Raw genomic sequence first — 112,950 nt, forward strand, 5'->3', positions numbered from 1 at the left:
TTAATTAGAACAATAATTACTGCACAGATGATCGATGTCACACTTTACTGTGCTGTAAATATGAAGCTGCAGGCAGCAGACAGCTGGGCTAGCTTAGCATAAAGACTGAAAGCAGGGAAACTAGCAGCAGAAGATCAGCAAGTCAGCAAACACAGATTAAACAAGGTTAGATATAAGAGATTAGACAGGACAACTTACATGTCACTGATTATATTTACTTATGTGGAGAGAAAATACCAAGTAGAGGAAAAGCAGGAAGAGGAGGAGAAGAAGAAAAAGATGTCAGATAAATGTTGTACCAAGAGGCTGAAACTATGGGACGTCCTGCAGGTGTTCTCATATGTTTTATCAACAACTTGGTTCATTGTAATATTAAATAATTCATTGTTGCTAGTAAGACAACTGTATGTTATTCTCAGGCGTCAACGTTATTTTTATTTTTTCATTTAACCTTTATTTAACCAGAAAGTCCCTTGAGATTGAAATCTCTTTTCTGAGGGACACCTGACCAAGACAGCACAGTTACATGGCATGTTAACATGGCTTTAAATTCATTTAATGGGACTTGATCATTTAGATTAGCTTTTCCCCCCCAGCTCAGTAAAAACCCTTAGAACCTGGTGAGAGAGCAACCTGGTGGAGCGGAGATGAAAACTGCTGGAACTCTTAAACAACATTAAACTGCTGATATGTTATTAAAGTCGTACTTTCAAGGTGTTCGTTGTTGTCAGTGGTTTAAACAGAAGACTGAACAGACAAGAACAGCTGGAGTCAACAAAGCAAGCACCAACTCAAGCAGACCAAACCAAATTATCAACAATAAATTGAATACTGGAAACAAAAAAACAACCAAAATACAAAGTAAATTACAATGTTATTTGACCCTAAAAAGAAAATTCACACTGGCAAATTACCTGAGTGCAATAAAATGTCCTAAACTAAGAAAACTGTTGCCAACATACAGACTGAGTGAACACAGCCTGGCCATAGAAAAGGGTCACCACAGACAGAGCTGGCTACCGCAAGAGGACAGACTCTGCTCCCAGTGTGACAGAGGACAGGTAGGTCATGCACCAAATATTAAACATCAACACAAAAACACTTTGCAAACATTTCCCAAATATACACCAAATTTGAATTTCTATCAGACACACAGAAACTCCCCTATTTCCTATTTGTGGGAGGACAACCAGTGGACACTCAGACTGATAAATAATTGTACTGATTTTCAAATTATTATTATTTTGATTGTTTGATATTTTAGTAATTGTTTTGTTTTTAAATTTCACATTTGATACTGTTTTTTTTTGTTGTTGTTGTTTTTCTTTTAAATTAATAATAATAAAAAAAGTTGTCTATTAATACACACACACTTACCGTTTTATTTATTTACTTTTACTTTGAATATTTATTTTTACGGAATACTTATATTTTATATTTTTATTATTATTATTATTTTTATTAACACACAAACACAATTTTTACTGTTTTATTTACTTATTTAATGAAATGTATGCAATTAATTGTTCTTATGTAATTTATATGTAGCTTTGGCAATATTGTTGATATACATTCATGCCAATAAAGCTGATTTGAATTGAACTGAGTCAAACCAAACCTAAAAAAACAGATTGATGTTTTGATGAACAAAATAGATTTAACTGTTTAATGAAAACACTCACCAACAACGAGCTGAATGTTGAATATCTGTCTTGGCTGAAGACGTGGAAAATCACAGGTGTAGTTTCCACTGTCGGTCACCTTCGTATTTCTGATGATGATGGAGGCGTTGCCGTACTTCAGCTCATCTTGAAAATGTGAGACGCGACCTTTGAACTGCTGATCTTGACCTGGACGGCCGTTATTAGAATGAATTCCTGCATCATAAAAGAAAATCTCCTTCGGACCATCTTTCTTCCAGTCAAAGAGCTTTGACTCAGCGTTCTCCTTGTTGCTGAGTGAACAGGGTAAAATGGCGTCACTCCCTTCTTCCACAACCACTCTGACAACACCCGACCCTGAAAGAAGAAGTTTATTTTAGTTATTTAGTCAAATAATTTATCATCATTTAGAGGTGAAAAACAAAACTGAAAATTATTATATAATTTTGTCTCTACTGCTCCGTATGCTGCCTGTCATTTACATCAGGTCATAGATTTCCATCCACATCACACCTTCTTTAATGTTCTCCCTGACCAGAAACCTTAGGTACAAAAGTTTGTGATAGTAAATCCAAATTCACTATGATTACAGTGATGACTTTTCAGGTGAAGCCCAAGACATCTGAGTTTGCTGGGCGTTAGACGTGTGTTTAGATATTTTCCAAGATCATATAAAGAAAAAAAAAACTTTCATTGAAGAAGAGAGATATTTTCAGATTAGTTTGGAGTCACTTCTGACCTGCGGTGACCTTCACATTGTCCAAAGTTGTATTCCAAGTGTATATTCACAATGTTGGGTCACTATTTCTTCAAACAGCAAGCAGCTCACATAGCTGAGCTTTTTAGATAACCCAGCCAATGTGTCTGCAACTATGTTAAATTATTTAAATTTGAAGCTGTGATCACATGATTTCACTGCAGTTAGTACAAAATCATTAAATCAGTGGATTTTTAGCTGGATAATAGATGATTGTGGCCTCTACAGGGCTCCTGGCTACAGTTCTGTTGTAAACTGTTAAACACTAATTACGTAAAAAAATAAATAAATGTACAGTTGTCATATTGGTCAACGAAATAATCATCTCCAGTTTAAAGACATAACTCTGCATTCTGGTAACATTTTTGCACCAATTAATGGTGGATATTCCTTTATTTCTATAAAGGGAAACAACATTTAAGACAGGTTAGGATTCAAAATATAAAAAATATAATATAATCAGTAGCTTGTTTGTTAGCTTAAGTAATTATTTTTGGACAATGCACAGTTGTTTCTTCTACATTTACATCGCATTGCATGTTTTCTTATTGTGCAAACATTCCTTGGTGCAAGCTATAAGATCATTTTAGCAAATGCTTTCAAGAAGGGAGGGGGACAAAATCATCAACTTCAAAAGGTTGTGGGGACATGTCAGCAGCGTACCTAATGTAAATGTCAGCCGCGTGTGTCCTTATTTATAAAACGTCTCTGGCTAGAAGCATGCAAGCATATGAGAAAGTTAGCTAGCCCTGCAAATGCATATGGTCCAGAAAAGAAAATGGTAAACTCAACGTTCAGCACACATCTACCAACGACAACCGACTTAAGCAGGAGGTTCATCTGCCGTAACAACAGCTGTTTAAATATTGAGTCTGACTTACATCATGTAACTGTCTCAAGGACGTGTTTAATTGAGACGTTTATTTTATATATAGGCTGTATTTTTTTATGTGTAAGTTCATGAATATTTGAGTTCATACAGCCATTTAAAAATAGGAAAAACATGTGAAGTAAGATGTTAAAAGGGGGTAACATTCACTAAAAAGTGTCTTATAACGTGTAATTTTAATAATATCAACGCTTTTATGTTTCAGTGAACAACAGAGTAATGGGTAATGGTTCACACGGCCAGAGTTAAGATAAGGGCATTATGGGTAAGAGACAATGTGGATGCAGAGCAGAGCATGCAGAGGAACAACATAAAGCCCCAAAATAACCGTATTCTGCTCATGGTAACGATTCACCCGGCCCAAACAACCGGACCAGCTTGGACTTAATTCTGCTCCTAAAGATCCAGACTGGACAAAATGGGACTCATCTGGACCAGACAACAGAAATCTGAGACTTGTGCCCACATCGTTACAGAGACCTGCCCCATCAACATCAAGCACTAAGCAGGTGGTCCGTGTTCTGAGCTGCCAGCGCGAGACTCTGGCAAGATGTTTTTAGGTTTCAAGATCTTTTTTTATTTATTTAATTAATTAATACATTTTCTTGTCTATTAATACACACATGTTTACTGTTTTATTTGCTTTATTTAATTTAATATGCTATTTAAGTTTTCTAACACACTTACTGTTTTATTTATTTATTTTTCTTTTTAATTATACGTAATTTTTATATTTTCATTATTTATTTTTTTATTAACACACAAACACAACTTTTACTGTTTTATTTACTTATTTAATGAAATGTATGAAATTAATTGTTCTTATGTAATTTATTTTAGCTTTGGCAATATTGTTGTTATACATTCATGCCAATAAAGCTGATTTGAATTTGATGAGAGGAAATGAACTTGATGGTGCTTGCTGCACAAACGCAGTCAAGATGGACTTTCCCAAATCTCAGACTGTTTATTGTGAAGACCAAACTTTCATATTATCACCTGGTTGCTGCCGATTACAAATCCAAAAAATGCACTGTGGAATGTTTGGAGGTGTATTCGTGTATATAAATAACTTGTATATCGTTTTATTTTACATGTTACCATATTTTAATGTAGGCCTACATTTAATTATTGTTGTTCAACTACAAATTTTGTTTCGTTATGCAGACTTGTGCGGTAAAATGACTAATTAACAACCTTCTACCTGACTTTTTAAATAGGCCTATTACCACTTCTTTGAACACAGTACAGTTATTTAAGCTATTGGTTAACCAGTCCTTTAAATAAACCACAAAAATTTTCCTTGGTCCAAACAGTTCAAAATAGTTTCACACCTGTAATTTGTTGCATTTCAGTTCTGGTTTCGGTTCATGTTCACACTGCAGTTTAACAAACAAACCAAGAGAAGTAAGCATGGCGTAATACAGTCTCACAGGTAACTTGTTGATTGGACAGCTTTGGCGATTGTCATCCTGCATCATCAGGACTCACGTTAAACACTTTAATGCTTCTGATCTGTATTGCAAGAGCTCATAGAAAAAAACTTCTAAGCATGATTACTAATTTTAGACCGCAGATCGACCACACAGTCTAATATGAATATTAACATAAATAAAAGGACATATAGGCCTACAGTAATAATTCGGGGCTTATTAGCCTACTGTGGGATCCCTGTCACAAGTGTTTTATAGACTTAATGAACTGACAGTGTGCTGTCCTCCAAGTGGAAAGACTAAGTTTCTTCCTGCTTTTATCGTGTATCTTGTTGTCTGTTTTATGTGTTTTATTGTCTTTGAGTTTGTTGAAACAGAAAGACAAACCGAAACTAGACACAGAAACTAACTAGATCTAACAACTGAGACAGAAAACTATAACACAGAACCAGAACTACACACATCAAGACATCAACTAGGACATAACCGGGATAAGCAGGGACGGTGAAGACTGAACAAGACAAAACAAATAAACTCATCACAAGAATAAACAAGGCAGAACAGTAGAAACACACATGGAACAAAAAGACACTAAACAAAAGACCCATGCAATGTGACGGTCACGTTATTTCCCAGACAGGGAAGAGGGAAGACTGACTCATGCCTCATGACCTGCAGGAGAAACATAACTGAAAGCAACACAGAATGCCTGAGAGCTGCTCTACTTTATATTACATTATAGCTGTAGATTTTAATTTGTCATTTGCCAACTGAATTTTGTGTTTCCCATTACATAAATAAAAATATTTCCACCATAGATTGGTGCAGAACATCAACACACAGAATGAAACAACATGTGAAATGTAACTCCTTTAACTGTGCAGCAGTAATGAAACCAAATATAAAAAGGTTCTTGATGGCCCTTTAACAACAGCCCATACGACAGCGCCCAAATGATAAACATCAACTGAATCAGGGGGACTCTTCATGTTTAATAATTATAAGATCATACAGTGTTCATGATTTTTATCTAGAGATTGTCTGGTCCTTGTTGTCGTCCAACCTTGAGTGTTCTGCTGCGCCTTGTTCCCTGTGTTCTGAGTTCCTGGTTTGGATTATTCGCCTTTTTTTGGATTTCAGCCTTGTCTGGACTTTACCTGCGTCTGCGAGTCAGCCTGAGTGTTTCTGTTGGAGAGTAAATGTTTTGTTGAACTGCATCCTCTGCCTGGGTCTGGGTCTGGGTCCTCACCTAAGTCTGCACTCAGCGTACCCCATGACAGGTTGTGCATTAAATGTATCTGAGTGAGTTAATGAGAACCAGTTTTGGACAGGTAAGATGTAGACTGGTAATGTACATAAATATACAGAATCAGAATCACATTGCTCACGATGTGCTTACTCATACGATAATACTATACAGACTACTATACTGCTACAGAATAGAAAACACAAATATACACACTATAAACAAAACAGAACAATATAGACAGATTGACAAACCGGAACCGAACCAGAACTGAAATGCAACAAATTACAGGTGTGAAACTATTTTGAACTTGTTGTGATGACTTAACAGTTTATATGCAGGGATGTTAACAAGTAAACTTAATGTTAGTAATTATATAATATCTTCTGACTGTCAATGTGGATGAATGTGACAGAAGCGTTGTTTTCTAGCTAACGTTAAAGGTAGTGGAGATTTCTTACCATTTGGAAGTCCAAGTGTTATTCCAGACAAAGTCAGCAGATAGAAACAGAAGGAGAGAAGCTCCTGAACTGTCGACATGTTGGAGAAGGACCTTAAATCTACTGGACTAGTTAACGGTGCTGATAACCTCAGTTACTGTTAGCTGAGATCATTTAAGTTAAATATCCCGAATACACTGACAGTTGACAGTTAAATGTATTTAATACTAATGACTATAACTTTGGCGCACAACCTCTTTTTTGTAAAAAACGGAAGTGAGTCCTTGACTCTTTTTCACCAGTCAGGGATCTCAGTCACAATGCTGACGCTGGACTTTGTTTGTTCCCAATTGCAGTTGTTCTTCTCTCAACTGCGACACCCTACAAACTGCAGCAACATGTCCTTATTCCTGACAGGAGAAACTTATTAGGGCAGCTCTCTTATACAGCCTCTGTGACACACATAATAAATACATACCCTTTCCTCCTCAAAGGTCCAACACACCATATTACTTTCCTCCTTCTCCCCTTTTTGGAATCTTGTCATTCTTCTTGTCTCACACACATGTACATCTCAAAATGAGCACTTCTCACCAGGGCTGTTTCAAGGAAAAAAAAACAACCAAACTAAAAAACAACATTACCTCATATTTAAGCTTTTGCTCACTGAATTCTATTTATCATTCGTCTTCCTGAATTTTATTGGCGGTTGGCAAACAACCAGCTGATGCATTACTGTAACCAACTGGGATGGAGTGTGGATCAGACTGACTAGAACCAAAAACAAACAAACAAATAAAATCATGACCTCTCATTCATACTGATTACTCTGAGATTCTGAAAAAACATTAGACAGAACTCATCTCTTGTGTTCTCCTTTTATGCGGCCTGTATAGCGGTGGTATCAGTACAAATCAAGAGGAAACAAGAAACGCTCTGTAACATGCAGTCTCCTGTTAGCAAATAAACACACATAACCCCGTAGCAGTGAAAGACACGTGTCTCCTTTATAGCCTGACTTGCTAAAGTGTATTTACAAGGTTTATATTTGAACGACACGGCTGCATGTTTACATCTTAAGACTAGCATTCACTGTATAACTGCATATTGTTATGTTGTATTATCTACAAAACGAAATAAATTCCTAATAACGACCAGCAAAAAGATCCTTTCCTCCTCTCAGTGAGCGCAGACTCAAGAGAACTTTTACTCTTTTACAGTGACAGCTACAGGTATTAACACTTCAGTTTGAATACACAAACGTACAAAACATGTTATGAACTTAATAAAAATCCTTTCCTTCAACATTTATCAGGATTTGGTGAAGTTTGAACAAAAACATCAATGTAATCACTTTTGTAGCCTCCTTTGCAGCCTTATCTTCCATTTGATTTCCTCTGATGCTGACATGTGCTGGTATCCTTAATGATGTCTGTGAGACGCATCGTTTGAACTTTGCACATTGTTTGTTGTACTTCTGTCAAACCGTCTGGCCACTGCTCTGTAAACTGGCTTGTGATGAATCTGAGTCCGAACAAATGATCGCCCCAGTGGCCTAATTTCCTCTATCTACCTCACTGCTAACGAAACTGCAAACATTTCTCCTGTGCACACTGATACTTCATCACTAATCTGGAACAATAAAAGCTGCTCTTTTTTTTTTTGCTTTTTGTGTCACTGTCCACCTCCTCTTCTTTTCCCATCAAAGTGTGTTGTGTTGGCTGATCTTCACTACGGCCTGTAAATAATTCAGTGATTATTCTTCTCATGTCATTTCTCCTGTTTCCACCAGGAGGTGCTGCTGTGGACCCATTTTAAATATTCCTCAACATGATCTCAAAGGCTGATATTAAATGTTGTCTAACTTTTAGAGGGACGTACAGATCCATACACCACACAACTGTAATCTAATACTGTCTAATTAATCACAGTATTTGCATTCAGAGCTGTTCTGTCTGCCCCCCCCATTCGTTTCCAACTACACACCTCAAAACATTTAGCACTTTCCTACCTTTGTCTAGTACTTTATGAATATGTACAGTCCATGCAGTTCCCTCATCAAACCATAAAAAAAGTTTCACTCTTTCCAGTTCTTGATTATATAATTTTAGTGTTGTTACTATATTGATCATAATTTCAAATAATAGTATACTATAAAGTTTACCACTAGTATAATATTAATTCTAATTGCATCACTTTAATTTTTGTAGGTTGTTTTCATTAATTCAATTCTAGTGCAAGAAAAATGATATTCATTGGTCTTTAATTTGTTAATGCTAAGTACTAACTTGTTAATAATCAGAACCATTTATGCATTACGAGTTCAACATTTGGCAAATCTGCTGTATCATGTCAAACCCATTCAGGCTGAAGTAAATGAAGCAATAACTGTAAAAATACTGTGTTAAAGTGTAAAGGTCCTGCAACCTATATAGTAGAAAAATATTATCAGCAGAATTTATTAAAAATAATGCAGACAAAACGCTCTTACAGGTATTATTGGATTATTTGTGCTGACACATTAAAGCGGTATTTAAAATGTTGTAGCTGATTTTATTACCTGTTAGATGCTTTGATGTACTTTATAACAATGCCTTTTATTTTATATGCTCACTAGTTCAGTATACTCCAGCTGACAGATTAAATATAGTTCTGATGCCATGACCACTGAGAATTCTCTGTTCTGATTGGCTGGAAGGAGATAAACTCAGTGTGTATTTGTAAAAAGTTTTTGTAGATTAGATAAAGCATATTTTTAAGTTGCCATATATAAGAGGGATAATACCCTGTACGTTGAAACCTTCCATGACTGTAACAGGTGACGTGAGGGAACTTTTTAAAATGCATGAACACAAAGTCAGAATAAGGGTGTTTGTCCTGTTCTTCCCATTCTGCAGACTGAGCCTGAATGCAGCATAACCCCTTAATATGGAAGAAAATTAAAGAAAGGATTTCAATACATATAACACTAAAATAAATGTATTTAGTTCCACCACTGCTCTGGTTTTCCCCTTAAATATTTTATAGTTTTTATTTCATTTAAATAAATGTGTGTTTTTTGAGAAATGTTGGATAATTTGACCTCTTTCTGCCTCAAATTATTTGTGTATCGGTTTGTTTCTTTCTTCCTGTCCCATTAATCATCTTAAGATCCCTCATTTATTTCGGTGACCCTCTGAAGGGGCTGACCCCCAGGTTGGGAACCACTGGCCTTAAAAAACTTTATATTAAAACCTTGAGCAGCTGTTGCAGATGTTTCTAACGCTGATAAATCAGTAACTAATAAAATCACACAGGAGACTTTTTACTGCAGAAAGACTCATACTTTATAGTAGTATAGTATTTTGTTGATAGTACTTCTTCCACCTGTGACCACAGGGTTCAACGGTTGTCCAAATCATTCCTCCTGAATAACTGCATATCTTCCTGCTGTCTGAACATATTAACACAATGAGAGCAGAAAGTGATCATCACCCACAGTCAGGACAAAAACCTGTCTGGGCTTATTCAGGACCCCCGACACAGACTGAATACTCTGTGTGAAACTCAGGTCAGAAAATTGGTTTTTAGCAGTTTTAATTTCAGGACAAATTTTGAGATTTATTTATAAACTTTAACTTGAAGATCAATGAGGGAGAGTCTGTGAAGAAATGTCCAGCAGCAAATAAACTTTGTCTAAAAGTGTCCGAGAGCTTAAAGCTTCAGATTGAACTGAAAAAGTTGTTCACCTGGAATTTTGGAAATCCCTGATGTGACTGTTCTTAACTCTATAACTCAAAGTATAAACATGAAATGAGTTTGAAATACTTGTTTTTATAGATTGACTGCATTTTATTAGAAACAGATTTTTAAAGAGCTTACATTCATTTTGTCTTCAAAGACTTTGAGAATCCAAAAACAGGTGTTGGGTCAGTCAATTATTTCCCTCAAAATAAAAATAGGGGTTAATGATTGTAAAGCCTTTTTGTAGACATGAAAATATATTTGTAAAAAACACATAATGCTGTACATAATATCCAGAGAGAAATACTGAACTCTTCCTGACTCTGCTTCAGCTCTTAATAAATGATGATACATACGGTTTGTTCTCAGCATAAATACTAACTGGCAGCTCCTTCTTGACACCGTGATAAATATAAAGTGATGAATAAAATAACAAAACAAAAGTAACATTACATTTATCTTTACATACATATTAAGTACACAGAAAATATTTAAACAATCAAACAATTAAACATTCACAGCAGTTCAGTCCTGACCCTGTCTAGCTGCCTAAAGTCTTTTTCACACCTGGGACGAAACAAAAGGCACAATTTGGTTCATTTTTACTCGACATCAAGTCCGACATGAATATTCTCGTTCTCTTCGTTCCACCAAAAGATTAAACTAACATGAATTTGTCGTTGTGATGAATGACAGTGGATGAAATGGTGTAGTGGAGGAATAATTAAAAAGTTGTTGTGGTTTGTGTTAAAATAAGTCTTTACTATAATAAAGGCTCAGGTGCATCATTCAAAAAGGTTGTACTTCGTCTCTTGGCTTGTCTTTTTAAATTCCTATGTTTGGCCACTTTCAGTCGCCATTACTGCAATTCTGTAAATCTGATCATTATAATAAAGTAACCAGGTGTGTGACGAGATTAAAACGTGACGAGAAATCTCGTCAGGTAAAAATTTGTATCACGAGACTCACGCAATTGACATTTTTCACATGTATCAAGTCACACATGAATTGGAAAACTATGATGCTTTTAAACTTTTTTTATATTTCCCTGTTGCTTTTATGTTTTATGTAAAGCACTTTGAATTACCTTGTTGTTGAAATGTGCTATATAAATAAACTTGCCTTGCCTTTCTGCTTAAACTTTTCATGTAATTCAGCATTAAAGATAAAATTAAAATAGTGTTAAAATCTCATCTCGAGAACCCAATCTCGAATCTCGTCACACCCCTACAAGTAGGCCTAACCATAATAAAGCATACTATAAAGTATATAGATTTATAATATTAATCTTTCACATTGTAATCTTATTTTAAAAGTCCAGTTCTGACCCGCCCATTGCCGACCACTGCTGTAAACCCCTGGGCGCCAGTGCTGGACGGGAAAATTATTGCGTCGGTGCTTCGTGGCTCTCTGCATCAGGTGTAGGACAGGGACCCTAAATGTGTTTATCACATGTCTGGTGTTTATAGAGCTATGAGACATCATGAAGTTCATGTGTCAGAAGCAGGATAAATAGGTAAGCGTGAGGGTTTGAGCGACTTTGAGATGAGCAAACTGTGATGACTAGAAGACTGGGTCATAGCATCTCCAAAAGGATCTGCAGTGGTCAGTACTGATCAGAGGTTCATCGAACAGCTGATAAAATGAGTTGATGCCTCATTTTACAAGCTGCAAACTTGGCACTACATGGTCAAGGTACAAGTTAGATTATTATATATATATATATATATATATATATATATATATATACACACATACACACATACATATAGGCTACATTACAGGTCCCTTTTTAAAGCTCTGTTTTGTTGAGATATGTGTGTAACTTCTTCTATTTCATTTAGGTGCCATCATGTCTTTAACACAGTCCAGTGGATAATTCAGTTTTCACTCAACAGTGTGAGAGAGGCAAGAGGGAACCTCTAAAACAAGTCTGACTGCAGAGAAGTCAAAATAAAAATGACCCGACTTCTCACTTGATTTATCACCTGAGTAAACACTTTCCTGATTAGTGTAAATTTGGTCCCTTCTGTTTAAAAAACCCCAAATGATTACGGCCAATATGCCACATTCAAGTCTTCAAAAAGGCAAGTCCACAAACCAGCAGGTGAAGTCATGGTGTCCACTTTGTTATACAGTCTATGGAGAGAGGAGAAAATACAAATGAGATATGATTATAAAACAAGTAAAAAAAACAATCAAAGCAACAAACAGGGTTCAGAAATGTTTGGAGATCTAAACAATAAAAACAAAATCAGAAAAACTGATAAGATAAAATTAATCCAAACTCCCTGTGATAAAAACAACCTTTGTGAAACTCGTTACATCTTCACTGATCTGTCAGAGTGAGGTTGACCTGTCAGTCACTAAGGAGGCTGCAGGAGAATGTGAGTGATTCTAACCAACAACTGACCATTACATTTTTATAAATTGGTCCAGTGTAGAGTGAGAGCTCTGCAGTCGGCAGCAGCGAAACCAACGTAACGCTTGTGGGCAACTGTGCAAAGAACATTAACTAGAGAGTTTCTGACAACATTATGGAAAGGATCCCTACAGAGATATACTTTTTAAAGTACTTTTTGTTCAGCCAGAATCACTATATCGTTCTGCTCCAAGTCTCCAGACTCCACTGACAAATACAGTAATATCACAGAAGTTACCCTTAAAGGGGGCTACAGTGTGTGGACTCCTCGTGACGCCCTGTGAGGTTATATGTGGGTGCGGCCAATCTCTCTCTGTCTTGCGGGTGAAGAGCCGAGACTGACTGCAGTAACTCTGGGCACCGGGGCCCATTGCCCTGTACAGTACTTCTAACTTCCTGTTCTCATTCTTAGAAAGCTTCTGCTGGGTTGAGGGGACAGACCTCCCTGCTGACTGATGCTGACTGATTCTTCCACCTTTGGTTTGGTTTTTGGATATGTTTGCTTTAGTGGTATTACCTTGTTTCGTTCCAACACCCTTACACACACTTAGCCATCATCCTGTGCGGACACTACTGAAACCACTTACATTCATACCCCATACTTTTAATAATGCATGATACAGAATTTTAATTTGAATCGGAATCAGTAGTTCATCACAAGTAGTTTGTGCAGCAGTTATGACTTGAGGTAGGTGGATTTGTATACAGTATCTACAATTGACAGTATTTACAGCACTGAAATAGAGAATGATGAATAAATAATAAGTGGTAACCAGTAAACAGGTGGCTGATTAGAGACAGAGTTACTGGGTTATTGCACAAGAATTGTTCTTGACACTGTGAGTCAGAAATCAGCTGTTCATCATGGATCTGCAGTGATGTTTCCTGCCTGTTTCCTGAATGGAGGGCAGGTTGGCACCGATGATCTTTTCTGCAGTCCTGACTGTCCGTTGTAGTCTGCTCCTGTCCTTTTTGGTGGCAGATCCAAACCAGACAGTGATGGAGGTGCAGAGGACAGACTGGATGATGGCTGTGTAGAACTGGATCAGCAGCTCCTCAGGCAGGTTGAGCTTCCTGAGCTGGCGCAGGAAGTACGTCCTCTGCTGGGCCTTCTTGGGCTCCCACTTCAGGTCCTGGGTTATAGTGGATCTCAGAAACCTGAAGGATTCCACAGCAGACACAGGGCTGTTGAGTATGGTGATGGGGGGCAGAGTGGGGGGGGCTCCTCCTGAAGTCCACGGTCATCTCCACAGTTTTGAGCGTGTTAAGCTCCAGGTTGTTCTGACCGCACCAGAGAGCCAGCTGATCAACCTCCCGTCTGTAGGCCGACTCATCACCGTCCCAGATGAGACCGATGACCATTGTGTCGTCAGCAAACTTCAGGAGTTTGACAGATGGGTCTCCTGAGGTGCAGTCGTTGGTGTAGAGGGAGAAGAGCAGTGGGGAGAGCACACACCCCTGGGGGGCGCCAGTGCTAATAGTCCGGGTGCTGGATGTGATGTTTCCCAGCCAGGAAGTCTGTGATCCGCTGGCACAGTGAGCTGGGTGAGTTTGGTGCTGAGGATGTCCGTGATGATGGTGTTGAACGCCGAGCTGAAGTCCACGAACAGGATCCTTCCATGTGTCCCCGGAGAGTCGAGGTGTTGCAGGATGTGATGCAGTCCCAAGTTGACAGCATCATCCACAGACCTGTCAGCCATGTAGGTAAACTGCAGGGGGTCCAGCAGGGGGCCTGTAATGTCCTTCAGGTGGGCCAACACCAGTCTTTCAAAGGACTTCATGGATGATGAAGATGGTTTTGGAGTGGGGGAGAGGTGTGACTGTGGGATTTTCAAACCTACAGTAAAATCCCTTCAGCTCATCAGCCAGTTGTTGAGTACCAGCAGTGTTGGGGGAAGTCTCCTGTAGTTGGTCCGCAGGCCTTTCCACACCGACGCAGGGTCGCTGGCTGTGAAGCTTTTTTCCAAGCTTTTCAGCGTAGCATCTCTTTGCTGTCTTGACTCCTTAGTCAGAGTGTTCCTGGCCTGGTTGTACAGGACTCTGTCTCCACTTCTGAAGGCGTTGGTTGTTGTATGTGCGGAACGTTTTACTCTGCACACGTGTCCTCACAAAAACTGATGTAAGATGTCACAGTGTCGGTTAGTTCGTCCAGGTCGGTGGCTGCAGCCTCAAAAACACTCCGGTCAGTGCAGTCAAAGCAGGCCTGTAACTCCAGCTTTGACTCGTTGGTCTATCTTTTCACCCTCTTTACAACAGGTTTAGCAGATTTCAGATTGAACCCTGAAGCTTTCACTCAAAGAACAGAAACTCTGCCTCTTCACCATCTACCCGCACGTTGAATGAACAATTGGCTTTAAATACAGCTAACTTTGCCTTCACTTCAGAAAGATAGAAGTATTATGTTTACCATAAAAGTCGTCAAAATTCTACTCAAGTGAAGGTATAAAAGTATTCCATTAAGTATCAAAATTCACAGAATACTATAACCAACGGTTTCTCCATCGTTCAGTTTTATGAGAATACCGCCCTCCAAGATTCAAACCTGTCAAAGCCAGAGTGGCCTGTCAGAGCAGCCATGTGTTTCACTACCTGAGTGAACCAGTGTGTTTGCTTCACACGTCATTTTGACGTCACTAGTGACGTAACAATACTGAAAACAGACGTGCACTCTTTAAAACAGATATACATCACATTACATTGTGCAAGGACAGAAAATTACTATGAAATTAAACAGAAACATGATTCAGGGTTATTTTGTTTCCAGGTAAAAAGTCACAGCATTAAACATATAATTTGTACTAGAGCCTGACCGATAAATCGATAAAGGCTCATATCAGATAAATCTGAATCAGTGTTTATTATCTTATCTATTATCTGCAGCTCCCCTGTTGTTAACACCTTCTTGAGCCACAAATCCACCAGAAAACACTGCAATCAGCTGACAAGATCAGCTGGACTTTTTTTCAAAATACTTTCTGAATTCTTTTTAACTGCATTATGTCACATTATCTTGATGTGGTCTCATAACTACACACGACAAATGTCAGGGAAAATCTTTGTTTATGTTGAGTGTTTCTGAGAAGGTAAATAAAGAATATCGGCCGATATATCAAATCCGTAAATATCAAAATCAGTTTGGTCTTAAACCCCCATGTTGGTCAGGCTCTAATTTGGACAGTATTACCTTGAACCAAGACGGGATGTTTTGCACGTGATCTTGAAGGTATTGTGTTTATAGTAGCCGATAATAGTGGGACAACATCAACCCATATTACCTCATTAATGTCATATTACCAAATTTGTATCACAATATTGCAGTGATAAAACCATTCTGACCATCAAATATGTTTTCCCATTATTCCCCTTTGTTTTTGACTCTTAGTACCCTGTACACAAAATTCAGTCTAAAATTACCCAGATGTCTCCTTGCACATTTGTGAAATCAAACCATCCATTTAAAGGACAGTTATGTATTTATAACTTGTTATATTTATTTTTAACAATCAGAATGAGAACCAGAGGCCTCACAAATAAATAAAGGCTCAGTGGATTTTCTTTTTCATAAATGTAAATACGAACTTAACGGGCGCCTCAGTAGCTCACCTGGTGGAGCGCTAAGGTTGGATTACACAGGTCCACATGCTCTGCTCAGTGTCATCATGTCTCTCTCCCAGGTTTCCTCTCTCTCTTCAGTTGCTCCTGTCAAATAAAGGCAAAACGTCCAACATAATATATCTGAGAAAACAATAACCTTGTGACGAGAGACGGTCTCTGTTAAGTATCTGTTACGTTGATGTCTGCACATGATGAATATGTTGATACATTTATATAAACTCACCTTTATTACAGCGTACTGTGATGCGCTTTGTAGCTACAAGTGAAGCTTGAACTGCAGCAAGAATTACAGCTCCTAAAACGATTCCACCAAACCATCCTGTGACGTCCCCTCTGCTGCACGTGTCCTCAAACAGTTTCTCTGAAACACACAACAAAACCTAGAGTCACACTCAGAATGTAAACTGTATATCATGTACAGCACACTGGTTATTACCTACACAGAACTACTACTGAGGCGACCATGCTGCTAAAGTCTATGAACATTAAAATAACACCATGTAAACATCTAAAACTATTTTCAGAAAAGATCACTGGGATGAATTTCACCTGGTAAAGTGATTAGGTTTGATCTTGGCTGATGTCGTCCTGCTCGAATACACAGTGGAATCTTTTCTTTTTACTATTTTTGGGACATTTTATAAACAAAAAATTCTAATTATAAAAAAACAACAAGAGATTAATCAAAAATAAAAATAATTATTAGTTGCAACCCTACACAATATCATGATATATATTTTATATTTGATTTTAACATTAATCAAGCTAAAATCACAGAAAATGTATCTTGTAATTACAACAAAAGCATCTTTCAGTGTAACTGCAGGGAGTGAGATTACAGACTAAGCAGCTGGCTGATTTCTGTGTTGTGATCTGTAGCGTGCTGCCGTTACTGCAGTGCTAGAGTCTGACTGAACACAGTTTCACCAACAGTTTAAAAGGCTGATGTGCCGTTTACATCGTGACCCACAGAGTCCGACCTTAAAGACACATCAGGAGAAACTAGTGGAGAGTCTTGATTTTAATGTTCTGATCTCTACATCTGCAATGTCTGTGCTACAATTTAGTCACCTTAGAGCTGGGTGATATTCAAGATGTTTGACAGAACAACATCACTTTAATACATACAGTCCTTTATCATAATGAACCAAGCCAACAGAACATCTTCAGATGCTTCATCAGCTTCTAGTGATCCAACAGTGTTGCGCCACAGATTTCTCCTCATCTGTCATGTCAGATAGATGGCTGTAGATCTAATAGATATCAACAAATATTTATTATTCTTTATTTATTTATCTTTCTTTCTGCAATCGATACTAATTATAAACCAATCAGCCATAACATTATTACCACCTGCTGGTCATTATGTAGGTCTCCCTTTAGCCGCCAAAACAGCCCTGACCAGTCGAGGCCTGGGCTCCTCTCTGTGTTCTGACACATTTCTATCAGGACCAGCACCCACTTTTTCAGCAGCTTCTTTTTCCTGCTTCTAACATAAACTATGAGGACACAATGTTCACGTGCTGCTTAATATGTCCCACCCACTGACAGGAGCCATTTATAAATCTGTTACTGGGTTTGTGAGTGAAGTTTACTAAATTCTTGTGTTCCTGTGTTTGATCAGACTGATCTCAGAGTTTCTTTCTGTTATTTCCCTGCAGACCCTCTCATTCTTCCTCTCATCTCTGTAGATTCATGAAGTCTCAGAGTCTCAGTATAAGAGTGAAGCTTTCACTCAGTTTGACACTTTTTACACTTCTGCAGACGTCTTCATCACAACCTGCTTTGAGTTCAGTCTGAAGACACTTAAACATGTTTGAAAACTAATAACACAACTACGGAAATACCACTAGGAAGAATCTCACCGCCGATATAGAGGTAGGTCTCAGTATGAATCTGATGTTTGATCTCCTCCTGTGTGGCTACACAGCGATAGTTGTCGGTCTTCATCACAGTAGTTTGGAGGATGATGTAGAAGCTGCCTCCTCTTTCTGAGACCTGTGGCTCCTCAGCAGGAAGTTTGTTTCCAGCACTGTCCTGCCACTCTACTGTAGGTTTTGGAGAAGCACCTCGAACTTCACACTGCAGCAGGGCCACGTCCTGCGTTTGATTAAGTATCTTGACATACGGCTCTGGAGATGCTCCTGTGAACACAGTAAACAGACACATCAGCTATAAAAGGACAATAACAGGATTATAAATGTAACACTGTGATGTTTCTTGTTCGTCTCTTCTCTGCTTGTAAATGAGGATTAAAGTGTGTTTAACAGAAAAACACAGAGGAACAGAAAAGCACAGTATCAGCCTCAGTTGCTCCTCCCAGCATTGTTAGATAGGACATGATATTTCAAACATTTCTAACTTCTACCAAAAGTCTGGAAACTATTTACAGCTGCAAACACTGTTTCTGACTCAATCATGACAGAAGCTCAGATACAGTGAAGACGTTTGGACAAACTCAATTTTTACATTTGTTGAGCTGAAAAAATTATCTTGAAATGACGTCGCATGAAATCTGTTGTCTGATCGACACTGTTACACTAAAGTAAAATAAACATGTGTTATAAAATATGAAACAGGGTCTTTAAAAGCATGTGCACCCCTAACTGTGTGAGTAGCCACTTTATTAGGTCCACCTGTACAGTCTGATGCAATCCAACACAACTGTTCTGCCATTAAGTTTTCTTTAATGATGATTAGTCATTGTGTTGTTTTGGACTGCATTATATTCAGAGGTGTTTCTATTATTCTGACCACTCATGTTTGTCAAAAAAAGAAATAAAAGAAACACCTTTTAGTATAATTTATTGTAATACAACACCACCTTTAACTAAATAAAGACACATATCTCAAAGTCAACAAAAACTGAACATAAACTTGGAGGAAAAGGTGGAATTTATAGCAGCGTTGCAACAGATTGTTCAGGTGAAAATGTTGCTTTAAATTCAAATATAAAATACAGGGTTTCAAAAGTGTGTTTTAGTGGTGAGTCTTTATTTTGACGTCACTGATCTCTACATCTGCAATGTCTGTGCTACAACTTAGTGACCTTAGAGCTGGGTGATATTCAAGATGTTTGACAGAACAACATCACTTTAATACAAACAGTGTCTTTTTAACATAATGAACCAAGACAACAAAACATCTTCAGATGTTACATCAGCTTCAACTGATCAGTCAAACAGTGCTGCTGCTGGCTACAGGTAGTTTCACTGCAGGTGCCTCTAAGAACACAGCACGGGTCTAAGTGTACGTTTAACAGGAAATAAACTTGGAGCCATTTTAATGTTTCTGTTTGAATCAGTGAAATAGTCTGTAGAAGCTGAGCTGCTGGACTAAAGAACCACATCAAGTAGATCAGAGTGAACTTTGTGTGTCTGTGTCTTAAAAATGTAGAGATCAGTAACATCAAAACCAGAATATTTAAACCATGTATTTTGTCAGATACATGGCTGTAGATCTAATATTTAATATATATCTCATAATGAGATGTATTGATATTTAGTGTCAAGAGGAGTTCGACTTCTGCATAGGACATGCTGTCCATCTCTAGTGATGATTTATAAATGGTGTTTTCAGTGACGATTAGTCAACATGAAGGTATAAAAGGTTTCAATGATCCTGAAGCCCAGAGAGTTGTAGCACACATTACAGATGTAGAGATCAGTGACATCACTCACCAATTATATCTGCTGATCGGTCTCTTAAAGTTAGGTCTGAAACACAAATTAGAACATTAATTCAGGTAAAGTGACAATGAGTGACATTGAACAAGGAATGTAATAGAGACTAGTAATTGAGTCCTTTGTCAACATCTAAAATGGAGAGGGGGAAACATGAGCAGAGGCCAAGTATTTAATGAGAGAGCTGCATGGTTATGAAAGTTTTTATTGGAATTTATTTGTAACTCACACAAGACAATGCACAAATGTGTACTATGATCCTGTCACGATCGTGGTGTGGAGGCAGGTTGGAGAACCCAAACGCAGGACACAGAGCGGAGCAGGTATGGTATAACGAAGGGATTTAATAAACAAACAAAAGCGAGCACACTTACAGGTGAGTGGCTGAATAACAGAAATCCAAAAATCCAAAATCCAAAAGTACAGGGAGAGGAGACGAGACGAGACAAGCAAGGCTGGTTACAGGCAGAGAGTACACACACGACAGACTGGGGGGTAACATGAACAATGACCGGACAAGGACAAGACAGAAACACCAGGTATATATACACAGGGACTAACGAGCAGGGCGGGAGCAACACAGGTGACAGACATGAGACTAACGAGGCAGAGAGAGAGCAGAGGAAAACAGAGACTAGACATGACAAGCAGATTATATAACAGATACTGGACACTAGACAGGACAGAACCCAAAACTCAACATACCAAGGCAGATACCAAACTCAAAAGTAAACACAAAGGATGGCCAACCGGCAGAGCGTGACAGTACCCCCCCACCGACGAGCGTCTCCAGACGGTCAACAAAACAGCCCAAAAACAAGGCACAAGCCGGCCCAGGGTGGGCGGAGGGAGGACAGGAGGAGGGCAAGTCGAGCCAGGGTGGGCGGAGGGAGGACAGGAGGAGGGCAAGTCGAGCCAGGGTGGGCGGAGGGAGGACAGGAGGAGGGCCAGACCAGGAACTCTCAGGAGGGTGGCCAGAGGGCAAGGCAAGGGGGCGACAGAGTTCGGGAGGTCGCACAAGCAGGCCAAGGGGACAAAACAGTCCGGGGGAACCACCCAACAGGCAGATCATGCCCAGGAAACAGGGCAGGTAAGGCACTTGGCCTAACATGCAGGGCAGGGCAGAGGGGCAGAACAGTTCAGGAGCCGTCCCGGAGGGCGACCCAGGAGGCCGTGCAGACCAAAGGGATCACGGAGTTCAGGAGGTCGTCCCGGGGGATGACCCGACAGGCCGAGCAAATCAGGGGGAACACACAGTTCAGGAGGCAGACCCGGAGGTCGACCGAGTAGACCAGGAGAGTAAAACAGTTCAGGTGGGCGTCCCGTGGGACGACCCATGAGGCCGGGCAGAACAGGGGGGCCACAGAGTTCGGGAGGCCGCGCCGGAGGTCGACTCAACAGGCCGGGCAGAACAGGGGGGCCACAGAGTTCGGGAGGTTGGCAGGACGGCCAACAGTGAGGCAGCAAACCCACTGGGGGCCGAGCAGGAGGCCGACGGCAAGACCTCTTCGGAGGTCGGCACCCAAAGCTTGGGTGCTCTGGAGGCACAGCTGGGCTGAGGACCACCGGCGAGACAGCTGGGCTGAGGACCATGGACCGGACACGAGGAGCTGGAGTCGGTCTGACCACCGACTGGACAGCTGGGCAGGGGACCATGGACAGGACACGAGGAGCTGGAGTCGGCCTGACCACCGACTGGGCACTAGGAACAGGAGTCGGCTGGGCCACCGGCGAAGCAGGTGCCGGTCGGACCACCGACGGAGCACGAGGACGAGGAACAGGCTGGGCCACCAACAGAGCTGGTGTTGGTCGGACCACCGACGGAAGAACAGGAGTCGGCTGGGCCACCGGCGAAGCAGGTGCCGGTCGGACCACCGACGAGGGAACAGGAGTCGATCGGGCCACCAACGGAGCTGGTGCCGGTCGGTCCACCGACGGGGCACGGGGAGCGGGAACCGGTCTGGCCACCGACGGAGACCTTGGAACTCGTGTCAGTCGGACCTTCGATGAGGGACCAGTAACAGGTGTCGGTAAGACCACCGAGTGAGACCTGGGAGCAGGAGTAGGCCAGAGATCAGGCAGGCGGCTAGCAGCGCTAGCAGGCCGGGGATCAGGCAGGTCTGATGTGGAGCTAGCAGCGCTAGCGGGCCGGGAATCAGGCAGGCGGCTAGCCGTTCTAGCAAGCCAGGGGACAGGTTTGTTGCCGACGGGTCGCTGATGGTGACCTCGTCGCCTCCGATGACCACCATGGGAACCCGAAAAGATGGCTAGGCGACTCCCTTCAAAGGACGACTCCGGGGAAAGCCTAGCCTCCAGGCTATCAGGCCATAGCGTAGCTGCCGTGCTGCCTCTGACTCCCTGGCCTTCATGGTCAGGTAGGCCAGGAGAGTCATAGTCCCTGAGTCCTTGGTAGGTAGGGCAGGCAGGCGGACGGACAGGCTAGGCGGAGGACTAGCGGCGCTAGCCAAGCAGGATACAGGCAGGACAGGCGGAGGGCTAGCGGCGCCAGCCGAACAGATAACAGGCAGGACAGGCGGAGGGCTAGCGGCGCCAGCCGAACAGATAACAGGCAGGACAGGCGGAGGGCTAGCGGCGCCAGCAGAACAGATAACAGGCAGGACAGGCGGAGGGCTAGCGGCGCCAGCAGAACAGATAACAGGTAACAGGCAGGACAGGCAGAGGGCTAGCAGGCCGGGGAGATGACGGCCGGAGGCTAGCGGTCCGGGTGTTAGCCATTTCCAGGCTAACAGACTGAGGAACTGATGAGGACTTGGCTGGGGGATTGGCTGAGGTGTGGAGGAAGTCACAAACCCACCCAGGGAGAGAGTCTGCTGCTCCTGGCTGAGCAGCCAGGCTCTTCCAGGCAAGGGACACGATAGCTGCCTTATGGCTAACATGACTAGCCCCATACCACATATTCCTCAGCGTCAGAAGCTCCCTCAGCACGTCAGTCTGTTCCTCAGTTAGAGTGTCTGCTGGGCTCTTAATTGGTCCGGTCATTCTGTCACGATCGTGGTGTGGAGGCAGGTTGGAGAACCCAAACGCAGGACACAGAGCGGAGCAGGTATGGTATAACGAAGGGATTTAATAAACAAACAAAAGCGAGCACACTTACAGGTGAGTGGCTGAATAACAGAAATCCAAAAATCCAAAATCCAAAAGTACAGGGAGAGGAGACGAGACGAGACAAGCAAGGCTGGTTACAGGCAGAGAGTACACACACGACAGACTGGGGGGTAACATGAACAATGACCGGACAAGGACAAGACAGAAACACCAGGTATATATACACAGGGACTAACGAGCAGGGCGGGAGCAACACAGGTGACAGACATGAGACTAACGAGGCAGAGAGAGAGCAGAGGAAAACAGAGAGACTAGACATGACAAGCAGACTATATAACAGATACTGGACACTAGACAGGACAGAACCCAAAACTCAACATACCAAGGCAGATACCAAACTCAAAAGTAAACACAAAGGATGGCCAACCGGCAGAGCGTGACAGATCCGCAAATATGCATTTTTACACTTTGTGTAAAATCATATCCACAATCAAAAATACAGTGTGTATAAAGTAAACACATATTTTAACTTCACATATAGTGATATTTAGGCATTTGTGGATCCATTTGTACACATTTGTGGATTGCTTCCTGTCAATTTGTGAGTCACGATAGATTTGTGACTTCCCTTTTACGCATTTGTCCAATGTGTGCCGCTGAGATCTGTAAAAATGTATCTGCAACTATGAGAGCAGTTTGTGTGACATTCCCTCATCATTAGTTGACACGATTAACACCAACAATAATGTTCCTCATCTGTAGGAGACCTTCCTATTTCTGCATAAATTGGTCATAAATGTGATCCGATCTTCATCTAAGTCAAAACAATAGACAAACACAGTCTGCTTAAACTAATAACACACAAACACTTTTTATTAAACACACGGTGTAAACATTCACAGTGCAGGGTGGAAAAAGTATGTGAACCCCTAGACTAATTACTTTTCCAAAACTGGAGTCAGCCAACCCTCATTTATAAAATAGTGCATAGAATCCAGATTCAGATCTATAAAACCGTCACATGGATTAGCCTCATATCCAGCCCTCTACACGCCCACATTCAGCCATAAATGGTCAATGCAAAGCACCTCATCAATATTACTGCATATGAATGCGCCTGCTTACTGTAGATCACAGCAACAACAACCGAGAAGGTGCTAGTGAGCACATACTGTTTCACAAACTAAAGAAAATGCAGCAAATTCCAAGACCCAAATGGAGCTTTAGGCAGAAAGGTAAACATTATATATTGTTGATGATATCAAACACACACCCATAGGGGTCATTTACACTGATGCTGGGGGACATGTCCCCTCCACATTTTGAAATGGCTGATTTTTCCCCGTCACTTTTTGAAAGCATTTGTTAAAAATGTTCTGAAAAATTGTTTGCACCAAGAAATGTTAACTAACAAATGAAAACACTTTGACAAAGGTTTATTTGCACAATAAGAAAACATGCAATGCAATTTAAATATAGTTTCCCTTCATATAAAAAATTGGGAGCAGAAAATGTCTCCAGAAAGCAGGACATTACGAGTTTAATGCTCAAAATCATGTAGTGGAGGAGCCTCAGACCCCCGCTCATATATTTCAACTTCAAACATTTCTTCAAAATAGTGCTACAAATCTTCTCATCTTGTTCTCGTGCATCGTCACGTCTTGTGACCCAAATGTATCATCCCGCTCCTAATCTGAGCCCTTAAGTCCCCACCGCTTTTCAACACAAAGTAATGATGGATAGTGTTGTGTGGCCCGTCCATAAAACAGACGTCTCTCTTTGCTGTGAGCTCCTGGTTTCTGCTTGGATGGTCTGATGCTGCATTCCAGGCAACTCAGAACTGGGAAATTTCCCAGTCCCGACCGGTCTCGAACGCACCATGAGTCCTCCTGTTCAGTATAACCCAGTTCTGTGTAAACTTCACTCTCCTCCACATTTGTTTATTCTCAATGCAAATTTCTTCCCTGCAACACGGGCAAGTGTGGAAGAACGAACCGTGGTGAAGTTAGTTTCAAGCTGCATAATACTTTTACGTTGGATGTTCGGTAGACATCAAATATCCTACTTCACCACCGTCCCCTTGCAGAAATATTGCAGTAAAGTGTGGAATTTGCGACACAACAAACTAAACGATAGAGCATAATTGTAAACTATAGATGTTTTTTAAACATCAAATGATCTATATCGTTATATTGCGCAGCCCTATTATAGCCTACGCTACTTGTATTTGTGGCGTAGTTCTTTCGGGTTGGTCTGTCTAATACTGGACCCAGATCAGCACACAGACCCAAGAGCACGGCTCTATGGAATGTAAATCGATGTATTAGCATCATTATGGGCTAGGAAATATTTGTGGTCCCTGAAAACTCTTTAATCAGTCCATATGTGTTGTCCTCTGCAGCAGGGGCGTTTCTAGGATCTTGAAACATACGGGGCTTAGCCCAATCCATAAAACTTCATATCTTCACATAATAATTGACACAATTGAACAACACTATTAACTGTCTCATTCTGATGTAGCTAAATTGTAATGTCATGTGTCTAATTATAATAATATAAAAAACCAAACTGCGACAGAATGAACAGGGGTGTTTGGGGGTACTCCCCCCGAACATTGTGGGTGTTAAACACTTAATTTCCTGCATTCTGGTGTTTTTCTGTACCAGTTTCTGCCTTTTCTGCATTAATTTATTCTGGAAATTATTTATGTAAAAGGGACACATAATATTCAGGTGTTGCTGAATTGTGGTGAATATTTAAGAACATTTTGATATTTTATGACCTTGTCACTGATTATTTATTTCCATCTGCAGAGCCAGCGCAGCCACCGACAAATATGATATCTACAGGAGCACCACCCATCACTCTTCGCTGTATAGCAGTGAAATGGCTGAGGGTTGTTATGTTTTAGCAGAAAGTCTCTGACATTGACCACCACACCACCAGTAAAGCACAGCAGTCCACTCCATGTTAATGAACAATAACACGATGCAGGTCAACCATGATTAAAACCAAAGGCACGAAAGAAATGAGTTTAAAAGCAAAATGATAAATTAACTAATCAAATACGATGCAAACTGAACAGACACCACGGCACTGATGTCAGTCGCTGCATGCCCAAACCCAACGTGATGTGGAGACACAGATGATCTTGCAATCAGGCAACAGGACAACTTACATGTTACTGGTTGTAGCTGGTTACAACAACAACTGGTGTGAAAGAAAAAGGCATTGTAGGCTACATGACAGAGTAAAATCTAAGTACTAGCTCATCATTGCACTGGTATGGATGGATCCAGCTCTTTTAAGATGAAGCAGACATCCTCTTTTCTTACTTGTTGGCAATATTCTCGACATTTAGTCAAATATCAAGGAGGGTAATTTATTTAGCATTAGCCTATACAACACAAAACTGTTGTATAGGCTAACAACGGAATGAAAGTTTGTAGTTCTTTCATGCTACACACACAGAACTTAACAGATGTGTTAGAATATGGTGACATTTAAAACATCTCTCTCTCTCTCGGGACTCATTGCAGTTACTATCACTGTGTTCTAAAGACTTATTGTTTTCATGTAATTATCATTGTATTACCTATATAAAATATAAAATCTTGATAATGCACACTTAGATGATTTTCATATTTTTACAAAAGGTATTTGCTATTATTTCATTTTTCATGCAAACAAAATGGCAAATCGGGCTAAAAATTGTGTAGTGTGAACTAGGCTTAAGTCACATGGCTTTGGTGTGAGAGTGCAGGCTTTGATTACCACTGTGACACTGAAAAAGACACTTACACCATCGTTGCTCCAGAGGTGTGCGACCTCTGACATTTATAACGATTATAAGTCGCTTTGCATAAAAGCCTCAGCTAAATGAATAAATCTAATTTATTATAAATTGCAAACTTCTTTCTACGGAGTAGAAATGAATCAAAAACTGTGCAGCTGTATTAATGAATACACAGCAGGTGTTCATATATTTTATCAACATCTTAGTTAAGTTCAGATTTTGAAGATTTGCATTGTAAAATTTTTATTGTTAAAATAGTTATTGCCAGTTTAACTACTGTACTACTGTATGTGATTCTCACATATTAAATTGCTGATATGTAATTAAAGTTGTTCCTCGTTGTCAGTGGTTTAAACAGAAGACTGAACAGACGAGGAAGAACAGCTGGAGTCAAAGAGATCTTGATGAACAATATTTATTGATTAACTGTTAAATGAAAACACTCACCAACAACAAGCTGAATGTGGAATGTTTGCTGAAGACGTGGAAAATCACAGGTGTAGTCTCCACTGTCGGTCACCTTCGTATTTCTGATGATGATGGAGGCGTTTCCGTACTTCAGCTCATCTTGAAAATGTGAGACGCGACCTTTGAACTGCTGATCTTGACCTGGACGGCCGTTGTTGTAATGAAGGCCTCCATCATAAAAGAAAATCTCCTTCCGACCATCTTTCTTCCAGTCAAAGAGTTTCTCCTCAGCGTTCTCCTTGTTGCTGAGGGAACAGGGTAAAATGGCGTCACTCCCTTCTTTCACAACCACTCTGACGTCACCCGACCCTGAAAGAAGAAGATTATTTTAGTCATTCTGTTCAAATAGAGATCAATCAGGTTCAGACAGAACATCAGATAACACATTTACATGTCACCTCAATGACTCTGAAACACCAGTTTATAAACACGTTAGTTAGTCGGCACATTATTTATGGAGATTTTTCATGTTGGCGTCATTTAAGAATATTTAAGCTGACATGAGAAACCTGATGAGTCACATGATACAGACAATAAACTCTACAGTTTGTAAGTAGACATGTAGGCAGGTAATGCACATGGTGGTTTAACAGCTTGTAAGCAGGCAGTAATATATATTACCATATTTATTAGAAAACTATTTACAGAACAGCCTCACAATCGAGCTTCAAAGCTAATTTTTGCTCACAACAGCAAGATAAGTTTTTTAACAAAAGTTCCTGTATTTATTGTTTATTAAAAAACGGATATTGACACAATTTTTACAAGGTAAAAGGCACATTAGTTGCTCCAGATACTCGTTTCAGCAGAGTACTCTCTAGTTTTCCAGAGGCAGGACATGAGGCAGAAAATACTGTACGGTTAACAATTAGGCATCTTTAAGATTTTGATGTGAAATAACAGGAAGGGCCCCTCAGCTCTGCTCAAGTCTGCACCTCAGTTTTTAGATGTTTTTATCCCAAAACATTCAGCTTCTTTACTTCTTTGACACAATGAGGCAGCGACTCACAGCGCGAGGTGTCTTGTTTACTATCACTCGATAGATAACATATAACTATTTATTGGGAATTAACTTTCTTACCGTTTGCATGTCCGAGAATTATTCCACACAGATCCAGCAGGAAGAAACAGAAGGAAAGTGGGATCATGATGACATCTGCACAGTTAACTAACAGGCCTCCTCAGATACAGTCAGCTGAGATATTTGAAGTTAAATGAATAAACTGTCAGTAACAAGGCGATATGATTTAAGGCTTCAGTATTTCACAATAATAACTATAACAGTAACTTTGGAGCACAAACTCTTCAAACAGTCTAGACCAAAACACAAGTTCCATGGAGTTCTGCGCATGCGTGGTACACTTTCCCCCTTTAAAGACTGCGGTAACTTCAGCTGCCGAAAACGAAACGAAACCTGGTCTGTCCTCTGTGGGGGCAGCCGTGTGATTTCTGTTGCGCCTACAGCAGTGTTATTACGGTAAGGACCGGCCGTGAGGGAGCCGAAGGTCCTGAAAGATACATACACGGTTTCTTATACTTAATGATTTACATACCACGGTAGTATAATAATAATAATAATAATACAAAACAAACAGTTTCTTTGTTATTTTGTGAACATTTATATGAACTTTGACCTTTCCTCAGTACATTAGTTCAGGTTGTCATGACCTCTACTTCCTAATGAGTTCTTCCATCACTGGCACACATTTCACATTTCACTGAACCAACCTGGAGAAAATCCCTCCTCAGTGAAAATTAAACAGCCTTAAACATTTGACTGAACTTTGACTAAAACAATTCCCCTTTCAGGTGACATCCCCGTTGTGATTTCCTCTGCTTCCTAGTGTCATCTACTATCACTGGCACAAATATCATAATGTCTGAATGTAGCCTACCAACTTGGAGAAATCCAGAAACTTCCCTAAAAATCCCTCCAACAGCGAAAAGGAATTGTTTTGGTCAAAAGTCAAGCTCGGTCAAAAATTGTGTCTTTAATTTTCGCTGATGGAGGATTTTTAGTATGTGATTTTAACAAGTTGGTAGTAAAACGATATATTTTTTCCGATTTTTATAAATACTACTAATAATAATATTTATAATAAATAAAATTTCTTCCCTGCTGAGTCAACACATATGTAGACTGAAGTAAAGGCAGCTTTTCACCTCAATGAGAAATGAATTCATTTTAATTCAGTCATAAACACTTGTCTCCTGTGTTTCAGCAGGTTTTCTGCTCATGTTCAAAACTTTCTGCACAATCTCTCCCACATATCTCTGACATTTGCAGAATAATATTTTGAGACCAAAGCCTTAATATGAGAATAAAATCTGATGAGAATGAAGTCACAATATTTTAACAAAATGTTCCTGCCTCTGCTGTGCATTACCCTGCGTTACTGCTCTGCTGATATTGTGTTCTATCTGCAGACACAAAGCCGTCTGGGACTGTAGTGGATGAGGCGAAAACTGAAAACACTTGTGATCAGACAGAAATCTAACCACAGATTCACACACATGTTCACTTCAGCCCCTCTGATAAAGTTCAGCTCACAGCCGCTTCAGAGGGAATGAAGCATCCTGGAGCAGAGAGACAGTCAAACAGAGCAAAGTGTCTCTGAGCGAGGGGGACAGAGACAGCAGAGAGAGAGACAGGTGTCAGGTGTGTCTTGATGTTCTCTCACTACTTTTGGCGGACTGGTAACCGTTTGTGTACCTATAATAAACTGACTAGAAACTGACTGGAAACATTTAGTTACATTCGGGGCTACAGTCAAAACCTCCGGGAAAATGACTTATTGTTTTGTAAGTATTTATTTTCATACAATCTTTAAGAACATCACAAAAAAATCGGTACATGTATCTTTCAGGACCTTCGGCTCGCTCACAGCCCGTCCTTACCATAATAACACTGCTGTGGGCGCAAGAAAAATCAGACGGCGAATTGCTTGACCTGGCATCTGAGCCTCATTTTAGTGACGTCAGTAAAATATGGCGTGTTGCACAGATGCAGCATCACCAGCTACCAGCACCAATTCATACAGGTTACAACGACAGTTTCATCATCAGTCACTTTTGGAATGACATGTGCAGATACATAATGGGCATTATCTATCTATCCATATGTGTGTATACTTACATTTTTTTTTGGGGGGGGGGGTTGCTAAATTTATGATGAAATGCACATGAAACAAACCCAGTTTTCATACGAGACCCATAAAGTTTTTTCCAGATTGGATAAACTTAACCTGAAGAAAAGTCTTGAGGCTGATTGAAAAATGTGTAACACAGCTCTATTATTGTTTTGTGTAAACTGCTTCTGTATTGAACATAGAAGAATTATCTCAATCTGTATAAACATGAAATGACTTGTTGTTACTGATTTACCGTATTTTATATTCAAATGAATTGATTTTAAAAGACGTTAAAATAAAACAAGGTGTTGAATCAGTCTGATAACCACTTTCTATACTTTACTTTAAAATAAAAACCTCATTAGGAATGTTTGTATGACATTAATGCTTTTATTCAACAGCTGAAGGTAGATGGCAGGAAATGAAGATAAACAGATTTGGAGCAGCGTGCAGTCGCTACTTCACCTGGTGAGTAACAAGTAACAAAATATAAAAGACAACTCTGCAACACAAACTGACTGACTGGGAGAACTTTCACCAACACACTGTAGTGAAACTATTGTTCCAATAAGAGCACTTTTATATGATCTTTAAAATCAGCTTTGAAAATGTTTCCTGAGAAAAGAACATTCAACATGTTGGTTTGACCTGATGAAGACGTAAAAATGTAATAAAAAATGATAACTTTAGCTTTTTCACAAGAAAAACAGGGGTAAATGATTAAAATGCATTATTACAGAACATAAACATAAAACACATCATTCTTTACGTAATGGATACAGAGCGGTAATGTAGTTGTAGCTGAACCAGAGTCTGTGAGACAAGACAAGCCTGTATTATATGTATTGTGTTGTATTATAGTGTATATTACACTCTATAATACAGACTCGTCTTTAGTGTAGTGTTTCAGAAACAGCATTTATAATAATAAAGCAGTCAACATTGCAACAAAGTGAACAAAACATTACATTTATCATTACATACCTTTTAAATTAAAAAAAAAGATAGACATTATAAGTGCAGTATATATGTTTAGTGTATTTAATAGGCTTATAGTGAGTAAAGGCTTTTTCACACAGGGAACAAAAAAAAAACTAAAACTACTTTTACATAAAGTCAGAGACAAATATTCTCGATCTGTGTTCATTCCACAATAAAATAAAGCTTAGCCTCGATTCATTCGTTGTCATGAATGACAGCGAATGAAGTGGTGCAGTAGTGTGTAAAAAACAGTTTTAATTACATTACATGCATTTTAGTTGAAACAAACCCGCTCTCACCTCAACTCACTCTGGAGACAGGCTCGTTATTCTAAGTGTTCAATCCTGTGCAGAAAAACAATCCCATGTCCTCTGGGTGGAGACAATGTTAGTGTAACAAGTGTAAATGCTGAGCTTTAGTTCTTAATCAATCATCATCTAGTGTTTATCATATGTGATACATGGTATTTAATACAATATTTATAATACCGCCTGGGCCTGACGGCTTCGCACTCGCAAACTACTGGACCAATTTCAAAAACATTACTCAGACACAAAAACATTAGATTCAGAAGACTGATTGATTTTACAGAAGCTACATGTGCGGATCCGTTTTCATATTTTCACTTCTGTCTTCTGTCGGTACAGCTTCTGCCTTAAATGTTTTACATTGACCACAAGAACCTGCAGAAAAGAAAGTATATATTACATAAATTCAGCTTTTTTTATAATGTACAGAAATGATTGGTGGCCTACACATACAGATTTGATTTTAGCGTTACCCTGAGGTCCACCTCCAAAACAAACTGTGAAATCACATTTAACAATATGTGATCATTTCAGCTTCCACCACTACAGAAACCCACTGTGCTGCCAAATGAAGCTCTCTGCTCACACAAGTCTTTGTTAAAAGGAAAGTTTAAGAGCGTCGTCAAAAGTAAGAGAGGACCGGGGAGAGCGGGGGAGTGACACGGCGCTGGCCGGCGGAGAGCTGCTAAAGTACGGGGAAGTCTCGGAGAAAGAGCCGGGAGCAGCGCTGCAGGTTTTGGACAAATAAACACCCGTAGTCGGTCGGATTCTGCTCTGACCACTACGTCGTTTACTCGCAGGAGGAGCTCAGAGTTAACTGCTTTTTATTAAATTAGCTTTTTACTTTTTGGGATTACAACGTTGATCTATCTTCACTGGAGCTTCTCAGCAGCTTCTGTGCACATCCGGTTCCAGTGTTGTTTTTAGCGTCATTAGCTCTGTCGGACTACAACTTCATATTTATATTAAAAAAAACGGACAAAACTGGACATTACTTGGAGAAAAGACAGCGAGGATGTTGAACTACCTTCAGAAAATATGTTTGTAACTTTATTCCAGCTATCGTTGTCACTGTGAACAAGTTAGCATAGCGTAGCCCTGATCGACCCAAACTCCATTCAGAAAACAAACATTTTAGAAGTTGTTGTCCTGCTGTCTTGCTGACAGACGTGACAAAGCATGAATTCATATGTTTAACAAATCTGCATCATGCTGTAGTTATTTCAGCATCAGTTTGACGCGTTTATTGCAATTAAATCACAGCAAAATGTTTACTTTGGGTTCATTTAGTGGTAGTAATTTACGGGTTGTGTTTATTCGCGTTGTGTGCGAACACTTGACAATTGTCCAGCAATAAATCCCGCACGAGGAGATTGTTGCAAGGATTAAATTTGCGTTGTATGTGAACACAGCATAATGGGGGAACACATTTAAAGGTTCAGTGTGTAAGTCTTAGTGGCATCTAGTGGTGAGGGTTGCGAATTGCAACCAGCTCCTCACGGTGCATTCAAGTGCTCCTAGGATTGTCCCATTTCCCGAGTTGTGAAGTCGTTCTTCCGACTTCAATGTGTTCATGTGCTCTTAAATCAGAATGTGGAATCAACATGGACGCTACTACAAAGATGTGTTGCATTAACATTATCAGAGCATATAAACAACAAGACATCTAGTTCACTCTACATGGACAGAAAACTAACCGTTATAACCAGGGTTGGGAGGGTTACTTTAAAAATGAAGTCCGGTACAGCAACAAATTACTTGAAGTGAACACGGTATGAACAGGACCGAACACAGTCTCAGAGACCAACAGGGAATCCAGTACTGAGATGATTTACACAGAGCTTCTGTGATAGCTTTACTTTTTGCTAAACCGCTAACTTTTGCCTATCTGCCTGAATCTGTGGCTGGTTAGCTCGGTCGGTTAGCCGTGATGTTAGGGGTTCTATTAGATTAACGTTACTGAGCCCCGGGTGCTGAGAGCCAAACCCGGCAAGAAAACCACCACGGTTCTGTATTCCCAGTGGTCAAACTGGCTGTCGGCCTCGGAGGCCGTGCTCGGTCCTGGTCCAGCTGCCGTGTTAACTCACAGGGAGCTGGAACCAGTCCGCACAGAGTCTGCATGATGGGGTGGGGGCGTAAACACACATTCGGAGCTACTGGCGACTGTAAATGCAAATCCATGTCCATGCATTTCTTACTAGTCCATGCATGTGTTCCTTCTAGGCTGGATTACTGCAGCTCTTTATTATCAGGCTGAAAAAGTCCGTTAAGACTCTTCAGCTGATCCAGAATGCTGCAGCACGTGTTCTGACAGGAACCAGGAAAAGAGATCATATTTCTCCTGTTTTAGCTTCTCTGCATTGGCTTCCAGTAAAATCCAGAATAGAATTTAAAATCATTCTTCTTACCTACAAAGCTCTTAATGGTCAAGCACCATCTTATCTTAAAGAGCTCATAGTACCTTACTACCCCACCAGAGCACTGCGCTCCCAGAATGCAGGGTTACTTGTGGTTCCTAGAGTCTCCAAAAGTAGACGAGGAGCCAGAGCGTTCAGCTATCAAGCTCCTCTCCTGTGGAACCAGGTTCCAGTTTGGGTTCAGGAGGCAGACACCATCTCCACATTTAAGAGTAGGCTTAAGACTTTCCTCTTTGATAAAGCTTATAGTTAGGGCTGGCTCAGGTGAGTCCTGAACCATCCCTTAGTTATGCTGCTATAGGCCTAGACTGCCGGGGGATTTCCCATGATGCACTGAGCTCCTCTCTCCTCTACTTTCTCTCCCTCTGTATGCAACCTTATCCCATTATTGCATGTTACTAACACAACTTCTCCCCTTTCTGGTAGTCTTGTGCTTTCTCGTCTCTCTCCTCTCTCCTCCTATCACTTCCTGCAGGTTTTCTGGCTCTGGAGCTGTGGAGTCTGGATCTGTGGTTGCGGGTCACCTGCTGCCCCTGTGTTCCTGCTCGACACCCTCTGGTGCAACGACTATTGTTACTAGTCCCATTGTTATTATTGTTATCATAATCATTAACATTACAACATTTTCAAGTGTATTCAGTCATTTTAAGAATCAGGACATAACAGCACAGTTTGTTTTTACAAATCCACTTCAGGAGATAATCAGATCATTTAAATGGTGGTCAGTATCAGCAGACAGGCAGAATATTCAGGACTTTTACTTTCAAATGTTTCCAGAGACAAAATGGAAAAACAAGAAGTGAACGATGTTCAAAGATCTGATTAAAGAAACGTGAAGAAATAATTGGACATTTTTAAAATCAAAATGTCAAACCATCCATTTAATGGACAGTTAATATTTACAGCTTGTTATATTTATTTTAAACAATCAGAACGAGAACAAAAGGCCTCATGAATAAATAAAAGCTGGATGGAATTTGGTTTTTATAAATGTAAATAACGGCCGCTCACCTGCTGGTACAGACCCTGTTCTCTATGTCATAATCTCTTCCTCCCCTTTTTCATGTCTCTCTTTAGCTGCTCCTGTCCAATAAAGGCAAAAAGATCAGTTTAATAAAAAAACAAACTTCTGCACATGATGGATGTTGATACATTATATAAACTCACCTTTATTACGGCGTACTGTGATGAACTTTGTAGCTACAAGTGAAGCTAGAACTGCAGCAAGAATTAAAGCTCCCAAAATGATTCCACCAAAAAAACATCCTATGACGTCCCCTCTGCTGAACAGTTTCTCTGAAACACACAACAAAACCTAGAGTCACACTCAGAATGTAAACTGTATCTCATGTACAGCACACTGGTTATTACCTACACAGAACTACTACTGAGGCGACCATGCTCCTAAAGTATAAAACTATTTGCAGATAAAACCACCAATAGGATGAGCTCACTCAGCACTGGTTATATGGCTGATGTGCTCCTGCTCGACACAGTGGAAGAGTTTTTAACCATTACATTACTAATTTTTTAAAATTATTTTAAAAAAAGAATAGAGAGTAATAAAAAAATGAAAATATATATTTTTTTAATTGTCAAAGTCAATTTTTAAATTTAGCTTTCATCAACAAAGTCACTGATTTCATATAACTACAGAAAAGTATCTTCTTATAATTATATATCAGTGTAACTGATCCTCAGGATCAGGCTGCAGCAGCCATTTTTAAATCAGTTACTGGGTTTGTGAGTGTAGTTTACTAAATTCTTGTGTTCCTGTGTTTGATCAGACTGATCTCAGAGTTTCTTTCTGTTATTTCCCTGCAGACCCTCTCATTCTTCCTCTCATCTCTGTAGATTCATGAAGTCTCAGAGTCTCAGTATAAGAGTGAAGCTTTCACTCAGTTTGAAACTTTTTACACTTCTGCAGACGTCTTCATCACAACCTGCTTTGAGTTCAGTCTGAAGACACTTAAACATGTTTGACATGTTTAACACAACTACTGAAATTACTCAAATACAAAAACACCACCAGAAAGAATCTCACCGCCGATATAGAGGTAGGTCTCAGTATGAATCTGATGGCTGATCTCCTCCTGTGTGGCTACACAGCGATAGCGGTCGGTCTTCATCACAGTAGTGTTGACAGTGATGTAGAAGCTGCCTCCTCTTTCTGAGACCTGTGGCTCCTCAGCAGGAAGTTTGTTTCCAGCACTGTCCTGCCACTCTACTCTAGGTTTAGGAAAAGCACCAAGAACTTCACACTGCACCAGGGCCCAGTCCTTCGTTTCATCAAGTATTGTAACATACGGCTTTGAAGATGCTCCTGTGAACACAGTAAACAGACACATCAGCTATAAAAGGACAATAACAGGATTATAAATGTAACACTGTGATGTTTCTGTGTGGTGATGGTGCAATGGATAAGACCTCTGATAGCAATTGTAAGTCGCTTTGGATAAAAGCGTCAGCTAAATGAATAAATGTAAATGTTGCTTGTTCGTCTCTTCTCTGCTTGTAAATGAGGATTAAAGTGTGTTTAACAGAAAAACACAGTATCAGCCTCAGTTGCTCTTCCCAGCATTGTTAGATAGGACATGATATTTCAAACATTTCTAACTTCTACCAAAAGTCCGGAAACTATTTACAGCTGCAAACACTGTTTCTGACTCATTAGAAACACCTCTCAGTAAAACGTGGTCCAGAATAACCTTTATGGAAGCACCTATAACTATGAGCTTAGTGATAAACATGTAATTGAATGTTTCAGAGAAATTCAAAAAAACCTGAACATTACAAACTTGGTAAAAGTAGAATTTATAAACAGAGCTGTTGTAATGAATTGCAACAGACTGTACAGGTATTAATTCAGCTTTTTATCAAATACAAATATAAAACACAGGGTCTCAAAGGTAGGTTCACTCCAAAGTGTGAAGAGTTTTGTGTCACTGAATACATATAACCACAGAAAAAAGAAAAGCATATTTCAGTTATCAATGTAACTGTGGGGAGTGAGATTACAGATTAAGCTGCTGTCTGATTTCTGTGATTTGTCACATGTTGACACTTTATAATGTTTCTGATTGAAACATTGAAATACAGTAGTCTAGTCTCACAGGACCTTTTTTATGTCCCCAATTTGTGCCTCCTTGATCTTCGAGCCTGTAACCTGGAAATCTATCATAACTAGGTAGGTATCAGCAGAAACATTGTTCTTTTAGCAGGGAGCCGCAGAAACAGTCTGTGTTCAGTAGCAAGTGTCCCAGTTAGAGTGAGGTGAAGTGGTCGAGCAAGAGGTGTAGCAACAAGCGGACGCATTCAAACTGTTGTTGTGTTCGCCTCAGTATCGGGTTTTTAGTGGGGCTGGGCTCTTCCTGAAGTCCACAACCATCTCCACAGTCTTCAGAGCGTTGAGCTCCAGACTGGTCTGGCTGCACCAGGTCACCAGATGGTCAATCTCCCACCTGTAGTCGGACTCATCCCCCATAGAGATGAGCCCAATGAGGGTGGTGTCATCCACAAACTTCAGCAGACTGGTGACTGAGCAGAGGGGAAAGAACGCAGCCTTGAGGGGAACCGGTGCTGATGGTCCTGGAATCAGAGACATGTTTACCCAGCTTCACGTGCTGCTTCCTGTCCGTCAGGAAGTCAGTGATCCACCTGCAGGTGGAGTCAGGCACATTCAGCTGAGAGAGCTTGTCCTGCAGCAGGGCCGGGATGATGGTGTTGAAAGCAGAGCTGAAATCCACAAACAGGATCCTGGTGTAGGTTCCTGGGGGGTCCAGGTGCTAGAGGATTTAGTGAAGGGCCATGTGTACTGCATCATCTACAGACCTGTTGGTTCTGTAGGCGAACTGCAGGGGGTCCAGGAGAGGGTCAGTGATGGATTTTAGATGGGACAACACAAGGCGTTCAAAGGACTTCATAACCACAGAGGTCAGGGCGACGGGTCTGTAGCCTATTAGTCCTGTGGTCCTTGGTTTCTTGGGGACAGGGATGATAGTGGAGGCTTTGAAACAGGCTGGCACATGGCATTTCTCCAGCAAGGTTGTTAAAAATGCTGATTGGCGCAGTGCTTCAGGGTGGATGTGGAGACAGAGTCCGGCCAAGCTGCTTTGCGCAGTTTCTGCTACTAATTTTCAAGTAACACCGAATCAGGAGGTGCATAGCGAGTGTTTGAATGTCCGAGGGTCCGAGCAGCAGAAAGTGACGGCGAACGCGAGCAGAGGAAAATATTCTGGCTGTAAATGTACTATGTCGGTTACGGTGTGTTAGCTTCTCAAGACCCCCCCCCCCTTCCCCCACAGAGGCATAGTCATTTTTTTGAGAACTGGTGTAGTAGGCTCTCTGTGTACAGCTGTTTAGCATCTCGCATTACCTTGCTAAACCTGTACTTTGACTCTTTTAACTTGGCTCCTAAATGCCGCATCCTTTTCCAACCTCAGCTGTCTGAGTCTGGCTGTGAACCAGGGTTTGTCATTGTTATAAGTCACCCTGGTCCGTGTTGGTATACAGCTGTCCTCACAGAAGCTGATGTAGGACGTCGCAGCCTCTGTATACTCATGCAGATTGTTGGTAGCAGTCCTGAAAACATCCCAGTCAGTGCAGTCCAATCACGCCTGGAGGTTCTCTACAGCTTCACTGGTCCATTTCTTTGATGTCCTCACCACAGGCTTGCAGAGTTTTAGTTTCTGTCTGTATGCAGGAATTAGGTGGACCATCAGGTGGCGTGGTCAGAGCGTCCCAGTCGGAGGGTCACGCACATGCCCGCCGCCGAAGTTAAATTGTCTTGAACTTTTTGTTTGCAACGCACAGCACAAATTTCCAGAATCTATTACTGTTTACTAAATAGTTATCAGGACATTAACAAGAGGAAATCTGCATGGCAGAGCATCCCCGCAAAACTAAATGAAGGCCTAAACTTAAGTTAAATAAGCTGCAGCTGCATAGTGCACAGAAGCGCAGGGGCCAAGTGACTACTTCCTGACCAATCTTGAGCTCTATCAGAGCGTCTGAATTATTTTAGAAGCGAAAAGTTTAATTCTGTTTCCTCTGTCTTTTCTGTCAAGTTTATTACTTTAGTTTTGTCCCACAATATTTGCTGTGACTTTACGGCACGGATGGAAACATTCAAATGACTGACAGCAGCCTCTCTCATTAAAGTAGATCGTTAAAGAAAACACTCATACATCACTACAACACAATTAAGAAATCATCTGAAAAGCTCCAGGGACCGGTGGAGGCGAGGTAAAATGTCCGTGCAAGCGCAATCTGATAAAATAATTGGTTTGATGGGTGGGGGTACAGTACATGTGTTGCAACAAAGCATTCAATATCCCAATGTTGTGTAACCAGGTTGAAATAATATATTCATATTTTATTTTTTTTTTAAACCTTACCAAATCCTGATCACAGTGGAGGTCTGCAGGCAGACCCTGTTGTTTTTTCTGGGTTAAATAAATAAAAATAAAATAAATCATCACTCACCTGTGATTTCTCCTGATCGATCTCTAAGGGTGAGGTCTGAAAGACAAATTAGAACATTAATTCATGCAAGGTGGACGGGTGGGGTTATTAACTTGTCATGTGTTTTTAGCCTAGTAGTGGAGTCATTGGTTAACATCTAAAATGGAGTCGGGGAAACATGAGCAGAGGCTGATTCACACAGCAAAGGCCACGTATTTAACCAGTCCCTCAAGGATTTTGCAATGTCGCAATCACAACTATTAAAAGTAAAGTGTGTAAGATTTAGTGGCATCTAGCGGTGAGGTTGCGAATTGCAACCATCTATCCAGTCTACCACTGCCCCCTACCCTTTCACAGAGCGTAGGACAGCTACGGTGGCTGACACAGCACAAAAGGTGCTCTTCTGAGACAGCAGAGTGGCCAGTCAAGAAATGAGGTTTCTTTAGGTATATTTACTAAGAAATTATATTTACTTAATTATTCGGTAAAACCATGTGTTATTGCGACTTGGCCATTGACAGACAACATGGAAAATGTAAGACAAGAGTGTGAAACACTGTCACTGTTTGTAAACCACACATTAGATAAAAGTTTATACAAACATTGACAAGAGAAACACATTAATTCTCTCTGATTATGACCCTCGCCAAAACTGCCCGTCAACAATAATATCTGGCTCGCTGCCAGATTATGGTGCTTTGGTATCGGCAAAAAATATAAATAAATAAATACTTTGATGGTGGTGCTGAAATAGATCTCAGTCATGACAGCAACAGTTACTCACATAATCACTTCCTCTTTAGTGGTTTTGCCTACAAAATAAAAGCGCAAGAAAGTTTTTTCCAGCAATGCTTTATTTCGAGTTGAATTGAGAGCTTTTACTTTGAAAAATTCTGAACGACATTAAAAGAGTCACACTCTGAAGGAGCCGTCAGAAAACGTGATTCCCCTAAATGTCCTCTGCCTGGAGATACTAGGGAAAATGAAAAGGTGTCCGTAAGTTGATGGATGAGGATGAAACACCGAAACAAAAACAGTGCAGCACATGCTTTGATCTGAGAAACATTCGCTGCAAAACTGTCCTTTCTAGGTGAGAGTTCTGCACTTTACCAACTGAGCTAACCGAACAACATGTTGATGCAAGTTATTTTCTACCTTATATTCTGTAGCGCTGTTTGTCCGTTTTCAGCTACTGTAGAAACATGACGATGCAACGTGACGACGCCCATGGAAGCGGGTGCCTGCGGTTATGTAGATATAAATGTCTCATTCTAAGGTCATAAAAACATAATGGTTTATTATGTAAGGTCCTTATTCACCACTAAAAACATAGTTATGGATCTTATATTTAATTTCTGTCAATAAATCCTCAGAAATATTACCCACTGAACCTTTAATGTTTGCATTAATCTGTACAGGTGTGCCTAATAAACTGGCCACTGACCAACCGATGTACAGTATGTGTATAGTTTAGAAAACATAGTTATGGATATTACATTGAAACTCTTAACACAAATTCAACAAATCCCTGTGAATTCAGCGCGACTTGCAATTTTAACCAATCACCGCAACTTTTCCGCAAATTTGACATACATTTGCCGATTCCTGCAAAACATTGTCATACGTCACCTTGTTTACAAGATGCAGCAGACGGATATTTAGCAAAGCGAGGGTAAACCGTTTTCCAAACCTTCAGTGACCCAGATTAGTCGGAAGATTTGGTGCTTCAATAGGCGGAGCCTGATTCGACTGTCAATCTGACGGTCTGCACCAGGGGGTGCTCAACGTCTGATTTCACATAGAAATACAAGGTTTCTCCCAATAAGTTATTATACAGCGTATTACAATATACATTTCAACATATAATGCTGTAAATAAACATGTGAAAAGAAAGAAGCGTTTAATAAATGTTTTTAAAGTGCCTGAAAAATCCAAAATTGTAACCCTAACCACTAAGGTAGGGTGGTCGGTGCGCATGTGTAGGCGTAGCATGTATGTATGTGTAGTGGCCGAAGAGGAACGCTTGCTTAAGGGACGGAGCCCCAACTTCGGTGTTGTGCCAAGTTGTCCGCACCTCGCGAACGCCAGCCTCAGTTTCCTGTTCTCAGCTGACAGGAGCGGCACCCGGTGTGGTCTTCTGCTGCTGTAGCCCATCTGCTTCAGGGTTCGACGTGTTGTGTGTTCAGAGATGATATTCTGCACACCTTGGTTGTAACGAGCGGTTATTTGAGTTACTGTTGCCTTTCTGTCATCTCGAACCAGTCTGCCCATTCTCCTCTGACATCAACAAGGCATTTTCGTCCGCACAACTGGATGTTTTCTCTTTTTCGGACCGTTCTCTGTAAACACTAGAGATGGTTGAGCGTAAAAACCCCAGTAGATCAGCAGTTTCTGAAATACTCAGATCAGCCCGTCTGGCACCAACAATCATGCCACAATCGACTTAAATCCCCTTTCTTCCCCATTCTGACGCTCGGTTTGAACTGCAGTAAGTTGTCTTGACCACGTCTACAAGCCTAAATGCATTCAGTTGGTGCCATATGATTGGCTGATTAACTATTTGTATTAACAAGCAATTGGACAGGTGTACCTAATAAAGTGGCTGCTGAGTGCAGATTAACTGTTTAACACTCACCGACAAGAAGCTGAATGTTGAATATCTGTCTTGGCTGGAGACGTGGAAAATCACAGCTGTAGTTTCCACTGTCGGTCAACTTCGTTTTACTGATGATGATGGAGGCGTTGCCGTACTTCAGATCATCTTGAAAATGTGAGACGCGACCTTTGAACTGCTGATCTTGACCTGGACGGCCGTTATTAGAATGAAGGCCTGCATCATAAAAGAAAACCTCCTTCTGATCATCTTTCTTCCAGTCAAAGAGCTTTGACTCAGCGTTCTCCTTGGTGCTGAGGGAACAGGGTAAAATGGCGTCACTCCCTTCTTTCACAACCACTCTGACGACACCCAACCCTGAAAGAAGAAGATTATTTTAGTCATTCTGTTCAAACAGAGATCAATCAGGTTCAGACAGAACATCAGATAACACATTTACATGTCACCTCGCTGGCCAATCCTGCTGCAAAACAATGAAAAAGAGAAAAGTCACTCAGTGCGAGGTCTAGGTGCTGACCACTGAAGTGGAAGAGAGAAAAAATATTTTATTTGATGGTTTGAACTCTTGGATCAACAACAAACGCAAAACGAGTGGTTCCATAGCAGAAAAAAAGTTAGAAAGCACATATTGTTTGATGCAGCTTGTTCACAAACAAAAGAAAATTCATAGAGTTTATTAGAATTACATTATTCTAAACAAAGGCTTTAGGTAGAATGTTTTGATGACGATAATTCCATCAGTTAGCCGTGTTAAAGTCTGAAAAGGAATCAGTAAAAATACATTTTTGTCTAATCAAGCTGAGCCTGCAGCCACCTGCCACTATCCTGGCTTTATGCTGGCAGATAAACAACTGCTCCACCATGAGGGTCCATGGCATACACTCCAGCCCTCTCCTCTGCACTCTGAGGGGGCTGAGGAGAGGGCTATATTTAGCGGACATTCATTTGACATTTGACTTGGCACAGCTTGAGCACAAATAACACTGCTGATAAATTATAATATCCAAATACACCATACAGCTGTCTCTTAAGCAGCTCCGGAGCACTTGATTAATTAGCCTCTGGAATGGAGCTGGGGCCCCCTTCAAGCCAAAAGACAAACACCGTGAGGGCTCGACTTTCAGGGTCCATCTCCACCTGCCAATAACTACATTTGAGATCTAAGGTGGTGAACACCGCTGAACCCACCAGATATTCTAGTATCTCAGAAATGGTTGGTAGAGATAGGCATCTCCCTCATTATGTTGGTTAACACAACGCAATTCGACACAAAACCGGGGTACCTTCTTGGGTACCAGCTCCACAGGGGATTCCCATTGTGAACTGGAAGGCACAATCCGAAGAAGGTTAAAGTCAACTGGACTTGGTTGAAGATACTAAGATATCTTCAGAAGATCGGTCGCTCCGTCTTGGCCTCGGGTAGTCCTAACGACCATAACGACTGTCGTTACATCAGCCAGGAACACTAACGAACCAGCGGTATCGACGATCCTGGCAAATGACCCCACTGAGGTTAAATAGCTTAGTTTCCCTGCCTGTCAGAACTGAAGAAGTCCCTTGGATGAGAGACGAAACATCTTCTAGTATCTTCAACCAAGTCCAGTTGACCTTGACTTCAACCTTCTTTGGATAACTATGACCTGGATGACTGAGAATCTTCACAGACATGGAAGGCACAATGATACCCTGCTGGAGCATATCTTGTTTTCTTCTTTACAATCTTCCGTTTCTGCAGGGGCAATCGATAGGGGCGCTGTGAAACCACGACATCACAAAATCAATTTTTATGATTTGCTCTGGCAGGGTGTCATTCCCGACTACTTTCAAAAGGGCGGCTTACACCCTTGCTCAAAAAAGCCATCACTCGACCCAACTCAAGTTGAGAACCATCGGCCAGTTTCTCTTCTACCATTTTTATCCAAATCTATCGAACGGGCAGTCTTCAAAGAGGTCTCAGAATTCCTCTCACGGAACGACCTCCTAGATCCATATCAGTCTGGTTTTAAGAGTGCCCACTCTACTGAAACGGCTCTTCTGTCTGTAACAGAAGCCCTAAGGTCAGCTAAAGCTGCAGCCCAATCCTCGGTTCTTATCCTGCTTGACCTATCAGCTGCCTTTGACACAGTCAACCACAGGATCCTGCTATCTGCTCTCTCAGCAATGGGCATCTCGAGTAAAGCACTCCTGTGGTTCGAATCCTACCTCTCAGGGCAATATTTTGTGGCAAGGACAATTATCCTCCTCCCACTGCCTCTCCACAGGGGTGCCCCAAGGCTCAGTGCTAGGGCCCCTTCTCTTCTCAATTTACACCACCTCACTGGGGCCGATCATTCGATCACACAGCTTCTCTTACCACTGCTACGCAGACGATACGCAACTCTACCTATCCTTCCCGCCAGACGATCCCACCGTCTCAGCACGGATCACAGATTGTCTCTCAGACATATCCTGCATGGATGAAGGCTTACCGCCTTCAACTAAACCTCTCTAAGACTGACCTCTTGGTCCCATTTTGAGCTAAAGTTAGAAAAGAGATAGAAAGTCACTCAGCTGAATTTCCCTCCCCTGGTGTGATGTCACCTGGTCACCTAATGAGAGTAATGTCATTAAAAAGAAATTTTCTTAAAAAGGAAAGTTAATGCAGCTCAACAGAGAGGACAGTGGTTGCTGAGGACAAAGAACTGCATTACTTTGATGAACTTTTGGGTCCTGGCGTGAGCTCCTGCTGGGCGTTTTGTTTCTCCCTCCTTGATTGTGCAAAAAGCTGAACTTATTAAGCACAACTATCCCCAAGGGACTGAGTATTTTTGTTATTTCTGATGGTTTTATTGACTGGTTGAGTTATTTGTTGAAACCACGCCCTGTTTTTGTTGAATATTTTCTTGATTTACTTAAAAACTGATTTCTGAGTGTGAGAGTTTCTTCAGTTTCATTGAAACGTGTCATATTTACTTTTGAGGGTATACTGTCATATTACATGTATCCTTTGTGGGTGGGAATCTGTGACACAACGACACGTCAGGTTACCCTGGCTGGCGCCCAATAGGCTACAAATATTTAAAAGTTGCTGCACATATATTAAAAAAAACGCCACAATGTGCTGGTGTGTGCGCGATTGGTCCACATCCATCAACCTTTCATTTCCAGAATGCTATTTCAGAGGTTCACTTTGAAAAGTTCTGGAGAGATTTGTTTGCAGAGACTGTAAAGTTACCAAGTGCAACATTCAGTAATACTCACAATACTGCACATAATACACATGTACACATATTACACAGGAGCATGAATTTGAAAATAATAGTGATTATTAATGAAATAGATAGTGATGAGCCTGGGGAAGATGGAGAGATTAAAATAAATCTATAGGTTGATGGATGTGGATCAATCGCTGGGAGGCACAAACTCCAGCACACAACAACAGACTCATAATTACTTTGTTGAAGAGGATTTAAAAAACAATCCTATGCAAGGATCAAACACACAACAATTAGATTGCGTTAACCAGTGACCCGGACAACCGTTCCGCAAATTATTAAAAAGAAAAAAGTAAGAAAGTGAAGGAGCTTCTTTATCAGGGTAATTGTTTTGTTATCTCGAGATAACAAGAAACCAACACGCTGTCACGATTAAAGGGAGTAAATAAATAAAGGGCTTCGGTATAAAACATAACAACAGATTTGTTTTATTTATTTCAGTTTAAATTAGAGTCCCAGAGGACTCCTAATGGTCATAAGACGCGTTCAACTCTGTAGGTGGTTCCGCAGAATAAACTATGAAGATGTGAAACTGATATAAAAAGTCACCAGTGTAACATGGAGATCGGTGTTGAGTTGTTAAGAAACATCGACACAGTTCCGGCTCAAATGTATCGGACGTTTCATTGTTTCTAAAGGCCTCGGTTTTTACCCGTCGCTAGTTTTCTTACCGTGTGATTGTCCGAGTGTTTTTATTATTCCACATAAATCCAGCAGCAGGACCCAGAAACACAGAGCTGCCAGCCTGAGGCTAATAAACATGATTATACAGGAGGATCTGACGGTTCCGACGTTAGCTGAGAGGTTTAATGAATAAACACGTAATAATAAACACGTAAACAAGGTAATCTGCTTTAAGACGACAATATTTAACTCTACAAACTAACACGTTATTCTACAAAACGATCAGCACTTGGCTACAAAACCCTTTCAGAACTATTCCAGTGGAGTTCCGCGTTGTTCTGCGCATGCGTACGGGATAACGCCTTTGCTGCACGGTGAGTTCCGTGTGAGGACAGAATACAGAAACTACAGCAACATTTCTATATCTCCATACACAGGTTAACATCGTTATATTGTGTTTAATAAAAAAAAATGCAACTGTTTTTATTGGATCTTATTTATCTCATAGGAAAATCTTCAGCCAAAACAAAAGTAGCCTAAATAAAACGACGGAATAGAAGATGACACAACTAGATACACAGGGACATCATGTGAGAGGCAACAAATATATATGTACATCTTTACACATTTTAACTGTTTTAATTGCTTCAGACCAGATAATGCTTCAATATAATATTTTAAATGTTGTATTTGTGGTTTCTTTTTAGACCATTTGCATTTGTGAATGTAAAATAAGTTTTATAATAAAATAATATAATACTTAGCCTACAGTGCCAGAAGGACTCCTCTGTGTTCACTAGTGCTCTTCTAACTGACTCCTGTTAATCCTGGAAATTCGATGATTCATGCCTCAAACCTGCTTAGCAGTTGTTCCTGTCTGGTCATATAGCAGCTGCATGTAGAGGAAGATGCAGGAAATGTGGAGGTGAGCATGAGATGTTTGATTGTAAGGAGAAAGTGTGGTTCTTGTGGTGGGGGGAACGTTGCTTGAAGTTTTGAGGTTGAGAAATATAAACAGGGTGTGACGGTCTTGGGTTTTATTGTGGTGTTTTTCTGTTATTTAGTTAAATGTCCTGTCTGTTTTATCCATTGCCTCTGTGTTCTTGTTTAGGTCTTGATAGTTGATCTTTGTTTCCTTGTTCTCTGCTGTATTTAGTTTCATTTATGCTGGTGTCTTGTCTGTAGCTTTACTTCCTGTTTTAGTTTGTAGTTTAGTCTGCTCCTAGTGTGTTGTCATGTTTTACTTCCTGTGCTTGTCTGATTGTTTTAGTGGGTTCACTTGTGTCTAATTAGTTTCTCCCTCACCTGTGTATTGAAGCGGTCGTCTTTCTTTCACTCCTTGCCAGTTCATTTTTTTCAATTCTCCAGTGTTTTGTTCTGTGTGTATCGTGTCTCACTATGTTTTTGTGAATTACTTTGGATTTACTTTCAGTTGGTTTATTACCGGATGTGTTTCAGACTGCTTATACCTGTAAGTTTCACCGTGTGCTGCAACAAACCTCGCTTATTCACCAGTACCTGCTCTGTGTCTGGGTCCAAACCTCTGTTCCAAGCGGTGGCTGACGTTGAAACAGGGTATGAAAGTGCAGAAGTATAGATAAATAAAGGGATGTGTTATGCTGAGGCAATCTAAAAGGTTGGTGAATGTGGTGAGGTAAATAAAATAAGGAGGAGAGAAGGGGAAGGCTGCCCTGTAGTAGCCTGTGTAACAGGAGATTCAGTGGTGGAGAGTAAGTTGAACTTCCTGGTTTGTGACATGAAGCAGTCCAAAAATAATTCAGATGTAGTAAGAAGTGTGGTAAAAGCTGCTGAGGGAGCTCAATCTGCCCTCCAGACGACGACAATGATAGTTAGATTCTTCATGTGTTTATCCTCCAGGGGAATGTCAGGTGCTTGATGGCAAATTTGTGGATGCTTTTAAAAAAAAGAGTGAGTTTGTGTACAAGATACATATTTAAAACCAACTTATATTGGGATATGTTTGTTTATGGAAGGAGTATTTAGAGTGCATTATTTGAAGTAATGTTATGAGATGTGTAAAAATATATTTGGTTCATTTTGAAACAAGTTAGACTGTGGCGGGCCGCCGTGGGAAACACTAGTTAAACCTTTTTATGGTCAGAATGTGACAAACACTTGATGCCAGACAGTGGATCACTTCACAAATCTGAGAGAGAACATTAAAAATAATGATAAAATATTAGTAAATCTTTGAAAATTCAGCTCCTTCTCCATCTGCAAAACTTCACCAGATCTAACTTAAAATAGGGGAATGATCACTTCTCATGGTGTAACGATCCATCCATTCCCCACATCTAGTTCATTCATAGTTAAATCTGTGACAATTTCCCACTTCCAGTCTGTAATCTTGGTCTCACATCATTCAACATCACATGTGAGTATCTATCCAGGAAATTCTCCATATTTCACCCTTTTTGCTGCCGTACAGAGAAAATGTGCATTAAAATCTCACCCCTGGAGACCTCACTTGGCTCATTACTGCATCTAACTTCTTCATTTCCAACTGAAGGCAACGGTTGTAAAAATAATTGAAAACCTTCCTGTTGAACTCCATTCATCTATCTCCACACTCAAGATGTGATTCTACATTTTCTCTCCTGTACTGGATACCACTGCACACCCGCCACCAGAAACATTTAAAACCTTCCTGATACAAACATACTCCGATGTAACAAAACTCATAGTTGGTTTTAGGATAAAAAACATTAATAATCTATCGTCGTCGTCCATTCGATCCCCATTATTTCCCCTTCTGTCTCTTGAGAACACATAGCTGTGGAGGGCAGATGGAGCTCTCTCAGCAGCTTCATGTCACACAGCACTTCAACAATGAAAGCCACTTAATCTTTTGTTACACAGGCCACCAGAGGGCAGCCTTCCCCCGCTCTCCTCTTTATTTTATCTATCTCACATTTTGCAACCTTTAGGATCGCTGCAGCATAAGACATCACTTTATTTATCCCCCTATACTGCTGCACCCTCACACCCTGTTTATATTGCTCAACCTCAAAACTTCCAGCAACGTGCCCCCCACCACAAGATCCACACTTTCTCCTTACAATCAAACATCTCATGCTCACCTCCACATTTCCTGCATCTTCTAATTCCTGCAGCTGCTAAATGACCAGACTACTTTCCCTCCGTCCTCATCCTGCATCGTAGGAGCAATAACTTAAAACAGTGATGGCAGGTGGAATCATTAACTCCACTACACTTACCATTTTTAACCAGTTGAACCAGTCTCAAGTTATCGGTCTGTAAAGTACGGGAGTTCTTCGGTCATAAAATTACTGATCAATATTTATTGTATTTATCAATATTATAATATAGTGTTTTGAGAAAAACTCCCAGTAAAAATCAACATGTAAACAGTAAATATGGTCAAACATGGACACCTGGGTATAATTTTATAAAATGTGTAATAAATGTTGTATTTTAGTTTCTTTTCATCAAATGTATAGTTAGTTTTAGACAATGTGTATTAGAAGATATTCAGTTGCATTATTAATCTGCTGGATGAAGGTTTTGATGGTGATATTGCCTTTGAAATATACTTTTCTACTCGGCGAGGATGAAAATGAATCTCATATTTTCCTTTATTGACTTTCCATTCCCCTGCAGATTTGAGCGGTGCACCCAAAACTTATTAACAGTCTGCATGTGCTGTCTCTGTGGGAAGTTTCCTTTACATCAGCTGTGTTTTATGTTTTTGTTATTTTAACTTCAGCTTCTAGTTTGTTTGTTGTTTGAGAAAATGCGGTTTGTTGATTTTGTGTCTCTTTTTAAATTGTGTTTTTCTTGAATTTGTTGAAAACATGTTGTATCTTAGTTTTCAGTTTAAGTGCAGTGTGTTTCTACTGGAGCTTTCTTGGAGTTGTAAGACCGGCTGTGATGGAGAACTGACCTTCATCCTGTGTTACCAGATAAACAGCGAGTTGAAGCCGAGGACCAAACAGACTCTCAGGTCACGATGAAGACCTCGGTGTCCTGATGCTTCCTCAGATGGTTTGGACTTCGGTCACTCGACCTCTTTACGTCCACTGAAGAGAATCCTCAAGTGTTCTCTGATGTTAAACTCAAATCTCTGTGTTGATGTTCTTTGGTTTGGTCAGTCCAAAGAGGAGCTTCGAGCTGTGAGATCTGCAGAGGAAGAACCACAAACTCTCTACTGCTTATATATTTTCTCTTCCTGTAACGTCCACGTGACAACGAGCACACAGTCTTGGTTGAACGACGGTTAAAGCCGATTTATCCCTTCTTAACCATTTCACTTCCTCTTTTTGTCTCTTTACATGATTTATTGCTCTGACGCAGCTAAACGCTGTCACTCCGCTCATTTCACAATACTTTCAACATGCTTCCCTTTTTACTCTCGTCCTCCGTACTTTTAACTAATATAACACTGCTGTCTGATTTATTACACATAAGAACAATTAATGACTGATTAAGGAGTCAGTGACTATCAGCCAGAGTTCAGATCTGAGCAGCAGCTGATCGAAGCAAACAAACCAACATTTACTCAGAACCTCTGACAGGCTGCAGACTCAGTGTGATGTAAAGTTTAACCAAAGGAGTTTTTCCAGCTGACTGGAGGACACAGAGACCGAGTAGTATTCAGTATTTCAGTAGGAAGAAAGCAACGTTCAGGAAACATCAGTATAATAGAAATAATCCTGTACTGTGATCCCCAACAACCCGGGCTGAGATACACTGCTCTGAAGGGGTTTAATCTGACATGGAAAGGTTTGGAAATCCTGGTTTTCTTTATTAAGACTTTGCAGATATTTAACACAGAAACCAGGTCTGATGGCATCATGGAGGTCCAGAGAAGAACAGTCACAGATCCTGGATTCACTTGTGACGTCTGAAACGGTTTCTGTCAACAAAGACTTTTTCAGTTAAGTAATAAAACAGTCAAAGGTACAAACATTAAAATACTCAAAATAACTTGTCTCATGTGGTTTTTCAACAAAAAGTTCAATGAGCTTAAATACCATCTCCGCCATTGAAAAATCTTTGAATATGCAAATATTTATTTACACTATTTACTACTAAGCTTAACGAAGATCTCTGGACAACTCCTCTGATGAAAAATGGAAACTGAGTGAATGTTGTTCAAGTTCTCAGAGGCTTAAAGATTTATGACTTAACTTTAATATCATGATGATCAATGTTTTAGAAGTTTCTATGTAGTTTGTGTCTTTTACTAAAACAGTCAAAACAAACATTTTTCACGTTTTATTCAAATGTTTGGATAAAAATGATTAAGCACTGACATGAAACAGGTGCATCATCAGTTAAAAACATTAAAATACTTTCAGCTGCACATTTCCATCATCAGTCAGCTACAGTTCAGTGTGTAACTGTACCCGACATTTAAAATATTCTTCTTAGATATTTATTCTACAGATATTTCTGCAGTAAAGCAGTCACTTCATTTCGGCAAGAAACACGCAAAAACCATCCACATTAAATTCTACATTCATTTTAATTATTTATTAAATAAATTCACCACAGGACAAACGCAGCAATGCTGATGATGATTTGAGGCCATCACAACCACCAATAGGCCGAATTGTTATGGAAACATTTAGACTATGGCTCTTACAGCTCCACTCACTGTCACGTGTTTCATCACCCCTCGTGCAAACACAATTCATGCCGGCTTCCCAGGAGACGTATGCGCATTTAATGGCTCTCTTATAAAGATCAACTTTTTTTATCTGTCATTTCCAATGTGTATATCATAATATATTCCCTTAAAAATTCTTAATTGTCGAATGTCTGTTGAACGTTCACTCCTCTTTGGATTTCACCATTCAATGTGAGTATTTTTAAATAAGGAAATCTATTCAGTGATTGGTCCTTGCCTACATCGTCATCCAAAATCCTGTTTTGTGTCGTGAATCAGCTCTAAGACTGAAGATTTAGTCCTACACTTCACTTAAATTAGGTGGATGAGATGCTTGATAACTTTGAACCAATCATTTTTTGACTCTTAAGTCAGTTCTTAGCAGTGTTCTTATGACTCATAACAGAAGCACATATTTAGTAAAGAAGTCTGAACAACCCTTAAATTTGTGCCCCGTTTGATCTTGAAGTTAAATCGTTGAACTTTTTTGTCTGACAATTATTCATTAATTGTAAAAGAAATGTTCTGTTAATATAAATCAGATAAGGTGGACAGAGGAGTAACAAATATAAATGAAAACTGGTCTAAAGAAACAGGAAACAGATTAATAAATATCTATTTGTTTGCACATAAACATCTCTTACCTACAGAGGAACAGAAGAGACACAGAACTAGACTACTTAACAAAAAGGTGGTGATGTAGCTTTTAACCAAAACACAGAACTAGCAACTTAAATAAAAACACATTTAACGCCCTCCCTCTTCCAAGGGAGTATGCAAGCACACAGCTCCGCTCCTGCTGCACCCAAACACCACCATCTGACCCACTGGTCAGCAGCCATATAGGCCACTTGCTGCCCTCTCCTTGCCCTCTTATCCTCCAGGTACTGATTGGGGAATCAGGTGCAGCTGCTGCCCATCACCAACTGCAGCTGCACGGCAGGAGGGGGAAGGGCAGTACCTGGAGAACTACAGGAGAGAGACCCACGGCTCTAGGGCCGTAACACTCCCCACTTAACAAACTCAGTTTGCATAACCAAAACAGGCTTCCCACATGGCTCACACACACACACAGCATTTAAGTCTACCCCCGAAAGATGCATTTGAGAAATATGAACTGGGTAGGCCTACCATACCAAGCCAACAGTGTGACAGCCACTGCCCACAGGCAGCAGACAGACACCCCTAAAAGACCGCATGTCCTCATGGCCCACTAACAACCGGATTGAGACACAAGGCCACCAACAGTTGTTCAATGCGGCAACAGACTTGCCACCGAGGGGATTATAGTCCTGCTCACTGGTGAGCCTCACATGTCAGAGCTGGATTAGCCAAAACACAACCAAAATCAAAGGCTGCCATCCTCCCAAAAGGTCAACCAAAACACTTAAGCAGCTTAAGCAGAACCTATTTAAAAACATAAGCCCCGATGTCAGATATCACAAACACAGGTATCACTAGTCCAACCAAACAACTCCTCAGATCCTGCCTAACCCAATCTTAACCTACCTGTCTTCTGGAGCATGCCGGGCACGAGGCGACATTTAAAGACAAGAGCCCTGATATGCCTACCCACTTCGGAGAACTTGCTCTTCACCCAGGATTTGCTCCGAAAATAAAAAAGGCAAAAGAAGAAATGAGTGTCCGATGGAAAGGTGGTTTAGACCCGGCTGGACACTCCGAACCCATCTGAGGAAGCTGTTAACACCACAACAACAGGGAGATCCACCATGGTAAAAGTTTAACAAAATATATTTATTTAAACCAAAAATTACCCCAATTAAGAGATATCTCAAATTAACTTAATTGAAGTATGAGGTATGTAGTCTGTGGTTTCAGTAGTGTCTGTGCAGGATGATGGTTGCATGAATGTATGTGTGAAGGTGTTGTAATATGCAAAAACAAGATAAATACCACAAAGCAATAGTCAAACCAAAGAACAGCTGATGAAAGATTTGAAGCGTTTCATATATTTTCTCAAATAGAATTGTTCATGTTATTTCATCCTACAATCACTGATTTTACACTCAGTTCATAGGTCATGAGGAGACCTAGCTGTTAAAACAGCTGTATGATATTTGTAAATACAATGCAGAGTGTTACAGAGAAAGAAAACAGGAGCAGAGAGAAACAGAAGCTCAATGAGAACATTAATAATAACATTTCTGTTATTGACAGCAGGACGTATTTAGTTGTTTTCTCCAACATTTTGTTGTTCTCCCCATCAGGGTGAGTGAAAAGGCTTCACATGTAACAGGTGTGTGTTCATGTTTGTAAATTAAACTGCAGAGGTCGCAAACTGGCTGATAACCAGTGGTGGAAAGTAACCAAGTACAGAAACTCACTACTTAAGTACAAATATTACCATTTTCTACTACTTTAGACTTCTACTTTATCAACTTTAGATAGTAGTTACTTTGTACTATTAATCAGAATCTGCAAATTATAATCAACAAATAAATGATCTAATATCAATAGTTAAGATAAAACTATATAGATGGGGGGCAACCGGTTACTTTGGTTGCTAAATTTCCAGGGAAATGCACATAAAACCCAAAGTTTTCATACAAAAAGAGAGACATAAAATGTTGCCAGATTGGATCATCACTAGTGACTTTTTCCTAAAATCACAAACATTAAAACCTAAAAAATACTTCAAAAACACTTGAGGAGTGGAGCTGTGTGGCTTGAGGGTGAACACAACTCCAATATTGATTTGTGTAAACTGCTTCTGTGTTGAACACGGAAGAATGACTGGTACTGATTTACTGTATTTTATTTAAATACCTTAAAATAAGAGTCCTTACAGTCCGCACTTTTATATGATTTTTAATATCAACTCTGAAAATGTTTCCTGAGAAACGAACACGTCAAGAAGACTTAAAATTTATAATAAATATGACTTTAGCTGATTCACAAGAAAACTCTAAAAAAGTACATTGAACTCACTGGCAAACATGGGTACATTTTTAAATGCATTATTACAGTATAAACATAAAACACACCATTCTTCACACAGTATATACACAGCAGTATGATTCAATAATTAATTCCTTTAACAAACTACAACTGAGCTCACAGCGTATAGAACTGATTCAGAGACAAGACAACATTATCTTTACATACATTTTAAGAAAAAGAAAGATTTACATTAAAAGTACAGTATTTATGTGCAGTGTATTCAGTAGGCTTAAAGTAATGTAAATAAATATATAGATTTTTTTCAATGTAACATAGGCCTATATTGTGTTTTGTACCTGTCGTAAAACATCCAAGTCACCTCCAACAGAGTAAATTGTAAAGTCACACACATATTTATTTTTGATGTTAAGGCACTTATTTAATTTCATTGATTTGATTGAACACTGCCTGTTCAATGTATTTTAGTCTTTTCAATGTTTTCATGCTTTTATCTTGTATTGTTTTTGTATTATTGTCTTTACACTTGTTTTTGAAAAGTGCTCTACAAATAAGGATTATTATTATCATTATTATTATTTAAACCTACAAAAGGAGAAGAAAATATTTGAGACCTTTGTAATCAAAATTTAAGACTTTTTAAATACTTTTAATACCAAATGGGTAACTTGTGTTTAAAAAAACTTTTGTACTAGAATATATTATATTAAGTGCATTTTAGCTGAAACATTGGAGTCAGGCTCGTTATTCTAAGTGTTCAATCAAATCATATGTCCTCTGGGTGAAGACAATGTTAGTATAACAAGTGTAAATACTGATGACCTGGATGACTGAGAACCTTTACGGACGAAATACTGATCCCTTTTCATGTTTTCACTGTTGTCTTCTGTCGGTACAGCTTAAATAGTTTTTGGATGTTTGCAACAAAAATGCCAAGATTCATTCACACGCACTTTTACAGCATCTCTGGAGGATCTTTACAATGACGGTTTCTCTGCTCACAAGAACCTGCAGAAAAGAAAAATACATATTACATAAAGTCAACTTTTATAATATACAGAAACGATAGGTGTCCCACACATATCTATCATCACTTGAAAGTTCATTCTCAAACAGTTAATTTTGGAGATTGATTGAAAAGTTTGTGTGAATGATTTCATTCAGGTTATGAATTAATTAATGTTACAGATGACTCAGGCCACATCCACACTACTCTGTTTTAAAATGAATACGGTCTCCGTCCACACCAGCGCTTTAGCTGCGTATCAGAGTTGATCTCCGTCTTTATTAAAACGACGGAAATCTAGTGGCCGTTCACGTACGCTGGGCATGCAGCTGCTGGTGTAAACATGAAGCAGATGGTCTGTTCCGTAGTTACAGAAGATTTTGGCGAAAGAATAAAGAAATGCAGACAATTGCTGGGTGTAACACAGGGGTTAAAAGCAGAGCTGTAATGTAAAGGACTACTGAAAATCTTTCACGCAGCCAAAAATAAATAGAGTTCTGTTATTTGTGAATATTTCAGTCACAAACCAGATGACATCAAACGAGCTTTGACTCAGAGCTGATGTTTCTCTCTCAGAATACTACAGAGACATTTTCAAGTGTATTCAGTCATTTTAAGAATCAGGCCATAACAGCACAGTTTGTTTTTACAAATCCACTTCAGGAGATAATCAAATCATTTAAATGGTGGTCAGTATCAGCAGACAGGCAGAATATTCAGAGCAACTAGGGGTTAAGTGTCTTGCTCAGGGACACATTGGTGTCTCACAGTGGATTCGAACTCGGGTCTCTCACACCAAAGGCATGTGTCTCATCCACCGCTTCATCACCACCCATCATCAAATCAAAATGTCAAATCATCCATTTAACAGACAAATATGTATTTAAAACAATCAGAATGAGAACCAGGGGCAAATAGCAACACAACAGGTGCCCCAGTAGCTCACATGTCTGCACATGATGAATATGTTGATACAATCCATTATATAAACTCACGTCTATTATGGAGTATTTTGATGACCTTTGTAGCTACAAGCAAAACTAGAACAGTTAGAGCTCCTAAAGAGAATCCACCAAAAAACCATCCTGTGACGTCCCCTCTGCTGGACGTGTCCTCAAACAGTTTCTCTGAAACACACAACAAAACCTAGAGTCACACTCAGAATGTAAACTGTATATCATGTTCACCTGGAACAGAGATGTTAGCGTTGATCCGATGGCTGATGTCCTCCTGCTCGACTACAGTGGAAGCATTTTTTTTTTTTACTATTTTCTGACAATTCATAAACAAAAAATTTAATTATTTGAAGAAAATAGAGATTTCTTAAAAATGAAAATACTTATTAGTTGCAGCCCTACACAATATATTATGATGTATATTTAACATTGAATTTAGTCAGTTATCAGTGTAACTGCAGGGAGTGAGATTACAGACTAAGCAGCTGGCTGATTTCTGTGTTGTGATCTGTAGCGTGCTGCCGTTACTGCAGTGCTAGAGTCTGACTGAACACAGTTTCACCGACAGTTTAAAAGGCTGATGTGCCGTTTACATCGTGACCCACAGAGTCCGACCTTAAAGACACATCAGGAGAAACTAGTGGAGAGTTTTGATTCTGACGTCATTGATGTGCAATGTGTGATCTCACCACAGATATACACATAGGTCTCAGTATAAATCTGATGTTTGATCTCCTCCTGTGTGGCTACACAGCGATAGTTGTCGGTCTTCTTCACAGTAGTTTGGAGGATGATGTAGAAGCTGCCTCCTCTTTCTGAGACCTGTGGCTCCTCAGCAGGAAGTTTGTTTCCAGCACTGTCCTGCCACTCTACTGTAGGTTTTGGAGAAGCACCAAGAACTTCACACTGCAGCAGGGACCAGTCCTGCGTTTGATTAAGTATCTTGACAGACGGCTCTGGAGATGCTCCTGTGAACACAGTAAACAGACACATCAGCTATAAAAGGACAATAACAGGATTATAAATGTAACACTGTGATGTTTCTTGTTCGTCTCTTCTCTGCTTGTAAATGAGGATTAAAGTGTGTTTAACAGAAAAACACAGATAGGACATGATATTTCAAACATTTCTCTATTTCTAGAGGTGGTTTTAATATTCTGACCCCTCGTGTGTGTAAAAAGGGAAGAAAATGACTGAGACACATCTCAGTATAATGTAGTCCAGCACAACAGCATCTTTAACTATGAGCTCAGTAACAAACATGTAATTGAATTCAGACATTTCAGATAATCTCAACAAAAACTGAACATTATTATCTTGGTAAAGGTGGAATTTATATATAATGTAACTGCAGGGAGTGAGATTACAGACTAAGCTGCTGGCTGATTTATGTGTTGAGATCCGTAGCCTGCTTTCATAATATACGCTATGTGCACGTTAAATAATGCTTTAATTTAAAAGGCTGATGTGCCGTTTACATCGTGACCCACAGAGTCCGACCTTAAAGACGCATCAGGAGAAACTAGTGGAGAGTCTTGATTTTAATGTCTCTGATCTCTACATTTGTAATCTGTGTGCTACAACTTAGAGCTGGGTAATATTTAAGATGTTTGATAGAACACAAACACTTTAATACAATACAGTATCATCATCAAAATCAGGACTCACCACTGATTTCTCCTCATCTGTCTTGTACGATTGATGGTTGTAGATCTAATAGATCTGACCAACAAATACTTTATCTCATAATAGGATGTATTAATATTCATTGTCAAGAAGTGTTCAACTACTGCATAGGACATGCTGTCCATTCTAGAGATGATTCATGGGGTTTACAGTGGTGATTAGTCAACGTGAAGGAACTGGATAAAAGGATTCAATGAAACTGAAGCCCAGAGAGTTGTAGCACACATTACAGATGTAGAGATCAGTGACATCACTCACCTCTCGTATCTGCTGATCGGTCTTTTAAGATAGGTTCTGAAAACAAATTAGAACAATAATTAATGCACACTGCATTGGTGACCTATTCACTTGAACTCATTAAACAGAAACTAGCCCCGTAATGGAGTCAACATCTAAAATAGAGTCTGGGAAACTTGAACAGAGGCTGATTCACACAGCAAAGGCCTGCAAAAACCTGCATTCTACTGACCTCCAGCAGGGGGCGACTCTTCTGGTTGCAAAAAGAAGTCCTGCTCCATTGACTAATGACAAAATGACCCTACTTCTCAGCTGAATAATTACCTCAGTAAACACTTTCCTGATGAGTTTATGGTCTCAGTCGCTAGTTTCAAGTCTTCTTCAACACAAAATGATGTTCATTTAGTAAATTATGGTCCCATTTATTTTAAAATAGAGAATGTTTCAGGGCGCTATTATCTATCATTGACAAGTCGTTACCGTGGCGACCTGTAAATCAGGCTAGAGGCAACTAAACTTTTTGTACAAGTTTATATAATTTACTATTGGATACTTTATCACTGTATTTGCTTTACATGCATATTTAAATAAATATGAGCCTGAAAATTGTGTCGTCTGTGTAAATAATAAAGTCAGACACCAAAACACACACACACACAAAGAGGAGAGGTTAAAATTTAGGAATCCGCAAGTACTCTAGGTTTTAGTACCACTAAGTTAAGGCAGTATTTACCAGCGTGGTTGGAAGTGTTTGTATCTGTTGGTCTTGGCTAGTGGGTACTGCAGGAAGCTGGAAGCTGAAGTTAAGGTCTGAAACTCTGTCAGACAGGATGGATTCTGCTTTCTTTAACAACTGTATGTTAAATAAATTAGACAGACTTTTCTATTGAGTATCTGTGATACTGCTACAGAACTTGATCACCTTAGTTAATTTTTCAGTTTAAGATTGAGAGGGGGGGGAAGAACTGACTCGATTAAAATTTCAATTTCAATTACAAAAGGTCATCAGGTCTGTCAACACCATATTTCCAGCTTCCTCAGACAGCTTTCCCCCCTTTTTTTAACACAGCATATTTCTGTTGCAATCAAAGCTCAGCTTATTATCAGTTATAGTGCCCAAGTACTTCTACATCAGGACACACACAGCAGTCCACTCCAAGTTACTAAACAACAACATTATGCAGCTGAACAACAGACACCACGCCACTGCTGCGGATCACTTACGTGTTCCATGTTGCTTATAGAGGTAAAGCAGGAAGAGAAGAGAAAGGAGAAAAAGATGTCAGGTCAATTATTGAAACCAAGATCATCACAAGCTGAAACTACGAACCACAGGGTCTGTTTTTAGAAATCCTGGCTACAGATTAATGCCACTCTACAAAGTTAAATTCTTCACTGAAGAACTCACAGATAAGCATCTTTATGTCTGTGTGGACATCTGACTTCTTGAAACGAATCAGGTTTATCTCAACTGTCTTCCAGTGTACACTGTTCATTCTGGACACTTAAATCACATCAGATCTTGATGAACGAAACGTTCCAAATCTTTACTGCACATAGTATAAAGTTGAGAACAGCAACGATCAGTGGAAACCAAAATCACCAAATGATTGCTGGATTTAAGGGCTGATCCAACTTGAGTCAGTGTTTCTGCGGAAGAGGATTAGGACCACGTGTGTGCCGCTCCTAAAATTTCCCAAGATCATTAAACTACGCGCTACAAATGTTTCACACTGCACGAGCACAGCAGCACTCAACGCTCGGCTCGCTTCCTCTCCTCTTTCTATGCAGAACATACGTGACAGATGGTTTTATAAGAGCAGAGTAACTCTGAATCAGGAGGTGCGTAGCGAGTGTTTGATTGTCCGAGCGGCAGAAAGTGACGGTGAACGCGAGCGGAGGAAAATATTCTGGCAGTAAATGTGCTGTGTCAGTTACAGTGTGTCAGCTTCTCAAGACCAAGAAAAGTCTGTTGTTTCCCACCTGCTGGAAAAGTGAAGCCGGTCAGCGCGAAGTTAGATAACATCTCTCCAGCTCTGTCCTGTACAGGCTGATTAAATTATTTTTCAGTTTTCAGTCTGAAAAAGAAAGGATGGAGGTGACCGGAGAGTAGTAAATAAAGGCCAGCTTTGCGCGCTCCCGCGACCCCCGCTCTCGTGAATGCGCTTCATTCTGGATGGGGGGCGCAAAACAGTCCCTTAGCATCCCTATGAAATTCGTATTACAGTTACATATAATAATAATAATCCTTATTTGTAGAGCACTTTTCAAAAACAAGTTACAAAGTGCTTTAACAAGTGTAAAGAATAATACAAAAAAAGATAAGAGCATGAAAATATTGAAAAGACTAAAATACAGATTAATATAAAATTAGTAAAATAGAATAAAATAAAAGGGATAAAATAAAGTCAAATAAGATCGGGAAAAGCTCTCCTATAAAAGTATGTTTTAAGAAGGGACTTAAAAGAGTTCACTGACTCAGCCGACCTGATTTCCTCGGGCAGGCTGTTCCAGAGCCTCGGGGCCCTGACAGCAAACGCTCTGTCCCCTTTAGTTTTCAGTCGAGACTCTGGAACAGACAACAGACCTCTGCCCGAGGATCTCAAGGTACGTGCTGGTGCGTATGGGACTAAAAGGTCAGAAATATAACAAGGCGAGAGGCCATGAAGAGCTTTAAAAGTGATCAATAGAATTTTAAAGTCAATTCTAAAACATACTGGGAGCCAGTGTAATGAAGCTAAAATAGGAGTAATGTGGTCATATTTCTTTGTTCTGGTTAAAAGCCTGGCAGCTGAGTTCTGGACAGTCTGGAGTCGATCAATAGATTTTTGGGTTAAACTAGTGAAAAGGCTGTTGCAATAATCCAGGCGTGATGAGATGAAGGCGTGTAAAATGGTCTCGGTGTCCTTAAAAGTTAACATAGATTGAATTTTTGCTATATTTATAAGTTGATAAAAACATGATTGAACAAGCTTTGTGGTGTACTGCTCGAAATTTAAATTACTATCAAACCAAACACCAAGGTTCTTTGCCACAGGCTTAATGTGATTTACTAGGGAACCAGCAGATGGCAGTATTTGATTTGCCATCTGCTGAGACCCGATGACCAGGATTTCTGTTTTGTCTGAGTTCAGCTGGAGGAAATTATTTGACATCCATTTTTTAACTTCACAAAGGCAGTTGTTAAGTGAACTCAGCATTCCAGGGTCTGTGGATCTGACGGGCAAGTATATTTGTGTGTCATCAGCATAAATATGAAAAGAAATGCCATGTTTATGGATAATATGTCCAAGGGGAAGCAGATACAAGGAAAACAAAATGGGTCCTAAGACCGACCCCTGAGGCACACCATATTTAACTGGACAGAATGAGGAGACATAGTTGTTTACAGACACACAAAACTGCCTATTTGACAGGTAGGATGAAAACCATTCTAGGGCAGTACCAGAGATCCCCACCCAGTGCCTCAGTCTGTCTAACATGATGTTGTGATCAATGGTGTCAAAAGCAGCGCTAAGGTCCAGGAGTACCAGGACTGAGCACATGCCTTCATCAGCAGACATTAAAAGGTCATTGATGACTTTAAGCAGGGCAGTCTCAGTGCTGTGGTACTTCCTGAAACCAGACCAACCAATATTTTGTTATTTTCCAGCACAGTGAGCAGCTGTTTGGACACAATTCTTTCTAGAATCTTTGCAATAAAAGGCAGTTTTGAAATTGGTTTTAAATTATGTGGGAGGGAGGGATCTAAACCAGGTTACTTTAAAAGTGGGTTCACGCAAGCCGTTTTAAAATAATCAGGGACACAACCAGTAGATAGGGAGCTGTTGAAAACAGAGATCAAATAGGGCCCAACAGAATCCATTACTTTCAGTAAAAATTTTGTAGGTATTACATCAAGTGGGCTGGAGACATATACAACTATATAAATTAAACTATAGTGTATTAGTGGATTATAATCCTTATGTGCTTCACAAACATTAAGGGGCCTATGAAATTCATGATAGTATGTATATACAAATAAATTTATTAAAGTATAGCGTATTATAATCCTTACGCCTCATAGACTTGAAAGCAGAGAGTCTTGGTGGTGAGTTGTAATTTGTGTGAGTTGAAGTGTTTTCTGGGATGGAGGTATTTTGTTGATTATCCGTGACTTGTGTTGTTTTCTGGGGTTTATCTTTTCACATCGCCCGTCATTGGGGCCACAACAGTGCAATCACATGTCTAGTTCTACGAAACACCTTAAGCATTATTAGTTGCTCAAAAGTTGCGCAGTTTTCCGGGGTTTATTATGTAACAACGCCCGCCATATAGTACTACAACAACAAATATGAGCCGACGCAACAGATCAAGACCAACAGATTTAGCCGTGTTTCAGAGAGTTTCTCAACAGCACGTTTTTACTAAGATTGTAGTGATTGCGCTTTAACAGTGTTAGACGGTGGCGAATATACAACCGCGTTCGCACGGTCATGTCAAACAGACAGCGCTCTGTCTGTGATCCCATCCTATTCTCCAACATACATCTGAATCATTTTTGTTACTGAGAGTTTAAAACAAATATAAAATAACACTAGCCTATCGCTTCCTAATCGAGCCAAACGAAGGTTTGGATGTGATGCGCCGTTTGTTCTGGAAAATAACACTATTTCAATGTCGTTTACAACAAGTCACGGGCCATTTCTTTTAACTCATCGCCATCGTTGTTAAGCGCGTGGACTGTTTGTGTAACCTAAATACATGTTTAAACACAGGAGGAAATGCATTTGGTTTACGCTCTTTTCAAACGGGGAATCCAGGGATCATCGCGTAAACCTAATGCATGTGTGGGAACCCCTTCGATCAGTGACGTCACTACTCAGGAGGAATGCGAACGAAAAATAACCATGCATGCATTTGAAACATTTGTTTTTTACGTATCACATCTGAAGTATCTTGTTTTCTAGCTTGTTTTCTTAATCGGTTTCTGTCAATCCTATGGCAGTTTACTATTGAAGCCGTGAGTGAAGGGGCGGTTGAGTTTGATGGGGCTGCTGACCGGATGAAGCAACTACGACCTACTGTATACAACTCTTATGATTACTTCTCAACTGGTCTCACCTCAGAAGGGAGGAGGTTTCTCATTCTGCCTGTTTTATGTCTACAGATAAACGTCAGAAGCTGTAAAATGAAAACACAATAGGTAAACATGAACAGTCGTATCTATAATGATTCTGAGGTCATATTAACAGGGTTTTCCTGCCGTTAAGGCTGAGGGCTGATGCCCAAAACATGCTGTGCCATCACTGTAAAATCACTGTGGAGCAACAGAACCAACCAAATTAGTTTCTCCAGATCTAAAGGTTGTAGTTCCTCCAGTAGACTAATCTTTGGGTGTTGGTTATTTATTTTCTGCTCTAGCTTTTCCAACTATTTGTTCAGAAATATGGTGAAAATAATGACCCAATATGATGTGAAATTAGGTTACATATTTTTCATTGGAAAACATAAAATTTTCTTGGGGGAAGATCCCCCGACCAACACCAAAACATTCATCTAAAGCTCACATCAAACTGTGAAAACACTGCAGTTTTAAGCTCTTCTAAGCGCGTTTGGCCATGACAATAGTCGGTTACCGTCTGTGCGGCTGTGCGCATGACGTGAAAACGCAGTGCAGCACAGCCTGCGTGTAAATCTGACCGGGACAGGTTCGGATATAGGTGTTATCGGCCCCGGTCACCGGTGTTGGCCGATTGAGCTGAAAACCGGCTGATTCTGGTCACCGGCCGATCGATCGGTGCTTCTCTAGTTTATTTGTCTGCCTGTCTAAGAAACATATGGTGCTGCTTTCCAATTAATCTTGAAAACAGAATGAATTAAAAACTGTGCAGATGTACCCATGAATATACAGCAGGTGTTCATATATTTTATCAACATCTTAGTTATGTTCAGATTAATTCATGATTGCCAGTTTAACAACTGTATGTGATTTTCACATATTAAATTGCTGATATGTAATTAAAGTCATATCAAGCTGTTCCTTGTTGTCAGTGGTGTGATGCCCTGTGGGGTCATGGGTGGGTGTGGCCAATCTCTAACTCTGGACACCTGGGCTAATTGTCCTGTAGTTTATTTGTAACCCTTGTTCTCATTCTTAGGAAGCTGCTGCTGCTGGGTTGAGGTTACAGACCTCCCTGCTAACTGACTACCCTCTATTTCCCTCCACATGTTCCACCTTTGCTTTGGCTTCTGGACATGCCGTTTTAGTTGTAGTTATCTTGTTTCTTGTGCATTACAACACTGTTACACACATTTTCCATGCATCCATCATCGTGCCCTGACATGACTGAAACCACTGATGTTCATACCCCACACTTTATCACCTTTAGTTTGGTTCATTTTGGTTTAAATAAACATATTTTACTAAATGTTCATAACAGTGGTTTAAACAGAAGACTGAACAGACGAGGAAGAACAGCTGGAGTCAAACCAAACCTAAAAACACAGCTGGAGACCTGGACGAACAATATTTATAGATTAACTGTTTAATGAAAACACTCACCAACAAGAAGCTGAATGTTGAATATCTGTCTTGGCTGAAAACGTGGAAAATCACAGCTGTAGTTTCCACTGTCGGTCACCTTCGTATTTCTGATGATGATGGAGGCGTTGCCGTACTTCAGCTCATCTTGAAAATGTGAGACGCGACCTTTGAACTGATGATCTTGACCTGGACGGCCGTTGTTGTAATGAAGGCCTCCATCATAAAAGAAAATCTCCTTCGGACCATCTTTCTTCCAGTCAAAGAGTTTCTCCTCAGCGTTCTCCTTGGTGCTGAGTGAACAGGGTAAAATGGCGTCACTCCCTTCTTCCACAACCACTCTGACGACACCCGACCCTGAAAGAAGAAGATTATTTTAGTCATTGTGTTCATCAGATAATACATTTACATGTCACCTCAATGACTCTGAAACACCAGTTTATAAACACGTTAGTTAGTCGGCACATTATTTATGGAGATTTTTCATGTTGGCGTCATTTAAGAATATTTAAGCTGACATGAGAATCCTGATGAGTCACATGACACAGACACTCAGTGTGAGCAAAGAATCTGAAGATCACTCAGGGTTTGGTTTGTGGGTGAAGGTGTGTTTAGATTTATTAAAAAATAATAATAGATTACTGCAGGAATAAAGACATATTCAGATCATGGTTTTTCTTCAGTGCTTTGAAGCTCCGTCAGAAACAAAAGCTGGGTTTTGAGAGTAAGTGTAAAGTTTTCTCTAAACTCTAAAATCAACAAAATCACAAACTGTGTCTAAAAAGAAAATACTAATGAAAAGCTAAAAAGGGTTCACACAGTCAATCAATCAAATATAGGAATAAAATATAATATTTAAGGATTTTATATTTTTATTTCTTTTACATAATTCCAGTAATTGAGATAAGAAGCATCAATTCTCTTTTGACACAAAAAATACATAATAAGCCAAACATTAGCTTTCTATTTCATACAATGTGCTGAACACATCATGCCTGGTACAGTAGAAAGGACACAAATAAACATCTTGCACTTACGTTACATCCTTCTCTCCTGCACCTTAATTTGATGATTAATACCAAAAATATGGAAAATAGCTGAATACGAGGGGAAACAAAGAACATGGAAATAAAAGCGGAGCAGAAGAAAAGGTGACCGGGGAAGTTTGGCAGTAAACGTACAATGTGGATTACAGTTTGTTGTAGATAAGTTGTAGATGCCCGCCTACACTGAGGGCGTCCAACAGCCTACAAGACATCAGCTCAACACCAACAGCTTAATAGAAAGAGGAGCATCTGTATTTTGTACCTTAGTATACCATAATACCACGATACCACATAGCAGGTAGAAAAATAAAGACAAAAGATCAAACATTGCAGATCAAGTAACCCGGCCACAATCTTTCCCAATCGACCCTCTGACTCAACAGTTTTTGTCTTCATAATAAAAGTCAAAGGGGGGAAATAACAGAAAAATTAAAACGATGACAATAATCTCACAGGAATCGGAAAACAAATCAAATCCAAAACTTGGAACTGATACACTTGAGTTAAATCTGTCTTTCTTGCACTCTGTTATGAAGACAGACAGACAGGTATTGGGAATTAGATTTCTTTAGAGATGGGAGGCTCCATGCTGACGTTTTGACGCTGTGTCACATGACCGTGGTTAAGTGAAGCTTCGGTGCGTTTCACCCACCACGCCGTGTCAGTGAGACACATACATACAACATGATTCGTTCTGGGGACACAAAAGAAACCACATATTATCAAAGTGATGGTTTAGTACAGGGGTCGTCAAGAAAGTATGGAAACGGGCCGAATAAGGATGATTTAAAAGCAGCAGTCAGTGTTCACAGTATGGTGGAGTATAGGACTCTCAATCTAAGGGTCGTGTGTTCGATCCCCATGTCAGGTGACTTGGTTGTTTTTATCCTCTAAAACAAATCACTTATGAGACTGTTTTACATGCTCACAATAAAACATGTGCTGGTGCGTGTGCGATTGGTCCACATCATCAACCTTTCATTTCCAGAATGCTACTTCAGAGGTTCAAGCACCTTTGAAAAGTTCTGGAGAGATTTGTTTTCACAGACTGTAACGTTACCAAGTGCAACATTCAGCAAACACAATACTGCACATAATATACATGTACACATATTACACAGGAGGGGCAGCTGCAACCAAAGGCATGCATTTGAAATTAATAGTGATTATTAATGAAATAGATAGTGATGAGCCTGGGGAAGCTGGAGAAATGACAATAAATCTATAGGTTGAAGGATGTGGATCAATCGCTGGGACGCACAAACTCCAGCACACTGTGAGCGTGTGAAACAGTCTCTGCATAATTATTTTGTTGAAGAAGATATAAAAAACAATCCTATGCACTATTTTGAAGAAATATGCAATGCTGATAAATATGAGTGGGGGTCTTAGGGCCCTCCGCCAGAAGATTTTGAGCATTAAACACTTAATTTCCTGCATTCTGGAGAAAGATTCAGGTGACAGGTGAATCAAACCTAAAAAAGTGATGGACAGTATATCTAATTTTTTTTTTAGCTCGTTACTTTTTATGCACATTTGTTTCTTCTATATCCACATTGCATTGCATGTTTTCTTACTGTGAAAATAAACCTTTTTCAAAGCATTTTCATTTGTTATCATTTCTTGTTGCTTTCAAAAAGTGATGGAGACATGTCCCCACCTATGAAAACCCAAATCTATACCGTTAGGTGTTTCCGCAGAATAAACTATGAAGATGTGATACTGATATAAAAAGTCACCAGTGTAACATGGAGATCGGTGTTGAGTTGTTAAGAAACATCGACACAGTTCCGGCTCAAATGTATCGGACGTTTCATTGTTTCTAAAGGCCTCGGTTTTTACCCATCGCTAGTTTTCTTACCGTTTGATTGTCCGAGTGTTTTTATTATTCCACATAAATCCAGCAGCAGGACCCAGAAACACAGAGCTGCCAGCCTGAGGCTAATAAACATGATTATACAGGAGGAGCTGACGGTTCCGACGTTAGCTGAGAGGTTTAATGAATAAACACGTAAACAAGGTAATCTGCTTTAAGACGACAATATTTAACTCTACAAACTAACACGTTATTCTACAAAACTAATCCAGTGTTGTTCTGCGCATGCTTACGGGATAACGCCCTTTGCTCCACGGTGGAGAACCGATCAAACCTGAGTGTGAGGACAGAATTCTTCTTCTTCTGTTCCTTTCCGGCAGACTAGGCACTTTTAGTGCATTGCTGCCTCCCACTGGTGATAAAGACAGTCTACACTAAAAACCTATATTTTCCAATATAGGCCCGTGGCTTTTAGGAAGTGAAATAGTTCCAATGCTCTTTCTGTTTGATTAGGACCATCACCCATCAGAGTTTTTACAGATAATAGATCAACTCTCCGAACGCTTAGGCCAATGAATAACAATCTCCTTTCCTCAGCATATCTCGGACAGAACATGATGACATGCTTGACAGACTCCTGTACTCCACAGACTTGGCACTTGCCGTCCCTGGAACAGCCCACTTGCCAATCCACAATGATCCAGTCTTAGTCGGGCCAACTTAATCTGATCCATCCGAGGCAAGAATATTGATTTCCCAGGTTTGACTAATGGTTTTACGTCATAGAACTTTCTCCCGCTGGTGTCTTTACTCCACTCGTGCTGCCATTGTTGTGTCAGTCTTTCCTTAATGATGCTACGGCACTCCAGTCTGTCAAATGGCACCTCCACCTCCACATTTTCCCTTCCTAAACTTGCCCTCGCAGCCTCATCAGCAGCCTCATTCCCCTCAACCCCCACACGTGCTGGAGCCCACAAGAAACCCACACTACACCCCCACCTCTCTAATCTATAAACCCTTGTTAAGATCTAACCTAGCCCCTCCTCTTTCTCCCCCTATCGCCATCAAGCCAGATAGTGAGTCAGAACAAATTTCTTCTACCCACCACAAAGCCCATGTGATTGCTACCAGTTCAGCTGTACAGATTGAAAGACCATCAGGCAGTCTATGACACTGTCTAACATGAAACTGGAGAACATATAAACCACTCTCTTATTCTCAGGGTCTCTAGATCCATCTGTATAAATATCTATGTAGCTATTCCATAATTTCCTAAGATGCTCCTGTACATAATGTGCAACATTTCCTACACTTCCTTCCTTTATTGAATTTTTAATAGTTATGTCTACATCAGCCTCAGGCAATAGCTAATGAGGGATAAATGGCCAGTAGACAGATAGCACCATTTTCCTGTCATTAAGCTTAAGCTCCTCTGCGTATGTCTTAACAGAATGTAAAACACTATATCTATTAAACCTACTCTCACCCTTTCTAAACTCCCAACACTCTGCTAACAAAGAAACTGAAGGAAGAGCTGAAGACCCAAAGCTTTGAATTTTTACGAAATAATTTAATGCCAGTTTTGCACGTCGCAGACTTAGCGGAACCTCCCCTGCTTCCACTAACAGCGACAGAATCGGCGTTGTCTGGAATGCCCCAGTACATATCCTCAAAGCCCTAGATTGAACCACATCTAACTTATTAAGCGTGGACCTAGCTGTTGATCCATATGCAAGACACCCATAATCAAATCCTGCTTTATAAATCATCAGCATAAGATTCCTGTCTGCACCCCAAGAACACCCAGCCAAACACCTCAAAATATTAATAACCTTTCCACATTTATTCACCATTCTACATACATGTCGTTTATACGTTAGCTTTTCATCTACCCAGACCCCAAGAAACTTGAAGACCCTGGCTCTCTCAAGAGGTTACCCATACAACTTAATCCCCAGACTGTCTATATTCCTCTTCCTGCCAAAAACCTTTGTTTTTTTTCAATGACAGCCTAAAACTCCACTTATCACTCCGAGCCTGCACCTTATTCAAAGTACACTGCATCTGTTTAAATAAGTACCCAGTATTACGGCCTCTTTTCCACATTGCTCCATCATCTGCAAACAAAGATCACTGAAATCCACTTCCTACCTCATCAAACATATTATTAACCATTACATTGAACAGAACTGGACTGATGACACTACCCTGCGGAGTCCCATTTTCTACGAACACAGAGTCAGAAAAGCTCCCTCCCTACTTCTGACATTTAAAACACCTCAAAGGTGGCCTTCTGTATGGCTGCACTTTAAATGACAAGCACCCTAGGAACACTCATTGTGGAAGGGCTCTTTCCTGAAAAGATAACACACAACACAGTTGATGATTCCCGCTTAGCTCCATCACGAAAGATTTTAATTCGTGTGGCCTCATCAACCTTCGCCCCCTCTATGCCCCTCACCAACTCAACCATGGAAACCTCCAGAGAAACCGCATAAATCACCCCTTTCAAGCCAGCCTTGCTCCCTGGAATAAATCCTTCCCTATCGCATCCAGTGAAACAACTCTGTTCAACTGAGCTGCAGACTTGCAAAATACAAGCAGTTTCCCATCAGCCAAAATTCTTGCACTCAGGATATCACCCAACTCTTCCTTCAGTGCCCTAGCAAGCCTAATTGGGTTGAGAGATCTAAAGCCAGACTGCCCTTCCTTCAACTTAAAAATCACGTTATACTCTTCCGACTGGCTACTGCTTCTTCTCATTACCTTTACCTGCTGATCTCTTCCTCCATCTGCCCCCACCATCATCCGTGTCCTGCATTGCAGGAACAAAGTCTTAATTATTGTAGGCTATTTACTGATATTCCAGCACTAGTTAGACTAAATTGGGTAACACCGCGTGTCAAACAATTTTGCTCCCGGTCTGCCTCCGTCACCTCGATGTAGTAAGTGAAGTTGGCCAGCTCATCCTCTCCGACTACGGAATGTAGTGTTTTATTTCTTTTTTGAAATGTTGTATTTGTGGTTGTAAGCTTTCTCTAAATCTAAGAAGACACCAATCACCACCTCTTTGTTCACTAGTGCTCTTCTAACTTCTCTTTGAAACAATGAAAAATACTTTCTCAGCTCTATGCACATGTCTACATAACCATTACTTTCATTATCTTACAGATTACATTACACTTAGCTGACGCTTTTATCCAAAGCGACTTACAGTTGCAAAACTTTACCACATCTACTTAAAACAGGGAAATGCTATGCTCACCTTCCATGGTGTAACGATCGATCCATTCCCCACAGCTCATTCTACTGATGTAAAAGTTAAATCTATGACATTTTCCCAAAACCAATCTGAAATCTTGTTGGTCTCACATCATTCAACATCACAAGTGAGTATCTATCCAGGAAATCCTCTATTATTTCACCCTTTTATCTTGTTTTTGCTGCCGTACAGAGAAAATGTGCATTAAAATCTCACCCCTGGAGACCTCACTTGGCTCATTACTGCATCTAACTTCTTCATTTCCAACTGAAGCCAATGGTTGTAAAAATAATTGAACACCTTCCTGTTGAACTCCATTCATCTATCTCCACACTCAAGATGTGATTCTACATTTAATCTCCTGTACTGGATACCACTGCACACCCGCCACCAGAAACATTTAAAACCTTCTTGATAGAAACATACTCCGATATAACAAAACTCATAGTTGGTTTTAGCCACGCCTCTTGTACACAAATTAACTCTGTTTTTCTCTAAAAGCATCCACAAATCTCTTTAACTCTTCCCCACTAGCCATTCCACTGGAGGATGAACACATTAATAATCTAACTACCATTATCATCATTATCATCGTCTGGAGGGCAGCTGGAGATCTCTCAGCAGCTTTTACCACACTTCTTACTACATCTGAGTTATTCTTGGACTGCTTCATGTCACACAGCACTTTAACAATGAAAGCCACTGAATCTCTTGATACACAGCCTACCAGAGGGCAGTCTTCCCTTTCTCTGCTCCTTATTTTATCTATCTCACCACATTTTGCAACCATTTGCTATATGACCAGACTACTTTCCTCCATCTTCATCCTGCATCGTAGGAGCAGTAACTTAAAACAGTGATGGCAGGTGGAATCATTAACTCCACTACACTTACCATTTTTAACCAGTTGAACCAGTCTCAAGTTATCGGCCTGTAAAGTACAGGAGTTCTTCGGTCATAGAATTATAGATGTTATTTGTTACGTGGTCGAATGGACAGAAATAGTGTTTTAAAGAAAAAAACTCCCAGTAAAAGTCAACATGTAAACAGTAAATACGGCCAAAACGTGGACACTGCCTGGGTATAATTTTATAAAATGTGTAATAAATGTTGTATTTTAGTTTCTTTTCATCAAATTTATAATTACAGTTGTTGACAATGTGTATTAGAAGATATTCATTTGCATTATTAATCTGCTGCATGAAGGTTTTGATGATATTATCTTAATATAATATAGATTTTATACGAGGCGAGGATGAAAATGAATCTCGTATTTTCCCTTATTGCATCTCCATTTACTCTGTAATAGTAACATCAATATGTTCATTTATCGATTAATATTCATTAGCTTAATTAGCAGAATTATATATGTAGGACTAATGGTTAAAAAGTTATTCCTGATTCATTTTGGTTATTTTAGATGTTTTTCCTGGAAATAGAGGCAAACTGCTGGTAGTTTCCAACAGGTTAATATTAATTTAAAGTTACATTTTACTTGATTTCTTATCAGTCATCTGCTTTACTGTAACCTATCTTTTTTTATTCTGTTATTTATTTTATTATGTATTTTGTTTATTTCCAGGAGTGTAATGTATATTGATGCCATGGAGACCTGTGTGTGTGCAGTATGCACCCCTGCAGATTTGAGTGGTGCACCCCAAACTGTCTCTGTGGTAAATTTCCTTTACATCAGCTCCATTAAATATTTATTATAAAAGAGTGTTTTATGTTATTATTTTAACTTAAGCGTCCAGTTTTTAAAAAAATGCACTTTTTTTAAACACTTTTTTAAATTGTGTTTTTCTTGAATTTGTTGAAAACATGTTGTATCTTAGTTTTCAGTTTAAGTGCAGTGTGTTTCTATTGAAGCTTTCTTGGAGTTGTAAGACCGGCTGTGATGGAGAACTGACCTTCATCCTGTGTTACCAGATAAACAGCGAGTTGAAGCCGAGGACCAAACAGACTCTCGGGTCACGATGAAGACCTCGGTGTCCTGATGCTTCTTCAGATGGTTTGGACTTGGTTTTCCTCGGTCCCTGATCTGCAGAGGAAGAACCACGAACTCTCTACTGCTTATATATTTTCTCTTCCTGTAACGTCCACGTGACAACGAGCACACAGTCTTGGTTGAACGACGGTTAAAGCTGATTTATCCCTTCTTAATCATTTCACTTCCTCTTTTTGTCTCTTTACATGATTTATTGCTCTGAAGCAGCTAAACGCTGTCACTCAGCTCATTTCACAATACTTTCAACATGCTTCCCTTTTTACTCTCATCCTCTGTATGTTTAACTCCTTTAATTCTTTTACTATCAAATAAGGATCTTAATTGTTATAAATGTTAAAACAATCCTATAATTAGTCCTTTTATAAACATTAATCAATCACAACATATATTCATCACAAACTCCACAAAGTCCATAATTAATCATGTTACAGCTCATAGTTATTAAGCTCAGGTGAAAAGTACCTTACAGTCTGATTGATCACTGATTTGAGACTTGAAACAAGAGCGTTGGGATCTCAGCTTATTTAACAACCTCTAACCTGCTGGATGTTCTTGTGTTGAACCCTTTTACTGGTATTTCCAGCCCAAATCCTGTCACTATGAAACACAAAATGTGAAAGTCTTTCCAGAAACTGTGAATAAACAGTATTTACATTTTTAAAAACGCAGATTCATTACATGAACACATAATTTACAGTCCAAATAACATTCAGTCTAAAACATTCTAAAATTAATTACATTTATCTCATTAAGAATCACTAATAATTACTAATAACAGTCCCATACTCAATTTGTTCTGTTTGAGGTTCAGCCAGAAGGAATTAAAGATTAGAAATTTGGTTAAAACAGTTAAAATGTCACACACATTGTGGTATTTTCATTATTGTGCACTAATTATCATGAGCTTCACAAGTTAATGCAAAAGTGTTGAATATGTTTTAAAATGTTAAACATCTTATAAAGGCTTAAAATCTGATCCCAGAGCAGTAAATAACTCAGATTTGTGACAGACAGCATTTTACCTCTGAGCTCTGCTCTCAGTGAAACTACACAGAATAAGACAGTGTGTGTGTTTAGACACTAGAGGGCGACACACTGTTGAGAGACCGAAACCACAACAAGCAAATCACTTTGAGAAACTACAACAGTCAATAATTAGAGTAAGAAATTTAGAAATTTTATTTCTAAATTGTATGTTGAACAAATATAGATTTTAATAACCTCTGATGAACAACAGCCAGTCAGAGGATCAGTGTGGAGGTTCCTGCTAAATATAACACTGCTGTCTGATTTTCCTGCTGATCCAAGTTTAAACAGTTTATTAAGCTTCAGAAGGAGGAGGATTTTCTCAGCCCATAAAGGAACTCTTCATCCTGCAGATTATCACTAACATTCAAAATCACTACATTTGGGGTTGAAAGACTGTAATCTGACAATAAACTGAGAGACAACCAGAGACAAGACAAATGTAAAGTATAAAGTTCACATCTGTGCATGTACTGCTGGATTTGAGATTTAAAGTGGACTGGAAAATGTATTACATCATACTGCTTCATCTCTACCAATCCAAGCTTTAAATACTTTAAAAATCACACATACAAACACACACACACACACACACACACACAGGCATGAATTATGACATGTGATTTTAGTCATGCGCATACCGAGTACGGTCCTACCACCAATAACTTTCACTTACACTTTTATAGAGCAGAAGTAATATTCTGTTTTCTTGGGCTTGACTATTAATGCCTCTGAATATTTTGGGCTGGGTCTCGGTAGGTTCTGTGCTCTTCTGCGCCATCAAGCGGCTGTTGTAAAAACAAAACCATCAAGCACAACAAAACTCGAGTTTCGCCTCTGCTTTTAAACTCTGGTGTGAGTCGGGGAAGCCAGAAGTCGTTAAGTGTCCCGTTTGTGGCGTTTCTGTGATGTTTAATCTTCAGATGATCCCCACAGCTATGATGAAGCTTCTTCCTCTCCTGTGTCTCTGTCTCCTGACTCGGCCTGGAAGAACATTTGTTGACAAACACGGTAAGAAAACTATTTCGCCTACTTATTCAGATCATATAAACAAAAAACCTTAAAATCATCCTCAACACGGGTGATTAATGTAATTAATTATAGCATCCTTGCGATTAATATAGGCTGTCAGTGCACAACACCTGCGCATTATTCTGATGTTCTGTTATTTTTGGGAGCAGGTGTTTCAGGCGTCTCCATCCTTCAGAGAAACTCTTCGTATCAAACCTTGATAAATTGTTGCACACATCATTGATACTTCTGATATAGGCTAATAAACACGTGTTGTTACCTGTGTTGTTACAGTTTTGTTAACAATTTTTAGGTTGATAAAAAAAAAGAAAGAAGAAGCAGAAACAGTTGTTCTTCTGTCTCTCCTCTCTCTAACTTTTTAAATTCAGATCCAAACCATGTTCAGATAAAGAAAACAGGGAAGCTACAGGATTGACAAATCACACTCTGAATATAAGCGTGTCTTATTTAGCATAGTTTGTTATACATACTGATTAATAGGCTACATGTTTTGTTTTTTTTTTTCTCCAGGGCCAGTGACCATCAAAGTTAAAGAAGACGGTAATGTTATTTTACCCTGTTCCCTCAGCACCAAGGAGAACATTGAGTCAGAGCTCTTTGACTGGAAGAAAGATGGTCAGAAGGAAGTTTTCCTGTATGTTGAAGGCGTTCATTCCAATAACGGCCTTCCAGGTCAAGATGAGCAGTTTAAAGGTCGTGTCTCACATTTTGAACATGGATTGCAGTACGGCGATGCCTCCCTAATCATCAAAAATACGAAGGTGTCTGATAGTGGAAACTACACCTGTAATTTTCCAGATCTTCAGCAAAGACAAATATTCTTCATTCAGCTTGTTGTTGGTGAGTGTTTTCATTAAACAGTTAAAGATTTATTTACCGATGTGACTGGTTTAAGAGAATATTTACCGTTTCTGTTGCATTTGTAACACATTTACATTTACACATCTGGCAGATGCTTTTATCCAAAGCGACTTACATTTGAGGAACAACATACAAGCATCAACAGAGCATCAACTACAGATCTACAACTGACAATACTTACTAGTAAGAGCAGCAATAAATACTAGTAAGAGCTCACAGTACATATCACATCAATGGGGTAAATATCTAGGGAAGGAAGCAAGAGTTAACAAGAAGTGCAATCAAAACAAGATCATTGTAGGGGATAGAAGAAGAAGAGCACAGGAAGTGCATGTTAGATGTTAGGAGTTAGAGGTGTTATTAGAGGAAGTGTTCTCGGAAGAGATGAGTTTTCAAGAGCTTCTTGAAGTTAGAGAGGGACGCCCCTGCTCTGATGGCGTGTGGTAGCTCGTTCCACCATCGTGGTGTCACAGATGAGAATAGCCGGGACTGGGATTGCTTTGTGTGAAGGGACACAAACCTGATGGAAAGTAACTCCTTTTATCACCGAGACAATCAGATTTCAGCAACAAATATCAGTCCAAGTTGGGAAGGGCAACTCGTATCCCCCCTCAATATTGAAAGTATTAGTTTGGCTCAGTCTGACAGACAAAATAGGTGCGTTTGACTTCAAGTGGTGCTTTGCAGCGCTGTCTTAACGTAATGCATGCTGGACTTAACACAAGCCATGCTGGTTAGAAATTGTGTCCGACTTTTGCCGCACTGCAAAACTCTGACATGTGTTTTGTTTTGTCTTGTCTTTTAGGTCGTGTCTTAAAGGACAGATCAGGAGGAAACATCTCAGGTGAGTCCTGATTTGGATGGCATCACTTTTGAATTTGGCTCCAGAGACCTGATATCAGTCAAAAACACTAAAGCCAAATATCAATGTATCCCTAAACCCGAAGCCCTGAACCCTCAAAGACTTAACTGATGTCACCTTTTAAGTTATTTAGTGCAAGGGCTCAACAAACTATAAATAGGAACGGGACACCACTTTGCCACATTATCAAGTTGCCTTTTTATTGTAATTTTTTTTTACTTACTTACCTACCCTCGTAGGTGAAGAGCTGATTGCGGTAAACTCGGGGCACCTGGGCCCATTGTCCTGTATTGTAGGCTATTTGTAACTCTTTCTTCGGGAAGCTGATGCTGTGCTGAGGAGGCAGACCTCCCTGTAGACTGATTCCCTTCTGGTTCTTTCCCCAAGTTCCACCTTTGGTTTGGTTTCTCTGACTGTTTTTGTTGTATTTATTTTGTTTCTTTCATACTAACACACCCTCACACACACCCATCCATCATCCTGCGCAGACACTACTGAAACCACAGGTGTTCATACTTCAGAAACTTTATTAACGTTAATTTAGCACAATTATTAATTTGGCTTAATTTGGCTTAAATTTGCATATTTTGTTAAATGTTGGTGGTCTCCCTTTGTGGCCACTTCAGGTCATAACAAATGGGGGCTCGTCTAAAGTTTATTGCAGTTTGGTGCATCAGGGTGCGTAATGTCACTGAACTGCTGATTAGTCATTTAGTCAGCTGTGTGCTGATCTCTTGCTTAGGGAGATACATTGTTGTGTTTTTAGGAAGCGTATGTGCCTGATTGATGTTGGGGTTTTTTGTGCTGATCAGAGGGTAAGTGTTCCTGTTTTTGTATCCAAGAGGAATTTCCTCTTTCATTGTGTTGGTTGTGTTTTCACAACAATCTGTCTCTGTGGCACATCCTTGTGATGTTGTGGGGTCTGCATGCAGTTTACTTCAGAAATCCGTTTATCATGCAGAAATACCCACCACAAGCCGCATGAATACTAGTGGTGAGTTTCAGTTAGTTTTTCTTTAAACAGGGTGAAGTGTTGTTGTGGGAATTTCCAACATTACTGTCTGGTTGGTGAGTTGTAGTTAATATAGCTAACCCCCAGCCAGACAATGGTGAAGCGTACTGATGTTTCCAGAATCCTTTATTTATTTTGAGCCTTCAACCTTGTTTTGAACACAAATCTAGTTTCTCTTTCCTTACACCCTTTCTTCATGAAACACCGGAAGAGCTATAGGACAGATAAACAACATAAAATTAGCAGCTTACGAACAGCTGCTCATAAAAACCTTTTCTGAGACGTTACCTTTGTCAATATTAACTAAATGGCTTATGTTAGCATGACTTCAGATGACATAACAATACGAAAACACTTCTTCACAGTTGAATAGATTAAACTACATATTTTTGCCAAAGTGGTGCAGGTAATATCCAATACAAGGTGAGTACATACAGTAAAAAAATAAAATCCACAACAGGCCACAGTTGAACACACACACACACACACACACAGGAACAGGAACAGGACACTAAACATACGACAACTGGACGGAGACTTAACGGGAATGAGGGCCTATATATCATGTGTGCTTTCACATCCAAGTTAACCACCGACATAGAAAAAGACTGTTATGTGTACCACAATACCAGCGTGCCGGCTGTGGCTTTTATGAACCAATGTTCATAATAAGGCAGTGTGAAAGCGCCTACTGACACACGCGCCCTGATAACACAAGGGGTGCACATACTTTTAAAGACCTGTTCCATTTATTTATTTTTTTACTTTAGTTTAACAGAAAATATTGTCGACATATCAGACAACAAATTTCATGTGATGTAATTTCAAGATTATCCAAATGTCTTTTCTGTGCTTCTGTCATGATATGAGTGAGAAACAGTGTTTTCTACTGTAAATAATTTCCATACTTTTGTTAGAAGTTAGAAATGTTTAAAATACTCATCATCTGAAATGTGCAACAGGTGCAGCTCCAAAGCCATACGTCACCACACTGGATCAAACAGAGAACCGCGCTGTGCTGCAGTGTGAAGTTCGAGGTGCTTTTCCGAAACCTAAAGTGGAGTGGAAGAACAGTGCTGGAAACAAACTTCCTGCTGAGGAGCCACAGGTCTCAGAAAGAGGAGGCAGCTTCTACATCATCCTCCAAACTACTGTGATGAAGACCGACCGCTATCGCTGTGTAGCCACACAGGAGGAGATCAGCCATCAGATTCATACTGAGACCTTCATATACATCCATGGTAAGATTCTTCCTAGCTGTGTTTTTTAACATTGTAATAATTTTAATATTACAACAGACATGTTTATGTGTCAGACTGAACACAAAGCAGGTTAGGATTAAGACATCTGCACAAGTTGAAAATGAGATGAGAGGAGGAATGAGAGGGTCTGCAGGGAAATAACAGAAAGAACTGGAGTTTGTAGGAAACTCTGAGATCAGTCTGATCAAACACAGGAACACAAGAATTTAGTAAACTTCACTCACAAACCCAGTAACAGATTTATAAATGGCTGCTGCAGCCTGATCCTGAGGATTTAGAAATTTGCATTAATCCAGACATTTGAAGAAGCAAAAGCTGATGAGAGATCTTCCAATTGAATTGTGATATGTTATTCACAAATGTCTGTGGAGAGATCTGAAACTGTATGTGATGTGTGTTCTCAAATCTGTGAATGTGTTAAAGAATGTCTAAATATTATTTACAGCCTTTTATTAAAGAGTTGAAGTGTATTTAGCTTTAAGAGTTGGAACTTCAAGAGACTCGTGCTGCATAAATCCAGACTGTGTGTCGCTCCTCTCCCATTGTGACTAAATAACTTCATTACTGAAGTAAAAGTAGCGACACCAAAATGTAAACATACAATATGGCAAGTAAAAGTCGATTTGAGCAAAAGATAGAAGTATCAGATAAATTTACCTACTTAGTAGCAAACATTTTGTATGTAAGATCAAAGTAACTGGTATCTATATCTGTCTGATGAATGTTGCATTAAGTAGCTACAGTACATCAGGTGCACGGGAAGACATTTTCGCTTAGGGGTGCTGCACAGTAGTAATGCGCGCAGGACACAACTGTTTGTGGGCACGCACTTACACACTGGCCATAAGATCAATGCTAACATCACTGTTCCTGCTGAGACTCATCCCAGTGCTGTTTGGATCTGCTGACAGTTTTAGCTTCTAGATTTCAGGAGCGTGCACACCTTTAGATGTTCTTTGTGTCGGCTGTGATGTTCAACCTGCTGTTTATGATGTGCAGCTACGTTCTGACTGTTACTGTAATCACTTTTTCTGCTCTGTTTCAGGGTTCCCCATTGGATTTGTTGTTGTTGTGGTTATTGTTGTTGCCCTTTTAATTGGTGGTTGGAGTTATATTATTCTTAAGCATTAAGCGTTTTGTTGGTTTTTACACCAGGGTAGGATCAAGGAGGAAGGGATTTCAGGATTTCCTTCAATAGTGACAAAATATAGTCTTAGAGATGTTAGTGATAAATCTTAATGATTTGGGTTTTTTTTATTTGTACTAAAAAAAGCCACATCCAAATAAAGGATTAAAAGCTAAAGGACATCAACGGACCACAGAATGCAGGATTGGTTTGTCTCAGTGCATTGAGTTGGTCAGCCGCCCAGTAATCAGACGGCCCCACGCTGGCTGCAGGTTGTTGTGTTCACGGCCACTGGTGTTTGGTACGCTGTGCGACCAGTCGATCGGCTCGGCCAGGGTATTATTCTGGGGGTCTGCTCTAATCGGCTGGCAGGTGAAGAAAACTCTTGCAGTAAACGGCAGGTAACCCTGGCTTAGTTCGTGGGTGATGTCCTCTGTGTTACAGCTGGCGTAACTAACCACGTGGCTGGGCTCCGACTCCTATAGCTGATTATAGACAGTTCAAATCGAGAAGCCGGAGCCTTTGTTGTTGAAGTCGGTTGCTAGCCAAAAAGCTCAAGGAAGAATGGAGAACGAGGGAGAGAGGCGTTCTTTCTACAGCTATAAGTGATGCCACTATTTTGAGTTTGACACAGTCTTAAGATGCAAAGAACATTGTTGTCTTTTTAGGAAGGGGCTGGGTGGGGTGTAGGGAACATATCGTTACATAATGAGTAACATAACTAATTACTTTTAATACCAAGTAATAAGTAATTACTTTTTAAAGGAGTAATAAGTAAAAGGTTACTAATAACAATTCCTGAGTAACTTGCCCAGCTTTGCTTTACAGTGGAGCATTTACTTTATTTTTACTTTGTTTGCTTGAGTATAGGATCTCCTCCACCACTAGTATTATGACATGTTCTTTGTACAGTACCAGTCCCTATTTCACAAGTCAAAACATCAGTGAAAGCGACAGCGTAGTGAAAGTGACGCTTTAAGTGTTGCTGCAGTTGAGCTTCCTGAAGCTGACAAATCAAAAGTGCAGTGACACAGCCAGGAGTTATTCAATAGCCATTAGTGGTGTTACTGTGATGTTTAATCTTCAGAAGAATTCAACAGCTGTGAAGCTTCTTCCTTTTGCTTGTGTTTGTCTCCTGACTCGGTCTGGAAAAACGTTTGCTGATGAACACGGTAAGAAAACTAATTTGTCTCCTCAGACTAATAATCAGTTTCCTAAAAAATTTAAAAGTTGTGTGTTAAAACATAAACAACAACAACACAGGTAATGTAAATAATTGCAGCATCCTTGTGACCTGCACAAGATGTTTTGTTATGTATGTTGTGACACATCACGGACATTTCTGATTAGATACAAGCTCTTTTCACTAATAGCATGTTACTCTTTTGTTAACAGATTTGTTGAATAGGAAATAAGATAAATGAGAAGCAGAAACACTTGTTCCTCTTTCTCTGTTCTGTCTGATCCAAAGCACATGACCATGTTCGGATACAGAAAACTGGAAAACCAGGGGACTGACAAAGAAGAATGTCATTCTCGTTTTTTTTCCCTCAGTGAGGTTGTATTTTATCAGCTGTTTGTGTGTTTGCAGGAGATAAAGACTCAATTTTGACATTTAGTTCTGTGTTTTCAATGTTGCTCTCTCTTGTTTTCTCTTTCTTCCTTTTCCTTCTTATTAGTTAGCTGAAGGTGCAGACAGACAGTCTGAGTCAGTGCTGTTCGTCATCATCAGGGAAAAAGAGAGAGAATTAAGTGTTATTTAATATTAATGCTGAGGTTGCTTTTAAGTTAGGGAAAATAAAGTTTAGAAAAAAGAAATATAAGATAAAAACTCCAGAAATAAAATTTAAATATAGGCTATGTAAGAAAGTAAAATATAGTTAAGATATCTGGAGGACAAAGTGCTTGACAAGGTCAAAGTACAAGAAAAGTTTCCTGTAGGCTCGTTCTAACAACAGACTTCTATATGTCTGTTTTAATGGTGATTTGTCCTCTGAATAAATCAGACAAAACAAACAAATAATTAAATAAAGGAAAAACAAAGTCAAACCACTAAGACACCTATAAGGAATGATTCTTACACAGGGAAAAATAAATCCATAATTCAGGCGAGCATTTAGCATTTATGCAGGTTATTTCCATTTTAAGCATCGTCTGCAGCCTCTCTTGCCCCGGTAAAAAACACGAACCTTACAGCTACGTTCTGACTGTTACATTCACTTTTTATCATCTGTTTCAGGGTCATCCTATGGATTGATTGTTGCTGTTGCAGTTCTTGTTTCTTTTTTATTTATTAGTTTTTGTTGCTGCTAAACTATAAGAAAGGTAAGTTTAAATAATTAATAGGATCAACATATTCATGATGAGCAGACAACACAACAAGTTATTTATCTATGGGTCATGTTTAGAGTCTTGACAGCTGTTTTATCTTCTCATGCATTAAACATTATGTTAGTATTTACACCAGGGTAGGATCAAGGCAGGAGGGATTATCTTTAATATAACTTTGTTTTCCTTCCTGCAGGTTCATTGATTTAAAGAACCCACTGATTCAGTGCAGCTACCTGATACAGAAACTTAACTAGCTTTAAGTGCTGCGAGGTTAGCTGCTGAAGTGTGTGTGTGTTGTATTTCTATTTTGTGACAATCAGTTTGAATTTTAGGATGATGGGAAAGAAAATCTGGCAGGTCCTCACTTATTTGTTTTAGGGTTATGACATAGTTTACTACTATTTACTACTACATTGCCAGTCCTAAATTATGAATACCCTTGCCAAAATTTTAAGTATTGTGAATTGTCATTCTACCAATTGGTTTCATCTGCAAATGACATAAACAAGTGGCAAAGACAGTAAGACATAGACTTAGAGATGTTAATGATAAATCTTAGCTATTTGTTTTTTTTTTATTTGTACTAAAAAAGCCATGTCCACAATGATTCATACCCCTTAAAATTGAGAAATTGTATGTTTCTACACTATTGCAAATGGTCTACCATGAGAGAGCACTCTAATTACCTATAAATCACTTATAATTAAGAACATCTTAAATATTAGTTCTCTAGTCGGTTAGTCTACTCTAAGTCATGGCTAAAACTTACCCAAAGAACTTACTGAGGACGTCCGGTTGTGCATTGTGGCTGCTCACAACACAGGGAAAGGCTATAAAAGACATGTCCAAGTGTTTTCAGGTGCCAGTGGCCACTGTGAAATGCATAATAAAAAGTACAAGGAGTTCCACACTGTAAAAAAACTCAAAGGGCATAGTAGGAAGACAAAAGTGACCCCTGAGCTGGCAACAATGGTAGTGCGAGGGGCCAAGTTAAATCCAAGGATTACCACTAAGGCCATCCTGATGAATGTGGAATTCTGCAAGACATAAAAGCTCATATAGCCTTTGCAGAAGCTCACCTGGACATAGAAGAATGCTTTTGGTAATCAATTCTGTGGTCGGATGAGACAAAGATTGAGTTGTTTGGACACAGGGACATGGCTTTTGTTTGGCGAAAAAAAGATGAAGCATTCAACCCCAAGAACACAATCCCCACAGTCAACCATGGGAATGGTGGGAATGTAATTCTTTGGGGGTGCTTTGCAGCCAGTGGTCCAGGCAACTTTGTCAAAGTAAATGGCATCATGAAAAAGAGGACTACAATGACATTTTTAAGGAAAACTTCAGGTCGTCTGCAGAAAACTTGGCCTTGGGCAGCATTGGATCTTCCAACAAGACAATGTTTCTAAACATACAGCCTGAGTGTTCAAGAATTGATTAACAGACAACAATATTAATATTTTGGAGTCCAGACCCGAATCCCACCGAGAATCTGTAGAGGGAACTAAAGACCCGAGTGACGGCAAGGAGACATTCCAACCTCAAAGTTAATCGCAAAAGAGGAGGGATCCAAAATCCCAGTGGAGACATGCAAAAAGCTTGTTAGCAATTATAAGTACTGTTGTGATGGTAAGTAAAGGCTTTGCCATTGATTATTGAGACTTTGGAAGGGGATATGAATAAATTTGGACATGGCAAAAAACATAAAAATACTTCCATCTGCAGTTAAATACGACCGTAGCCATAAATAAAATGAAAACAGAATTTAAAGTGGTCTAGTTTTTGCAGTTTTTTATGTTAAAAACTTAATTCAGTAAGATTTATTTTATATAAGTTGCTAAACTGGTCTGTCATAGTTAAACACTCAACTGTTGTTGACTGAACGTTGAAATTTGCACCTGAAAGTAGTTGGTTAATCTATGGTTTTATTCTTATCCATGATGAATTTAAGGTCTGTTGCAGAATATAATGGCACCCAAGAAACAGATAAAAGAACAAAATACATATTTTTAAAAACATGTTAAGACCCTTTATTCACATTAACATCTTCATTAATAGTCCAGTCTGTTGACATTTGTTGATGTAATAATAAATTAAGCATCATAAAATACGCTATCATCACAAATAGTTACACCTAATTTCTTCACCTAAAGAAAGAAGACACCTTCAGGAATTCAGAAATGCATTATACACTATATGGACAAAAGTACTGGGACCTGTTCTAATATGTTTGGGAGGGGCTGTTTTTCATGTTGTGGTCTTTGGTCAGGATTGATCAAGACAATGTCTGCTTTTCTCCTAACAGTTTCTCTGTGTGAAACTGGGCTGTGTGTGAGACCTTCTGTGTAGAAGAACACAGAACAGGAATTAACATTAGATCCTAATCAATCCTGTGAGAGTTAAATAATCATATAAGTTATACTGCTGTGCCTCGTAAATGCTCACAGCGTCTCTCGTAATGGGGAGACGCTACACCCAATTTCACCCACCTGCTATTAAAGGGATAGTAAATGATTGTAATACAATACACTTGATAAATTTAGGGAATATTTCCTCAAGGTTTGCTAGCTCTTTGTTTTGTAAGTGCTATGAAACAATATTTGGTTTTGCTACACAGCTCTGGCTCTGTAAATGGTAAACAAAGAAAGTGGTGTAGACCTTGCCCAGAACATTGTTCGAGCCAATCAGTAACAGCTGGGTGGAGGTAGGCAGAGGAAGAGAGAGTTCTATACACTGTCACATTTGAAAGTGCTAGACTCTAGGCACTGTGAAGAAGAAGAAATGGCCGAGAGAGGAAAAGGCCTGAAGAGTATAAACAGAGAAGCCGCTGTGGTGTTCACACTATGTGACTGATCGGTGACAGGATGTCACACACTACACAAGCTGACAGTGGCTATGTCACCCGACGCTGGACTCCAAACCACGTTTTGTCAAGAAAACACACGTGAAATGTGAAACGGGAAATGACGCAAACCTACAGACAAAACAGCTGTTGTTTGCCAGAACAAACAACGTTCTTGCGCTTTTATTTTCATATCACTTAAGAGGAAGTGGTTATGTGAGTAACTGTTGCTGTCATGACTGAGATCTATTTCAGCACCAGCCTATATCAATTTATTTGTTTATTATTTTTCTGCTATCAAAGCAATCTTCCCGCAGGCCAGACATTATTGCTGGTGAGCCAGTTCTGTATGGTGGCATTAGCATAACAGCTAGGTGGTTGCCAGTGTGGGGAAGGTAGGCTGCTCTGTGAGAGTATTTGATGTTTGTGTGCATCAGGTCTAATGTGTTCTCGCCTCTTGTTGCAAAATCTAGTTCTATCACCATGATAGAACTTTGGAAGGGTAGACTTTACACTTGACTGGTTAAAGTCACCTGCAACAATGAAGAAAGCGTTAAGGTGGGCTATCTGTTGCTCACTGGTGATGTTGTGAAGTACACCTTCTTCACATTAGCACTCAGTGGCACATTAACGGCCACAATCATGATCGCCGTGTTAGCCCATCAAGCTTAATCACTGCATCTGTGATGTTGTGATTTAGCCTCTGTAGAAACAGACACACAGGAGTCTAGAATTTCTCCAAATTTTTATATATTTTACTCTCCAGAGAGCGGACATTTGCCTAAATGGTTGCGGGACTGCTGGCCTGTGTGAGTTAGCAGTTAGCCTGGTTTGTATCCTCCACGCTTGCCTGGCTTCTGCGTCCTGTTGCTTTTCTGGTTCTGCTCCAGGTGAGGTGGGGGCCCTCCAGGCCCTCTGGGCGTAGCAGCCCAAGCTCACCTAACACAGTCTGCCAACTGTCCTTGTAGTAGAAGTAGTGCTAGTCAACAGTACCCTGACTGCTGTTAGGTACCAGGATGAAGTGTGTAGGCAGTTCCTGGGTGACGAAGCGCTGATGCCACTGACTGGCCCTCACGTTCCTCAGACCTGAATCCAACTGAGAACCTCTGGGACACAAAGTTGTGCCACAGTCTGTACAGGAGCTCACTGATGCCCTGATCCAGGACCCCATCTACTGTCTCATCAGGAGCATGTCCAGACGTTGTCAGGAGTGCAAACCGGCACATGGGGGCTGAACACACTTCTGAGTCACATTATGAGTTGCCGTGATGAAAGTCTTGCAGGTTGGATCAGCCTGTAATTACCGTTTTTTTTACTTTAGTTTTTCATTGTGTTTTTGAAAACAGCCCTCAATCGGTTGGTGATTATGTTAAGTCATGTTAACCAATCTCAAATAAAAGCTTACCTCAAAGTAATCACTTTACTGCTGCAGTATCTAATCTATATGAGCTTGTTAAAAAATACATCCTACAAAATTAAATCCTGAATCTTTGAATATGCAAATATGTTTTAATTTCAAATGTTTAAACACTGGACAAGCTGCCTCCTATGTTGCATTTTCCAGATGTTTAAAGTTGAGCTCGTTTGAAATCCTTTATATCCTGTTAGGACGTGTTGCGGCTGACTGTCGACAAAGGAAAAACATCTGCGGTAGGCTAAACACAGGAGGAAACTGATGACGCGCACACAATGATACTGAAATACATTTCCGACAAACCGTTTAACTCATTTACTGTATTTCCCATTTCACGGTGATGCACAACGGTTCTAATTAACTGCAACGGCACCAGACAACACAAATCCATTTTAGATTAAAAAAAAAGTGGTCAATAGAAAATTTCACTTCCTGAGGTCACCCTACGCCCATGATCACTCAAGCCAAATGAGGTGAACAGGTGAGTGCACCTACTTCTAACGCGTCCCACACACCCACAAACACACCCACCACACAAGTGCCAATGCAGTGTGTCAGTACAAATGAAGAACATGAATATGCAAAACAAAAACCTTACATTTATGGCTCCTACAGGAAGTTTAATCTACAGCAATGCATCATGTTTGTAGCATCACTGTCCTGTGAGAACCACGTATCTCTAAAGTCAGAAAAACAGTCTGTTTTCAGCTTTGTGTTGATGCATTTTCCCAGTTGATCTAAGTTGGGTTTAAATAGTTTATGTAGCTTCAGAAGGAAGAGGAACTCTTCATCCTGCAGATTATCACTAAACATTAAAATCACCACATTTGGAGATGCATGGTTTTCACTGGACAGGAAAGGACTGAGAATCTGAGAGACAAGCAGAGTCAGACAAATGTAGTGGAGTGAAAAGTATAAAGTTGCATAAAATGAAGCTCTGCTGACATTTAAAACGGTGGACTTGGAAAAGGTATTACTTCATACTGCTTCATCTGAACCAATACAGGAACACTTTCAACATCTTACCGACACACTACTTAGCTAAACAGGATTTCTACAGATACCTACAGTTTAGGCATCACAGAAATATTTAAATCAGGGAGGAAACTGAACTGGCACTCATCAAGGTTTTATAATGGGACATACAGCACAGTGCTTGAGTAAATGTAATTACATTCCACCACTGCAAAACACCTCTCCTCCAAAAAGTTTTTATTAAAAAACAAAAACTGCAGTAAAATATCGATCATGTTAGAATCGGTCCAACACAGTAAAATCTGTTTAGTTTCTTTTCTCAGAGTTTGAACAGACAGAAACATCAAAAACAGCCACGACATACAGTTTGACATTTTTCATGTTTTATTCAAACGTTTGGACAGAAATGATTCAGCTCTGCAGGAAATGACACGATACAAGTTCATCATCAGTTAGAAACATCAACATACATGAACTTTCAGAGAACTCAAATATCACAGTCAGCAAACACTCAGTGTCCAGTTTATTAGGAACACCTGAAACTAATGCAGTCTGACAGTCCTGCAATAAATCTCCTTCATCAAGGTTTTAATGTTCAGTTTGAGTTCAAACTGTTTCAGAGACGTGTTTCTGTGATTCAGCCTGCACTCACTGATATACATGGGGTGGACAAAATATCAGAAACACCCGTCAATAAGGCAATACAGCTCAGCAGCACAACAAACGTCAGCCTCCAAAATGACCATGAAGTCGATTAAGCATCACATTATAACCTTTTTGAAGGAGGATTTATTGCAGGACTGTCGTTAGTCAGCATTTGACACTGGTTTTGTAGTTCAGTGTGTAACTGTACATGACACTTCCTCAAGAAATAAAAAGAAACAATAAAATGTGTCTCAAATTTAATAACCCAAATATTAAAATAAAACAGTCTCATTATATATATCTCACTTTAGCTACAAAATATTCACATTTACAGCATTTAGTTCAGTGAACTCATATTTCTCTTAATGCCTGTGTCTCCCTCATTTAGGATCTTTAAGAAATACAAGCAGTCTGATAATATTTGGTGATGAACAGTATTTATACAGCAGTTTTGCTCATCATTCATCCATTCACACTCACTCACGCTGTAGTGGCAGTGAGCTACCATGCTAGGTGGTACTCTGAGTATTGGGAGCGAGATGCTCGGGGGCACTTAGACATCAGGAGCCTGAAGAAGTTTAAAATGATTTGATCTCATCTTGTCTGGACTATTACAGATCTCTTTATTCAGGACAGAAGTCCCTCTCTGTCTCCGGCTCATCAAACAAGCTGCTGATGGGATTTTAACTCATTATAGAAACACAAACATCTTCCATTCTTCACTAGCTGCCTGTCAGTTTTACAGGTTCAGATTTCACAGTGAAGCTCCTGAACACATCACAGACGTTTGAACCTTTTCTGAGCTGCAGCAGCCTGAATTCCTCATTCAGGGGTCTCCTGGTCGTTTCAGGTCACTGATGTGTGACTTTTTTGGTGCAAGCCCCTTAGCTTTGAACACGTATATAAAACTGTGTTTTAATCGTTTAGTTTAATTAATTCCCTTTTAACTTTGTAATGCCTGGAATGAAATTAATCTACGTTGACAAAAGTGCAAGAGTTAAAAGAGTTGCATAAAATAACCAGAATGAAAATTAAGGAACAAAAGCAACCAAACACAAAGTGCAAGAAATATTAATATTAAAAATATAGAGTTTTTTATTAAGTCAATTTATTCTCCCACAGCTGCCCATGAGTAAAACTCAGTCACACCACATATCAGGATTTAATTAACAGAATGATTCATTAATAATCAGTTCTGTCTGCATTAAAGGCCACTTGCTCTCTTCTGTTTCACCTTGTTAAATCCATCCTGTCTGCTAAAAAGAAACTACTCCTGTTACACAACCGACCTCATCATGTTGTAAATAAGTTCAGTTAAAATTTCATGCCTGCAATACACTCAACAAAAGTTAAGACTCAGCCTTTGCAAGTAAGGATGGGTTGTGGCTCACCTGACGCTGGTCTCCAAACCAAAAATTGACAAAAATTTCAATTGCAAAACTGGCACAATTTGAATCTTTACCTCCCAAATGTTTAGAAAGCGTTATTAAAAGGAAAGCTCATGTAACACAATGGTAAACATGACTCTGTCCCAACTTTTGAAATTCTAACTTTGTAAAGGTAAATAAAGGTTCACGTGAATTCACAAATCCCAGGTTTTTGTTTTTATTGCATTTTGGAAAATGTCCCAACTGTTCTGAGAATGGTGTTTGTAATTCTGTTGAAGTAATTCATAAAAAATGTTGCTTCTTTTATGCATTATTCCAACAATATATGTCCAGGGAAACTACAGAATGGTTAATATGTAGATATGTTATAAGGAAAGTTAGTGTAAAACTTTTTTGCCATGTTTAGGTGAATTTTAAAAGTTTTACTTGAACCAAACTATGTCGTACACGTTGTCTGACCACATCTGAAGGCAAAAGTCTTGTTTTGTTAGAGCGGTAAGTCTGCAATAAGTCAAGTCAAGTTTACTTCCTGTTGCCATTAGGTGGTGCTATGACATTGCGTGAATATTGGCATGCAGATGTTTTCAAGGTGGGATTCTTATCAAACATGTAAAGTTTGGTACAGATCTGAGCATGTACACTGTAGTTATAACGGCTTCTTGTTTCATAGCATCAATATTTGACGCCACACCACAGACACACCATTCAATGAAAACTCACAGATAGCAAAACCTTTCATGGTCACTGTCTTTAGATTGCACAGCAAAAATTTGATGTCCATCGTATCGATTCAGTAGGAGGAGTTTGTTAAAGTATGGAGCCTGTAAATTGCCAAAAATTACCATTAAATTTAAAAAGGCAAACTTCCTGTTGGGTTTAGGGCAAAATATCTCCTCAGTATGCTCTAAACTCAAACTGATTCTCACAAAAAGTAGATACAACACACACACACACACACACACACACACACTTACTTGAACAGTCAACTGCACAGCACTTAAAGCTAGTTAAGTTTCTTGATCAGGTAGCTGCGGTGAATCACAGGGATCTTTGAATTGGTGAATCTGCAGGATGAAAAACAAAATTTTATTGAAGAAATTCTTCATCCTGGATGTAAATACCAACAGAATGTTTAATAGGTCATATTATCTATCATATATATCTTTTTTTATGCATGTAATAAGTTTGCAAAGTGGAGTCTACCCCTTCAGGGAATTAACATCTCCCACAGAAAACACAGCTTCCTCAAAAACACCAGTGGAAAAACACACTGAGCTGAGCTAAAACCTCTTGCTCCAGTTTAAGATGAGAAGCTGGTTTGGAAACAACTCAAGCAGCAACCTCAGGCTCTCAGGAGGGAAGACAATACGGAAGTAACTTAAACTCGCATTCTTTTTCACAGTCAGCAGGGGGCGACTCTTCTGATTGCTAAAAGAGGTCCAGTTCCATTAGAAATAATGGTAGAATTAGGTAACTTCTCACCTGATTGATTAGCTCATTAAACACTTTCATAATGAGTTTATGGCGTCAATCGTTAGTTTCAAGTCTTCTTCAATAAAACATGATGTTCATTTAGATTTAAAGTATGGTCCCATTTAGAGGAAAATAGACCATAAATCAACGGTTGATTTAGGGCGGGACTGTCTGTGATTGACAAGTTGTTACCATGGCGACCTGTAAATCATGCTGTGACTCATATCTGCTACTCTGTATAAATTTAACCAGTTCTGTTGAAAAGGGTGTTTTTGGGTTGGCTGTTAATTTATACGTTTTGTTTTAAGCCTGTTTTTTGCTATAGCCAAAAGTAGCAATTACCTAGCTAGCCAAGCGCCACCATCTCATCCAAAAATGGTCACGTCTGGTGCTGCTGGTAGCGAAAAATCAACATGGCAGCGGCCAAACTGCCAAACAAAAGGCTTTAAAACAGCAGTCTACAAACCAATGGGTGACATCACGGTGACTATGTCCACTTATTTTATACAGTCTATGCTACAGCTGAACTGAGGCCTGGTTACCGGCATGTTAGGACCCGCCCTACTCTTCTGATTGGCTAGTAGTCCTTACCTAGGATCTGCGCATGTGCAACTCAGATCAACAAAGATCAAATAGAAATGAAATGTTTCTATCCATAGTTAAAACAGAGCGTTCAACACACAGTGGTGAAATGAGGATTTGCAGAAATGTGCAGTTTGAGAAAAATATGGTGAAAATTAAACTACGTAAACCTATTCTGGTACAACCATTAAATAAAATTGTGAACCTGAATATGAGCATAATATGACCCACTTTAATGCCTGAAAAGATAAAACTGTCAAGACTCTAAACATTAGACACATGTAAAGAATTTGATGTGTTGTCTGCTTATGGTGAAAATGTTGATAATACATATTATTTAAACTTACCTCACTGAGCATTTTCTCTCTTATCAGCAACGCTTGGTGTAAAAGCTATACCATACAACAAAAACACCAGCCAAACTACCAAGAACTCCACCAGTAATCACTGCAGTGCGGATCTCTGAAACAGATGATAAAAAGTGAATGTAACTCTCAGAAAGTAGCTGCATGTCATAAACAGCAGACTGAACATCACAGCCGACGCAAAGAACATCTAAAGGTGTGCACGCTCCTGAAAACCAAATCCAGGAGTAAAAGAGTAATGTTATTTCCTGTTGCAGTAATCTGATGGTCGAGATTGTGGTCAGGATGCGAACTACGGGGAGCTCGGCTTCTCTTAACAAGACTGTAGCTCCCCTGATGGATCATGTGTAAATAGATTTCTACAGGCTGTGTCAGGGGTATTCAATTAAAAGTCAAAGAGATCTAGTTAGAGAAAATTATAAGTAAACTAAAGGCTGCATTTAAGAAATAAGAGAGTCCAAGTCAAGTCTCAAGTCTCTCATGGTTATTACTAATGTTGTATCACCTGCTGCGTTCAATCCAGGCTGCTTATAAAACTGCACAGCTGTAAAGGATTCTGTAACTGTAACCTGTTTTTCACTTACAGAGCACAACTGTGTAATGTGCAATGCAATTAAATACAGCTTAATAACAACTGCAATTCAACACACTCCCCAGACTCTCAAATCAGTGTAACATTATAACTAAATAAAATATATCACCACAAAAATGAGCACAGCAAAGTGTCTGAAAAGGACCTTACGAGGCGGACGCATAAATCGGCAGGACAGATGTTGTAGGCTACCTGCCAAGATCTGCATCCACCTCTTTTCTCAGCATGAGTTGGCGTTGCATGCAATTCTCGGCAGGCATGCAGAAATCGTCACAACACCTGTGTTTGTTGTCCTCTCTCAGGTGTGGCCGTGCGCAGCAGATGCTATGTGTCATGTAGGCAGGTTATAGGTAACAGAGGGAGGGAATAACAGCAAGCTCATCAGACGTTTCCTAAAAATAAACGTTGTTCACGAGTCCCGCACCTCGAGTTCGAGTCAAGTCTGAAGTCACTGTATGTGCGACTTATGTCTCAAACGAGTCCCCATCTCTAGAGTCGATGGACTTTCCAATGGATGTATACAGTAGGCCCGATGTCATATTGTGACACATGACAATCGACCTTTTGTCATCTCGGTATGAGAATGTGTTGCTAATGCAATTCAACACAAATGTTCTGCCATTAATTTGCTTTAATGATGGTTACTGATGGGGTTGTTCTGGACTGCATTATATTCAGGTTTTTTCATATATTCTGACCCCTTGTGTGTCAAAAAGGAAGGGCAAAAAACTTTTAAACACCTCCCAGGATAATGTAGTTGTGTCAGTATTCAGGCTGAGTACAGGGGCCAAAACGCAGGACACGAGCAGGATCAGATTCAGATGCTGCATGGCCGCACAAACAAAAGTCTTCCGGTCAGGAACAAACAGAGATACAGACCAAACCATGATAAAACAAATATTTTTATAGTATTTTGGAAAATGTCCCAATCTGGAAATGGGGTTTGTAATAAATGCTGGTACGTGTCTCCACTTTAAGAGGTGATGTGTAGTTTCAGCTTTATGACACAAAGAATCAAGATCAGGACTCACCTGAACTGTCTTTTAAGACACGACCTAAAGACAAAAAACAAACGCATGTTAGAGTGCATCAACTTGGCAGACCAGTAGCCTAATACTGCGCCAAAAAATCTGAAAAGTGTTTCCCTATTTATTCAACAGAATTCAGATGGCTGAAATTGATTTGTGCAGAGTAACATCAGTGACAAAGTGTTGTAAACATGAAGCCTGTCTGATAGAGAGGTAATCTCTCCAGATGTGGCTGCAGCTCTGTGGGGACGAGGCCCTGCCAGATGTTTATTCTGATTACTCGACTAAAGTCCATCTGGGACTCTTAAACCAGTCACATCAGTAAATAAATCTTTAACTGTTTAATGAAAACACTCACCAACAACAAGCTGAATGTGGAATCTTTGTATTTGCTGAAGATCTGGAAAATCACAGGTGTAGTGTCCACTATCAGTCAACTTTGTGTTTCTGATGATGATGGAGGCGTTGCCGTACTTCAGCTCATCTTGAAAATGTGAGACGCGACCTTTGAACTGCTCATCTTGTCCTGAACGGCCGATATTGGGATGAACGCGTCCATCATAGAAGAAAATCTCCTTCTCACCATCTTTCCTCCAGTCAAAGAGCTTTGACATAATGTCCTCCTTGCTGCTGAAGGAACAGGGTAAAATAACATCACTGCCTTCCTTCACTTTGATGACCCCTGGCCCTGGAAGATTGAAACATGTATTAATCAGTGTTTACAATTAATTTAATTAACTTAAGACAGGCAAAAGAAGTCAGTTGTTAGAACAAAATATCAACTCATAACAAGAAACTTGTCTTGTTCTTTGACCTTGTCGAGCACTTTGTTCTCCAGGTAATTGTATAATTTATTATCTGGAGTTTTTATCTTTTATTTTTCTTTTTTTCTAAACCTTATTACTCACAGCTCTTAAGTTTCTCCTAAAAGACGAAGCCTCAGGAATAATAATTAATAACATTTAACCCTCTCTCTGTTTTGAAGAAGAAAGTCTAATCAAGCAGCAATGGTGCTGCATGCAGGTGTGGCCTATACTCACTTTGTTTAATCTATGGTTTTATTCTTATCCATGATGAATTTAAGGTCTGTTGCAGAATATAATGGCACACAAGAAACAGATAAATATTTTTAAAAACATGTTAGACTCTTTTTAATCATTTTAAAATCTAAATCAATAGTCCAGCCTGTTAACATCTGTTCAGGCTATATGGGCAGACTGGAGAGAGAGAAACGTGTGGTGTAATCTTGGTCTGAGTACACTTATAATCAGAAGATGCTTTGTCCATCCGCGAGTTTTCTTTTGCTTTCTGTATCTGAACATAAAGCGAGAGAGGTGGTAGGCGGACAGAAAAAGAGGAACAACTTTGTCTACTTCTCATGTATTTACTATTCCCTACATGGTAGCGACACGAGTTTATATTTGATCAGAAATGTCAGTGATGTGTCGCAACAATTAAAAAGGTTTCGACAAGAAGAGTTTCTGTGCAGGACGGAGACGCTCCGAACTTCCAAAAATGATGCAGAATAATGCGCATGTGTTACACTGATGCAGCCTATTAATCACAAAGATGCTGAAATAATAAATGAATCACCCGTGTTGTGGGCGATGTTTAACATCGGTCTGTACTAATTATCAGGTTATTAATTAGGCGATAGTCTATTAGTTTTCTTACCGTGTTCATCAGCCAACGCTGGTCCAGACAGAGACAGGAGACAGAGACACACGAGAGGAAGAAGCTCCATGTTTGTCGAAGTCATCTGAACATTAAACTTCACAAACGGACACTTCTGGGTGTGTCCCGGCTCACTTCAGAGTTTGGAAGCGAAAACGAAACTTGGTTGGTTTTGTTTTTAGAACAGCCGCTTGATGGCGCAGAAGAGCACAGACACTGCAGAGACAGCCCAGAAATATTCAGGAGGCATCAATAGTCACATTTCACTTTATCAAACGTCATGATGTAACAACAAAGACACCTGTTTGATTATGTTTGCTCCCAAACTGAAAACCGAATCCAGGCAGGGACATCAGGTTATTTGCATAATAAAACAGCATTTCACTTCTGCTCTGAAAGTTTAAGTGAAAGTTATTGGTCGGAGCTTTCTGGGTATGCACATGACTAAAATCAGGCAATCATCAAATGGGGGGCGGGGTAAGGGTGTAGTCTGCCTCAAACATGAAGGTAATTAGAAAAAGTTAAGAGGAATATAAGGGTAAAAATGCGATGACTAATACACTGTGGATATAAAGACTATACAAAACATGTGGTGTAACTGTGTGCAAACATTAAAATACAGGTTATTGGTATGAATAAATTAAATAGGACATTTTCTGGCTGTTCCAAATTAGGGTGTAGCAGGGCCCCTGATATCTATGGTGCTGACAACCACTGATAATGCCCATTCAATCGACTGACAATATTCAAAGGGGTTGCATGGTTATGAAAGATGTGCAGGAGATTGCAAAGTTTTTAGAGCCCCTTTAGGCCCAGGCCGATCACTGTAGAGACAGAGATGAAACTAAAGTCTGCTAATTAAAAAAAAAAAAAAAAGAAGAAAAAAAAAGAAAAAGATAAAATGATACTGGAAATTTAAGTCAAACTTGATTTACTGAATTTGTGCAATGTGCTCACACAGTTTGTTTTTATTTGCTAAATGTATGTTACAACAGTTTTCCTTTGGAGGATCCTGACTGACATGGACTGGAGGTGATCCTGGTTCAATGCCTCTCCCTTTCTGGGTAGAAATTACCCCGAACACAAAACTAACTGCTGCTCCAATAACATTTGAGCTTTGTTGCCCTTTGTTATTCAGAGTATTAAAAAGTACGTCTCATTTTTTCACATTTCAAGTACTGTACTTGAGTAAATTTAGTTTAATTTCACCACTGTACCCCTCATCCAAAAAGACTTTCATTAAAAACACAGTAAAATCTCTTTAGTTTCTTTTCTCAGAGTTTGAACAGACAGAAACATCAAAAACAGCCACAACATACAGTTTGACATTTTTCATGTTTTATTCAAACGTTTGGACAGAAATGATTCAGCTCTGCAGGAAATGACACGATACAAGTTCATCATCAGTTAGAAACATCAATATACATGAACTTTCAGAGAACTCAAATATCACAGTCAGCAGCAGCAAACACTCAGTGTCCAGTTTATTAGGAACACCTGAAACTAATGCAGTCTGACAGTCCTGCAATAAATCTCCTTCATCAAGGTTTAAATGTTCAGTTTGAGTTCAAACTGTTTCAGAGACGTGTTTCTGTTATTTAGCCTGCACTCACTGATATACATGGGGTGGACAGAATAACAGAAACACCTGTCAGTATACACTCTCTGAACATTATAACCTTCATGAAGGAGGATTTGGTGCAGGACTGTTGTTTTAGACTGTATTCATAATAAACTGGAACAGCTACACAATGTGTAAATAATGTTAATAACACAAACATTAAAATAAAAAAAAGTCAAATTATATATTTCAATGTAGCTACAAAATATTTACAGCTTAACATTTAGTCCAATGACCTTATAATAATAATACTACATTTGTAATGCACTTTACATTTGAACGTGTAAAGTTTAAAAGTGCTAAAAAGGTAAGATCATAAAAAGGTAAAAACACCAATCCTTATGTTTCTGTTAATGTCTCGCTCAGTTAGGACCTTTAAGAACTTTAAGAAGCGTTCTGATAATATTTGGTAGATGGGCAGTATTTATACAGCACTGTTGCTCCACATTCATCTCTTTATTCAGGCCTCAGACAGAAGTCACTCTCTGTCTCCAGGTCATCAAACATTCTGCTGATTTAACTCATAATGCAATTTTTTAAAGTTTTTTTACCTACGTTGACGACAGTAGAAGAGTAAAAATTAGATGCATAAAATAATCTAATTATTTTTAATAAATATTAAAAGCAACAGAACAGAGTGAAAGATGTAGTAATTAATTAAGTCAATACTAAGAGTGGAAGTGGAGTCATGCCACATATCAGGATTTAATTAATGGAATGACTGATTAATAATCACATAATCTCCACTTTCTCTCTTCTGTTTCACCTCGTTATCTCCAACCTGCGAGACTCCTCCTGTGACAGAACATTTACATGTCAGACTGTTATATATTAAATTCAATGATGAAGTTTTGAACGTTAAATAATATTGTTTGAAAAATTAATAACTTATGACTTATTCCAACAACATCTGTTCAGGGAAACTACAGGTTTGGGTGAATTTTAAAGGCAAGTTCACTAGTTTGTACGTCGTGTCGTCCGACCACGTCTGAAGGCAAAGTACACAGAGTTTCCAACCAAAAGTGGCGCAAATTTTAAGTGAATATCCAGAAAATCAGCAAAAGAAAATGCAAAGTTACAGGTTTCCATCCACTACTGTTATGTGAAAATTAGGAGTTGGTTCATGGAGACAAACATATTGATTGCTGTGAGATAAAGATAATAAATATATATTTTGGCATGCTGTTATCTTACTGTCCATGAGTTTAACAGGGACAGTCTATAAACACTTCACTAAGGTCAGGGAAAGACTGGTCGTGATAATGGGACTTGTAATGCTTCCAAAGTAGAACATGCACATTCAAAACCCCAATAACCTCACTTTCATCTTGCTACCATCCCAACAATCTGTCTAACCACAACACTACCCCTAACCTGAAACTAAAACTAAACCTTAAAACCAGGACTTAACCCTAAAAAAGCCTGAAATAAGTGAGGACCAGCCAAAATGTCCACACTATCATACAATCTGGTCTTTAGCTGGTTTTGACAAAGGTTCTGCCAGTGAACGGTTGGTGTATCCTGTGCCGGTTGTCTTCCTTATGTCTGCTGCAAGGAAAAAAATAACTTATATTAAAGAAAATCCCTCCTGCCTTAATCCTACCCTGGTGTAAATACCATCAGAAGAAGATAAAACAACTGTCAAGACTCTAAACATGAGACACATGTAAAGAATTTGTTGTGAGCTCATCATGAATATGTTGATAAAATACATGATTTAAACTTACCTTTCTGACAGTTAAGTGGGATGACACCCTTTGCTATAAGTACAGCAAGAAGAATAAGAACAGCAAGAAAAATAACTAACACAGCAACAAACCATCCAGCGGGGGACCCTGAAACAGATCAGAAAAAGTGAATGTAACACTCAGAAAGTAGCTGCAGCTCGTAAACATCACAGCCGACACAAAGAACATCTACAGGTGCTGGTCATATAATTTGAATATCATCAAAAAGTTGATTTATTTCGGTAATTCCATTCAAAAAGTCAAACTTGTGTAATGTATACATTCATTCCACACAGAATGATATATTTCAAATGTTTATTTCATTTAATTGTGATTATTAAAGCTGACAATTGATGAAAATCCCAAATTAAGTATCTACGAAAATTTGAATATTACTGAAATCAACTTTTTGATGATATTCTAATTATATGACCAGCACCTGTAGTTGCTCTTTGTGTCGGCTGTTTTTTTAACTAATATAGAGAGAAGAGATTTAAATGAAGATGCTTGTGTATTGAAAACCAGAGAGATAAATTGTCAACTTGATTTACCATTCATCAGTCACAACACCCAACTGACATTTATCGTTTACCGCAAGTCATTTTTATTACTTCCGCCCATCACAAACCCGCCCACTGACTAACTGATCGAGTTCTTGGCTCTCAACTTGCTGCCCTCTGAGGACGTTGGAGCGTGAGCTGAAGTCCTTTTTCCGCTGATCTCACCCCGTCTTCACCAGGTAGGGTCACACCTCTGTGTTCAGAAAAGTGTAGAATGAAGAATATCTTGGTGCATCGAACATAACGTGGAATTTAAGAATCTTAGATTATTTTACTTGAATATTAAAAACGTACCTGCTGACTCGTTAAGCTCCAGGGCACACAGGATGGCAGGGCCATGGCTAACGGAGGAAGTTGCGGCCTACACTGCTTCATTAGATGCTGATAGTAGAAACGCAACCTTGGGGCTTTAAGTCTCGGGGCATTAGCCCGGTTGCCCAAACACAGACCTAGCTCGCAGTGGCCTGATAGAGAAATCACAGCTATTGTAATTTTGTCCAGTACTCCTTGTTTGTGTGGATGCAACTTGTAGGCTGCGAGTACTGGTGTCGGGTAATGTAACTTACCATAAGATCACAATGGAATCTACTGTATATTTTATTTTTTTAAGAGCAGAACAACTTATGTTGCTGTGAAAAAACAGGTCAGAAGATCTCTCATTAGCTTCTTCTGCTTTAACAGAACAACAAAAATTGTAAAAAAGAAAAGAACTTGGAGCTACAATTTAATAAGAACTGAAAATGATCATATCTATTTGTCCCCAATATTAAATACAAGTTTACAATGTTAAGTAAAAATGCACTTCTTCAGCCTGTATGTGTCTCCATGATGATCCTGTTTTAGCTTCTTTGCATTGGCTTCCAGTAAAATCCAGAATAGAATTTAAAATCATTCTTCTTACCTACAAAGCTCTTAATGGTCAGGCACCATCTTATCTTAAAGAGCTCATAGTACCTTACTACCCCACCAGAGCACTGCGCTCCCAGAATGCAGGGTTACTTGTGGTTCCTAGAGTCTCCAAAAGTAGACTAGGAGCCAGAGCGTTCAGCTATCAAGCTCCTCTCCTGTGGAACCAGGTTCCAGTTTGGGTTCAGGAGGCAGACACCATCTCCACATTTAAGAGTAGGCTTAAGACTTTCCTCTTTGATAAAGCTTATAGTTAGGGCTGGCTCAGGTGAGTCCTGAACCATCCCTTAGTTATGCTGCTATAGGCCTAGACTGCCGGGGGATTTCCCATGATGCACTGAGCTCCTCTCTCCTCTACTTTCTCTCCTCTGTATGCAACCTTATCCCATTATTGCATGTTACTAACACAACTTCTCCCCTTTCTGGTAGTCTTGTGCTTTCTCGTCCCTCTCCTCTCTCCTCCTGTCACTTCCTGCAGGTTTTCTGGCTCTGGAGCTGTGGAGTCTGGATCTGTGGCTGCGGGTCGCCTGCTGCCCCCGTGTTCCTGCTCGACGCCCTCTGCTGCAACGACTATTGTTGCTAGTCTTATTGTTATTATAATCATTAACATTACGATGGTTACCATTAACACTATTATAAATATCTGTACCATTTTTCATTTAGTTTATAGCAACATTACCTTCGCTGTCTGTACCTCTGTGTGTATATTGTGTAGGCTGCCTCCCTCCCCTCTCTCTCTCCTTACATCCCTCTCTCTCTCTCTCTCTCTCTCTCTCTCTTTCTCTCTCTCTCTCTCTTTCACTCTCTTCTCTCTCTCTTTCTCTCTCTCTCTCTCTCACCCCAACCGGTCGAGGCAGATGGCCGCCCACCCTGAGCCATGGTTCTGCTCGAGGTTTCTGCCTCTTAAAAGGAAGTTTTTCCTTGCCTCTGTCGCCTAGTGCTGCTCTTGGTGGGAACTGTTGGGCTTCTGTAAATATCATCACAGAGTACGGTCTAGACCTGCTCTTTTATGAAAAGCGCTGTGAGATAACTGTTGTTGTGATTTGGCGCTATATAAATAAAATTGAATTGAATTGAATGACGAAATATTACCAGAAACCAGAGTTAAAGTCTGGTCCTGTTTTTTAGTTTCAGTTCAGTTTCTAGTTAAAATAAAATCAATGACTAAAATCTTCTCTACATCTAGTAGTGTCCTCATGTTGTTTGTTATGTGATTCATTTGTGTGACTCAATAAAGTTTCTCTATCTTCTCCATTTATCTAATCACAGCTAATAAAACCTTCAGAGAGCCTCGTGTATTTTGGTGCTACATGTGTCTCAAAAAGTCTCTGATTCTAAAGACTTCAGTCTCTAAATCTCCCTCGTGAGGTGTTTTCATGTTGATCCCCAGGATCAGGCTGCAGCAGCCATTTATAAATCTGTTACTGGGTTTGTGAGTGAAGTTTACTAAATTCTTGTGTTCCTGTGTTTGATCAGACTGATCTCAGAGTTTCTTTCTGTTATTTCCCTGCAGACCCTCTCATTCTTCCTCTCATCTCTGTAGATTCATGAAGTCTCAGAGTCTCAGTATAAGTGTGAAGCTTTCACTCAGTTTGAAACGTTTTACACTTGTGCAGACGTCTTCATCACAACCTGCTTTGTGTTCAGTCTGAAGACGCTTAAAACGAATAACACAATAACAATTAAAATAATTGAAACTATGAAAAATCTCACCATCGACCTGCACATAGATCTCAGCAAAAATCTGATGGCTGATTTCGTCCTGTGTGACTACACAGGTGAAGCGGTCAGTCGTGTTCACAGTAGTTTGGAGGATGATGTCATAGCTGCCTCCTCTTTCTGAGACCTGTGGCTCCTCAGCAGGAAGGATGTTTCCAGCACTGTCCTGCCACTCTACTGTAGGTTTAGGAGAAGCACCTCGAACTTCACACTGCAGCAGCACCCCATCCTCTGTTTGATCGATTGCAGTGACAGACGGCTTTTGAGCTGCAACTGCTGCACATTTTAGACGAGACACATGATTTTTTAAAAACACACAGATGCAGTGAAGACATTTGGACAAAAATAATTTTTATGCTACATTTGTTGTGCTGAAAAAATGATCTTGAAATGACATCACATGAAATCTGTTGTCTGATATGTCAACAATATTTTCTGTTACACTCAAGTAAAATAAACATGTGCTATAAAATATAAAACAGGGTCTTTAAAGCATGTGAGCCCCTTGTTTTATCAGGGCTTAACTGTGTCTCACTGGCCACTTTATTAGGTATACCTGTACAATCTGATGCAATCCAAAACAACTGCCTTTAATTTTACTTTAATTTTGATTAGTGATGGTGTTGTTCTGGACTTCATTATACTCAGAGGTGTTTCTATTATTCTGACCACTCATGTTTGAGATAAATAGGGAGGACTAAAAAATGTAACCACCAGTATAATTAGTCCAGTAAAACAGCACCTTTAACTATGAGCTCAGTAATAAACATGTAATTTAATATACACATTTCATACAAAGTCACCAATAACAGAACATTATAAACTTGGTAAAAGGTAGAAGAAATAATAATAATAATAAATTATATTTATATTGCTCTTTTCTAAGTACTCTAAGACGCTTTACAGAAGGTAAGATGAAAGTAATTGGTTAAAAAGAAGAGCAGGGGAGAGAGTGGAAGGAAGTATACTGGGGAATGCACTCTTGAAAAGGTGGGTTTTGAGGGCCTGTTTGAAAGATGGCATGGTGTTGGCCTGTTGGATATGGTGAGGGAGGGCGTTCCAGAGAGAGGGTGCAGCATTGAAAAAGGCCCTGTTCCCCTAGGTCCGGCGCTTTGTCCTGATGGTATTTAGTGTTGTTGCTTCCACAGACCTGACGCGACGAGTGGAGGTGTGGCGGGGGAGGAGGTCGGAGAGGTAGGAAGGGGCCAGATTGTTTAAGGCTTTGTAGGTGATGAGTAGAAGTTTGAAGTGGATACTGTATTTAACAGGGAGCCAGTGGAGTTTGTGAAGGACAGGGTTGATGTGATCTCTGCGACGGCAGGATGTAAGCATGCGGGCAGCGGAGGACGTATTGAAGTTTATTGAGGATTTTGTTAGGGGAACCGTTGCAGTAGTCGAGTTCAGAAGTGATGAGGGCACGAATGAGTATTTACAGCAGTAGAAAAGGACAAGGCGGGCGATGATCTTGAGGTGGAAGAAGACAGTTTTAGTTACCTGGTTGATGTGGGGCAAGAAGGAGAGGGTGGGTCAAAGATGATTCCAAAGTTGTGGACCTGGTTGGAGGAGGTGACAAAAGACTTGTCAATGCTAAGTGAGAATGTCTGGGTGGAGTGGGTGAGGGTGTTAGGGCCGATGAGGATTTCAGATTTATTGCAGTTGAGTTTGAGAAAGTTCTGTTGCATCTAAGACTTGGACGAGAGGTGGTGAGTGTGGTATGGGTGGCTTGGGTGATAGATTTGGAAGAAAGGTAAAGTTGAGTGTCATCTGCATAGCAGTGAAAATGGAGGCCACGACGGCGGATGATCTGTCCAAATGGAAGGATGTAGTTGATGAAGAGGAAGGGACCCAGCACTTAGCCCTGAGGGACACCATGGGAGACTGTGGTGGTGAAGGACTTGCAGTTGTTTATGGAGATGTATTGGTGTCTGCCAGAAAGGAAGGAGTTGAGCCAGGAGAGGGCAGGCCCGGTTAGGCAGAGGGAGTACTGAAGCCGTGTGAGAAGGATGGAGTGGTCGGTCTTACAATCTTACTAAGGCTTCAAACATTACCACACAGAGTTAAATAAAAACTGAGTTTTAACATTTAACCTGTAACATTATAACTTCAAAGAGTTAGTGTCTTATGATTATATCTTGTCAGTAAATTTACCTGTCTGAGATACATGTGGTGCTGCTTTCAAACAAATCTTGAAGTTAGAAAGAAACCGGAAACTTTGCAGCAATTGTAATTAATACAGCAGGTGTTCACATCTTTTATCAACATCTTGGTTAAGTTCAGACATTGGAGATTTACATTGTATATAATAATATAATAATTCATGATTGCCAGTTTAACTACTGTATGTGATTCTCACATATTAAATTGCTGATATGTAATTAAAGTTGAACTTTCAAGGTGTTCCTCGTTGTCAGTGGTTTAAACAGAAGACTGAACAGACGAGGAAGAACAGCTGGAGTCAAACCAAACCTAAAAGGACAGCTGGAGATCTTGATGAACAATATTTATAGATTAACTGTTAAATGGAAACACTCACCAACAACAAACTGAATGTTGAATATCCGTCTTGGCTGAAGACGTGGAAAATCACAGGTGTAGTTTCCACTGTCAGTCATCTTCGTTTTACTGATAATGATGGAGGCGTTGCCGTACTTCAGCTCATCTTGAAAATGTGAGATGCGACCTTTGAACTGCCGATCTTGGCCTGGACGACCGTTGTTGTAATGAATGCCTCCATCATAAAAGAAAACCTCCTTCTGACCATCTTTCTTCCAATCAAAGAGTTTCTCCTCTGCGTTCTCCTTGTTGCTGAGGGAACAGGGTAAAATGGCGTCACTCCCTTCTTCCACAACCACTCTGACGACACCCGACCCTGAAAGAAGAAGATTATTTTAGTCATTCTGTTCAAATAGAGATCAATCAGGTTCAGACAGAACATCAGATAACACATTTACATGTCACCTCAATGACTCTGAAACACCAGTTTATAAACACGTTAGTCGGCACATTATTTATATTTTTCATGTTGGCATCATTTAAGAATATTTAAGCTGACATAAGAAACCTGATGAGTCACATGACACAGACACCTCAAGGAGAGTTGTTGGTTTTAGGCTGAGGGTTCAGTGTGAGCCAAGTATCTGCAGACCACACAGGTTTTGTTATTGTGTGTTTGGATTTTGCTAATTATCACATTTTATAATAAATACACTACAGAAATTTAAAACATATTCAGATCATAGTTTTCATTATTATTATTCATTTTAGTCTCCATTGCTTTGAAGCTCTGTCAGAAACAAAATCCTGGTTTTGAGAATCTAGGTGACAAACACCAAAACTGCAAAGTGCAGTGTTCTCTAAACAAAATCACAGACTGTGTCTAAAGAGAAAATTCTAATAAAAACAATAAGGAGCCACACACCCTTTTATTCAGTCAAAATTTACCACAGGGAAAACTAAATGCACATAAACTCATTTTGGATGCATGCATCCAGCTTCTACTAAAAATAGAGCAAGAAAGATTCTTGTGTCCAGACAGCAAAAAGTCAAACAACCTTCTTTTTCAACAGAAATTATTTCTCATCATTTAGTGGCGATAAAAATTGCTGTTCGGAATAAATTCATAAATGAAGCTCAAAGGGAAAAAAACTAGTATTTAATGCAGCACCAAAAAGAGAGTTTGGTTACGCTAAGTAATTTATTCTTTTGCAAGACATGACAATGAGAGAAAAATGCAGAACTAAAGATGAGGTGGCTTTGGCCTGGTTTATACCCTTCTCACCTCTCTGCTGTCTTTTTGCTCTTACAACAGTGTTCTTACCAACTTTATTTGTGTGTTTTTCCCGGCCCCCTCACTTTTCTCTGTTTCTCCTTAGAAAACCGTTCATAACTTACTGCACAACTTGAGCAGTTTTCCACCCTTCAATAGTTTTGATCTAGTATTGACATTCTCTCTTTCAGTCCCTTATTATGAGCTTCTTCAGTTGTTTTTGAGTCGCTCATACAAGTAGTTACATGATTGCTTCTGCACAGGGCATCGTCATTTCGCCAAACTTAGCATGCTCCCCTGGGCTTTTCTTCACTACAGGACCTCTGCAATACTTGTTATATTTCAATATAATAAAAACATTATATGAATATACGAACGTAATTATATGAATATGCTGACACACTGTCCTGCTAAAAGAGGCCATCAGGGAATACCGTTTCCATTAAAGGGTGAACATGGTCTGAACAATGCTTAGGTGGGTGGTACGTGTGAGTGTAACCAGAATGGCAGGACCCAAGGTTTCCAAAGCATCACACTACCTCTGCTTGCCTTCTTCCCATAATGCATCCTGGTGCCTTGTGTTCCCCAGGTAAGAGAAACACAAGCACCCGGCCATCCTTTTTATATTAAAAAAAACATGATTCTTCAGACCAGGCCATTGATCCGCAGTCCAGTTCTGATGCTGACCTGCCCATTGTAGGTGCTTTCAGCAGTGGACAGGAGTCAGTATGGGCCCTTCCCTTCACTCCCCACGTGCATCACTGAGCCTTGGATCTCCATGACCTTGGACCAATAGGTACTGACCCCTGCAGACGGTTTTAGAGATGTTCTGACCCAGTCCTCTAGCCATCACAGTTGTGTCCGTTTTTCCTGCATCACACATCAACTCTGAGGACACAATGTTCACCTGCTGCCTGATATATCCCAGGTGCCATGGTAACGAGATAATCATTGTTATTCACTTCACCTGTCAGTGGTCATAATGTTTTGGCTGTTTGTTTATGTTAATATTAGTGATTTAGGCTGACTGACTTTAAATCCGTGCTGTAACGTCCGTCAGAGCAAATAAGACACAGCTGTCCATCACGGTGCTGTTAACACCTTGTTTATGTTCTGACTGAGGGACACACCGCATCCACCGTAACAACGTCACAGACCTCCATCTTTACCGACGCAAAAGCAGAAAATTATAGCGACCACACAGAGAGCTGGAGCCGATAAATACGCAGAACTACTGCGGTCATTTCGCCTGGTTACCCTTTTACATTAAAGACAAAATACAGAAGGTGTCGGTGTTTTTTTTTGTCCTGTGTAAAACGGGGTTAATTTTCTTACCGTGTTCATCAGCAAACGTTGCTCCAGACCGAGTCAGGAGACAGAGACACAGCAGAGGAAGACGCTTCATCATAGCTGCGGGAGTCATCTGAAGATTAAACATCACTTTGTCTTCACTGTGCCGCCACTAACGGAGATTTAACAGCTGCGTGGCTTCCTCCAGAAGCCTGAGGCGAGTTCAGTCTCGAAACGTTTTGCACCGGTTTGCTTCGTTGTCTGATCGAACAGCATGTTTCCTTGAAACGGTGTGCAACGATCAGGTGTCGTGCCGAAAAGTGATTGTCGTCCACGGGAGCGCGCGCAGTTTGTTAAAGCTGTAGCCTATCGCTGCGTTCAAACCCACAGGATATACATATAGGCTAGTACATATACAGTCTGAAACAGCTGCTCCCTCCAGGGCCGTCCTGACAGTGTTGGAGACCCCCCCCCCACACACATTACCCACTGCAGTGTGTATAAATTTCTGCAGCCAGTCAATAATCAATAAGTGTGATCAGCATCCTCCAGACATCATATTGGGAGACCAAACCTAACCAGGTATTTGGGAACGTTCCCCTCAGAAACTCTGTATCGAACAGAGATTGTTTTCCTTTATTCTAGTTCATTTGTGGGGTAAATGTTTTGCAGAAATGCAAAAGCATAGGTTTTATTTAAAACACTATTTTGAGCATTAAACACTTAATTTCCTGCATTATGCTGAAAATTTCTATATTTACAAAAGGGGAAACACAAAATTAATGCCACAGGTGAAAATTCAAAGTATAAAAAATGAATAGAATATAATGCAGTGCGGCTCGCAGGCATTCTCTAATTATTGCCTTTATGTTTTCTTCTGTATTCATCAGTTTTTCTCATTCAATGAAGTCCCTGCTGAGTCAGCACACATTATTTAGTCTTCCCTCCTCTTTTGTGTCTTTGATTGGGGAAGTAACCTCTTTAAATGTGCAGACCTGGCACCTTTTCACCTCAATCAGAACTTAATTAATTTTAATAATAATTATTATACTTTTTGTTATAAACTCCTTTATAGCTTCTGTGTTTCAGCAGCTTTTCTGCTCTTGATTAAAACATTCATAATCTCCCCCACATCTGTGTTTGTAAAAGTCGCAGGCCTAATATTAGGAGACATAATTTAATTACAATTCATAATATTTTTGCCTTTCCTATAGCCTATTGCTACTCTGTGCGCATTAGTCTGCGTTATTGCTCGGCTGATACAGTCAGACCATTACAGAAACTGAACTGGACGAGACAAGCAGGTGAAAAAACTACAGGAAAAAAAATATTTGACTAACTTAACTGAAAACACTTGTGATCAGGCAGACATCTCAACACAAATCCACACAAATGTTAACTTCGGCAGCTCAGACTAAGTGCAGATCAAAGTCCCAAACAGAGCAAGTTTTATAGTGCAAAACTAGCAGCTACGTTACAACTCTGTCACAGTCTGCCTGCGACTCACGGCCGCTCACAGCCCGAGGTTGGTGCACTTGGTTACTACGGGCCGGCCCTGCTCTGCTCTCTGCGCTCTGCTCAGGGAATGTAAAAGATTAAAAGATTAACATGAGCATTGTTGTTTTTAGGTAACTAACCTCTGAAATAGTCTAAATAATTATTACGTTAGTTACAACGACAGTAATCACAGATATATACAAACTCTTCTGTCTGCTCCATTGTTAGTTTTTGCGGGGTTATTTTTTTCCTGCCAGAGTTTCGAGGTGCAAAGGCTGATGGGTAATATAGTCGCTTTGGATAAAAGCGTCTGCCAAATGAGTAAATGTAAATGTACATATTGCTTGTTAACTTCCGGCAAACTTAGCAGGGAACTACTAGGCGATCGGACCGCACCACCAGTAGTTCCCTGCTAAGTGGACCGCACCACCAGTAGTTCCCTGCTAAGTGGACCGCACATGGTATTCGGCCATTTTAAGTAAGATTCCAAACCGCAGGGAGCACAACATGTTCAGGGCACTGATGGGGCTGGACCACCAGGATGCTCACAGCCAAATAACAGCATCTTCACAGTAGACCAGGAAAACAGGCTGCAGATGTGGACTTGGTTGAAGCTACTTTTCCAGTAGCTTCAACCAAGTCCAGTTGCCCTTCATTTTAACCCTCGTTGGATAACTATGACCTGGATGACTGAGAATCTTCATAGACATCGCTGCAGATGTACATAAAAAGGGCAGCTGATATCTGATCCAAATTTGCATTAGCTGTAGTTGTATTTATACTATTTTTTATTAAGAAAAGGACATAATGAGTTTGCAATTACGTATTAAGAAGGGCAGTGTCAAGCTTTCTAAATAAAAACAAGAATAACTTAAACTATTTAAATGTATGTCGTTGTGTTTCTTCCGTCCCGCACAGTAGGGATGAATGAAACAATGCGCATCTTTCCTTCAAAGTGAAATTATACTGAAGTCGTTCCACATTTTAACAAGAAAACACCTGGTATTGATAGAACACACATGTGAGTTGTTGATGACAACAACAAATGATTTATGTCTGTAAAGTTATATTTTAAAAAGGCTCTCCCCTAATTATATCTACTATGTTTGAAGTCAAACAGGAAACATATGATACCACCAGTGCAACTGAGCTTAATGGCAGTGCAAGACCCAGTAGACAGTGATGAACTTAGTTGAATAAAAAGACTGATGTACTGATTATGACCAAAGCTTACATCTTTATTAACAGCCAAACAACAGTTTAAGAGACAAAAACTACAAAACAGGTAACATGTAATGATAGAAAAGACTTTTACTGTCTGAGTGTCTTTTTGGAAAAGTCAAAATGTCTCTGCCAGCCTGTGCTGGTTTTACTGCTCACCACATCAACATGTAACTGGTCATTAAGGACTGATGGCCGGTCAGCTGGAGGAGTAGAAGAGAGAGCCAGGTGCGGTGGTAAGCACGATGGTACTGGTCTCCACATCAGTAGGCACAGGTAGACCTATGAGTAAGATTAACACAGAAAATAAATAATTTTAATTGGCTGACATGTTCATGTGGTGGGTGTTCCTAGAGGTGAATAAAAAGAGGTGGAGGCTGATGGACCTGCTGTGAAATAATAAAAATAAATAAATACATTGACTGAACTGAAATGACTTGTGCTCTTAGCTTAGATCTGGATCTTATTATGCAAGACAATCTGCCAGAGTTTGATGCTGTCTCCTTTTAAAAAGTCACTTTAGATAAGATGTCTTTTCAACACTGGCAGCTTTGGAGGAGGCTTCATGATGTTGCTCAATAATCAGTCCTTTAAAACAGCGACTACACACTCCCTACCTGACAGATCTGATTTATAATCAAAGGACAGGGCCTCTCTATAGGTTTAACTAAAACACATAACCTACCAGCAGTCAGCTACTTGGGTGACATGCCTGAACGACGTCACAGGGTCAGTCAGGGTCAGGAGTCGCTGACCACTGAGGGCAGCTGATTTACCATACTAAATAACTAAATTAAATAACCACTATGATTATTATGGTGCGTAACATAGAGAGCTGTCTTTCGTTTTGTTTTTATTATTTTACGTTTCTTTTTTCAGTGATTTTTTTCCACCACAAGCAAGTAGTGACTGTAGAGGACCCTCTGCTGGCCACGGGGCCCTATGCCACCCCAAAGGTCCCTTAGGACACCTGCTCTGATGAGAATTCATAATATTTTTGCTTGCTTTGCTATTTATTTAATTTTATTTATTTAAAAGGGACAGTGCATATTAATCAACATATTAGCTTTTCAGCAACGTAAACATGCCAGAATTAGACTGAAGGCTTTTTTCCATCTGTGGTTTCCGGCACGTCGTCACAAAGTACAAAGTAACGCAGTTAAACATTAGATATATAAGACAACACAATTTAAAAGATGCCATACTTTTCAACATTATATTATAATAGACAGCACAGTTTTGTAGACAGGGTTATGTAATTTAAAGTGCTGTTTATGCTGTAAAGTGCTGCATCTAGTACAGTATACAAACCCATACACATATATACTACAGAGTCAGTTAGTGGTCACACATTTGATGTGTCTGGAGCCATTGTTTGAGATGATTCTTAAAACTGTTGTTCGGCTGATACAGGCCCCATCCACACTACTGCGGAGACCTTTTGCTACGTTTGCAACTCCCATCCAGACTAAAACGGCGAAAACGAAGAATGCTCAGTGTACGTGAACGGAGATCAACTCAAAAACGCTGGTGTGGACGGATATCGTGTTTTAATTCTCATTTCACAATACTTTCAACATGATTCACTTTTACTCTCATCCTCCTGACTTTTAACTACTGTCAAGTGAGTATTTAATTCCTTCACATGTTATAATCATTGTAAACATTGTCACATTAATCAATTACAACATATATTCATCATAAACATCATATTTCCATAATTAATCATGTTACAGCTCATAGTTATTAAGCTCAGGTGTAAAGTATCTTACAGTCTGATCACCGATTTGTTGTTCAAACTTCTCCCTTGAGACTCGATAACAAGAGCGTTGGGATCTCATCCTATTTGACAACCTCTAACCTGCTGACGTTCTTCTGTTTAATCAAAGTCCTTTTACTGGTATTTCCACCTAAAATCCTGTCATATGAAACACAATATATGAAAGTCTTTCCAAAAACTGTGAGTAAACAGTATTTGCATTTTTAAAATATATTCAGCTGATTCATTATTACTTTTACTTAAACAAATACATTACAGTCCAAATTAAAACATTCAAAATAAATAGCATATAACTCATTAAGAATATATAATAAGTACTAATTACTGTCCTGTAGCCTAATCAATTAGTTCTGTTCAAGGTTTAGCCAGAGGGAATTAAACATTTAGAGACTTAGTTAAAGCAGTAAAAAAGTTACACACATGTGGCATTGTCATTATTTTCCTGGCACTAAATATCATGAGCCTTCACAACAAACAAACAAATGTTTGCCCTCTTCTTCTGTGTGATGGCTTAAACCAGGCAGTGGGCAAAGCACTGTTTGTTTAAGAACACACTACAGTGTTTGGTTAAGATACACAGTCACACAAACTGTGATCAGGTAGTGCAAACAGAGAAATCTTGGTATACTAATCTTCACAACATGCATTAGGCCAAATGTATCTGAAATGTAGCCTACAACCCTGGGCGTAAATTTCATCGAACAGTTGGGTAGGGGGACAAAAAAACATAAAATTTCTCAGAAGCAATGTTCGAAGGTAACACAATTCCCTCTATACACGTCGGACTGTAAAGCGAGCAAAGAAAATCATCTCCGACCCCTCACATCCTGCTCACCACCTCTTCCAGCTCCTTCCCTCAGGGAGGCGCTACAGGCCACTCTCCACCAAACACTTAACAAATAGCTGTTCCCCCATAGCCATCAGGACTCTGAACTCCTCTCTTTATTTTAGTTGCCTTCTCGTACACTACGCATGGTCATTTACCCACTGTATTCTGTATTGTCGCATGTTGTGAAGTCTACTGTCTGTTTGTTGTTTGTACTGTATGCACGTGATGCAGAATTTAAACATCCTGTACCTGCACCGGCACCGTCGTGTGGTATTGTCTAAACTAATCTAATATGAATCTTATAACTCATAGTCTGTGCATAAACAATGATACTGAGATCAATTTACCCCCATAGAAAATGAGTAAGTTGGTGCATCCTTGTGGCCTAGTGGTCACAACATTTCTGGTGCAGTTCTGACTTTCTTGCATGTCGTCCCCCAC

General features: G+C 39.8%; 5 protein-coding genes across 13 annotated transcripts in view; 1 reads left to right on the forward strand and 4 right to left on the reverse strand.

Moving 5' to 3' along the window:
* Positions 1-6,683, reverse strand: part of LOC119886082 (butyrophilin-like protein 1) — a 164,589-nt gene extending 157,906 nt beyond the window's left edge. The window contains exon 1 of the transcript XR_005441430.1: positions 6,448-6,683. The gene's annotated coding sequence lies outside the window, so the exon portion shown is untranslated. The remainder of the gene's footprint in view (positions 1-6,447) is intronic.
* A 3,553-nt stretch (positions 6,684-10,236) lies between these two features.
* LOC119886081 (V-set domain-containing T-cell activation inhibitor 1-like) lies at positions 10,237-68,171 on the reverse strand. Of its 4 annotated transcripts, none has more exons than XM_038696603.1 (7): positions 67,879-68,171; positions 64,993-65,328; positions 58,470-58,505; positions 57,215-57,493; positions 16,410-16,547; positions 16,175-16,270; positions 10,237-12,288 (listed from the first exon to the last, which is right to left on the reverse strand). In XM_038696603.1, exons 1-6 carry the CDS (start codon positions 67,967-67,969, stop codon positions 16,197-16,199), a joined length of 954 nt encoding a protein of 317 aa, XP_038552531.1. In that variant the 5' UTR covers positions 67,970-68,171; the 3' UTR covers positions 10,237-12,288; positions 16,175-16,196. The 4 variants fall into 4 exon arrangements, with proteins under 4 accessions (XP_038552531.1, XP_038552532.1, XP_038552533.1 ...); XM_038696604.1 differs by lacking the exons at positions 57,215-57,493; positions 58,470-58,505; positions 64,993-65,328; positions 67,879-68,171 and adding exons at positions 18,052-18,330; positions 19,867-19,902; positions 27,179-27,508; positions 28,281-28,614; XM_038696605.1 differs by lacking the exon at positions 58,470-58,505.
* LOC119886078 (butyrophilin-like protein 1) lies at positions 30,701-46,332 on the reverse strand. 2 transcript variants are annotated; one of them, XM_038696600.1, is made up of 7 exons: positions 46,039-46,331; positions 42,135-42,470; positions 39,521-39,556; positions 36,081-36,359; positions 35,204-35,332; positions 35,048-35,119; positions 30,701-31,994 (listed from the first exon to the last, which is right to left on the reverse strand). In XM_038696600.1, the coding sequence occupies exons 1-6, from the start codon at positions 46,127-46,129 to the stop codon at positions 35,070-35,072; spliced, it is 921 nt and encodes a 306-aa protein (XP_038552528.1). In that variant the 5' UTR covers positions 46,130-46,331; the 3' UTR covers positions 30,701-31,994; positions 35,048-35,069. The 2 variants fall into 2 exon arrangements, with proteins under 2 accessions (XP_038552528.1, XP_038552527.1); XM_038696599.1 differs by lacking the exon at positions 35,048-35,119 and having other exon boundaries at positions 46,039-46,332.
* Positions 68,172-74,585: 6,414 nt separating the features above from the next.
* On the forward strand, positions 74,586-80,972 carry LOC119886094 (butyrophilin subfamily 3 member A2-like). Its single transcript, XM_038696632.1, has 5 exons — positions 74,586-75,140; positions 75,672-76,001; positions 76,828-76,866; positions 78,859-79,137; positions 80,204-80,972. Exons 1-5 carry the CDS (start codon positions 75,038-75,040, stop codon positions 80,287-80,289), a joined length of 837 nt encoding a protein of 278 aa, XP_038552560.1. The 5' UTR covers positions 74,586-75,037; the 3' UTR covers positions 80,290-80,972.
* Positions 80,973-96,909: 15,937 nt separating this feature from the next.
* LOC119886086 (butyrophilin subfamily 3 member A2-like) lies at positions 96,910-107,526 on the reverse strand. Of its 5 annotated transcripts, none has more exons than XR_005441432.1 (6): positions 107,228-107,526; positions 104,660-104,995; positions 102,121-102,402; positions 99,796-99,965; positions 99,586-99,694; positions 98,942-99,049 (listed from the first exon to the last, which is right to left on the reverse strand). XR_005441432.1 is itself a non-coding variant. In XM_038696617.1 (5 exons), exons 1-5 carry the CDS (start codon positions 107,328-107,330, stop codon positions 98,674-98,676), a joined length of 915 nt encoding a protein of 304 aa, XP_038552545.1. In that variant the 5' UTR covers positions 107,331-107,523; the 3' UTR covers positions 96,910-98,673. The 5 variants fall into 5 exon arrangements, 3 of the variants coding, with proteins under 3 accessions (XP_038552545.1, XP_038552544.1, XP_038552546.1); XR_005441433.1 differs by having other exon boundaries at positions 99,574-99,694; XM_038696617.1 differs by lacking the exons at positions 99,586-99,694; positions 99,796-99,965 and adding an exon at positions 96,910-98,759 and having other exon boundaries at positions 107,228-107,523.
* Positions 107,527-112,950: the final 5,424 nt, after the last annotated feature.

This window comes from Micropterus salmoides, unplaced genomic scaffold (genome assembly GCF_014851395.1).
Source record: "Micropterus salmoides isolate LMB-PRFRI ecotype aquatic unplaced genomic scaffold, ASM1485139v1 Ms_hic_scaffold_4, whole genome shotgun sequence".
In the NCBI taxonomy this organism is placed as follows: domain Eukaryota; kingdom Metazoa; phylum Chordata; class Actinopteri; order Centrarchiformes; family Centrarchidae; genus Micropterus; species Micropterus salmoides.

What these genes read in the sequence shown, in the direction of transcription:
- LOC119886078 (XM_038696599.1), bottom strand. Translation starts at nt 46,129, where the DNA reads ATGTTTATTAGCCTCAGGCTGGCAGCTCTGTGTTTCTGGGTCCTGCTG. An exon ending in TCGATCAGGAGAAATCACAG is followed by an intron (nt 36,360 to 39,520) that starts GTGAGTGATGAT and finishes CTGTGTTCACAG; the next exon opens with GAGCATCTTCAAAGCCGTAT. An exon ending in GACCTACCTCTATATCGGCG is followed by an intron (nt 35,333 to 36,080) that starts GTGAGATTCTTT and finishes TGTGTGTTTCAG; the next exon opens with AGAAACTGTTCAGCAGAGGG.
- LOC119886081 (XM_038696603.1), bottom strand. Translation starts at nt 67,969, where the DNA reads ATGTTTATTAGCCTCAGGCTGGCAGCTCTGTGTTTCTGGGTCCTGCTG. An exon ending in CAACATTCAGCTTCTTGTTG is followed by an intron (nt 58,506 to 64,992) that starts GTGAGTGTTTTC and finishes ATTTGTTTTCAG; the next exon opens with AACCTATCTTAAAAGACCGA. An exon ending in CCGATCAGCAGATACGAGAG is followed by an intron (nt 57,494 to 58,469) that starts GTGAGTGATGTC and finishes CTGTGTTCACAG; the next exon opens with GAGCATCTCCAGAGCCGTCT.
- LOC119886094 (XM_038696632.1), top strand. Translation starts at nt 75,038, where the DNA reads ATGTTTAATCTTCAGATGATCCCCACAGCTATGATGAAGCTTCTTCCT. An exon ending in AACATTTGTTGACAAACACG is followed by an intron (nt 75,141 to 75,671) that starts GTAAGAAAACTA and finishes TTTTTTCTCCAG; the next exon opens with GGCCAGTGACCATCAAAGTT. An exon ending in GACCTTCATATACATCCATG is followed by an intron (nt 79,138 to 80,203) that starts GTAAGATTCTTC and finishes GCTCTGTTTCAG; the next exon opens with GGTTCCCCATTGGATTTGTT.
- LOC119886086 (XM_038696616.1), bottom strand. Translation starts at nt 107,330, where the DNA reads ATGTTTAATCTTCAGATGACTCCCGCAGCTATGATGAAGCGTCTTCCT. An exon ending in AACGTTTGCTGATGAACACG is followed by an intron (nt 104,996 to 107,227) that starts GTAAGAAAATTA and finishes TTCTTCTTTCAG; the next exon opens with GGTCGGGTGTCGTCAGAGTG. An exon ending in GATCTATGTGCAGGTCGATG is followed by an intron (nt 99,050 to 102,120) that starts GTGAGATTTTTC and finishes GATCTGTTTCAG; the next exon opens with GGTCCCCCGCTGGATGGTTT.